We start from the raw sequence: 133,831 nt of genomic DNA, 5'->3' as shown, positions 1-133,831 counted from the left end.
TTGGCACAGAGAGGGCCTGAAGGTTTGGGAAAGTTTGTACCAGCTTCTCCCGTGTCCATCTACGACTCCTGAAGTCTGCAGAGCTATCCTTATTAGGTCTTTGCATTCATGGTGAACAGCATAACCAAAACCTTATCGCTAACCTTAACCTAACCACTAACCAGGACCTCATAAATTACATTTTGCCTCATTTGGACCAGGCTTTGGTCCCCATGAGGTCTGCTGGTCCTGATCAGTAACTATCACGGAAAACTGAAGAGCTAACAAAAACGAGTGCACATGCAAACACTGACAGTGTGAAATTATGAAGCTAAATGTACAGTAGATCTCCATATACGTTAAACGTAAAAGTAACCTATGGTGTAGTTTCACCAACATCAAGGCTACATGTATGTCTGCATCATGTCACATCAACATGACCAATCTAAAGCTCATTTTTCGAGACAGTGAAATATCCCCATAACGTGATGGTCGGATAAATCCTATTGTCACAGCTTTTTGTCCAGTTGTTTTTAAGGATTTCTCCCCCACTGTCTTCATTTCTGTTCATCTGTATCATACTGAAAATACTGTTTCTTATTACAAGCTTTTACTTTGCTCAGCAGCACAGGCTCAGTCAAAGAGAGGTCCTGTGGAGTAAATGGTGGATTGTCTGGGAGAAATTCACTTATAGTGGCACCGCTCCAGAGAACTTTATCTGGTTAAACCCAGACACACACATGTAGACCTTGTCTGTCTACTGCTCACTGTCTCTCATGGACACACACACACACACACATTTGGCAGCCATCCAGCCTGGCAGTGTTGTACTTAAGAAACATGCCCCACAGCACGTCTGGAGACATTACACATCTACAACAGAATTAGCCATCGTGTGTGGCTGCAGAGGGCGCTGTTCCTCACTAAAAGTTACATAGTGTTGCTTTAAAGCTGCTGTAAAAAGAAAAAGTTGAGCACCTATCCTGCTGGTAAGAAAGTATTCTGCTTGAAAAATTGAATCATCATTAGTAAGGGTATTTAAGAATAAAGTGAGCATCACTGGCACGCTCCTGCAAAATACATTGTTTTGTTCCTGCCCTGTAGTGATGTCGTTCATGCCAAATGTCCAGTAATGTTCTGAAAACTACTGTATGGTAAATAATTGAGAAGGTCTCCTCAGCTAATCTAGTGGTTTCTTTACAGTTTCATAAGATTTGACTGACAGACAGGTGGCTCTAATGTGCCATATAATGTATGTACCAATCAAGACATGGGAGGAGAAGGCAGATACGTGATACACAGTGCAATACAGGATTCAAAAATTTACTCAAGCAGAATGTGTTTTTGCCAGCAATACTGAACACAGGAAAACTTGGCAGAGCATCTAGAACATTCCCTCATAATAAGATGAGCAGTTGCCTCTGACCTCTACCTGAAAGACTGTTGAAAGTGATATACGTTGTTATTCTACAGATATTTCAATGATTAAAATCTTATGTTTTTATTCATGTATTTATTTAATTGTATTGACAATTTCACATCCACAGGAGAGCACAGTTATATGAGGTGCTATTTCATTGAAAAGGTTTTTGGGTAATGACAATTTTGACCAAATAAGTACATACATAATAACAGATCGTTATGATATATTTTTCTCGCTGATTTTTATCTTTTAAAAAATGCATTTTAATTGCATATGAATTTGCATTAAAACATTTGAAATTAAGGTAAGTGTGCTTCATACAATCTGAACACAGATACATACACAAGATTTCTGGACATCTTATTATTAGCCCATGTAGACACATAAACACAGGGAGAGACACCAACATACACAAACACACACCCTTGGTAATCTGGGGGATATCCAGGGCTAAGAATAGAAAGGCTTAGCCTTATCAGTGAGCCAGACACAAAGAGAGGGGGAGGGACAGAGACATAACTGAGTATTTACTGTTAATGTGAGAATGCTGTAATAATAATTGGCTCTAGCAACATTGACACACTGCATTCAACTGAAACCCTGAAAATGATTTCACCAGCTGATGTACATCTAATCAGTTGTATCTAAATCATGTTAAATCGAAACAGATTAAAGAACATGTTCATTTATGAATTCACTTTATCTTGTGCTGGAATGAAAGACAATTTGGAATAATATAATTTTATATACTGACAATCAATTTACATTTTCTTCTAACTATGGCTTTTAAATTGCAGCTTATCAAATACTAGCGCCTGCCCCGAAAAAGTAGCCCTATTAGTCCAGTTCTGTGATCTGCGACTGCTGAAGAATTTCTACCAAACCAATGTGAAATAAAACAATCTAGCTTGATTTTTGTTTCCTAAATAAAGACTGACTTACTCTTTTTTTCATGTAAGTACTGCCTAAGCCATAGACCGTATATAAAGATGGACGACACGACTGCTCCCCAAAAGTGAAGCAAAGGCATATCAATCGCCACCTGGTGGCTGGCTGCAGTGTAGGTCATGAATCCTGCCTCCTCCATGTTAGTGGGTTTATGTCATTTTAGATTGTTCTTATCACTCTGATCTTTGTTCAATGTTCATTCTTCTGGTTAGTTTGGTTTAATATCATGATTGACAGGTGAGACTGGGTCCTTGTTTCAATGGGATCTCGCTTCTTGTTACTGTGCAGACAGTGCTTTGTTTCTGGATAATGGGAGGAAGGGGAGACGCGTCATCCATCTCTATATACAGTCGACGGACTCAGCTAAGTCCTGCAAGTCATATGGGCAAACAAACATTCTGTCCCTCTGTATTAACCAAATTCAAAACTTAGCATCCCTTTTACAATCTAAAATACATCTTTGTCTTCGAAGACAGGCTCCCTCACACACACACACACACACACACACACACACACACACACACACACACACACCCTAGACTGTTCTCAATCACACACACACTAGGCCATGTTTCTGTCAATAGCCTCCCTGTTATGTTGTCTATCTGTCTGCAGCTGGGCGTTCACACGGCTGTATCAAGTCAAATGTGTGTGACTGTCACTTTGATTTTTCCACTTATCTATATTGGCTAGCAGCATCATGCTCAATACCAACTGTGGTGCCAAATTTCTGACTGTCCCCCACGTGTCCCTCATTCATTCTGTCTGCCTGTTGACGTGATGGTCGATCTGTGATGGTCGGCGCTCTCTTTGTGCGTCAGACACTCTGTCACATGCTGTCGTGACAGGCGGGGCTGCTGTGTACTGTATCTGTGATGGTTTGTCACCGATGTCGGCCTATTTGGAGAATCTGATGTTTGTGTGTGTGTGTGTGTGTGTATGTGTGTGTGTGTGTGTGTGTGTGTGAGTTCCTGTACACCAAAGTGAGGACATTTTGACCAGTCCTCACTTTTTCCACTGGGCTGTTTGAGGGTTAACACTTGGTTATAGGGTTAGGGTTAGAATTAGGCTTAGGTTAGGGTAGAGAGAGAGAGAGAGAGACAAAGAGGTATCAGCCTGGCAGGGTGGCCTCATTCAAGTTGATTGGATTCTGTGTGTGGCCGTGTGCGTGTGTGTATGTGTGTGTTCGTATGTATTGAGTTTTATGCTTATGCACTCTACGAGGGACGAATTCTGTCCTGAACAGGGTCAGAGGTCCCAGTGCCCACCAGTATCCATCTGATACGTCACATTTAAACTCACTCACACACACATTGCCTAAAAGTCCAACTTTCATCAGGGACAACCCGTCATGTTTATCAACTTGTTCTCTTCTTTACGTCTTACGAGAGATAAGCAGCAGTTGTTGATATGTCATGCATCGCGGCAGTCACAACACTGAGAATTCAGGGATTCAGACTTGTTCAGTCAATTTTGTGTAATCTTGCTCACAAGCAAACTTACAACGCTTAAGTGCCTTTATGCAAAAAACACAGAATCCCTTTGAATGTTCAAGGCTGCATTTCTTTGAGCTGAACAGAACCTTTGACCTCCCCGCTTGAGTGAAACAGTGAAAAGGGATATCACATAATTATGCATGCATGGGATATTATGGATGAACCCAGCTTTCTGCATCTTCACTGTATCTTTATTTGTCCAAACATAGTCAAGAAAATATTAATAAGGCCAAATCTTTTCAGATTGATGATGGTCTATTTGGGTTAGTTCAACCTGCTTGAACTACATGAAGGATATGTATTTTAACTATGTTTGCACAGTCAGACAATTGCAACTGTATACACATATTTTTGATTTATAATTCAAAGTTCCTTAAATGTAAATATAGTTTGACAAAAACTCTACTGTAAGGGAAATAGAGCAGATGTACTGCAGAACGTCTCTTTGTCTGAACCACATCACATTGTCGACCTGTCTGCTATATCAGGATCAGGATGTGAAACCCACACATGCACAGACACTAATGAGCTTTGCAGATTCATATCAGCTTGTTTCCAGTAGATGTGCTGCTTAATCTTATTGTGCCTGTGCTTATGTGCACACACCTGGCAAGTACACTGTAGCAGACATCCTGGTTATCTGTGCAAATATATAACTTTCTTGCTTTGCCTCTCACACTGAGACACACACGTTGTATACAACCATTTGTTTCAGGGGTGCTTGCCAAAATTAATCCTCGTGCCTATACGACCCTTGACAGTTCTCTGTTGGCTTTTGTGCATTGTGTGTGTCCATATTTCTCTTTTCATATTCTGAACAAACACATATATCTGCACACTTTGTATACATACAGTCGTTAGGGATAAAAATGCTTAAGAAGGAGGGGAGATCTCTACAGGAGAGATTTTTTTGGTATTCCAATGATGTCATGCTACTCTATCTCCCCATGACCTCATCGCTGATTACATCCAGTACATTCAGGGAAGAGGCCGGTTTGTAGAGAAGAAGAGGTGAAATGGAAAAAGAGACAAAGACAGATGGGAGAGCCTCAAGGTTAGAGGCCCAGATTAGTGATGTATGGTCAGGAGTATGAAAACACAAACCAACTTCCTCATTGAAGGGCTGGTGTTCGGTGTTCCAGTTAACATACAGCACTACTCCAAAACAGCAATGACACTTACTGGCACTGAAGGTATTTCAAGTAGCGTAGCATATTTCACGCTGAGAGTGCACAGCTTTTAGCAGAAGTAATTGTTTGTGTTCCTATATTTATTTATAACTTCTTCAGTTATGACTGTCAGACTAGACAATGCAAGATGTTCCACAGCATTCTTTCTTTGTGTATATTTTTTTGTCAAAGGGATTCACTTGAGTCAGGTCATACAACAATGATAATAATTGTGAATTGTGCAGGTATCTGAATCTGTATGTGGGTACAGTACAAGTAGTAGGAAGCTAAGCTATGTAAAGCCAAGTGTGGTGGTCAGTCTTGCTCTGTCAGCTTTCCCTGGATAAAAAGGAGCCCAACATCAAGGAATACACAGAGTCACAACAACGCACAATAATATGGGATTCAGCACACGCCTCAATGCCAACTAATTCAATTACTATTAGCAAAATGTCCAGATGAATGAAAGCTAGTCTGGAGGTCCATAATTATGGATTTATCTCTTCGCCCTGGGCTGCAGTTCTTTGGCTGGAGTGACCTTTTTCTACAAGGTGCAAGTGGATATATGCTTTACATATATTGATATTTTTTAAGAAAGCAGTAATTATTAAATTGATAAATTACCTCAATTGAAAATTATAAGATATTCAGGCATTAAGGGGACAAAATGGAGCATGTTTAACGTGAAAATGACAGATTAGAAAGATTATCCCCTTTTTCCAGACTAACTAGTGTAAGATATTGGTAAAATTGTAAATGCTAAAACCTCCCTCCTGGCTGTATACTTAGTAATGGTTATTGGAGAAAAGTACACAATTATAAACTTTTAAGTAATTGGCTTTAACTTGCATACTCTCCTGCTCGGTAGAATAACCCTTTTTTTCTTCTCTTTTTTGGAAGTGAGTGTTTCATATATACAACCTTATAAACTATGTCCACATTCACACTTTAGGGAGGGGAATGAGGAAGATGTGAGGTGCTGCTATTATTACTGTGGTTTGTGAATATGTAAGGTCGCTGCTCTGACCCAACTCTCATGAGACTTAACCAAAAAACAGTAAAATAATAGATAACAAATAAAATTCCTCCATAGCCCGAGATTAGTGTAACAGAAAATGCTTCATCCCTGTAGTGGAATTCAAGCTTTTGTGAAATGTTTTCATCCTGCCCTAAAAGTTAATGACTTTTTCTCGTTAGTATATCACACAAATTGAGAACTAAATGAAGAATATGAAAATGCAGTCACACACATACACTAAAAGTTTGCATGAGCACACACACTTTCACACACATAGAGGACTGTGTGTTCTGCTGACCTTCAGAGACTTCTGTTTGTTTATTAAATCGCTTGAGGTTGCTCCCTCTCTGAAAACCGAGGTGGGTCATCGCACAAACATACAAAGGAAACACTGATATTCAGCGGAAAATTATTAAGAAACTTGTGCAAGATGAAAAATGTAGCATTTAAAAACCAACGGGCAGATGAGATGTAGAATTATTAAGATGTAATCACTTGAGTTTTCATTGAGGCTGAGCATATTCATAACATTAATCATGCGACATACATTAAGTTTTTAAATAGAAGTCAAACCAGATCCTCTCTCAAGGCCTGAGAATAGGTGAGTAAGTCACTGCAGCAGGCTCAGGCTTAATTATTCCAACACCTACTGAATGTGAAGCTTGTCTGAACCTGTTGCAGGTGGGTGGCAGGAGGGTGGTGGAGGCTTCAGTTTGATAGACAGATATAGTGTGACACATTTAGTGTCCAGCTGAGGAACATCACTTAATAACCTTACTTGCTCCATAGTTGATCAGTTATGTGACCAAATGTGCTATGAAAATGTATATATATATATAAATATATATATATCTATAATATGTAATATGAACATTGTCCCATACACGGTTCTGACAAGATAATGGATTCATGTTGTGAACACTTGTGTGTGTGCCTCGAGTATGTGTACTCGTTTTTGTTGCCTATTTAGGACCTTTTCTGCTGTAAACACTGACCTTGTTATGACCAGTAGACCTCATGGGGACCAAAGCCTGGTCATAATGAGGAATAATGTATTTCTGAGGCACTGGTTAAGGTTAGTGGTACGATGTGCAATTGTGGTTAGGTTAAGTTGAGGCATGAGTTTGGTCTTGGTTGAGGGTGAGATGTGAACTGGGGTTAGGTTAAGGTTAGGTATGAATCGGTCATGGTTAAAATTAGGCATTGGTTTAAGTTGTCCACGATGAATGGAAGTCAATGCAAAGTCGTGATAAGTGTATCTGCACATAAAATGTGTGTGTCATATATTGAGCTCATCATACCCTGTTGTTCCTGTCCGTCTCCTTGACCTGCTCCTCCCTCACTCCATGTCGGATCATGATCCGGACGATGGCCGCGTTGTTGGTGGAGCACGCCTGGAAGAGGGACAGGGGCTCCGGGCTGTCCGGGGACGGGGTGCGCTCCGAGTCCGCAAACACATCATCCGGCGGGTAGAAGGAGTCGTCAGACGCGATGCTGCGACCATCATCCAAGTCCTCGAAGTCAACTTCGTCGAATTCGTCCTCATCTTCATCATAGTCCTCATCCTCGCTCGAACTCGGGTAGTCCTCATCGTCGGTGTTGGACGGCGGCTCTTCTGCTATGGTCGGGTGGATCAGCGCGACGTTTCCCCCGACTTTTTGCTGCTGATGCTGCTGGAGCTGGAGCTGCTTGACCCGGGCGCCTCCTCCATCCCTTTCCTCGGTAATCAGAACCATCTAACCCCCGGGTCTAGGGCACTGTCCTCGGGGTGGAGCGCAGCCTTGCGCGCTGGGGGCGCACGCATGGGACGAGCTGTCTCTCCAAGACCAGACTCTCGTAAAACAATTACATCGTCTGCGGGAGCTTTAATGACACAAACCCCTTAATCTGCTGAACCATAGACAGTCAGAGCGTCTTCCCGATCATCCTCACAGAGTCGTTGTCACCTGAGATCTGAAGCGTCCCAGAGAAGTGAGATCTTTGCGCAGAGTTGTGTTTTGTCCGGAGGAGACATGCAGGGAAATAACGCCTCTGAAAAGTGGAGCCACAGCAGAGAATAAAGCGCTGGATACACGACCGTCCCACGTTGGGTGGAGAGAGACAGCTCTGTGGTAACCTAGAGTCCTGTAAGCCGATTAGATGCGACTGGGACCTCTCTCTCTCTCTCTCTCCCCCTCCCTCTCTCTGATAAGGGATTAATGCTCTCTTTACCGGACGCACCAGTGAAACTTTCATATTTATGTATGTGCGTGACTTACTTAAATGTGTATTTATCAGCATGTCCCTAAAACAGTATCAGAAGTTAAAACAAATACCACATTTTCTTCATATCACATATGCTCTTACTCTCTTACGCTCTTACTCAATAGGCTGGGGTGGGAAACCTCTGGCCTCCAAATGGTCCATGAGATCATTTGCTCTGGCCCATGAGATAATTCATAAATACAGAAAAATCTGAGTGTTTTTTTTTTTGTTTAGCTTTTTTCCTCTTGTGACTAAAGAAAAAAGCATGAAACAGTTTAACATGTCCTCCAGGGAGGTCTTTCCTGGCTGTATGCCTGTTAGGTCACAGTAAGGGTCAACGAAACTTAATCAATTACAGAGGGAAGTTATGTCTTTCCTCCCGAACCCAACAGGGAGTTGGTTCCACAGACGAGGAGCCCGGTTAGGGTCTTTCTCATACTCTTGTAGAAACTCTAAGCCCACGTTCAGAGAGAAGAGATCTCATTTGGGATGATATGGGATCCAATTACACAACAGTAATATAATCTTTTTCCAATTTCTGTCACTTTGCAGATTATTGGAGGATATTGACAGATTGTTGGGACATCCTGAAAACAATAATTTACAGTCGTCCATTCTAGAGGTGACAAATGCGTGGATTGTTACTTACACAGAACATTTACAAGTGATGATCAATTTCCTTCTCTCTGTAATTAATAAATCCACTTGCTGACATCAGCTGTTGTGGAAAGAAAACAATTGCATAATAGTCCCAGTGTGTGAAGCCTTATTATAACTTCATCTACCCCCAGCTGAGAGCTCTACTCTTGTGAGACTTGTCCATCGCCATGGTATCATTCTGCTGCTGTGTGGCAGACAGCCAGTTTCCAATCCTACAGATATATTTATCTGTGGAAAGATTAAACTGTCTGGTCGAGCCACACACACAATAAGCAGAGTGAAGATAAATTGTCTTATGAAGAGTATGAAGTTGTTCTACTGTGTTTTACACTGTAATGCGGGGGGCTTAATGCTGCAGTGTTATGTTATAACAGAATATGTGCTCATGAAATACAAATGTAAGCAGAGACCAGGAAGATAAAGGGGCTCCACGTCTAGACTATTGACTGTATCTAAAGATGCCTGACACGTCACCACTATCCAGAAATTAAGCTAAAATATCCCAGATATGAACACTGCCATCTTGAAATTAGCAATGGAGCCACAACCTCAAATGACAGAAATCATCTTTGTTGAAAAACTGCTAACATGGAGGAGATGGGATTCATGGCCTATACTACAGCTAACCACCAGGTGGTAATTGAGATGTTTTGGCTTCACTTTCTGGGAGCAGTCATGCTGTTCACCTTTATATACACTTATACAGCCTAGAGTCACTGATATGAGGAAGACAAAACCACAAAGCAAGTGCAAGATGGCAGCACTGGTATCTGGGATATTTAAGACCTCCTAAAACAGCAGGGAGTGAAGATGTGTCGTCCATCTTTATAAGAACTCTAAAATTATAAAATAACAAGAACTTAACTGTCTTGAAACTAGCAATCACTGCAGGGCTTTTGAATTAGATTGCATGTCTTGTAGCTAAATGGGCCTAAATATTAGAGAAACATTTAATTTAACGTCAGCGTTTCCAAGGTTTTGAGAATTAACTGCATGAATATATGGTGTAATTATATCTGATGTGTTGGAATGAACCCTGTCTAACATGTCCTAAGCAGTATGCAATCCAGACAACGCCCTTCATCTGTAACACTGATATTTTCTGTTAACAAAGCTGAGCCGTGCTAGTTTCCAGCAGTGCTGCTCAGTGAAATGTTCAGTGGGATAACGCTGCCATGAAGCCAACAATTAGCTCTCTTAGTAAAAAGGAAATATGGCATTTTTGGGGGCTACGAGGGAGTAACTAGAGTCAGTTAAATTGCAGAAATCCATTAACATTCTAATATAAAACTGCAAGCAGCCTGGAAAGCACTTAAAAGTTTCCATAAAAGCCAAGCATGTTTGGCTTTAATATTAGTCAGCCATGTTTTTATTTTCTTCCTTGTTGAGCAGATGTGTGTTGACAGCTGTGTCATGAAATAAAATCAACCATTAGTGTTTGCAGTGGTTTATTTGACACCGTAAACTGGCATTAATGGCTCCTATTTAGCCCCAGCAAAATGGAAGGAAATAATTAATACAAAAAGGAGACAGGCAGTTGATTTTAAATGATGACTCCTAAGTTCTACAAGACCTCTCACATGTTCATGTTTGGTCTGAGGTCACAGCTGGTTTGTAGTTCATTTAAGGACTTCTAACATGCAAGATTTGATCCCCGTTCTCATATCTCCTTAGTAAAATATCCCCCTGTACATCATAGTGAACTGAAGCCAATTGAAAAAACCTGATTTGTCCATTCACATTGATGTAGGTCTGTGGATTCATATTCTGTGATGTGCGTGTGTATCCACGTGAGACTGAGAAGCAATGTAAATAGCATCTGCAACACCCTCACTTGCAGAACCAATTGCATCAGCTCAACCTGGGACTCAGAACAAGATCTAAGTCCCCCGGACAGATAATCACAGGGAGCTGACTGGAGCCCTTCTGTGGTTGTGCGTCATGCAAATGTGAGATTTATGCCATTTTATTATATATTCACAGCTCTTTCAAACAACTATACTTATACCAAGAGTATGCCACTCCAAACTGTAAGCACTATTTTTAACCCAAACCCTTTGTGGCGGATTCAATTGGCCAGTGAAAACAGGACTGTGCAATTTGTATGATTGTTGTTGTCTTGTCTGTCTCATTTGGGTTGGGACGAAGTATTGTTTAACAGTCATCACAGACGGTAACCTGAAATGAGGGTTTCTTACAAATCCAGCTCTCACCCAAGGCCTCACAGGTTTAAGCTGAAATAACAGTTCACTGTTTCATTAAAAATTGCTTGAAATGTCCATGCAGTCACGACAATAACCCAGAGATGGAAACAGACTGTATTTAAATAGTTCTTTTCCAGTTTAATCGATCACTCAAAACCCTTTTACAGTACAATTTCCTGCAAACTAATATACAGCGCTTCTATACTTTTTCTATCAAGGAGAATTTGGGGTTTAGTATCTTGCCTGAGGATTGTTTTTGTGGAGGAGCCAGGTATTAAACCAACTATCTTCTGGTGAGTGGACGACCCTCTCCACCTCCAGACCTACAGCGGCCGTTAGACATTATCCTGGTTGTTGTAAATATTTCTCTGACCATAAGCATTAGCCATAAGCATTAAATAGTAACATTTTTAAAATGAACCTTCTCAGTAGATCTCATTTATGCCACATGTACTGTACCTCATGAGTGGGTTTAGACAGGCTCCCTCATTCAGTCACTCATGTATTCCCCCTAAAACCACAAACATCCACAACACTCCAACACACCATGGTCTCTTCTGTGGCATACCTGGAGCAGGGTGCTGCACAAAGATCTGTCTATGAGTCCTCTATGACACAAGCACTGATCTGTTAGTGACTGAATAAGTGACCAAAATCCAGTGTTTATGTCTGAGTTCTGAGGGTTTCTGTTTATTTCTGAGAAGATTTGCTTGAAAATGTTGCTTTTCCCTCTTCTCCTCTAATATCCTGTCTATTAATTTGAACTGATTAGAAAGTCGCCACATCACTACTTAATCAATTAAGACATAAAATTGTCCAATGTGCGGGTTGACAGCGACACTTAAATCAAGGGAATGAAAATCTTTAGCTCTCAGTTGAATGTGAGAAATTCAATAATCCTTAAGTGTTAATTCATCCATTTTAATCAGCCTGCTACGACCCTTAATTAAGTGCTGTCTCAAAAGCGTGCTCATGTATGTAAGAATTTAGTTTATTGTTAGAATAGTTTGAAAATGCTCATAAGAAACGAAATGATAAAAGTCCAAGGCACCTTGGAGAAGAATTAAAGTCCACACACCCACACAACCTTGCTGGAATGTTAGTAAAGCCACTGTGTAGGTGTCTTAAAATCTAACGGCTGCAGCAAACTGCCTCCACTGACTTCTCTTGAAATACACATCCTGTATATTCCTTTTCAAAAGGAATTCAGGTCTCAATAATTAATTTCACAACTCCTCGTGTGTGGGGATATAAGATTCTTGAGAATTTAAAAGAAAAGAAAATGCTTTGAAGGTGTTTGCTAGATTGACAAGTCAGGAGGTTCAGTCCTGATGCATGAAGTCCAGAGGTTTTATCATCCCATGTTGAAGCTCCCTGAAACAATTACAACACAAGATATATCATAAATAAACAGATGAAGAATTAAAGTAAAATCATTCAACACAAACTCAATACAACACATGTAACACATGAATAGTTAGAAAGAAAAGAGGCAGGTTAAGAGGCAAGGACACTAACTGTGCATCATTTGTGTACACATCTGTGTTCTGCAACTGCACAATATGGCATGAATCATGTTTCCCCTTGTCCTTATCGTTGAATCTGTTACACAACAGCTACAGGGAGGAACGCTAAAGGGGAACCTCTGTGTCCACTCTCACTTCTCCCATCTCTTTCGCACTGCTCCGCTACATTCATCAGGTCTCTGGAGATGTGACGTTACGTGCCAAGTTCAGAGAAACTGTTAAAGTTGTGCAACGAGGTCCACCCTGGAGCTGAAACTCCTTAACCACTAACACCTTTGCAGTGACATCATGTTTCTACCAATATCCAACAACAATGGAGCTCTAAGAAAAACATGACCCTGTTTCCCACTGTTCGCTGGACAAACAGATTTTTGTTCCAACTTCATCTCCTGATTTACACATGGATAAGAACTAGAATTCACTTTATTAGAATTATCTACCAGGACAGACGTGACCCCTAGACTGTAAAAATAGATGGACGACAGCTCTCCAAAGTAATAATCATGATATTCATAAGAGAACAATCAGGGACTGCTGACAGTTTGAATAAGTACTGTACACAAACCGCTACAGTGTTCAATACTGCACTAAACTCAATCCCAATAGTGATTGGGCAACTGGAAAGTACCAGACGAGCAGGGACTTTTTTAGGGAGAAAAAACCTTGGGCTTAGTTTTCAAACAACCAAACTCCACCTCTATAATTCAGTTTAGAAAATTAATGTTTAATTAATCTTGTTTAAAACCTCTTGGAAAATTAGATGAGTAAAGTTTAATGTTCAAACTTTCTATCAAACTTTGCTAGAAACTGGGTCATGCACATTCTCATGCATGGTCTTTGAATGATAGCTTGTGGTTGTGTGGTGTTATTTAATAAACTAATAACATCGTTAATAAATTACAAAATTATTATGAACATATTATTCAACTAAGTTCTACTGTCACATACACAGGTAGATCTGTTTACACCCTGACAACATTCAGTCTTTGCTGTGTCATACGGGTGGAGAGGCTGCAGTCATCGGGTTATCCGAGATTCTGTCTGTCCTCTGATCCCCTTTGACTCGGCTACAGCTGCAATCCTTCAAGGGGTAAGCTTTTGTGTGTGTGTGTGTGTGTGTGTGTGTGTGTGTGTGTGTGTGTGTGTGTGTGTGTGTGTCAGTCAGGGAGAAACATGTTCGTGAGAAAATATAAACATCACATTGTGCCTTTGCCCCTCGTGCAATCGTGTGTGTCTTGTGACAAGTGTAATAAATCTGTCTGAGTGGGCATTTGCACTTTCCCATTTACAGTATTGCATCGAGGAGTGAACAACACGGGAGGTTTTAGACCTTTTACACGAGTTGAAAATCACATTCTTGTGTCCCTGGAGCTTATCTCTTTACCTCTCCTCTTTTTTGTCTGCTGAGTGAAATGAATACGCCGGTGGAGAGTCTGCTGGCTGAAAGGTGGTGCCTATGATAAATGAACTTTGGCTAATCCAGACATAAGGGAACAGGCGATAAAAAAGCATACACAGTCCACCTGACAGCCTGTGTAAGGCAGCTTTGTGCCTCTCTTGCTGCTCATTAAAGTATTTTAACTCAAAAATAGCAGTGTCTTTCAGCTGGACAGTGATGAATAATAACCCACTGTGCCGGATGCTAACAAATGATGGAACCAATTTCCAGGTAATGAACCAACAGCTGTGCTTGAACGAGCATTAGTGGGCCCATTTATTAATTGAACAGTATCATTTTACTTGTTCCTTCCTGTCTCTCACTGCTTTCTGTCTGTCTTTTCCTCACGTCCTGCTTTCCTCACGCCCTGTAGAAGTCGGAGACCTGAATCGTACCGTTCTTCTTGTCCCTGTCAGATGCAGATATCAGTGCATTAAACAATTTTCACAGGAGTGTGTATCTATCTTCCGACAGCCTCTGAGGCCATCGGACCAGCCTTAGCTCTCAAACTGTCCGTGCTTTTTACGTTACTGACATTGACTGGCAAAAAAGTTGTGCCAAATACATTGACAGCCATGTTCAGGGTAATTACTGCATGAAATATTTTGTCAGCATATTGCAGCTACAGTGTGGAGTAGTTACATCTTCGAAGGAGGTTACGTTTTCATCAGCGTTTGTTTGTTTGTGTGTCCGTTATTTAGAAGCATGAAAAAAACAAATTGTGCACAATTTGGTGGGGCTTGGTTGAATTTACGGAGACTGTTGGGCCTCAGAGGAGGTATTACTGAGTGCTATTCTTGTCTTGTTATTCATTAAATATATCCCTTGGCAATCAAACCAAAATGTTAACCCAATCAAACCCCTGGATAAATTTAAGAATAAAATATCCAGCAGTAAAGTAACAGGCAGTAATTCTTATTTGAGCTCCAAGAATGTCAAGTTGTTTTTGTTAATACTTGAAGACATCATACGATCATGATTACTGACAATCTTGACAGACAAAAAAGGAAGATAGGGAGTTTTTATAAGAATTGTAAGCAGCTTGATCCAACAGGAACTGATTCAAATCTGATAAATAATTAAGACTGATTAAAAAAAGAGAGTGAGACAAGTGGGAAGCATAAGAGATGTTAATGAGACAGCCTAATTTGCCACTGCCTACATCCACTCAGCTTATTGCAAGATGGACAGACATCTGAGGAGAACACACACACACACACAAATGACACCTACACTTGTGGCTGCAGGCTGTTGAGGAAGTCGTCAATTTGGTCCTGTTGCATGTCTCTGTCCAGGTGAGCCAGATAAGTGTAAATTTTCCCAAAGGTGTCAAACGGGATCCTCGCAGCACTGTCCTCCTCATCCTCTGTCAGGATCTCACAGGCAAACTTCAGAGAACTCATGAGGGTCTAAGAAAGAGAAGCAGACATTCAAAAAAGTGACACACAAATAAACAATCAGCAGTTAAGAATGAGCACAGACATACACTGCAAATACACTTACATGAAGCAAGCTCACACATAACCATATCATTACAGAACGTGACTGCCCTCATGTGGTTAAAGATTCACAGCAGCAAAATGGTCTAAACTCCTCACACTGAGCACATAAAGTTGTAAATGCTGATCTGCTTTTGCAGAATCTAAGTCTTTCTCCACAAAGTTCTTGAAGATATTCTCTTTGATCTGTCTCGGCTGCTCTATCTGCATCTTCTGAGCAATTCTGGGCTTAATAGGTCTGGGGACCAAGAGAGAGAGGTCTGGATCACAGACGCCTGGATCTAGTTTAAACACTAGAAGACAAGATGACTGCAAGCTGAAGGAAAAAAAAGTCACACTGCTCGTGGATCTCCAGCTGTGCTTTGCCTCACGTTGGGTTTTGAGGCTCAAAGGAATCAGTATAAAGTGGTATTAGAATTTCTTTCTGGCCTTATATAACATCTCACCCCTCCCAGAGCGCTGCAGCCCAGGGCGAAAAACTCCATCCAGTCAATTTCTGAGCTGAAGCTGCCCAGCGACAGCAGGGTCTCCAGCTGATCCGATGGTAAACACAGACCCTTCCATTTCTTCTGCAGTTCCTCCTTGCTGCAAGTTGTGTTCTGGGACAGCTGTGATTGGGTGCAGTTAGTAGTGGTTAGGGGAGTTGAGGAAAAAGAAATTAGGCGAAAAATGAATCATTCAGATTTTGGTTTAACTAAACATCAGTATTGGTTCTGGGCAGTAATGCAAGAATATGCAAATACAGAGAAAATCGTGTAAGCAAATGTGGATATTAAACATACACAACAGCAGTGTGAGGTAAATGATCACGTGATCAGTTCCATGAGGTTTGGTCCTGCTGGAGAGAAAGTACCTGTTTGTGAAGAGTCTTAAGAAGACCTGGAGTCAGCCCAGTGTCTGTCTTCTGGGTGGCAACGTTCATCTCCAAACAATCTTCAACAGGCAAACGCTCTCCTTTACACAGTGCATGGAAGTATCTGGAAAATGAAACACTCATAAACATGCAGTAACTGTATATTATCTTCACTTCACCCAATCTGACATTTAAATTCCTCCTTAACATGCCAATCAAATGTAGGCCTACGTTGCTTTTTTAACAATATTATGATGTGTTGCATTTCTTTCTGTTGTTTACCATCATTCTCTAAAATGCAAAAGGAGAAGACAGTGGTTGATCGCAGTTCACAGTTATTTTAACAGTGAACTAGTGAGAGGCAGCGTTGCAATTAGTGTTTCTGAGCAGCTAAAGAAGCTGTTGTTACTTTAAGAGCATCTACACATGATGTAACCCAGGAGACATTGTAATTGTTTCTGTTTCTCCATGTGACTGACTTAATTTTCTTTTGTGTTGAACACTACCAAGACACAACAGCCAATAAAATGGCAGATCGTAGAAAGGATATGAGAAAAATTCTTGATATTTCTAACAATCATCCTCTACTTTAAAAGTATTTTTCTGTTAGAAAGATGTTTAACCTCTTTAGTAACATAGAGGCTCACGGGATCCAATTACAGCAAGTCAGTGCCCTGATGAGAGATTCACAGGTAATGAGGGACTTTTATACAGTGATGCTGCCCAGAGACACTGTTTCTGGTGTTGTTAAAGAGCTCGAGATCATAACAAACACAAATCACACGTCTCCTCTGCCTGAATCACTGCTGACAGACACTGAGGCTTACGTTGCAGACCACAGCAGCACGTCCCTGGGCTGCATTCGGATGGCTTCCCTGGTGAAGTTTTGGAGGATGTCGGGCAGCTCGGTAGGGACTCTGATTTGCTGGGCACAGAACATCAAATCTGTCTTCTGGGAGTCAACGGTCATCTCAAAACGGTCTTTGACAGGCAAACGCTCTCCTTTACACAGTGCATGGAAGTATCTGGAAAAAGAAACACACACATACATGCAGTTACTGTATATTATATTCACTTAACCTCACCCAATCGGTCTGTCGTTTGAATTCCTTCCAAAAATGTGAATCAAATGTAGGCCAAAATGTAGAATGAAACACAAGTTTCTCTTTCAACAATATCCCATGAGTAGCACCAATTAAATAATCGTGTGTTGTATTTTTCTTTGTGTTGTTTGCCATCATTCTCAAAAATGCTAAAGGGGAAGAGAGTGGATGATCGTACTTCAAAGTTTGAATTACTTTAACAGCGAACTAGTGACAGGCAGCGTTGCATTTAGTGTTTTTGAGCAGCAAAAAAAGCTGGTGTTACTTTAAAGGGATAGTTCACCCTGAAATGAAAATTCACTCATTATCTACTCGTCACCACTATACAGATGGAGTGGGTGCAGTATCTGAGTTCACCAAACACTTTAGGAGTCTCAGTGGTAAACAGTGTTGCAGCAGAATCCAGTACAATTGAAGAAATTAGTGACCAAAGCTTCCGATGTAATAAAGCAACAGAAAAAACCCCAGAAGTGGCTAAGCTAGCAGAGGATAGCATTTCCGATGGTCCCAGAATGCACCTCTTCGTGAGATATCAGTGAACATTTGGGTTTATAAAATGGTGTAAATATCCTCGTTTTGAGTCGAATATGAATGACAGAATTGTGGACTCTTGGATGACACCACATGAGCAGTATTGAGGAACGTTATGTTTTTTCTGTTGTTTTATTACGTCGGAAGTTTTAGTCACTAATTTCTTCAATTGTATCGGATTCTGCTGCAACAAAGTTTACAACTGAGACTCCAAAATTGTTTTGTGGACTCAAACACTTCACCCACCCTCCATCGGCATAGTGCTGAGCAGATAATGAGTGAATTTTCATTTGTAGGTGAACTATCCCTGGAAGAGCATTTACACATGATGTAACCCAGGAGACATTTTAATTGTTTCTGTTTCTCCATGTGACTGACTTAATTGTATTTTGTGGTGAACACTACCAAGATACACCAGCCAATACAATGGTAGAGGATAGAAAATCCTAAGGGTGACATAAAAAAATCTTGATATATCTAAGGATCATCCTCTACTTTAAAAGTATTTTTCTTTGTTTGAAAGTAGTTTCACAGCTACAGTAACATAGAGGCTCACGGGATGCAATTACAGCAAGTCAGTGCCACGATGAGAGATTCACAGGTGGAAAGAGTCGACCTTTTTGTACAGTGATGCTGCCCAGAGACACTGTTTCTGGTGTTGTTAAAGAGCTCGAGATCATAATAAACACAAATCACACGTCTCCTCTGCCTGAATCACTGCTGACAGACACTGAGGCTTACGTTGCAGACCACAGAAGCACGTCCTTGGGCTGCGTTCGGATGGCTGCCTTGGTGAAGTTCTTGAGGATGTCGGGCAGCTCGGGAGGGATGTTGATTTGCTCGGCACAGTACATCGTGTCAGGCAGCGGCATGGCTGCAAGATGAAAGAAAACCGTGGAGCTCTTTGAGATGCAGCTAATGTCAGGTCTGAACGAAACTTTAGAGAAAGTGGCAACTGCCTAGCCAAGTAAATCTACCACCTCTGCCAATAGCAAACCATTAACATAAAAAACACATTGACTTAGCTATGGATTGATGCTGTTGCACTGGGGGAGTTCAGGAATATGGATGTAAACAACATGAAAGCATGAGATATAAGCTCAAACAGCCACACACACATACACACATTATGTATATTAGTACCAGTAGGTTTTTGCAAGAAAAAAATAAGATCCCTTTATATTATCATATTTCCTTGCATAACAAATTCAGCAGGAAGTTAAAACAATATAATGTCTATGAATATAGCATTGGCTGCTGCAGAGGTGGTGTGTTTACAGTGACAGCTGCTGAATCTGCTGGATAGATAGTGAATAAAGAAACTTATTGACACCATTGTAGCATTGAAGTAGTTAGCTTGGTTAGCTTAAGAACAGAGATGTAGTAATTTACTCTGTGCTGAGCTAACATTACTTGTTTAGATGTATTCATTGAACCATCATTACTATGGATAACACAATAGAACAAAGTCATCAAAATTTCTGCATTCATGCACTAAACTTTCTTTAACTCCCAACCTCAAACAAACCTTAGAGTTACGTAGGCATTTTTTTCTGATTGAAATACTACAAATACTTTGCAAAATAAACAGACCAATGTTACCTTTATGGTTTAGTGGTGAAATTACACCTCGTTGCGAAAATATGTGATGTAGGGTATTTATACTCTTATGGATGTAATATCACCAGTAAGGGTAAGGTTGAATTGTAGAAGAACTTCCGGTGGAAACTGCCACTGATATGTAAAGGCAGCTGCTTTTGATGTCACACTGTTATTAGGCAGCTGTCTTTGATGTCTAACTGTTTGGCATCTGCCTCTGTTGCCACAATGTTTGGGGGCAGTTGTCACGGTGTCTGAGAGCAACAACAGTTGTTTATGAATTTTTCAGTGAGATATATACTGGTTTATTAAAGTTATATAGTTTGTTAGCTCTTGGGGGGTTGAACTCAATGAATCAAGAAAAGCTTCACATTTATCAGATCCATGTCCATGATCTTGGTGTCTATGGAAAGGACTCAAAGACTGTATTCCCTGCATCAGCTACAGTGTAACTGATACTGTGCCTGAGTAAACTGTGATGAATCAAAGGAAAAATTTACATTTTCGACTTCAACTGTATCTAAGTAGATGGGAATACCTCAAAGCAACAAAGTTTTAGTAACAGTAGGACCAGACACAGTCTCCATTTGTATGTATGTTCTATAGACTGAATAAATGTATTCAGTATTTTGTGTTACAAGACAGCAAAGAGAGACACAGAACCTTTTACTTTCCAATTGCATATAATGTCAGGTTTTATGGGAGCAGGTGGACCCAAAAATGCAGAAGCAAAAAAGTGTCCTTTAATAACAGGCAAAGTAAAAGTAAAATCAATAAACGCATGAACAGGAAAAACTTGGTGATCAAAAGCACTCACAAACTCTAAAAGGTTAAACAGAAAATAACAAGGAAAACACTCGGAGAAAATAGAATTCACAACCTCACAACTTCACTCCACTGAAATATTAATATAAGGAGAGACCAGGGAGAAATTAAGCTAAAATATCCTGGATATGAAAGCTGCCATAGCACACAACAAATACTAGTGGGATAAGAACAACCTCAAATGGCAGAATTTCAACAAAAGTAGATTAATAATCATGATATTCATAAGAGTACAATCAGGGACTGCTGACAGTTTGAATAAGTACTGAACACAAACTGCGGAAGTGTTCAATTCTGCACTAAACTAGGTACTGGGCAACTGGAATACTGGATACTCGATGTCCTGATGTTCAAACGCCGCCTGAAGAAAACTATCTATAAAAATAAATGCAGAGTTATTTGCAACATACTATTCAACACAGGTCTACTGTCACATTCACAGGTAGATCTGTTTAAGCCCTGACAACATTCAGTCTTTGCTGTGTCATAAGGGTGAAGAGGCCACAGTCATCAGGTTATCAGAGATTCTGTCTGTCCTCTGATCCTCTTTGACTTGGCTACAGCTGCAATCCTTCAAGGAGTAGGCGTGCGTGTGTGTGTGTGTGTGTGTGTTTGTGTGTGTGTGTGTGTGTGTGTGTGTGTGTGTGTGTGTGTGTGTGTGTGTGTGTGTGTGTGTGTGTGTGTGTGTGTGTGAGCATGTTCATATTGTGCCATTGCCCTTCATGCGATCATGTTTGCCTTTTGACAAGTGTAATAAATCTGTCTGAGTGGACATTTGAACTTGCCCATTTACAGTATTGCATGGAGCACTACTGGGCCCATTTAATAATTTATTTAAACATTATCACTTGTACACCTTCCCTTCTGTCTTTCGTTGCTTTCCATCTCTTTTCCTCACACCCTGCTGATGTAGAAGTTGGAGACCTGAATCGTGCCGTTCTTCTTGTTGATTTTTAGGGCCACCTCTTCCTCTGGGCTGACAGATGGCTGTTACACCTTCTTTTATGGCAGCAAGTCCAATGGTGCAACAAATGAGCAGGCCTAATATCATCAGGAGGTATTGCCAGAGCTTGTAGACTACTTTACCATGGAGATGATACTGAGTGATGAATATAAAATCCTCGGTTAAAAATGCATTCTGGACAAATATGGGTTGTGCCAATGACAATACATTCCATATTTCGCTGTTCACTGTTAAACACGCAGCTTTAATTTTGAAATTCCTCCTTCTTTCACTTTTCTTGTTCAGGTCTCTGGTGAGGTCTGATGAGTCAGGAGGTTCAGTCCATGTGTTTCTGATGGATGAAGTCCAGAGGTTTTATCATCCCATGTTGGAGCTCCCTGAAACATTTACAACACAATGTATATCATAAAGAAACAGATAAAGAATTAAAGTAAAGTCATTCACATCAAACTCAATACAACACATGTAATACATGAATAGTTTAAAAAAGGAAGATAAGGAGTTTTTATGATATTTGTAAGCAGCTTAATTCAAGATGAACGGATTCAAATGTGAAAAATAATTAAGACTGATTTAAAAAAAAGAGAATGAGACAAGTGGGAAGTGTATCTATAAGAGATGTTAAGGAAACAGCCTAATTTGCCACCGCCTACATCCACTCTGCACACACACAAATGACACCTACACTTGTGGCTGCAGGCTGTTGAGGAATTCGTCAATTTGGTCCTGTTGCATGTCTCCGTCCAGGTGAGCCAGATAAGTGTAAATTTTCCCAAAGGTGTCAAACGGGATCCTCGCAGCACTGTCCTCCTCATCCTCTGTCAGGATCTCACAGGCAAACTTCAGAGAACTCATGAGGGTCTAAGAAAGAGAAGCAGACATTCAAAAAAGTGACACACAAATAAACAATCAGCAGTTAAGAATGAGCACAGACACACACTGCAAATACACTCCCATGAAACTAGCTCACACGCAACCATATCATTACAGAACGTGACTGCCCTCATGTGGTTAAAGATTCACAGCAGCAAAATGGTCTAAACTCCTCACACTGAGCACATAAAGTTGTAAATGCTGATCTGCTTTTGCAGAATCTAAGTCTTTCTCCACAAAGTTCTTGAAGATATTCTCTTTGATCTGTCTCAGCTGCTCTTTCTGCATCTTCTGAGCAATTCTGGGCTTAATAGGTCTGGGGACCAAGAGAGAGAGGTCTGGATCACAGACGCCTGGATCTAGTTTAAACAGGAAAAAAAGTCACACTGCTCGTGGATCTCCAGCTGTGCTTTGCCTCACGTTGGGTTTTGAGGCTCAAAGGAATCAGTATAAAGTGGTATTAGCATTTCTTTTTAGCCTTATATAACATCTCACCCCTCCCAGAGCGCTGCAGCCCAGGGCGAAAAACTCCATCCAGTCAATTTCTGAGCTGAAGCTGCCCAGCGACAGCAGGGTCTCCAGCTGATCCGATGGTAAACACAGACCCTTCCATTTCTTCTGCAGTTCCTCCTTGCTGCAAGTTGTGTTCTGGGACAGCTGTGATTGGGTGCAGTTAGTAGTGGTTAGGAGAGTTGAGGAAAAAGAAATTAGGTTTGGTTTAACTAAACATCAGTATTGGTTCTGAGGACTCTGGCAGCTAGTGACTTTAATATTGTATATGGGGAGCTGTGTAATTAAGACTTAATAAGAGGAATGGCAATAATGCAAGAATATGCAAATACAGAGAAAATCGTGTAAGCAAATGTGGATATTAACAACCAATAATGACACAAAGTAAATATGCAGTGCACTAAATCCATTGCTTCTCTTCCAGGAGCAGCAGTGTGAGGTAAATGATCACGTGATCAGTTCCATGAGGTTTGGTCCTGCTGGAGAGAGAGTACCTGTTTGTGAAGAGTCTTAAGAAGACCTGGAGTCAGCCCAGTGTCTGTCTTCTGGGTGGCAACGTTCATCTCCAAACGGTCTTTGACAGGCAAACGCTCTCCTTTACACAGTGCATGGAAGTATCTGGAAAAAGAAACACTCACATACGTAACTGTATATTATCAAACACTTCACTTCACCCGATCTGTCTGTCATTTAAAATCTCCCTAAACATTCCAATCAAATGTAGGCCAAATTATAGAATGGAACATAAGTTGCTTTTTTAACAATATCTCATGCGTTGTATTTTTCTTTTTGTTGTTTACCATGATCATTTTCAGTTTAATTATGTTTAAAGTGAACTAGTGAGAGGCAGCGTTGCATTTAGTGTCTTTGAGCAGCAACAGAAGCTGTTGTTACTTTAAGAGCATCTACACATGATGTAACCCAGGAGACAATTGTTTCTGTTTCTCCATGTGACTGACTTAATTTTGCAAGACACAACAGCCAATAAAATCATCGAAAATACATGAGAGAAATTCTTGATATATCTAAGGATCGTCCTCTACTTTAAAAGTATTTTTCTTTGTTAGAAAGATGTTTAACCGCTACAGTAACATAGAGGCTCACGGGATGCAATTACAGCAAGTCAGTGCCACGATGAGAGATTCACAGGTGAAAAGAGACAACCTTTTTGTACAGTGATGCTGCCCAGAGACACTGTTTCTGGTGTTGTTAAAGAGCTCGAGATCATAATAAACATCATAATAAATTTGGCTTACGTTGCAGACCATAGCAGCACGTCCTTGGGCTGCGTTCGGATGGCTGCCTTGGTGAAGTTCTTGAGGATGTCGGGCAGCTCGGGAGGGATGTTGATTTGCTCGGCACAGTACATCGTGTCAGGCAGCGGCATGGCTGCAAGATGAAAGAAAACCGTGGAGCACTTTGAGATGCAGCTAATGTCAGGTCTGAACGAAACTTTAGAGAAAGTGGCAACTGCCTAGCCAAGTAAATCTACCACCTCTGCCAATAGCAAACCATTAACATAAAAAACACATTGACTTAGCTATGGATTGATGCTGTTGCACTGGGGGAGTTCAGGAATATGGATGTAAACAACATGACAACATGAGATACAAGCTCAAACAGCCACACACACATATATCTATATGCATGCATATATCCTGGTAGCAGTCTGTTTCTGCAAGATAAAAAAGAAGATCCCTTTATATTATCATATTTCCTTGCATAACAAATTCAGCAGGAAGTTAAAACAATATAATGTCTTTGACTATAGCATTGGCTGCTGCAGAGGTGGTGTGTTTACAGTGACAGCTGCTGAATCTGCTGGATAGACGGTGAATAAAGAAACTTATTGACACCATTGTAGCATTGAAGTAGTTAGCTTGGTTTGCTTAAGAACAGAGATGTGGTAAATAACTCTGTGCTGAGCTAATTATTTCTGCATTCATGGATTAACTTAGAACCTCAAACTAACTTTAGAGTTATGAAAACATTTTTCTGACTGAAATACTACAAATACTTTGCAAAATAAACACACCAGTGTTACCTGTGTGGTTTCGTGGTGAAGGTCGCTGGTTAAAATAAAGGGAATTTATTCTCTGCACCGTTGATGTGATGTCAGACCTGTGCTTGTGTCGTGCAGCATCGTCGCCTAGCAACGGCGCTCTTCTTCCTGTCTTCTGAAATAAGTCTGGGAGGCTTGAAGCCCATCACCGCCCCCTATCGTTAGGAGCACGTCACCGCAGATATTTTGACTTGATACAGCAGGTGTCATCATTGTGCAGGTATCTGGAGCTGTGCCATTCACATCTGCTACTTGTAAGGAACAGTGATTATTATTATTTATAACAATTTGTGTTGCTATCACTGCTGATGAAATGATTATTGCACTTACTATCATTACCACCGCCAAGGAGCTTATGTGCCCGCCCTTGTCCACTTGTCAGCAGGATTATGCAAAAAAACAGATTTCCATGAACTTAGGGAAAGTATGGTGTGTGGGTTGAGCACATTCAATGTTGGTGCCGGTCTGGACAAAGGAGCAGCTCCAGGATGTTTCATTACATTGTTTTTTTTAAATTTTCACCAATTTTCCAGGGGGATAATGTACAGATCTTGATTCAATCTAAGTGTAGGTCATGTGGCACAGCATGATTGAATATAAGGGGACGATAGGGCCTTGGCAGAGGTGTGCACTCTTGTGCTATTCGAGTTATTCTAAAAACCAGTCTGGCAGTTTGAATAGAACAGTATATACAGCTGATCCTGGTCCCTCTCCCCACTCTGACTAATTTCTCTCCTCTAAACCCAACCATTTTAAACAGACGTCTGTGTACCCAGAGTCCAGGTCTGTCTAAACTTTCTTGCTCTATAATTTGCCTTGAGATCATGTGTCGTAATTTGTCTCTATATAAAAAAGGTTGAACTGCAATAGACACTCTGTAACCATGCAAAGTTGACATAGTTCATTATCTGTTATGAAAGTTAGAGCAACATAAATCAATCTTTATTGCCAAATTAACAATGACCTGTTTTGAACCCAGAAACATATGTAGACAAACATTGACATTCTGTGTCAACACATTTATTGAAGTGATGCCGTGAACAGGCAAGACGGCATATTGAAGATTTTATTATTAAACAGCTTCTTGAAAATACAGGTTTACACAGACTGTTATTAGAAAATAATAGTACAACTACCAGTATTTGGTATCTGAAAAGACTTGGACAGTTTAAAAAAGCAGATTACCCGCCACACAACCACAACAGAAGTTGAGCAACTATGATAGACACACATGCACATTCACACAATCACTGTCAGGTCACATACACCGGCAAGTGCAAACTTGTTCTAGCACGTCTATAAATTGAGTCGCTTGGGTGGAATCTGCTCGTGAAAATCCCTTTTAGATTGAGCTAACTTAACATCTTACGGGAGCCATGTAATACAAACAGCGCAGTTTCCTCTCCCGACTTCTTACAGTGGTACACAGGGAAAACAGAAAGTGTCTAAAAAGTAAATTAAACAATTATAAGGATGGAGTCTAGAGAAAACAAACAACACAGGTTATGTGGACTAGATCCCAAGGTGGCAGTCCCCCTTTTTTACCCCTCTCCAATGTCTCTTTCTCCACCTGGTACAAAAATAAAACTGTGCTTCCCCCAAAAAACCCACCCTGGACATTCTCCTGTGGCTAAAAAAACTATCCAGAATCAGATAATAACCCCCACTGACACCATCTCTGCTGTTCCCAACCAATACCCCATGACCTTCTTCTCCTTACTACATATCTTACCCTTTCTTGGACAAGATTTGGGCCACGTCATTATTTGAGGCGTCTGGGTGCAGGATTCCAGCTGATAGAAAATGTTTTGGAACATTTTAGCGCAAAAGCTTATCCATCTTTGTGAAATTTTCAGACTAAAGCAATTCCTCACATAGCTGATATGACGTGTATTTGACCCACCTCTGTCCATGGCTGGTAACCCAAAAAGCATAGCAGCACTCCAGATCGTGATGTTTTGAGGTGATGCAAATCTGATTCTCATATTTACATATATGCAGCCGCTATTTTTTCATCAATTTTTTGTATGAATACTCAGAAATTTGGAATAATACCCAATTTAATTGTAAGAGAGAAAGATAACACTAGCTGGTCAATGTGATTTTATGATCCTGTGCTGCTGTTCGATGTTGTTTTCAATCACGTCCCTGATGATTTCTTCAAATGCACATTTTCTTTGACTGGACTATTGTAGCGCTTGTATGCTTTTTGGGAGACCAGGCTTTACCCAGTGCAAACCCCAAGCTGGTCAGTCGCAGGGTTTCTCTCTGTCTTTCCCTGCTCCTATCTCTTGCCTCTTTTATTACCAGCAGGGGGCTTCTTGAGCTGGAGAAGGGGCCCTCCCGTGCCGAAGCCTGCGGCAGGTGGGTTCGACACGCCGAAGGTCAGACCAGCTGAGGGGTTGATGCCAGGGTTACTGAAGTTGAAGCCTGAGTTGCTGCTGCTGCCAAAGCCTAGAAAAGCAAAGACACACATCAGAGGACAGAAAAATGTAAGAGAAGTTAAAATAATAGTGGAAATAAATGATAATAAAGAATACCCAGGTATTACAGAGATTCTAGTATTTTTGATAAGTTGTGAACAGATTTTGTCCATCTGGTATAAACCCCCCCCTATTCTAAACTGTCAACTGTTGTGGCCAAACTGCCGGCACACCTGTGTCAAATACCTACAAGACATATAAATGATGGTGTTGCTGGCTTCTCACAGCAGAGAGGAAGCAGAAAAACTATAAATAGCACAGTGGTAGTACATTGTTGTTTTGCTCACGATTAATTTAGTTTATATATGAAGCTCGTACAATTTCTTCTAAGTGACATATGCTTCGAGAAACATCACAACTTAGGAGGTAAGCTAGTGAAGTCTGTTCCGACTCCGTCATTTCTAGGGGTCTGGGTATGAAGGGGGGTAGATACAGTATGTATGTACCTGCACTCAGACTGCCTCCTGTGGGCTTACTGGTGGAGGAGAAGGCAAAAGAAGACCCCCCAGTCCCCACCCCACCAAATCCTGGCCCACCACCAAAACCTGTGGGAAAAAGTAATACGGGTGTAAGTTTTGTGGGCCTGATACACTAGAAACCAACACAAGCAGCAGCGCCTCAGAAGTAAACACAGGCAGATATTAGCAAACACGTACGCAAAAACAAATGCCACAGCCTGATCAATACAGCACCATACACACAGCCTGACTTCTGATGGGGACACTGCAGTATGACCCACAGAACACTGCATGGCAAAGCAAAGGTCAGAGGGTGAGGGAAAACAACGAGGTTTTTCATACCAGCCACAAGAGAACACACCAACTTTTGTGTGCGTTCAGACCACTTGTTCCCACACTGTCAAGTGGATTTGCCAGATGTTTTAGTGACATATACACACAGATTTGTTTTAGAATAACTCGACGGGTGATGTTTTTTTCAGCCAAATCTTCCATTCAATGAGTCAGTCACGTGTAAATGTAAACAGTGACATGGGTTTGTTCAGTTTTCTTGTGGTGTGAACGCACTTGACTTATTGTATGAAGAACAGAGAAACAAAAAAATGCCAAGCATTGATTGCACCACTCACTCACTCAGACACACACACACTACCTACACTATACGTTACAAAAGAACACAAAGGCTCTAAAAAAACTAGCTGTCTGACATTGGATGGTAGAGTGTGTAAAGAAAGGGCAAAATAAAAGGGAACATTCATTGAAAATAAAAAGTCAGAGGTAATACCTCCAAGGGTAGAAGAGCCCAAGCTAGTGCCCACTGCCGAGGCAAAGGGGTTTCCAAACCCTGCCCCCAAGGGTGCCTGGGTCCCTAAGGCACGGAGAGAGAGCATATCCTTTTACTCTGAATGTGTTGTCTGTGAGGTCAATTATGTGCCTCCTCTCCTTTGACAGAAAAATCTGGCAGGAATGATAACCATGGCAAAAAACACATTTTGTGACTTGAACTACTGTCTCTTGAAACTGGCTTCTTTTTTCACTTTGTTCGATTGCTTGCATTTATATAAAAAAACTTCAGGAATCCCAACCAAGCAGGTTTTCAATAAGTTGTTTTGGAGTAAGTATCAAGAAGATACATGATGGTAAAAGATTTATCCAGCATATAATGGTGGTGTTTGCTAAGTATCTACTCTGTAATCGTATAAATGCATCATATCTGTATACAACAGTGTATCTGCAGAATCAGGCAATACACCATGCTTTCACAAATATATGCCCTTTAGAAATATTGTTTTGGAGAAAATCTTGTTTTAGACTACTACATCCCTGGTAATGCAGTGCAGTTACTATTGCTGACAGACTGTGGAAATAAAAAATGCTGCTAGTTCTTTCACTCTGAAACTTGTCTTTTTCTTCTAAGCAATTTGTTTTTCTTTTGTACAATCAAATGTCCAATTAGTCTGCATTCTTACATCAACTTCAGTCGAAAAAGAAACAAGGACAAACGTTTCTTTGTTTAAAAATGGATTTATTGTCAATTTAATATGCAAGTCCACTTACATTAAAACACAAACAAACAGTTTTGAACAGGATTGATTGTTAATTGCTAACTGCTACTGCATTGGACAAGTTTCAAAAATTTTAAGAATTTCTGAGAGTGAATGAACTAGCATACACCAAAAAGAAAAAGAATCACACAACTGTTGAATATAGTTTAAAAAGGCACACCATATTATATATTAACTATACTGCATCAACAGGCATTGGTTATATAGGTTTGAACACATTCATCTACAAGTAAAAGCACTCAAGAGTTAGATAAGAACTGTGGATTTGGCATTTGTACCTGCCTCTCTGTGAAATCACCTAAATAAATTAAACTTACTGATATGTTAGTTTGCCTGTGGAAGTTAGGACAGGAACACACCAACCTTTGTGGTTTGGTGTTTGCTTAAATACTTTCAGTGTATTCCTAGACATTCTTTGAGGTTAAAAATCACCAAGACAACACCTTGGATAAATGCACAAATGTTTACAGGCTGCAAATACTAAGTCCGATGTAGGCGAGGTGACTGTTTAACGAAGTAGTGTCGTTTTCAGGTAAACATTAATCAAGGTGTAGCTTGGCACACGAGAGATCACAAGAAACTACTTAAACTAATTCAACACCCCAACAATGAAAACCTGTTATGGGAGTCGTAGCTCCACATGTAGAAAAAAGCACTGCAAAAAAGGCATGATGTAAGCATATGATAGTCAAAAAGAAAAGAAGCGTTCAAAACAGTAACAGCCAACCATTCAAAAGACCAGACTTTCTGGATTTTATCGACTCATTGAGCCCATTTTGGTGAACTGCTCCGCTGAAGCTCAACATAACACACACACTAAAAAAAAGAAAAATACCAAATAAGCCATTCATGATTCTCTCGTCTCAGAATAACTCAAGTTTAGTGAAGCATTGTAGGCAAATTGTGGCGCTAGTAATCCAAAATGTAATAAAATCACATTTAAATTCCTTCACTTGTAAAAAAAAAAAAAAAAGAGGTAAATGGAATCACCCCTGCTGTTGTAATGGCATTCGAGAAAATACAGCAGTCTGCATTTGCATACATGTTACTGACAGACATTGAGAGGTTATCGATGACCACCTTAAAGGCCCAACCAGCTTTGACCAATAACTTTATCACATAATCACTATTATAATCATTGTTGTGTCCAGTATGACTGTAGAGATTTGGAAGACGGTATGTCAAACTCCAAGCTAAACCACGAAAAATGGTAAAGTTTCTGGGCAACTTGGCAATTCAGTCCAAAACCATGCAAAACGTCAGGGTTGTTTAACAGAGGACTGGAACGTCCAAAGCAGCTGTTTCATCAAGAGAGTATCATCACGTGACTGGAGCAATATACAGACGGGTGAACACGAGCTGTCACTTTATATTCAAATTTGAGCGTGGCGGGGGGGGGGGGGGGAATTCATAATTGAACTGTCAAGTGTTAGAATTCAAAATGTACATTCAAGAAGCGCATCAGGCCATCTGAAGGAGTTGGCATCCAGCAGAGGGCGCTCACTATCAGCATGACCTGTTGCATGGCCTCTAGAGCTCTTGATTAGTAGAGAAAGGCAGTAATGTTGCATTGTTTTTCTACGGAAATGGAGGACGCTAGCAAGCGAAGCTGTCCTGAGCGGACAGTCTCGACACCAAAGCAATTAAATTAACGTTCATTAATCATTATCGAGGAAATGTTTGAAATAATCGTGATATTGAAGCAACACTGTGGAAGCAGCAAGCATCCTTCTCTGAAAACTACCAAACTCCCTCAGCTCAACTAAGAACATTTCCTATCTCACCAGAGTCTTTACAAAGAACCTCCACCTTGGATAAAATACCTGAAATTACATCTTGTGAACAGCACTTTTAGCATCTTCATTTGACCTATTGGAAATATAAAATAAACCAGACCGGTTACACTTGACAGTAGCCCTTATGTGAAACAGCTTAAATCAAGTAACAGTGGTATGGCCTCGGACAACCAAACCAACACATTTTAGTACTCAACAGTGAGATACTACAGATTCTTCATATTGTACATGAAGCTTAAATGACCAACTTCTGATCTTTGTTCACAACACTTGATTGTATACAAACACACTGTATCTAGTGACAGAGAACTGGGCTAATTTTGAAAATGTCATCAGTCTCACTTCCACAAGCCTAAGTATGTGTGCAGGAATGGAAAAAGATTTGTTTGAATTTTCATTTCAGGCAATTAAATAGTTTCAGTCCTGAGTCTTTTGGCACCTTTCAGCTTATGTCCAATGAGGGACAAACTTGAAACAAGCTTTTGGCTGCACAAACAAGAAACTGCTTAAAGTAAAGCTGCGTTGTTTGTTATGTGCTTTGATACGTGCCACTCTGCCGTTCCAATTGCTTATGTAAGCTACAGAAATTTACAAAAATAAACTAGAAATAAATAGGTAATAAATATTGAAGAGACAAATACATCCACTAGTGATCAATACAGATGTGCTGATACCAGCATCGGAACTGCCTTTTCTTAGCACTAATCCGATACCATGTCTTTAAAGTAGATTCGTTTTGCCCAGATAATACTGCGATTTGCTTTCATTGGAAATCAGAAATTGGTACTTGGTATCATTAGGTGTCATTATCCAGGTATCAAAATCAGTATCAGAGAAAAAAAAAAAGGCATCGGAATATCTCTAGCGATCATTTGTTTATAAGTCAAATGTTAGAGAATAAAACATTCTTTGGCAATAGGGATGATAATGTACCCTACATATCGACAATGATACTGGATCTTATGTTTGTAATCTAAGGTTAAGCAATGAATTTAAAGAATGTTCCCCTTCCTACTCAGCACATGATTAAATCACCAATATGCTAATTCAGAATAGCTTCTGCATGCCCTGCTATGTGATCAAATGTATTGTACTGTGAGTCTGAGCACATTTGAAGACTAGTGTCAAAAATGAAGGACAAATTTGCAATTGAATCCTAGCTTTAGTTTTTTGCGAGACTTATTAACCATGCTGCCTTTGTAAATGGAACCAATTAAAATATTGCTTTCAGTTTAAGTCTTTACAACATCAGAAACATGCTAATATACAGAGTCACGTAATTTTGTTGATCAAAAGTGGGTGCCCTGATATGCCAGTGAAATGGCGTACAAATCAAAGCCTACAAAAAAGGCTGAAACTTTGTTCAACACATCAAAGATGTGGCAACAACCATAATGGACACTACTTTACTTAACCAAGTCATTTGTAAAATGTTTAAGTAAAAGTTTATTTGTGTACCACTGCGTGCTGTGGCGGAAACAATAAGGTTATAACATTAGTGTGTAGGGCTCATCTACATACACCAAACGCACCTGTAAAACACAGGAAGCAGTGTAATCATACTACTCAGTCGTCGTCTTTATGCTTATGCTGGATATTAATACTGCGTTGAATAAACTATTCATTCTATAGATTTTATTTGAGCCTGGACCCACATGGTAAGACCCTGAAAAAGAGAAGCTGTAGCTTCTATGAAGGGGGCATCATAATCTTTATATAAGCTCTGTATTAAAAAAATGTTTGGGAGTCAGTTAAGAAAACTGATGCCATTTGGCAATTTGAGACTCCTTACTTAAGAGCAACATTGTAATAAGTTGATCATCTAAACACTAACTGATCACCCAGACATATTCTGTCCATTTCCACTTCATAACTTCCTTCACCGTTTCAGCTCGTTTCAAGCAAAACACACACATCCCAACCCAATGAGATACAGAAGATCTAATCAAAACTTAGATTCAAGTTGATAAAACAGAGATAGTTGGACTTTCTCTTGTGTTGTTGAATTTCTTCAATAATGTCAGCCTCATATCTCACATCACATTAGAGAGTGCACAGAGACAAAGAGAGGAAATAGGTGAAGGGATTTTCTGTATTATAAGAGTATGTATGACATCCGTTGACTGTATGTTCAGGCTTCGTACCAACACTGCCAGACTCTGGTATTGAATTCACACTGTAGCCATCTATAAAATGTCAATGTGTTACTGTAAGGCGCACGACATAGACATGCCTAACTCTTCAACAGAGTCAGAGACAAGATGGTAAGGCAGCACAAACGTTCCCTGTCGGAGTTTAGCGACAGATTATCTCATCTCTCCCTTTCTCCCTCTTTTCTTTCACTGGAGAAAGTACAGACACTATCTCTGTACCAGCTAAGGCTTTTTGTTTTTAATTTCCTGTTATCATTTGTCTCTCCCCATCTGGCTTTTTTGTTCCCCAAATCATCTGTCCTCTCCAATAATAGTTGGAGTTGCCCCCCCCCCCTTCATACTTGTTTACAAGGTGAAGCTGAGAACTTTCTAGAACTTGAAGGCAGTCAGACCTGGAGCTGGCTGCTGTTGCTGGGTCAACGTGGCTGCCATTGCAACTGCTGCGGCGTTGGGCACACTGGAGAATGGGGCAGGCCCGGTTGTGACTCGCGGCGTGCTCTGCCACTTCCTGTTGGAGGCCCGTTTGGACTCAAAGATGTCTGTGGAGTCTTCCAGGAAGGCCCGGCGAAAGGAGAGGTACTGGTGCTTCAAGATCTGCAATGCCAGACAGAGGATAAAAGGAAAAAAGTACATTACACAAGATTATACTACCATGACAGTGGGTTTGAATCTGGACAATTTAACACAATTTCGTACAACAAAATAATCAGATTTTACTCAACTTAAAGCTGACGAACATGAATGCACTCTGCCTTAGTAGACTCATTTTAAAACTTTTCCAAAATCATAACAATTTTAATCGATTTCAGACAAAGCTGGAGGTAAAGAACTGACCTTGACATTTTCATTAACTGACTGGAGCTGGGCGGCCTGAGCAACAAATGTCTGGTACAACTTCTGCATGGCCAAGGTCAAGTCTGGAGATAAAACAACCAAAAATATCATTAACTGGGAGCACATAAAAAGAGCAAGAAATAATGATCTGCAAGAACTAGTCACAAAGTCAATGACAAAACCTATATTGCTTTTTGGCACTGTAATTTTCTGTTTGATTAAGAGTTTGATCAGTTTAACTTAAATTAAACAAAAATGAACATTAAATAAATGCATATGTCACGGTTTTCTCTTTTGTTATAAGACTTAATTGCAGCACCTAATGTTGGGTGACATTCAACAACAGCGGGTGTGTTGCTGACTCCAGGCTGGTCCGAACAGATTATCCTGTAGTGTGAGGGATTTACAGATATAATTGTATTGAATCTAAGTCACCTTGAGAAAACCCTGCTTACCCTGAGGGGTGATGTGGGAGCCACTGCTCTGCGTCGTCAGGTGGTTTTCTAGCTCCTCTATCTGCTGTCGGTACTGTTGCAACTGCACCTCAAACTGTTCAACCAGACTGCGGAAATAACTACACACAGAAAAATGTGAAATTAACACAGCACATCAAATTTGGACAAATTCAACACAAGTTTTCATACAAAAGTCAAACGCAAAAAAGTTTGATGAATCAGAATCAATCTGATTGCACGATTCCAAAACCTCTTTTGATTTGCTTGGTTATCTTACTCAGATGGTGCAGTATTTTCATGTTGAAGTCCAGGGGGCGTCTTTTGTGTCCGCAGTGCTATGTCGGCATTTTTAAGCTCCTTGAGAAGAAAGGAAACAGGCTTCGTCAAATTTCTGTAAAGACAGACTCTATATAACCTCAGAATTCTCTCTTAATGTAGATCCTTTCTACATTTCAGGTCATGGTGTGGAAACAGCACACAGTGTACAACCTAAACAATTATGGCCCTCTCAAGGAACTATATTTGTCTGTATTATATTGTAGTCTGTTTATACTTAGTGACTGAAAATATTTAACAGTATGTACAAACAGGTCAACACACAGACATACAATCAGAAACAGCGTGCTGATGTGATCACGGTTTTTGTAAAATGTTAGACTTTTTAAGAGTCCAATGAAATTTAAGACCTATGTCAAGTACAACCGATGAAGGAACATCATTCAATATCGCGTCCTAGATTTTTTTTACACTTCCTCATAACTGAATATAAGTTGAAGTAGCCTAGTTGAGCATAACCATTAAAATCTAGCAAACTACAGGCAGAGACAGCAGGTATCCTCTGTTTTTCATTTCACCTGCGCCGTCTCCAGCTTTAACTTGTCGATGGCCAGAGCTTGGCGCTGCAGACCGCTGGCGTTGACAGAGAGAAGCTGTTTGAGACTCTTGATGTCATCCTGGACTTTAGAGATGGCCTTAGATGACATCCTGCTGATGTCCTCCTGAACTTGTTTCTGCTCTTTCACAAATTTTCTATAGAAAGAGAAATAAAGACCATTAGAAAATACTTAGACAACAGAAAACCCATTTCCCAGTTATAAATCATCAGGAGACTAGCAGCAAGTTTTTATCATGTAATCAAATGTGAATAATGGGTTTTACAAATATATTTGCCTGCAATTGGAAAAAAACACATGGGCACAAGTAGGATTCATCAACCATGTCTGCATAGAAACAATAAATGCACATGCAGCAATACTTACTGGAAATTGTCCACATCCTGACAAATGACTGGGGGCAAGTTTTCATCTTTTAGAGCTTTACTGTCCCTGAGGGAGAGAGAGGAAATGTTTTTCACGATAGGAAGCCACTCAATGCCTCTCAGGAAAAAAACAGCTGTTCACATTTTTTCTTATATTAAAGCATGGATAGCTCCGTACAGTTGATTAAGCATTTCCAATTAATAAGGCTTACTGTGCGTTGGCTCCAGACGATGAGTCGCTCTTATTCTCTGATGAAGTGCTGAAGTCAACTCCTCCAAGGCCAAGACTGGGGGCAGGGGCCACTGATACAGCTGTGGAAGTTGCTAACAGAGAACCTAATGTCAAGCTGCCTCCTCCAAGTGCGGTCTGACCCAAACCTACAAAACCAAGCAAACAACTTATAGGAAAGCTACTTTAAAAAAAAGACAAATTTAAGTAAAGACAGTTGAGTTATTATCAAAACCACTGCAGCTGCATGTCCTCACAGTTCTATGTAAAAATCACAAATCGCTTCTTTCCTGCTTTCGCAAAGCTACAAAACATTTAATACGTTTCTGAATGGCAAAGAACATTTCTTATAAGCTTTCCAAAAAACTTTCATTTACATTATGTGTGTTTTGCCAGCTGTCTGCATCTCACCTGTAGACATTGTGTTGGAGAAGAGTCCCCCGCCCAGTGATGGGCCCGTTAAGGCTGCTGTGGTGGTTGTTGTGGCGGCACCAAGACCGAGGGTGAAGGCCGTGGCTGCAGGCTGCTGCGGAGCCATGGATGTCAGGACAGAGCCAAACGTTAAACCTGCCCCAGCAGGGGCTGACGAGGTGGGGGCGCTGAGGGAGAATGGTGTTGCTGAGGCTGTCGGCTTGTTGAGAGCTAGGCTAAAGCCTGTGGGGGCAACTGAAGTGGCTGGAGCACCTAGGGAAAGAGTATATGTACATATGAACTGTAACATAGTTAACTTACAAATGTCCAATGCTAAAACATCTCAGAAACACAAACATACCTAATGTAAGGCCTGTGGTGGGTGCAACAGTGCCTGAAAGAGAACAAGATCACATTATAAGACAATTTTGCAGGTGCCAGAGGACAAGGACTTTATTTTGCTGACGATGTCTTTGACCCCGTTCAGACTCAGTATTTTCGTTTTCCATCCGGATCGATCTGGGGTCAGCACTAAGTAAAGGTCTGAATGAACCCAAGTGGGTCCTCAATGTGTACATGTGACCACATTGGGATCAGCTGACATCCTCTTGGCTGTAGTATCACAATGAACCCAAAGAATTGTTTTCAACGGCTGTGGCTCAGGATATTGAGCGGGTCACACCCCAATGTCTTAGGGGTGTGATAGGGAAAGTGCTGCACGTGGGTGCACTGTGTGAATGGCAAAACTAGAGTCTAAAGGGCGATTTAACACTTATTTTTACTTTTATCACTGCTAATTAGAGCTGTAACGATTCTCAAACCAAGACCCAACTCACGGTCCAAACGTGCACGGTTTCAGGCAGAGACTCCTCACACCCTGCAACATCTGCAGCTGCAGCCTGTTGAGCTCGTGACATCACTAATATAAGAACACTTATATATAACTTTTCACAAATATGAAACTGTTATCAGAAAATCATAAATACATTAAAAGTTGCACGTTACACCTGTAGCGACCAGTGATCGCGATCACGTCACAGTCCACCTATCAGAGAATTCATTCACGTTTACCGAGTCACACCCACAATCATTCAATAATCCAATCACAACCCCAGACCACCACCCCGCGGAATCTGAACAAACACATGGAAGTGACTTTCAGCCGCAGAGCAACGAGTGTGGAGGTCGGAGTGGTTCGTCTGTTTGATCTTTACAAAAACGTAAAGTCCGCGTGTTGTCGCCGCCGCTCGGGAGCGGACACCTCTTCTCGAAAATCCGGAGATAATCCGCGGACTGTTTATTCCCTGCGGAGTTTCCCTGGAGCTGCGGCCTTGGCGACTGCTCGATTGACTGACCGATGTGATCATCGACGGTACCGTGAGTGGCCTGACCATGTTGTCTGTGTGAACGCTGTTACTGAAGCGACGCGGACGCTTCTCTCTGTTTACTTCCCTGAGTTGATGGTTTATGAAGACCTGCGGTAAAACCCGGAACGGATTAATTTTGGTTGACCCTAATAAACGAGATCGGAACCTGTGGATTTGGACAATCACTACACATTGATTTGTCTGAGGCCATAAACACAACATCTCCTTCGTAGTACACCTGTGTGCTGCACATTCATTCATTCAGCCCCTCCTGACTCTGCTCTCTTTCTCGCCATCATCAAACACATCTGAATTCTCAGTGACTTGGTTTGGTCCTTGGGAACACAAATGACTGATTATTTGCACACAGTGAGATCTGAACACAAGTGGTGACAGGAAATCTAGATTGTCATACCAGATGTGAACTGGGCCTGTGTGATGGTGTTACTTTGGGCAGGCGTGTTAAAAGACAACCCTCCAGCAGGTTTCTGAGCGAAGAGACTGCCGCCCAGGCCCAGAGATGGGGCTGTGCTGGTGGTGGAGGCCGGGGGAGCTGCTGCTGCTGCTGCTGCTGCACCAAGAGCGCTCCCGAAGGAGAAGCCACCGGTGCTGGCTGCAGGTGCACTGGAGAGGAAGACAGACAGACAGGGGATTCATATACAGGATCAGAATAACACAGAAAACATAGGGATTCCTCATTTTATTGACAAACTGACGAAGTGATGGAGCTTGTAAATCAACATCACGTTTGGGAATTCAAAACAGGCGATTTAAGAGCACATGCCCTCCAAATGTTGACTCTATGCATTGCTACTGAAATATAATACATTAAATGATAATCGGTGACGTCTTAAGCGACAGAAAGCCGCGCATATTAAAGAGGAAACAAGACTTCCAACACAAACACCGGTTCACTCCGGCTACGGCAGCGTTAGCTAAGTATGCTAATTGACAACATGTCATTACCTGGTTACCGCTCCGAAGGCGAACCCCCCGCCCGCGGTGGTGGGACCGAGGGTCCCCGCTGCAAAGTTGAAGCCGGACATTTTTATTTTAACATTAATCACCGAGCGGCTTATCTGGACTTCACCCTCTCGCCGAGATGATCCAGCATCACAGCTAACACGCTAGTTAGCCATGAGTGACACCGGCGTGAGAGACGAATCTGCGGTTGGATCTTTACTCAGAGCACAACAACACAAACATGGAGGGTTTGAAACTCAAGTCCGCTCTGTTTCCGCACTTCTTCTCTTCTTCTTTGGTTCTGTTTATCTGCCAAACGTCACAGTTCGAATCCTCGCATGCTGCTTCTTTTCCTATTGCCCGCCTGGTGGTATTCCCCCCTGTGCTGTTGCATTTCGGGTAATCTGTCCTCCAACTACATTTCCCGTCGTCCATATCACTTGTTTCTGTATCGCGTGATGGACACGCGAACTCTGGGACTTCCGGATGTTCCCACAGCAACATATTCACGATAGAAGGCCACACATGCTTCCGGTATTACTTTCAAAATAATGTACAATCTGAGCCTTAAAAAATATGGTAGATGCACGAATTTAAGTAATTTCAAGATTGGTATTGTTTTCACTCAGAATCTTTATATCTTTTAGTGCTTTTTTTGCCCAATGTTATTTTTTTTTAAATTTCCACTCCTTATGCAGCTGATTATCCAATTTGTGAGTGTTTTTCTACAAATTAATTGTATCTTAATAATAAACGTTCAAAGTGAACTAAACTTTTTCTTGACATACTTGCTTGCTATTTGTAATCTTATAATAATAAGAAAAACTATTATTTATATAACCCCTTTCACAGTTACAATGTATTTTACAAGTAAAAGAAATGAATACATTCAAGGCAAACGATAGGAAACAGTTACAAAGCAAACAATAAGAAACTATTTCATTTAATGGCTGTCATTATTGTTTTTTTTCTATCTTATCCTACACTATACAAGACTGGATTACCAAAGAAAATAGGGCATAGACTGTATATAAAGAGGGCCTGAGGCAACACATGCATTATTACTTATTCACTCGTGTCCCTTATTACTTATATACTGTGCATTAATATAATGCAATTTACTGCTATTTAACTTATCAATATTTTCTCATACATGCACAATTTACAAAGCGGTTTATATATTCGAAAGCTTTTTTTATGTCATTTAAATACACAAACTTTTATTTTTGAAGCCCCCACACCGCCCGCGCTGACGTGAGCACCGGAACCTTTACGCGGATGGAGGAGTGAGAATAATTCACAATAAACACACAACCGTGTGTCTGCGACAGAAGTGCAGGAGGTTTGTGCTGCACCTTCAGCCGCCACGTTCCCAAATGAACGAGTCTTCACCGGAGCTTGTCGCCTGAAGCCCTCGGTGTCTTTGCCGCTGTCGTTGTTTCTCACTTGGGGGAGAAGAAATGGAGCACATCCGGACGCCGAAGGTAGCTAACGTCTCCAGCTAATCACGAATGGCCGGGATTACAGTCTGCAGCTCGGCCTTATCTGCTTAATGTGGAGAGGGAGGATGTTTGAGATGCGTGTCATGTCGGTTACCTTCGCCTGATATCACCGTTCAGACGACATGTGTGTGAATGAGTGTGTTAGCCTGGTAGCTAGCAGGTGTCGCCAGCAGCTCAGACGTGACGTGCATGGATGAGTTGTTTGTTTTTCCTCTGCAGGCTTCCTGGTAATCAGTCAGTGCATCCAGAGTGAAGAAACTCTACCGAGCTGCGTTCAAGCTTAATGTCACACTCATGCACCCATCAGAGAAGCAGCACTGACTCTACAGACACCTGATGGTGTTTAAAGGTGCTCTGACCTCCCCTCTCGATTTACTGGTGGATCACAAACAATTTAAACTGCACACGGACAGACTGGGATTATTCATTCTTCCTGATTGTCTTTTAATGGCTCAGCCAAATCACATGACCTCCAAATCACTTCCTGGACTCCAAGCTGAGGCCAAATAAGCTCCCGAACAAACAGGAGGCCTCACCGAACATCACCATAAGAGTCCAAGAACTAAAGTTGAAGCCGTACATTATTATTTCAAGGCACACGTTTATCACCTAGCAGCTTGTTTGGACTCCACCCACCTAGCCTTGAGTGACACCGGTGTGAGAGAGGAATCTGTGATTTTATCAATGCTCTAAACCGAAACAGAAATATGAAGGGTTATCAACTGTAGTCTGCTTTGTTCCCGCACTTATTCTTTTCTTCGTTAGTTCTGTGTAGCTGTCAAACGTCACAGACTGAATCCTTGCATGCTGCTTCTTTTTACAGCCAGTGCTTCCAGAGTGATGAAACCCCACGAGCTCCATTCAGGCATAATGTCCCATTAGGCACCCATCAGAAAAGCAGCACTGATACAGACAGTGATAATGTTTAAAGGTGCTCATGCTGACCTACTTTTTCTATTTTACTCTGTTGTTATCCTAAACATAATCAAAAAAACCAGGGGCTGGGGTTATTCATTCTTCCTGATTGTTTTTAATGGCTCAGCCAAATAACATGACCTCTAAATCACTTCCCGGACTCCACCGTGAGGCCAAATAAGCTCCCGAACAAACAGGAGGCCTCACTGAGCATCACCTGAAAAGACACAAAGTGTGAAGCAGGTGGCGTCTGTGGATTGAATAAACCCTTTAAAACCAAAACATACAGAAAACAAACAAATAGAACTTCTTTTATTGTGTAGTTTTACAGTAATAACTGCAAAAGAACACAAATGGCTAAATCTAGGAATTCACAATAATGAACTAGACACTTTTCTAAAACCTTAAAACAGCAGCTTTGAAACAATTTCGATCGTTCACTGACTCGGAATAGGGAGAATGATGTCGTTGTCTTTCCCATTTCCCACCCGTCTGTTCTTGCTGTATATGCAACTTTGGTGTGCAGGTGCAATGTCCTTCGAGAAGTGTGTAACTGACAGGTAGTCAAAGCTTAAATTGCCAGATTCAGACCGAACTGTAGATCAATTAAAAAGAGTTGGAAGTCATTAAAAACCAGTGTTCAGTTCCAGTGTTCAGCAAGAAAACCTTTAAAATATCAAGAGTTAAGTGTATCTGTCACAGCAGCATCTCTTCTGGTTCAGGAAGCCGGGGATCACAGGTTATATGCAGCGTGCAGTTGTGTTTCAATTCTGTGCACTCAGAGCATCTGTCAACACATTGGTAGCCTTTTATAAGTGAACTAGCTTATCGCACAAAACACAGAGCCCAATATAATTAATCACCACATGTGGCTGCAGTGGGCACTACCGCTTAGTGTTGCTTAAAAAAAGAGATTAACATAATGAACTTTATCATCAGGCAGAATAAGCTGTATCTCTTTTCACTCAACTCGCTCCTCGACTTCCTACTGAGGAGAGCTCACCCGCGATGAAGCTGTTGCTGGGAGACAGAGATGGTGCTCAAGCATTTCGTCATATCTGAGAGCAACAGGAAAACGGAAACAAAGGAGAGGATGTCTGACTCAACAAATGAACTACCGCTGTGATGAATCATGGATTCGGACAGTTTGCAGCCACAGCAACAAACGGTTCAAGGGTCACAACAACAGGCATACTTTGTTTCAGCAAGGAGAAAACTTATTCTGATGACTTTTGGAGCAAAAAATAGGGTTTCAGAAGAATGCATAACTGAAGACTGCACATGTCCATCAACAGTATTTTCCAGAGTATATTTCATTTTGGGATCTTGTTAAGGTTTATGATATTTAGCTAGGAGTTTAGTTAAATACAGAGGTTTCCCAACTCTTCAGCCCACGACCCCAACAATTACAGTGCCACAGACTTGCCAGTTATCCCAGAAGGCTGGTGATAATTTTTATGCTTTCACTTCAAATGTAACTGGTGTAATTTAGCTTTTTTTAAAATGGCTAAAATATGATGTTGACAACTACCTGAACTGTACCTCAACCTTCATTAATGAATTTATAAGTGGGTGTTCTGAAAACCAGGAAATATAAAACCCCTTGTTTGTAACAGCTACTGCACCACAACCCTCTTCCTGTGTCAAACATTTCGTTAATGTTTATCAGAAATGATGGGTTGAGTTAATGGATGAGGGTACATTTTGAATAACCAGTAGTTGGTAAGGATCAGTTAAATTAAAGAGCGTCAGGTTTATTTATTATGGCTGTTGAATCACTCAGTGACTACCACCATTAGGCTTTTTGTTGGTTATCCTGAGATGATTTTCAACTGTTATAATAATCAGACCGGCAGCTAATGTAGTGGATTAGGTGATTTGCCAACTGCTCATTTTTTAACGGGTTTCGTTTCTGTTAGCAAGACCTTGTTTTGCTCTGCTCCGCAGACTGTAACTGATTTCGCGCTTGGCTTGCAGGTGGAGCAGGTGCGGCTGTTGGATCGCTTCAGCAACAAATCCACAAACGGCACATTGTACCTCACAGCTACACATCTCATCTTCGTGGAGAGCAGCTCCAACAACTCAACCTCTGCAGGACAGGAAATCTGGGTGAGTAGATCTGGTCTTGACTACATGCTGGCAAAATTAGAGGTATTACCATAGACTCTAAATAAAGATGGATGACATGACAGCCCCCCGAAAGTGAAAGTGGTGGTAGAATTTCAAGCACACTAAATGAGGATGTTAATTTGACGACATGGCCCTTCAACATAGTATGTATGCAAACCCACATTTGTGACCTCATAAAGCACACTGTGTATAACACTGAGCTACATGCAAGTCCGTGCCGGCGTGTGTGTGGGCAAAAAGGAGGAAATATGCAACACTGCGGTAAGAGAAATTTGGGTAGGGGTTCAAAACCTCATTATACGATAGCAAGATTCCTGGTTAAGCTTCTGTGTGCATGTGAAGTTTGTGTGTGTTTATTGCGTCAATCTGAAAGAGGATTACCATGAGAACTGGGTTATCCATGTCTGACTACAACTCTGACTGACCACCATTTGTATGTTACAATGCCAACACACACATAGAAAAACTTTAAATGTACAGTGCTTTAATAAAGCAGGCATTCTGCAGACCAAAGATTAATGGGAAATAATGTACGGGTTTACTTTTGGTCGCATGTAAAAAAAACAGTTGTATATTGTAGTGATAACTAGTATAGCCCTCATGTGAGCGGATATCTCCACCAGGGCCCAACAGTCCCCTTAAATTCAATCAGACTGCACTAGATTGCACACACTCAAATGCTCATATATGAGCTTGATTTAATAAAATATAGATCCATGGATTATTTCTTGGGAAATTAGTGATTCTTACAATGTTAAAGACAGTGAAAACAATTCCTGGATCTTCCCCCTGATCCAGATCTGCTCCAAAATATAACGACTTCTTCCCTGATAAATACCACATCCTTTCACCGAGCTTGTTGGTAATCTGTCCATGAGTTTTTACATGGTTGACAAGTAAATAAACGGGTGCAGATGAAAACTTAACTTCTTTGGTGAAGGTAAAAATAGTGTTTAGTCAGCCACAGTAGCTGTCTGCATTGTTGAAATGTTCACATGGTATAAAACACTCCCAGGCTATGACCTTCTCCCAACCATCCTTCCTGCTTTGTGCTGAGGAAAGGGATTTAATGTTTTTTACTCACTGTTTCAATGCTTATTCTGGTGTAGCTTGTTGTTAATATATTTTAGCCTGTTTCTGTCTGTGAATACATTGATGCATGTAAATGTGTTATACGCTGTACATATTTGCATTTGTGGAGGCAACTTACAGTCAGTTTATTGTAGACAGCTTGTATGATCAACATTTACAAGGTGTGTGTGTGTGTGGTGATTACTGTCACTTCTGTGACTATGATGATTCAATGTGAAGGAACACTTTATTTATTCCTTCTGAAAGACGGAGGTGAAATGCTGTCAGGCTGTATAATTGTGCTTTGCTCCGATGTCCTGACTAAAAACATTTGTTCTTTTTTATAGTTCCTTAAAAATTCACTTTGACCTTTTTTCCCGATGTGTTAAATACTGGTTCTTCATTATCTCTAGTCGCATACAGACGTTTACTGATAATAGCCCTTCATTTTTACTCATCTTCTGCTGTAATTGTCTCATAATTTATGCTTTTTTAGAGTAATCCAGTCAAATAATTGGAGGCCGATCAGCACTTGATTTACACCGGAAATCCATTGAAAATAATCAACTCTCTCTGTCTTCCCTGCAGATTTTGCATCACCATATCGCCTCTGTGGACAAGCTCTCCCTCACCACCACAGGCTGTCCTCTCGTCATCCAGTGTCGTAACTTCAGATTGGTGCATTTTGTGGTGCAGAGAGAGCGAGACTGCCACGACATCTACAGCTCGCTCCTGCGTCTTCTACGGCCTGGTGCGTGTCAGTGTGTCTGTCTGTGCTCAAATGTTTGTTGCTGTCCTTGCCCCATCCTGTCTTATAATATATTAACACACTCTACATTATCAAAGCACTTATCTTTATCTATCTGTTTTTTTTCTTTCTCACAGTATCTTATCAGGAGCTCTACGCTTTCTCCTACAACCCCAAACAGAATGACCAACAGAGAGAAGAAGGATGGCAGCTCATCGACCTGGGGGCAGAGTTTGAGAGGATGGGTGTCCCCTGTGACCAGTGGCAGCTCACCGACGTCAATAGAGAATACAAGGTGGGTAGTTGTAAGCTATCAAGTTAGTGGTAATAATCCACACTTTATTAGCTTAATAAATAAAGAATTAATGACTCTCTTCATCCCCACAAGGAAATTCAATCTGTTTTAGCAACAATGACAATGACTGAGACCCCGTTTAGACCTGGAATCCATCGTGAGTGATCTGACCAGTGGTCAGCACTAAGAGTTTCACAGCATGAAATGTTGCCTGTCATTTACAGGGGCTCTGACTACGCTCTTGGAAATCACTTCTTCTTTGCCACTTCAAAAACAGTACAGCCAGTGGCAGTGCAGCGCAACTGCTCTTTAGGAGAGGCAAAGAAGAAAACATAGATTTGCGTACTCACAAGTGCCCAACCCAAACGTTTTGGCAGTATCAGCAGCATTTCTGATGCTGGTAGTCTGTATTCTTTTGGGGCAGAATGGCAACACACCCAAATACACACTTTAGATATTTATTTGCATATAAAGCGACAAAGTGAGATCCGATCCCATGCATTCATTGAGATGCACGGTGAGCGTGTGAACAGACGATCTTGGCGCAGTCCACTTGTGATCAGATCCGACAATGACTCTCATCCTTCCTAATCTGAACAAAACAGATACACCATAGTATCTGTCAGTGAAAGGACATACATGCATAAGAACTGAGAAAGTAAAACTTGAAAGTGACTAAGCGGACAAACCGGGAGATATCGGTCAACTTCTTTTTGTGTGCGAGATTGTAATTTTGATGTTTGCATGTTATTGTGTCTGGTTATTCCAGGTGTGTGAGACATATCCACGAGACCTGTATGTTCCCATCACAGCCAGTAAGCCCATCATTGTTGGGAGTTCCAAGTTTAGAAGCAAAGGACGCTTTCCTGTACTTACATACTTCTACCAGGAGAAAAAGGTACTGAGTTATCTGGCATATTTATATGTTTTTTTTTTTGTTTGCTTGTTGCACTTTATAGAGAGAATGTGGAAGAGGAAAAACTGCTGCTAAAGGTCCAGCAAGTAGGATATAGTTTTGCCTGAAATGTAAAAGGGTCATGACTAAAATTAGTTTGAAATCACTGTTTGAAACTGAGGAAATTTCAGGGAAAGGTTGTTTAATAAACAAAGTGCCAGAGGGAACTGGCGAACATACATGATTGATATTAAGCCCTGCAAAAACAAAACAGTAGTTATCAATTACCTTTTACGGATCGGAAAGCTGAAACACAAGCAGAAAAAAAACAGCTGTTGAGTTGCTATTGACATTTGACTTCCTTTTCAATTTCATCAAAACAAGCTCAAGTTGTTAAATTATAGATGATACATCAAGGGAGTTAATGAATGTGGTCAAACAATGAGTGTTGGCTTATAATTTAACAGCAGTATTTTGTAAGATCCCAGTTTCTGATCGGTATCAACTTGTTCAAACTGACAGGCGGCAGTGTGTCGATGCAGCCAGCCTCTCTCTGGCTTCAGTGCGCGATGCTTGGAGGACGAGAGCATGCTGCAGGCCATCTGCAAAGCCAATCACAACAGCCGATTCGTCTACGTCATGGATACTAGGCCAAAGGTAAGGTGGGGATAGCCAAGCAAAGACCTCGGAATAAAGTGTCCGAGATTAAAAAAAACTGCATCAGAGTTTTATGTTGTTCTGTCTGTACGAGTTGATTTCTTCATGAACAAATATAAATCTGTTCCTGTTCTTTCTGTCCTGCAGTTGAATGCACTCGCTAACCGAGCAGCGGGTAAAGGCTACGAGAACGAAGACAACTACTCCAACATCCGCTTCCAGTTTGTTGGCATCGAAAACATCCATGTCATGAGAACCAGTCTGCAGAAACTGATCGAAGGTTGAACACATATAGTGCAAATATAAAACTGTCAGTTCATTTTTTGCAGATTAAGAAGAAAACTTTCTGTTTGTTCCTCTCAGTGATTGGGACTCGCTCTCTCTCCATGAGTGACTACTTGGTTGGCCTGGAAAGTTGTGGCTGGCTGCGGCACATCAAGGCCGTTGTAGACGCGGCCATTTTTCTTACCAAGGTACTTTTCTTTCGCTTTTCTTCTCCTTTAGTTTGTTACTCTGTGAATGCATTTAATGACAAATTAAACCTGGTTTAATTCAGGACATGTGTTCAGATATGATTCTCACATGTTTAAAGCATGCAGCAATAACTATCATCTCTAACCTTCTTTGTTTAACTTAAACCGGCTCATCACCTACCCATCTCCACTTGTCCATCATAGTAATTGACGGTCAAAGATTGCTTCCTTTTCCTTTAAAAAATAAAATAAACTGTCATCAGAATATTTAACTGTCTGTCTTCAATGTTGATCCCAGGCGGTGACGGTGGAAGGAGCCAGTATATTGGTTCATTGTTCCGACGGTTGGGACAGAACAGCCCAAGTCTGCTCCTTGGGAGAATTGCTCATGGACCCTTACTACCGTACCATCAAGGGCTTCATGGTACAACACACACACACACATACTTCATCTTTATAAGGGCATTCACTGATTTAATGCATCCCCTAGCCCTTTACCCTAACCTAAATATATTGTATACTGTATTTTTACATTTCTTTCATTACATTAGCACTTATTTTAATCATTTTTTAAAACTATGCACATAATCCAGACACTTCAAAATCAAAGCTGTCTGCCCCTCCTGAGTAAAAACTCTTTAAAGTTGTGCCCGACTAAAATGCCTTCACTTTTACCCAAAAAACAGAAGCGAACACACACACACACACACACACACACACACACACACACACACACACACACACACACACACACATTATGGTACTTCTTCAAAGAAGAACCAAGGAGCGGATAGAAATTTAAATGTCTGCTAGATGTTTTTTTGTGCCATACTTGATCTTCCCTTGCATTTGTTTGTCAGGTACTGATAGAGAAAGACTGGATCTCCTTTGGTCACAAGTTTGCAGACAGGTGAGCTTTGAACTGGTTCACCCTAGAGATTTAGTCAGTGTTCAGATCTAGAGTAAACTCAAGCAGGATCATAATCATAGTCACCCCTTTTTATTTTCATTATATTTATTATATACTTGCGTCCCCAACACTTACCTCTTCTCCGAGAAGGCTGCTCAAAACAGCTAATTCTCAAAATATTAATAGTTCTATGTTTTGTATTGTTGATGCGTAGGTGTGATCAGTTGGATGGCGATCCAAAGGAGGTTTCTCCAATCTTCACTCAGTTCCTGGAATGTGTCTGGCAGCTAACAGAACAGTTCCCACAGGTTTGTGTGATGCATGATGTTTATTGTATTTGCACAGCATGTGCTTCGTGTGCAGTGGAGTTATGTTTCTTTACATTTCTTTAATGACTACCCCCTCCTTAGGCGTTCGAGTTTAGCGAGTGGTTCCTGCTGCAGATCCACGAACACGTCCACTCTTGTCAATATGGAAACTTCCTTGGAAATAATCAGAGGCAGAGGGAGGAGCTGCAGTGAGTCAGACACCCAAACATTCGTGTCAAGGTTTTGTTTCATGCGTTGTTTATTTTTTTCGCAGATGACAACATATTCTACATTTCTAAAAGGGCAAAAATATTTTCAATCTTCTCTGTGCTTTAAAGTGGACAGACCTCTACAGATGGATCCATCTCTAATTCTGATTTATGCAGAAAATCCTTTTTAAAAGTTGTAAGCAAACATAGGCAGAGTTACCTAGTTAACCCGTGTGGTTGCACAACCATTTCCACAAAGGTCCCACCCACAAAACAAACCCTGTTCAAAGAATTCAAACAAAAACCAACGGCGAGGTAGTATAGCAAATATTCTCTGTTTATTTGAATGACGCGCATATGGTCCTTTGTTGGAATCATCCTCATGTTGCACCAGCCTTAAACAAACATGCGTCTTTGTTTTATTGATGGTTTGAAGGTGTGTCGAATGATCATTCCCCTTTTCAGTTTCTAACCACATCTAATCTGCTGCGTGTTTTCAAGGTACCATAGAAGATTTAATTGAACAAATAAATCAATCCACATGAGGGAGTTTTAATGAGTAAAGTCTTTGTATTCAATCACCTGTATATACTTTCTGTGTTTGATCTCATGTTCATCCTCACTTGTATGGATCTAATCAAATGTCTTGTGTGTTTCTTAAATCTTTTGTGCTCAAGGCTCAGAGAGCGGACGCACTCGCTGTGGGCATTTCTAATGAGCGAAAAACAGAACTACTTGAATCCGTTCTACAGCCCTGCATACTCTGAGCTGCACCCTGTGCTGGAGCCCTCGACCCTGCCTTACCATTTCAAGTCAGTGCGGCCTTCTTCACCTTCCCTGCTGTTGTTACTTATTTATAGTCCTGCACTTTGATTGTCCCCTGTCATCCTGTAAAAGGAATCTTATCTTTATGTTGGTGTGTGCTGCGTTTCCAAGGTTCTGGAGGAACATGTACCACCAGTTCGATCGCTCCATGCACCCACGTCAGTCTATCCTCAAAACCATACTGACTCTGAGGGAGAACAGTCGCAAGGCCGAGAGCACAATGCAAGCACTGGAGAGTGTGAGTTCACAAAGGAATATAGTCTCTGAAGCCCAAGCTACTGTATATACCTCCGCCAAGGGAGTCCCCTTATGAAACCACATTCAAATTCATGAGGTCTATATTTTCATTGATACAGATAGGGGCGAACACACGACCTTGGAGTTAAAAAGCACAGGTGTAGAATTATTTTTCATTATCTGTATCTCATTCGCTCAGATCATGAGTTATTTATCTTGTGTGGATACAGTTTTGTTCTTGTGATTTTTGGGAATCAAATCGTAGACAACAATAACAAGATAATTATTTTAGGATTGGTGTGAGAATAGTTACACCCACATGATCTTAGTTACCATACTTCATGTTTACTTTCCAGAAGCATTTTTAGTTTAGGTTCGTTCGAATAAAAACCCATCTGCATTACCATCACAAAATTCGTATTTAAATATTTTTTTCACCTGAAATATTCAGAGAATATTGTTTTACTCACACACATTCCTCTGTCTCTCCTCAGAGGCTCCAACAGCTCGGCGTGACCCCCGTCGCGACCTCTGAGCCCCCCATGGCTCCCCCCACCAGAGACCAGCACTCCAACACCCTCCCTCCGCGTCCGGACTCCCTCATCCTGGGGGCGCCCATCAACCACAAAGAGGTGCAGCGGCGGGCAGAGGAGGACGAGGAGGAAGAGGTGGGCGAGGAGGCCACGGAGAGCACCAACACAGAGCGGACAGTGGAGGGCAGCAGTGGCACTGATAGCAGGAAGCACAGCTATGGGGAGCTGGAAGGGACATTCAACAGCGAGCTGTCCAAGGAAGAGCCGGCCATTGTCAGTCTAGAGTTTGGTGTGGCACGCATGACCTGTTGAGAGCGAATGGGGGGGCTGCTGTGGGATACTGAGGGACAGGCGTGACTTGGCGAAAGTGTGTGCATGTCAAGGGGAAGCTGTTGCTCTGTATGTGATAATGTGCTGATTACGCAGGGTCCTGATGGGCCGAGTGGATGAAGTTGTACGTCTTTGTAGTCTAAATCTCTATGGAAAGCCTCATCATTATGTCATATATTGCACCTATTGGACAGAAGGCTTGTTTTTTTATTAATGTTTAAAAGCACTATGAGGAGGAAATGAATAGAGGAGAATAAATTCATCTGAAAAATGGTGGGTCTTCTAGTTTGATTTTATAATCCAAATGATATTCCTATCAATTTGTCACAATACGCAAGATGAAATTCCACACAGACACTTTTTTTTGGCACCAGAAATATTTCATTTCATCCCAAAGGCTTGAGTCCAAACTAATCTGGATGTTGCTCGTGACCTGAGCTCATCTGGCTCAGATTGGACAAAAAATTTAAGATAATCTGGTAAATTACACTGAGCCAAAATTGCGTCTACACTGCTGTATCTGCATCCGGCTCAACTGCAGTTTGATTTGTGTTTTAAATCATCAGCTACTGTTTCACTTACTCAACAGACCAGGGTCCAGCTGTCATCTGTCGGCCTCATTGGTCATTTAATCCTATTTTACTTCTCTTATTGAGAAGATAATCTCACATCCTAACGCACATTGATCCCAAAATCCTATCAGTCACTGTCTCTGCCATGTTGGTGATTTATGCTTTATGACGGTTGACCGTGATCGGGGGGTCACTGTCTCACACACACGCTGAAAACAGACGAGGCCTCAGGTCATGAGTCAGCTTGTCAAATAAAAGACATGATTTGCAGGCCTTTTTTAATTTTTTTTTTATAGAAGGGTTTTTGAAAATAATCCTAATTCTCCAATACGTTTTCAGGAGCTCAATAATAACCCCACACCGCAATTATATAAGTATATCTGCATAAAATGTAATCTATAGTTTATCTATTTGGGAACATTGGGATCCCAGGGGATGTACCATGTGAATTGGGGCCTTATATTGACATTTATTTTTTAGCCAAAATGTACTTTGGCTCTGCTCAAATTTGTTGAGAACATAATACAGTAATTCTGTGTTAGTGCCAGACTACGGTTGTAAGTTTTGATTCATGTCAAAGCTCAGAAAGGATTTGATTTATACTGTACGAGCAAACACGCCCCTCAATCAGTTTGCTGCAGAGAGACGTGATGTTAAAGCTGGAGGACACAAGGAAAATCAGTCAAATGGGTTTCTGTGAAATGCAAATTCATGGTCTATTTGCGTCTTGTGTGCATTGTGCATCGCAACACCAAACTTATTTCCCTTCGGCTATTTCTTTTTAATAAAGCCTTTAGGCTATTAAATTACATTAAGAAATTTGAGCTTACAGCTTTGGTAGTGAACTTCCTCCTTTAGAAAACAGTCGTCACCATCCTCACACACAGTGTTCATAAAGAGACTTTTGTATTTTGTTGTCACTCAGCCATCAGACAAACTGAAACCATATCCTCAGATGGGTCAGTCTCTGAGTAAATAATCAGATCCTTCTTCAGCTACACCAGCCTACAGTGCAGATACAGTGTTATGTCTGTACCCCTTGTGTCAGCTTTATTCCAAAGCTCTGTCAATTGAAAGAAAAAGGGACCCAGTGATTGGTGCAATAAGTACCCACACATAGAAGAAATATAAAAGAGAGTTTTCAGCAAAGATTTGTTTTTTGAATTGTTCTATTGTTTTCACCAATTTCCAGATCATTTCTATTCATTGTTAATTTGTTAATAATGTAATTTATTATGAAAATCATTCAGGGTAAGATTTGCTCTATTTTCCCCAGCATTCAAAAAGTAACTCTGGAGTCCCCAATATTAATCTTTTGTTCTGGGGATTATCCTGCTAACAATCAAACAAATGTGGTGAAAACATAACTTAATGGAGGTAACAAATACCGCCCAACTCATTTCAGTGTGTTGAATCTCCGCTGGGTTTGATACGTTAACTCTACCCAAGTGCCTTTGTCCTTGGAACTCGACCTCTCACTGGCCAGCTTGTGTTCTCTGGTGGGCTGGGGGCTGGAGGGGGTTCCCCACCCGTGCTTCAGGATAATCCAGTGTTTGTGACAAGGTCGGAATGTTTAGTCTAAGTCAACGCACCTCGAACACTGTGTGTGCCGGCTCTCTGCGTTCAGGCTGTCGTCCTCATGTAGCCTACTTGTGCATATTATCTCACATTAAACATTGAGGACAAGCTGCTGCTGGGCTCTCCCAGGGTTCTGAATCATTCAGATGTGCAGCACATGCCATGCTGGTAGAACACTGGAGACAAGGAGGAAACACTACTGTACTTACACTCAACATAAACACACTCATGCAAGACAGGCAAACACAGCCCACATAAACACACACTGTATACACACACACACACACACACACAGGTGGTGTCCATGCAGGTTGTTGGTGTGGGTCTGTGTCTCTCTCTCTTTCTCCATCTAACATTTGACTGAAATCCACCAACTGATGATATTTCACCAATTGTCATGCAATGGTTTGGACACTCAGGCAACTGCACTCCTCCTATTCATTCACTTTTATCATGAATTTTTCACATTTCATGTATTTTAGCCTTTTTTATATTTTCAAAGTATGGTGTTTTATCATTAGTGTCGAGTATGGCATAGCATGGCCGACAGAATCTTCTTGTAGTTTCAGACACAAAAGCAGACTGAAACAACAAGGCCATCAAACAAACTAAAAGTCCAAACTCTACAGGAAGCAAAAGGGACAAACCAACAAAGATGAGGCATGAGGAAACTAAAGCGGAAAGGTCATCTAGAAATGTTCACTGAATAGAAAAACCAGAAAATAGGGAGATGTTAGGTGCGTGCATGTGTATTAAATTACTCAACAATACACTGCCTTAGTGTCACCAAACACGTGGGGGTATTTCTCAGGAGGATATCTCTTCATCATTAACTGCTGGAGCTGATCAAAGGTCAAATGTCAGTAAAAATATGTTCCAAAACAAACATTTTCTAAGATTTATCCACAAGAGACAATCTTAAGCTATGATTAGAAAATGAATCCTGATCATAAAATGTGTGATGAGTCACGAAGGAGTCAGAAAATTACATCATGCATTGTTAAAAAATGTATTTTTCGAGGTTCTCTCCTCTGCAAAAGATAAAAATCAAAGAGGATAGGGTATTGTGTAAGTCTCCAGGATGACTACACCTAAAGTGACATCTAATGTGTGTCAAAGTGTTTAAGTTGTTGCAGTTAAATTCATGAAAGCAGCCTCACCTGCCCTCAAGATGTGAACATGCTCTTCTCAGAGAAAAGTCTCTCTCCTCTCTGGGTAACGTCGAGCTTGATGTCGCCCAACATCATCAAATATTCAGAAAGAAATTAGAATGTTATAAGAGTTATTTGGATAATTTATTTTATTTTTATGGGGGCGGTTGAGGGTGTGTGTGTGTGTGCAGTTTTGGGAGCGTAAAAGTGTTTGTGGAGTCTGTGCTAAAATGGATTAACAACAGTTAGTACCACTCCCTGTTGATTACTAACAGTAACAAAAGGGCAGAGAGGGTAATCCCAGGGATTTACTACTGTACACACACACACACACACACACACACAATATAGCTTAGTTTAATCTGTATCTGGAAGACGATGATGAAGAAATGATGAAGGACACACATACTCACAATATTATTAATCTGATTAAAATTATATCACTAATTGAACACTATCAATGAAACTTAAAAGCATCTCATGAAGAATAAACATGATGTTTGTGGTTGCACTTCGACTTTTTATCTTGAAAATTATTTTGAAATGTCTTTGCTGTTCTACATAACATAAGGTTTAACTGTAGGTCTGGCACCAAACTGTAACATCCACTGAACAAAGACAAGTTCCCATTATTGGGAAATCAATGTATGTGCCTATCTCATGACAGTCAAGTTGGATGATAACACATAGTTTAAAAGGTAAGACAATTACATTGTGTCCAGGAGACAGTGGAATAATCACAGGAGAATCAGAGGTGGAGTCTCTATTGTGCAGGGAAAAACAGACAAATGCAATTCTCAGCAATTATTTGCATCTCTGGAGGATTTTGCATCAAAGGATCTTTGCACTTTTACATGCAAATAGTGAAACATTCACAGAAACAGGCACGTTTTTGTTTGTCCCTGAAATCTGAAAGGACAACCCCGCGCAAATACTTGCAAATGTGCAGTGATGTGCAGGCTACTTGTAAGATAAGATAAGATAAGATAAGATAATCCTTTATTAGTCACACAAAGGGGAAATTTGCAATGAGGGAGTCAAGTACTTATATGTAAAGTAATAATAACAAAACGAATAATATCAATGGAATCAAATGTGTACATGAATACATGTCAGTGTAATAACTGTCCCTTTAACTTCATATCACTAATTTGTGTGGAACTTTGCTATTTGAATGTTATATATCCAGCATCTCGTCATCTTATTGAATAACATACTCAATACATCCATCTATCCATCCATCCTCTCCTCTGTCACACACTTACACACACACACACACACACACACACACCCAAGTGCTTTTAAATACATCAATATTCATATCCTGAGGCAAGCTTGGCCAGAGAGTTTGAGAGCACATTCAGCACATAGATGAAGGCACTGTGCAAAAGTTGCACATGCTGCATCGCACGCCCACACACGTGAGCAGTATTATTAGAAAAACACAGCACAGAGGAAGAGGGAAATGTCCTCTAACTGTCCCACTTAGTGCCGAGATTCCCTCAAGGGGCTGAAATGGGAACCCTAGTTAGACAAAAAAAAAAAAGGGGGGGGGGGGTGCTTCTTCTATTGCACATGTGCACTTTGTCTTCTCTTTTACAGTTGAAAAGACACAGCAGAGAAATTAATCATGACAGTTGTGAACAATGCACATGTTGCATTCTGCAAATGTAGATCCAATCAGAAATATCCATCGAAAAGCTTATAGACCCCCATTGTTAGAGTTTAGAAGTTCAGAGACAGCTATAGTTTCTTGTTGTGTCTCGGTATCATCCTCTAAACTGGAGATTTCCATCTACCAAATACGACCAATCCAAGCTGTCGGGTTTCTGATAATGCTTCTTTTCTGTTGTCTTGAGGTTTTAAACAAGCATGACGATGTGCATTTCCACCCCTAGAACTCGTCAAATATCCTTTGTCTCACCGTGTGATAACTGAGCCCTCTCCTCAATCCACCAGCCATCTGCTGCTCAGTGCCGGCTTCACGTCCACCCAACAGCCAGCTGACCTGCTGTAGCTGTAGCTGCTGGCCGTGGGGCATTCTGCCTGAGTATCTGATGTACCTGAAAAACTGCACACTGGGTGACTGACTGTCTGGTAAGCGGGCCGGCTGAGGTGACTGACTTGTGGGCCGAGTGGGCAGATTATCTGTCTCATTGGGGGGACGAGCATAAGGAAGATACGCTCCAGCGCTTCACTCTGGGGAAGCCCACAGAATGTGCTTGTGTGGGTGTGAGGACGTCTGTGGATCTGTGGGTGTGTGTGTGTGTGTGTGTGTGTGTGTGTTGCCTTAGGCGGATGAATGCAGACATTGTTTGATAGCAGTGGGCTGGAAGAGGAGAGCCTGTGTGCCCACAGCGACTAAGGAGTAGGAGGAGGAGGAGGAGGAGAGAGAGAGAGAGAGAAAAAAGGAGTAGGGGAGGAAAGGAAGGTGGGGAGCAGAGGCTTGTAAGTGGGTCGGGGTATCTGGGAGAATTCATGGGGGTTGGGAGGATAGAATAGGCAGTGAAAAGAGCACCCATAGTGGATCATGCTCAGCACGAAAACTGGAGAAGCCAAGGCAGGTGGATAAGAGATATACCTTCCTCGAGGAAAGCTGCAGTGCTCCCACTCAAACTATTGTCTTTTACATTAATCTCATTAATATCTAATGTCAAAAGAAAGGTTGTTCTCTTGGCTGCACGTCGTAAACACACCAATCTCAGAGCACATCAGCTAAAGTTTGACGACAAATTAGCCTCTAGGGGAAATAGCCAATATTTTGGGGCTTCCGGAGTAGACAGCTGGTATCCAATCAGCATACACTATTAACAATCAGTTAATCGAGTCCATGCACATCAAACATATTTCCACACAGAACACAAACAGTGATGCTTTTGTAGGTGTTAAAAGGTCCAGAGGACACTTTGGCTAATCTCTCCAGATAAGTTAAAAAGCAGATAGCAAAGTATTTGGCCTCTTTTGATCTCCACACGGACTGTTTACCTACAGGTTAACAGAGCCTGCTCAAACATGATTGGTTAAACTGGAAACAGAAAACCACGAGGCTTCTGTTTATTGTGGTCACAAACACACAGACACACAGACGAACCCACTCAGGATGACAGTTAGATGTGTTGTCATAGCTCCTTGCCCTGTGTGTCCATATGGAAGAGGGCTCAAGGCCATATGGCCTATATTGTGTGTCTGGCCCAAACTGTGTTGGAGGCATGTCTGAGCTGGATATGAGTGTGTCTGCATGTGTCTGCATAACAACACTGAAATATATATAATCCATATCCCGGCTTAAGCCCACTCATACTGTTGATCAGCAGGTCTTGCATTTCAATCCAGCTTGTGACATGCTTATTTTTTTATTATTATTTTTGCGAGATGATGTGAGTGATTCAATGAATTTGTAATGTCTTGCGACGGTTTGCATGAAACTTGACCTACCTCTTGGGATGGTGAAGTAAGACACGTCAACTAAAATATTTATATTCGTAAAACTTGCAGCTATTGAGTAATTTGCTTTCATTTGTTTCCCGTCTTCCCATATAGATAAACAGCATCAAATCCAAACAAACATAAGTACAGCCCTTGTGATTTACCATTCCACTCGCATGACTCAATGAGAGCGTGAGCATAAATATATTGAACTCATGTTTAATTTTTCATATTGCATCGGTGAGTGCGTACCTCTCCATTTGCCAAATGCACTGAGACGTGTGCAGATGAAACCTGTGCAGAACCAAAGGAATGGATGTAACGAGGTCCGGGCTCGTAGATTGATAAACAGTTAAATGAAATGAGCAAACAGTGCATTGGGTGGAGGATGAGAGGAGGACGAGGATGGGGGGAGGGTGGGGAGGAAAGACACTGGCACCCCGCCAACGTTGACGAAAGCTGCTTAGCCCACCCAGTTGCTATGGATACAGTAAGGAGCAGCACCCAGAGAGAGAGAGAGAGAGAGAGAGAGAGGGAGGCAGGGAGAGAAAACCAGCAGGCATGCGTTAGAGTAAGTCAGAGTGGGAGTGAGAGGACCAGACAGCAGGGTGGAGAGAGAGGGTGAGTGTATGTGTTGCCAGAGAGAGAGAGAGGATAGCAAGGCAGCTAGAGAGCTCGAGGGAGCAGTAGAGTGGGAGTGATAGCGAGAGCTAGATAATGGAGGTGCAGTCTGAGTGCGTAGAGCCTCCTGTGGCCCCTCAGTGTGACCCCCAGCCCACAGGGAAGATCAACAAAGCTGCCTTCAAACTCTTCGGAAAGCGACGCACCGGCTCCGGAATGGCCAGCTTCTTCTCCTTCAGGAACAAAGGGGCCACAAACAGCGGGAGCAATGGGAATTCTGACAATGGGAATTCTTTGAATGGGAACGGCTCGGCGGCGGAGCTTGTTAGGAGCAAAACCCACGATGGACTAATAGGCTCAAACAACGACACTGATGGACAGAGAGGGGATGGGCTCGCCAGCCTGGAGGCAGGACCGGTGAGGTCTCTCAGCAAATCGCTGAGTTTCTTCTCTCTACTCCGACGTGGGAGTTTTAGGTCGAGTGAAAATGGGGGGTCGGGACTTGTTAGAAGAGGGAGGGGCCTAAAGGGCTTCTTTAGCAGCATGCGATGGAGACGAAAGGAAAAAACTAACGAGGGAGATGGGGTAGAGGTGGAAGGTCCCAAGGAGAAGGATGGGGATAGTACCGACTCTGAGAAGGTAAAGGATATTACTCTCACCCTTGAACCACCTCCGCATCATCACCAAGAGGATTGTGTCAATGCAGAGGCAGAGCCCAACATCCAAGCAACAGAGACTCCCATTACTACTGTTACCATGACACCACAACACTGTGTTGCCATGACAGGGCCATCTGTTGAACCAGACTCCCCCTTTCCTTACACACCGACTGACTCGCCACTTCGCCCGACCATACAAAAAGCCAAAGCCTCAATTTCCAGCCTCAGCCCCTCCCTCGCTTCACCCCCCTTGGACCGTTGCAGCACGGGTGACCCGCCCTCGGAACCTTCGGTGGACAGACTATGCTCTCTCCTCTTCACTGACGTCACATCCCTTAAAAGCTTTGATTCACTGACAGGCTGTGGGGACATTACTGCCGATGCAGATGACGAGGGTCCGGCGGGTAATGGTGGTAGTGGCACAAGCAGCAGCAGTAGTGGCGGAGGAGGGGGGCCCGTGGGAGCAGGTGTTGGTAGAGCAGTTGGTATCGCTAGTGCCACATCCCGTGGATCCCCATCCAAACCGCCTCTACCTTCCCAGCTGACCCAGCCAATCTTCTCTGTTTCCTTAAGCTCAGTTCCTGCCTCCCTCCCAGCCCGGGCTCGGGCGCCACCTCCACCAAAGCAGCACCCAGCTGGTAGTGGCGTGGTGGCTTACATGGGTGGAGGGGAAGAAATGGCAAGTCCAGAAGGAGTGGACGATGCAGACATGCAAGGGCTCTGGCACATGCTGCCCTCCACGGGGGACAACTCTCCAGCTTTGCCCCGATTGCACCAGCCTCCCTCAACCACCCCTACTTCCACGTATCCCCCTCGCTCCAACCCCTCAAGCAGCCACCTTCCTCTAGCCTCCAGAATTTCAGAAAGGAAGGTACCCCAGGTGAAGGCATTGGGGCTCAGCAAAATTCCAGTAGTCGGTGGAGCTGCAGTTCGGGCAGCTAAAAGCTCCCTCCCTCACACACATGGCCGCCATCCAACATCACCTGGTGAGAAAGAGCCACTCAGTGATGAGGGCTACTGGGACACACCCTCAGCAACACCCACAGCGACGCCTGATGAGAGCAGGCTGCAGCGTAATCAGAGGATGGCCCTATCTCGCGACAGCTGCTCTGGAGACCAACTGTATGACCTTTACAATGACCCTGAAGAGCATGGAGATGATGACGAACAGGAAGGAGATGATGATCTAAACAGTACCCCTTCTCCATCTACTGAGTACAAACTGAGCCCCACATCCCAGACAACTCCTCCTTCCTCCTCCTCCTCTTCTTCATTTCGATCAATGAAAGGCAGCGCCAGCCTTCCACGGGACTCCAAAATCCCAGTAAGCAACAAACAGTCATCACCTCCCCACTCTGTGAGCCAGTCAGCCCTGTCGTCCGTCCTGGAGGCTGAATCCCAACCACCAAAGACCGAAGCGCCTCCCCCAGTTCGCACCAGAATCCCTGTATCCAAGGTGCCTGTCCGTCGATCTGGAAACAAACCTGGCAGCAGAGGAACTGCCCACAAGAAGTAGTTTCTGTCAAACTGCTAGTTCTCCCCCATTAATGTCTGGACTTGAGTTTGTATCTTTCTACAGTGCTGTTCATGCAAAGCCAAACGTTTTCCCAGGCAGAAAAATGTTGAGCTGTGGAGTTAACAGCCTATAAATTCCTCTGAAATCTTAAAAGCACTCACTCCTCAAGTGTTTTGGCTTACAACAACTAGAATGAGTGGGTTTGTTCACTTGAGAAAGTCACGAGGAGACTCCAAAAAACTGGGTTAACACTTCATGGCCCCTCGCAGGAACATTGGAGGTTGACTCTTGACAATCCATGGACTTGCAATAGACACATTTGCCTTGTAACTTCCTGGAAAAACTCCCGATGTACTGAAACTTTAATTCAGCTCAAGACTGCACACTGCGATAAAGACGGAAAAAAACAGCAGAGCACTTTTTTTTATATCTCATGTTTTTCTTATGGAGTTCCACATTGCATAACTCAATTTGCTCAGAAGGACCTAATCTAATCAGAGTTTTTCTTTTTGTTTTGAGCTTGTCATCTTGTCTAATCAGTAACAAAGTACCTCCTAATCCTCTGATTTTAGAGCCAAAGTTTGAAAAAACAGTCTTCATTTTACGTCCTCTAATAGACATAAACAACATCCACAGCCTTGGATGATCCACTTTTTTTTTGTTTTCACTGTTGTATGTGTATTTTACATTTTCAAAGATGCTCTTCATGTGACTGCACAGTTTATTCAAACTAAATGTGCATATTTCAAAATGAATTCTGAGATCTGAACTGGTTATACAACTTATACAGGAAAGCTTCTCTGCAGATTTCTCCACTTTGTTGACCGGTAAATTATTTTATTTTGGAAGTTTTGATTCAGCCTGTGACCTATGGATCTGCATCACTGCATCACTGGGAGTACATCCATCCATCTCTGGGATTTACAAGTTTTAAGCTACAGACTGAAACTTGGAAAACTATCGCAATATTCTACCTGGAGGGATCCCTTGCACTGATGTGTCATAACACACGGACACACACACAGGAAATTGTTCATGTACACAAACATTTTTTTCTCCATCTCTGCATGCAGTGCCACACACACACACCCGGCACAAAGGTCAGGAACATCATCTTACACTGAGGGATCTTAGACATACACTGTTCAGCCTTTGACATGGTCCTTGTAGCTACACTGGATGACTTTCTTCTCTAAAGACACAAGCGACTATTTTTTTCTAGTTAGCACTTTGTCCTTCACTGGATATCATACTGTTTTGTAAGCCCTGTTTTCCTGAGTCACATTGCACAGATCTCAAACTGTGATTGCACCAGCTTCTTGGACTGATGCTAACTCAGAGTAGAGTCCTTTGCCCCCATTTCCTGGCTTTTGTACTTGTTGTACAACCTCATTCTAGGAACCACCGTTAGCTGCGTGTGAATCTGAATGTAGCTTGACATCTTTGTAGGTCATTGGTCAGCATATATTTTCCCCTGTGTTGGTCTGTTATCCTCTTTGTCCCTCTATTTGTGGGGGCAAGACAAATGAGCGGAATCTACTATTTTCTAAGCCCCCGAGTGTTTTGAGAAACGGAGACACACTACTGCACAGTGTGTGCACTTGTATTAAGAATGAGTAGTGTGTGTTGAAGTCCTAAAGGGCCTTTGTCAGTGACTCAGTGAGGCAAGTTACTGGGGGCAGAGTGTTCTCCACCCTTCAGACGAAAGAGAGAGGTTTTCGTTGGAAAAGGCAAGTTTTCTCTAATCTGAGCCACAATGAGTTCCAATGACATTTGAGGGTTGTTCTAGTTCATGATAGCTTTCCATCTGGTTTGGGAACAGAAGATTGATCCACAAGGTTGCTCCAGGTTCAGGTATCTTTTCAGCCTCCTGATGGTGTAGCATAGAGCAGGCTCTGGAGTAACCTGATCCCAGGTCTGCTGTGCAAGTATTTCTCACCCGGAGGAAAGGGCAGAGTAAAGGTCATTTGGAGATCCGAGTATGATCATGTCCATTTATGTCTTTTTAAATTTACAGTAGCATGCAATCAATCAATCATTCATCCTTCCTCTGAGCTGAGGAATGGATTGAAAGAAATCAGGTGGAAAAATTGATGGAGTAATATATAAGGTGGGAAACAATATAAACCATCATGCCTGGTAAGAAATAAGGTTTTCTTCAAACGACAGTTGTGATATTGATGAAAACAGTTGGCTGAGTGGTACAAAAATATAATAAAAAACAATTATGACTCTGTGAATAGGGAAATTACACCTTTACCGATCAAATTGTTAAACTAAACAGGAATATATCATTTCGCTTTATATATCTGGTTAATTAATTTGTTGAGCTGCTGCACAGGGATGGCATCAAACATGGAGGCCAGAATACTGCCATGTGGCTCAGCTCCCTCTGTTTTTGTTTTCCTTCTCTCCTTCCTCTCCTACAAACTGATCACTGCATTGAAAACATAGTTTTGTTTTGATTTGTATTTATATTCAACCATCTGTTCACAGTGTGAAGTCCTTTCACTTTTCTTATTTAATTAATAAAACTGTGTTTGCGCTGACAGACAAGCTCATGACTCTTTGTAACCACACATACAGATTACTTACATTTTAATGGCGGCAGCTTCATGTGCTTAATCATGTACTTATATACAAAGAGAAACAAGATTGAGCCCTTCTCTCCTTCACCCCCCCCCTCCATTCTTCACACCAGCACATCCTGGGGGCTCCAATCCCCCAAGGGGCACATAGCTGTGGATGGGAGACATGGCGAGAAACAGAGATGCTTTTTGTTGATGTGTGGCGTGTTGCATTTTTGTTGTGGTGTCACACGCGGCAAAGAGCTCTGCTTGGCTTGGGTGTAATAGGTCATCAATACCTTTTATTGATTGCTTGGATGAAAGCCTGATGGATGTGTCATTGTCTGCTGTTTGACTCCAGAGGGGTAAAAGGAAAAATATATGCGGGAACGGGGACAGACGAGCAACATGACAACAAAGAACCTGCTGACACATGGCTGATACATGTGGAGACAGAACCTGTGAGTGTGTGTGTGTGTGTGCATTATAAACATGAAATCGAAGGTCTCATCATTTCAAGAAGACACATGTTGCTAGACAGATCACATGTTGTTGTGTTGTGGGTGCAGCACATGAAGCGTATTAGAAGGAGGATTTGGTGCAGTGCGAATCCCCTTTGTAATGGTGCAGCAACACCCCCCCTCCCCTCTTTCTATTCAGCTTCCTCTCTGTGTTCCTGCACGCTGAGGTCTGTGTAAAAGCCCTTACGTAAGACCATAACACTCACTTTTTACCAGCCCGCCACAGCAGAGCTATAGCCATGCTGACAGGGAGGATGATGCACGCGGGTGCGCGCATGTGTGTTTGGCTGATCTCATCATTTAATCCTCTGCTGCTTTGGTGCTGCGTGTGGACACTCGTTCTCAATGTGTGTGTTTTTGTGCATAAATTTGATGTGCGTGCATGACAGGGAGGATTTACTTTGTGCTTGAAATGTTGTGTAAAGCATTGAGGAAGAGATCAAGAGGTTTGTTTGTAACTTTTGATAAACAGCAGCCATGTGGCAACAACGACGAGATGGTATTCAGAGTGTAACATTAAAACATACACTCAAAAGCAGATGTGTTCATATCAACTTACAACACACTAATGTGTTTCTAGAAGGACCCCACATTTTGTGTAACTTCTAACGCAACAAGCTTTGTGTTGAATTTTCACAAAAACACACACTCAACTGTAGAACTTTATTGCACAACTTGTTTTAACAATCATACTTAAAATGTGTGTCTGTTTGGAGTTGGTAAATTTACAAGGAAAAACCGTTTTGGCAAAATAACACAAATTTGAAAAAAGAAAAGCAGAAGAGGAAATCAAATTTATTGGCTCTGATGTAGCCATCACTCTATGTGTCTGCAGTCGTCCTGAGTCATGCTCACTGTCCCGCTCCCAGCACCATCTGATTGGTTATGCAACAAATAGTGTAACAATGGAACAGAAGTGACTTTAAGTCAGCAAATACCTGTGTGCTGTGAAGCCATCATTGGTTAATTGCATCTGGGTGTAAGTGCTTATATGTACAGTTGTATGTGTATAATCAGTTTATAATCAAGTATCTAACAGTTATCAGTGTCTAAAAACCTATAAATAGTCCATATTATATATTTGAATTTACTGCTGAGTGAATATTTAGTAGTTTATTAGAATTATTATTTAAAAAACGTTCAACTAGAGCCTATAAAAAACCTTCACAGTGTTACAAATTGCAAGATATTTATATTTTACAATAGGCCACAATAAGTCATCTTATAAAAGATAATTTAGAATTCAAACCACAGATGATAATTAGTCAAATAAAAGAATATTGTGAAGCTCATACTATTATATCAAAATAATGGTCTTGGTGGTATGGGTCTCCTTGCTTTGTGTGTCCTGTTCCCGTTCGTGTGTGTGTGTGTGTGTGTTCTGTGTGTGTGATGGAGCCTTGAGCACCATTCAAAAAAGCTGTACCCCACATTCTACATGGCAGCCTCTCTCCAGTCGTTCCCATAGTTACTCCACTAGGTCAACCAATGAAAACAGGGGGCTGGGCAGGAGGGAGGATGGGAGAGTGCTGGGTCTCCGTACGTTGCCAGAGACGTGACTGGAGCTGAGCTAGTGCAGCTTATTTGTACAAATAAACACACACAAACACAATGTCGGCCATGTTGCACCGCGATGTTTCCCCAGTAGCATAATTATGTTACCTGAAGACAACTATATGTTAATTTACATACATGGAAGGGGAGGGTGAGGGGAGTCAGTTGGATGTAGTGTGCAACATCACCACTAGATGCCACTAAACCTTACACAGGTTCTTTAATAATCCATCAACAGAATCTTTTAGTAGATGAGTAATGGCATAAGTCAGACTCCATCCTTTAAACAGGGCTCTGACCTTTAGCCCACATCCTCCACTCACATCAATTCCCTGCTTCAACTCTGCATCACCTAGATCTCATGAGCAGCCGCCACCACCACCATTTCGTATTCTGTCCATTCTCTCTCTGGTGGTGTTGTTTTGTTTTCATCCTGTGTCCTGCCTCTCCTCTCTCACTCTCTCCACCATGATGCTGCATCGTCCCTTTCAGAGGCCGTGTTGTGTAATCCTCCCACTTGTCAATAATTCATTAGCGTACAAGCTTTTGGACTGTACACACTCTGTGATAGAACTGAGCGTGCAGCAGAATGTGATGCTGAGCTAGGGTTTCCTTCTTCCGAGTGGAATACAAATCCCCAAATACAAAGTCTCTATGGTGACATATTTTGAGTTTGAGAAAATAGCAGGAAACTAGATATTTTTATTAAGTTCCAAAACTGAAAGGGAGCATGTGAGCAACAAAACAGAATTCAAATTGAATTATTAGTCACAAGATGAATGATGAGGAAATTTGAGGAAAGATTTAAATGTCTCAACTGACTTTGTGTTGAAACATTTATGCAATGTAAAAATGGTCCTGTTTTTTTTTATTAATCCCCAACTGAACCTTTGAACTACATTTTCCTTGAGCAATAACAGAATTGAGATGGTGCACATGTGCGATTGTGGTTGTTGTGGTGTATATTTCAGAAAACAGAATCGTCTTTCTAACAGGTCCTCCCTATGAATGGACTGAGAGGTCATCCATATGTACCCAGGACAATGCAGAGATTTGAGAAAGGTAATTATGAAAACTCCAAACTGGTCACTCCGGTTCTTTGGGGCCTCCAGGAGGGGGATGAGGGGTTGAATACTTTTTGCACTACAGTGACGAGGGTGTGGGTTTCTTTTGTTCTGTCTGTATCACCCTCACTGAGGTGCACTCATTCTCAAAGCAGATTAGATTCTTGGATGCATGCAGATTCGAGTCTGTGGCATGTTTATGAAAATTAAACCTGGACTTCATTAGAAAATAAATTTATTCAATAAGTTGCTTTTTAACTTTTTGTCTGAATATATAGGAAAAAAATAAAACATCTATCTGTTTTCGCTTCTCCCACCTAAAGATTTGCCTTGAGAAATACATCAGTTGCTCTTGTTGATTAGAAAATAACTAATTATCATTTTTATAAAAGTGTATTCGTCTGTCATTATAAAACTGCGAGAATAGATTTAGTTCTTTTGCCATAAGGACGCATATTGCATTTAATTGATACATAAAAATTCTGGTCTGTTTCTCCTGAATTAATGAGATTATAATCCCAGAAGTCTGAGAAAAGTTTTCATGAGACTAAATCCTCATCTGAATTCATAAAAGTTTGTCTCTGAATCTTGACAAAAAGTTTTTAAAAGAAAAAACATCTGCTCTGTTTTTCTTAATAAACAAGCTACCTCAAAATTATTGTAGGCTACTGTTCATCTGAACAATGGGAAAGTCCTGACTTGCCTATGCAAACCTATCAAACTTATAATAATACAACCTATAAGCTATTAGTCAAAGACACACCTAACTCCCGATTTCTCAAAGAAAGCAAAGCTAGATCAAATTACACAGACAGGACATGTTTGCTTCAACACTCTCAAAGTAGCTCAATGACAGTTTCTCCTGGGATTTTGAAAAAGGCCATCTTGTAAAGTATAAAATTAATTTTTTTAAATTCTCAAATGAATACAACACACTTCCATACCTGGTTTCAGAAAAATTGCAAATATAAATTTTTGGTTGTAATCCAAGATAATCTTAATGGGAGCCTTCTGACAGTAAAGATCAAAACTGAGGTCTGATGAAAAGCCATCAACTAAATATGCAGATGTGGAGTTGGTAAATAGTTTTGCAGTTTGCATGAACAAATGCACAAGTTAAAATAGTTTGTCACTCATTTAGAGTTTAATTACTATATGTTTAAAATGTTAACTTTGGTGTTCACTGGTAATCCCAGTGCTGGACCATAGGGGTCATAAATTTCATTACAAATTCTTCTCAATAAACATCAGAAAAAAGGTACAATCATCACATCAGTTTGCAGCGTGCAGCACACGACTTGAAAAAGGCAAGAAATTAGTTGAAACATAAAAAACCCACCGTCACAGCTATTAAAATTATATTTTTTATTTTGTACCCAGAGCAGTCAGGAGATGTGTCTGCATGTTGAGTATCTGTTGTAGTGTCCATCAAACCCTTTTAACAGATGCAGCAGCTCTCATCACAAAGTGTATTTACAGGTTTTCTCAATGTCATTTTATGACTGTCCAGCACACAATGAGCAACTCCATTACATTAAAGCACATAAAATAAAACTTTAATTGCATAACGCAGTGTCAACATGGCCACATCATAAATAAAAGTATCATATAAATGAGAAATAAAACTTCAAAACCTTCCACCACCTTATTGACCATCCCATCAACGTCTTAGGAGCAGTCTCACATCAAATTTGTCTTGTGGTTTAAATTGAACAATGGACTTCTCAGAAAGACGACTGAATTCATGAGTTGCAGGTCAGTTGACTATTTAATGGGAGGTCTAGTTTGCAGTGGATTATGAGTTAAATTAAGACGTTTTTTCAAAACCAAAATAAGTGGCTGACCGTGACACCACACCATTAGGCTAAGCTCTGTTCATGCAGAATATTGTTTGCTTTCTATAAATAATTAAACAGCTAAATGACACTTTACAAGACAACATGCTGCAGTAACAGTCCCTAAGACATATGGAAACATGGCTAAGTAGCTGTGCATAAAAATAACTTAAATTAAGTAAGTCTTGCTTTTTGTTGAGCTATGTTTCATATTGTATGGATTAAAAGATAAATTGAAACTGGTTTCACACTACAGACGTATGGAACACATCTGACCAGTCTGCGTCACCTATGTTGTCCATTCCCCACTTGATGTTTGCTCATGAAATACTTTGAATCCTCTGCCATTGTGCAGCTGTCCCCAGAAATATCCCTGCCATGATGACGCGGTGTCCGCCCAAACCAAACACAGCATATTCTGACACGTGTCCACATTGTTCACCCTCCGCAAGCAAGAATGAGAAATGTGAGACAATAAGAAATTGATGGATGATGTCTTACAAAATATAAGTAAAAGAAAGAAACTCGGCACTTCATCTTGTTTTTGAGTCACTGTGTGTGTGTTCTCACGAACACACACACATTGTGCGTGAGGACGCTTGTGAGGGACTGTGGTTCAGTCCACAATCCACAGGTTCCACCTCCATTCCTCCTCCATTCAGCTTGGTGGAGCCTGAATATCCACAGTGATATTAGTGTAGAGTATATTCTTCACAATCTCCTTGACTGTGTATGTGAGGGTGTTAATCCCATCTTTATCCATGGTCAACTGGGTTTGGCCTAATTTGATGGGGTTCTCTGGATTTTGCTCATTGTGCAAGTCTCTGTCGTGTTTGATCATCTTGTACTTTCCCGTCGAAAGGTCGGGGCGAGAAATCGTCATCCCACGGAAGCTGATCCGACTGTAGATATCGTCATCTTCACCGCCCCAGCCCCAGTAAGTGTTTGGGAAGCCGTTTATCTTTAGGTACTGGTCCTTGGACAGCGAGGAAACCCCACCAAAGAAGGTGTTGTACGGTAGCTGGAAATTAAATTTGTCCATCGCCACAGCAAGGTGTCTGGGACTGTCGAAGCACCTGTAAAGGTTGCGGTCGTCGATGGGAACCAGGTCTATATCAGAGAAGACGAAGCAATCATAATCGTATTCCTTAAGGGCTTCCACGTAGCCCACATTCATCAGTTTAGCCCGGTTGAACACTCCCTCCCCATCCTGGTTGATGACATACACGCCATAGTCCAACTGCTGCCGAATCAAGATAGGATGGAGGTAGTAGAGCCAGTGATTCAGGTGCTCGTGTCGGTTTCGGAATGGAATGACAATCGCAACCTACACAAATGAAATAACTTTAGTTAGCAGTGTATGTGTTGGCCAAACAAAAATAATCTGAGGGATCCTTATCAGAGTTAATGTGTTTACTGATATCAGCCGAACAAGAACCCACTATCAGTCTGATTATAGTTTAGATATCAAACACCATCAATGTAGATACACAATCCAGCTTCACTGTTGTTTTCTATGAAATACTCACGATGGTGTGTAAACTATTAAAAGTCTTTATATAGAAATATGTCTTTTGGCAAATAATGGCAGAGTACAAATATAGTACATAAAACCCACACAAAATACCAATACTGTAATTATTTTCAATAAATTTGTTCTATCGTGTGTAAAAGTATTGTGGATACAGAAATATGTCTTTTAGCAGTACATCGCAGAATGTGGTTGAAGTTATTAAGTATCTAAGCACAAAGTGAGTTTTGGTTTTATTCAGATTTAAAAAATATATTATTTGGCAAAATAAGCATGAGACAGCAGATTAAAATAAAATAAATACAAATACATTTGTGAACATAAAAGTGACACACCCACGTGAACTTCAGTTTTTAATGAAAAACTACATCCAAATATAATCTGTCTGTCTGTGCAGAAGTTATCAAGCACAAAAGTTTTCTATGTGAGTTTTGGTCCATTTCTTTCAGGAAAGTCATTTCTGACTTTGCTCGTGATGTTTTGCTGATGAGTGATTCCACAAATAAATCTAAAATCAAAAGTGATCACCTGAGTCTCAACACCTGTGTGTAGAACTACTATATTGAAGAATATATGGAGTTCACCTACCTTGTGTTTGGAGCCACAGTCCGGGGGCTGGTAGCGGCCTCCCTCCCGCAGAGGGGAGCTCACCTTCCGCCTCACCTCATCCAGAGTCCGCTTGTGATGGAACTCCACGGCGATGGGACCGACGAGACCCGGGGGTTTGTCGGGGCACGGCTGTGTCCTGTTCGCCAGCGTGGTCCCCACCTCCTCCCGGGGGACACTCGGGGCCGGGGTCGTCATCGTCATCGTCAGCCGCACCTGTTGAACACCTCCCCGGGTCACCGGCGCCGGCAGCCGCGTGTACCCCCCGTGCTGAGGCTGGGTCAGGGTGGAGGTGCTGGATCCGTTGTACAACAGCATCACCCCAAAGTAAGATGCACTGAGGAGACCGAACAGTGTGAGGAGTTTAAACACTTTCTTCATCGTCATTGCTTCACCTCGAGGTGGACACTGACATCTGCATTTGTCTTTGGTCCAAGTCAAACTTGGACCAAAGACACCAGGTAGGTTTTATAGTCTCCACCAGCTTCCTGGTTCAAGTTGGTTGCTCAGGGTCCACACCTGTTCCTTATAATGATATATATATATATATATATATATATATATATATATATATATATATATCATCCAGTGACTGGTTTTGTAAGAAAAGTACTTTAGTGTTTCTGAGAGAATAGTTTGTATCATAATTTAATCCGTTTGTAAATAATATCCAAGTACTTTTAAAGTCTTTTTTTAATTTAGCAAAAACAAAACAGAAAGATAATGTAGCAGATAAACAGCCTGGTTCTGTTATGATTGACGCATTTTTTAATTTTCACAGTTAAGTCAACTAAAAGGAAAATATTGGTGAAATAGTCCCTGTAATAAAAAGCAGTGTGAGGCCTGCTGCTGTGAATTCAATGGTCCCTATATGTAGCCAAACTGCGTCCTCTACTGGTGGAGGATTGGCAGTGCTGCTTCTCATTGGGAAGCAAAAATTAAACAAACTGAAAGCTGAAATTGTAAAGATGATATAATAACACAACGAAACTCACAATGGGAAATGGAACAGATGGAAATACTTAAATTAAAGTAAATATATATTTTTTTATTGCATTTACAATCTACTGATTGACATTTGATATTTTAAACTTCATTTTTTCCATTTTTCACCAGGCATTTGACATTTGGCTTCTCAATCTGTGTGTAAATAAAGATAGGTGGTTCAAATAGGGGTAGAGTGGGAAAGTGTAATTTTTATTAAATGTTAAAAATATTCTCCATAGATTTCCCCTGAGACAATTTTCATGAAAACGTTTCTCTTACTTCTGAGTTAATAATCTCCTGAATTCAGTAAAACAGAGCAGATTCTTTTCTCATGTGAATGCAATACACCTCCGTTCTCGTGTATCCAGTCTCACTGTTAAGTGGCAAGTTCTAAAACTGGATTTCAAACTTTCCTACAACCTTTATTCATAAAAACACTAGTTTGATACTGTAAAATCCAGACCACTGTAATCATGTTTGCAATGGGCTCACTCATATCCTATGTGACTCAAAATGTTGGCCAACATTACCTGAACGCAGCATGTTGAGGGTATTTTCTACTGTAATCCACCACTTCACATGATAACCATATATTTGTCGTTGTAGCCTAAATTCTCCCTAAACCATCATAAAAATCTTAATAGTAATGATACATTGCTTTTATATTGCAATCTGTATTATTAATTCTACCAGGCTGGGCAACAAGCCAAAATATATACGGTAATAATGTTGAGATAATCACCAACCATCAAGATTTTGATCTTGTGAATACTTTGCATCATACCCAGTAACAACATTAAATATGGACTAAATCATTCTCTCCGAGCAAAAGTTACATATAATCTGTCAGGCTGCATTATAAACCTGCCACATTATGTTGACCATTATGCACCCCCCCTAAAGAGCCCCCTGATTGGACAGTTGGCGTAAAGATGTGTCGGTTAACCAATAACAAAGTCCGTTAGAGGCCCTCACACACACTCATGGTGCTGGAGTTATATCCAGTAACTACCATTTCTTATGAATTGACATCGTGTCCATTCCAGGGTTCAGTGAGGCTAAGTGAGGCCTGCAGTGTATTCCCATGCCCCGTATTCTATCTGCTGATTATATGTACCTAAGCCATAGCATTAAGTAATAAGTAGTGTTACTGACACTAGTAAAATAAGCAAGCGTTCCCACATTCCCTGACATTTTCCCAGGACTTTGATGGAATAATGCTTTCTGTCACCATGGGGATTCCGCTTTGTTTTCATTACTGCCTCAGTTATGTGATATGCAGTACACGGTTAATATGTTGACATTGGACTCAAATTAACTCGGGTTCTCGGGGGTGGAACAGCCTGAAGAGCCAAGCCAAGATGTTACGAGACGTTGTTTGCTCAAAACGCAGTCCTGTGTAACAGTTTTCTGATAGCAACGTTAAAGCTGAACTATTTTAACCCCTTAGAAACCAGAAAAACCGGGAACTCTTCCAGCCTTGTAAATTCTACCATCTGCTTGTGGTCAATGTGTGAGAGGTTTGTGAGTAGGAATTTAATTTGAAGAGTATTAATGTACTGTAAATGTGAAGTTTAAAAGCAGGTAATTACAAGAACTGTTTTAGTGATAAGAAAACTTTGCTGCAAACATTTTTTAGAATAAGAAAGACAAAAGTCACGGGACACCGAGGGGAACACGTGGGGTTATTTCTTGGGAGGCCCACACCAACACAACAGCAGCTAGTGAAACTGCTGCCAAACTTTGAATGGACAACATGTGCAAGTCCACATGAGTGCAGTTTTGCATATAACCACTAGAGGGTAGTCCTGTATCAGCAATAAACAATTGACATGTATGCCACAATGTAGTGAAAGGGAATTAGAGCATCCCAAACACACACACATATATTTATATACACATGTACACACAACATGCACACCCATATGTGTTTATCTGCATATATATATATATATATATATATATATATATTTATATACATCTCTTTTTTCAAGAATCCTTCTTTCCCTTTTTAACCACATACTTTTGGGATCTATGTGCCACTGTTTGTAGAGAAACCTGATCTCAAAGCCTCCATAGAAGGAATCCAGCTTTGGTTTGAACATTTTTAATCGAATGTGTTTCTTTCTCTTCCACCTCCACCCACTTTCTCTTTTGCTTATTTTTGCTGCTCCCACCGATTTGACTTTTAAGAAGGAAAAAAAAAAAACCTACAGAGAGAAGTTCACAAGAAGAGTAGGAAGCTCATTGGACGGACTTCCAACCAAAACTGAGCTCCGCAAGACCAGTGCACCTCTGCTGCTGATTCAGCCGCACACTATGGCATCCCCTCTGGAGCTGGACGGGCCTGCTTTTTTTGGGACATTTTTCTTGGCGTGCATGCTTGTGGTGTCAGGGTGACATCTGTGCCTGTATAATTTCTTGATTAAATAGATGAAAAAGAATTTGTGCTTTGACTCTTTCATGCAGCCAGTCTTGGATTTTTGTTTGAATTCAGGCTTAGTCAAAAAATAGTTTTTGTGATAATTATCTGTACACTAGTGACATGCAGATGCTGTTTATTTATGCAAATACCAGGACTTCCTGACACTCATGTGGACTTATTTTGAAATGGGTCACACTCTGTCTGTTGGATACTGAAACAGTTGTGAATAGCATTGCAGAGAAGGCAGTGGTGCTGAGAATAGAATAAAAACACCAGGGCTGTGGTGGAGAAGACACAATGCATTGTTTTAAAATATATATACTGTATATGTAACAGGATTGTAGGATTTTCTTATTTCAAATGTCAAAAATATTCAATGCAGGTTTGTTCTAGAGTCGACACACAGAAAATACTCAAAGCAAGAGCCAGGCCAACGCATCTATTTCCCCCCTCCATTCACAATGTGAATACATTGCATACGTTCAGTGTATTATTATTTGCAGTCATATCGACGGACGCGAACACACACACACACGCAGACACACAAGCATGAACATTTATACTCAACCACAGCTCTTAAAACAGCCCTTACAGCCGAGAGAACTCAGCAGTTTAGTGAAACATGATGCTCAGACCATAAAAGTGTGTGTGTGTATGTGTGTGTGTGTGTGTGTGCTTGGTTTTGAGTGGTCTCAGCTGTGTGGGACGCACCGCAATGACAGCCAATCAGAGCTAATTCAGAATCAGAGTGGTTTTGATGGCTCCATGGTCTATACGAGGGAACAAAGTAGAGTGTGTGTATGTGTGTGTATGTGTGTGTGTGTGTGTGTGAACGTGCATTTGTGTATGTGTGCACACTTCTCAACCTTACTCTGTACTCCACCTGCTTCTCATTGCCCAAATGGTCTGGCAAAATCGGCTTTTTGAAATATTAGCATCTGTATACCACGGCTTTTATTTCACCGGCACAAAACGATGGAAATAAAGTTGGATTTGAATTTGAATAGAAAATAATCAAATAAATTAAATATAAAAGCTCTTTTTGTCTCGTCTTTCGAGAGGACTGGATGTTTCTCAATTTTCTTTTTCAAGTTTAATATTCACCACACAGTTGTCAGCCGTCAGTCTAAATGTGAAATTTCCTCCTTGGTGACAAATTAAAGGTGTTGTGACGTATGTTGCCACCACATGCAGGCAGAACAGCTTCTCTGGATGGAGTCTGTCATCCTGTTTCTCCACTCATTTTTCACTTTGGCCCTTTTATTTATTTTCACCTATCTTTATATTGATCATGATCAGTTAAGTGTTATTTAAATCATCCCTGACTCACAGCCACACACACATTTACCCTTCCAGCAACTCTTCTCCTCTTCCTCTTGTCCTTCCTCTCCTTTTCTAAGATGTATGAACTTTGCGTAACACTACGCAGCTCAATTCAGCCACTGTGTATAAAGATGGACGACATGGCCGCTCCCCAAAAGTCTACTTCCTGTCTGGTTTCCCTCTGTTGATTTCCTGCCTGTATGAGATACAAGTGTTAACTTGTGTATGTAACCCTGTGTCTCTGTCTCCTCAGCACCAGTTCATCTAGTTTCGCTGTGTTGTGCATTTTAGCCTTTTCCATTTTTCTAGTTTCTGTGTGTATTGATTATTGATCTTTGATTTTGACCCTCCTCTTTTGCCTCTCGATTCTGTGCCTGTCAAACTACTGTGTTCTGAACTTTATGAGTCATTAAAACACATTTTGGATGAGTACAGCAACAGCGAAATACTGGATTAACTACACCCAAGGGTAGAAAGACAATCAACGATTTTATTGTTATATTTTTATATTACTGTTGGGTTATTTGTACAAACCAAGGTATATAATAATTAATAATCATTTGTATGTGCTCTAACTCCTTGTAAACATTGTGTGCATGTCACTATTTCTTACTAGTGTTGCTGATTGTTTTTAATATGTGAATCCTGTGCAGGTTTGATTGTCATATCCTCCTCGTTTTGCACCACAACGTTTTAAAATAAACTTGTGCATGAACTGTCCTGTCAATAAATGAACCAAGCATTATATGAACATTAAGTTATATCAGGTGGGAGTGAGTGTGACTGTTTCGAAGACATGTCATCCTGCATTGTTAGCGCTGCACGGACAATAATGACAAGGAAAATCAAAATAAAGTCTATTTTTGTTGACCAACGAGTCATGCCGCATTACTGTCCCCAAAGGCTGTATTTATCTTCAGTGGTCTGAGCCGCCAAGACCCTAACAATGAAATATTTGGACAGGAACAGTGGACCTCATCCTTCATGGTTACAGAAATGGCTTCTCGAAAGAGCAGGAGGAGAAGATGGAGACCACAGCTGAGGAAATGACAGCTGTTGTTTGAGGGGAATCAGGAAAATGTGTCAGTTTTAGGTTTTGAATTCATACAGGGCCACACGTTCATATAAATAAACCTAAAACTTGAAGTGGAGCATTTACCTCTGCCAAGACCCAACAGTAAAAACATTAACAAACATCCTGTCTCTTACACCACCAAAATTAAACAATTAAATATAAATAAAAGAATCAATAACTTATTTTTCCTTTCTCCACCTGATAACCTAAGGAAGCAATTAATTCATTCGTCTGTTTATTTATTTTGTTGGTTTATTTTTTCCTTCTTGTCCTGAGGTTGTTGGGCCTGTGGATCAGGTGGTGATAAGTTATGTGTCGTTCTGATTTGGTATTGTTTGGTTTGATTTTTGTGTTGGCTTTTGTGTTTATTGTTTTTGTGTGTTCTTTGGTGAACTATGCAGTCTCTTTTGTGAATGAATAAATAAACTGTATTTTGTATTATGATCCTTATTAATAAATATATAAAGTGTACTGTTATTATTATTATAAATGTGTAAACAAACAAACAAACGAATTAATTAATACATATTATAATTGAAATTGTTATTAATAAAACATATTATTATTGTTGTTGTTATGGTCATTGTCAATAAATAGATATATTTATTATAGTATTATTGGGATGTTTTGCGGTGAGGTCACAGGTCACGCAGGATCACTGCGTTGCCAGTGACGTCATGGAGGAAAGCAGGAGCAGGTGTAGTAACACCGCCAGAGGAGGACAGAGACAAACAGGAGGAAACTTTACTTTAACCACAGACTGTGTGACTGTAACACACGCGAACAAGAAGGAAAACTTACTGCACGTGTTGGGGCTCATTAAGGAGATCCTCACGTAAAACCCGCTGTGCGTTGTGAGAGTGTCGACACGTGGATGTTACTGATCTGAGATCAGGGCCTCGAACACCCACAACAAAGAAACTTCTCCAGGTAAGAAACGTTCTGCGCGTTTTGTTTCACCATTATGGTTTTATTAGTTAACAAGGAAGCGTTTTAGTCACTGTTTGGAAACAACGAGCTGCAGGTGTGTGTGTGTGTGTGTGTGTGTGTGTGTGTGTGTGTGTGTGTGTGTGTGTGTGTGTGTGTGTGTGTGTGTGTCATGCAGATTATGTTCCTGCAGTTCAAACAAATACTCTAAAACCAAATTTAAGAGCTATTTTATCAATATTAAAAAATCTTTGCTGGAGGACCATTTGATCACATTTGCAATCTTGTAGTTGTTTCTTATTTCAAGTTGTTTCTCTGGGTCTTGTTGGCCTTGTTCTCTCTCTCTCTCTCTCTAACTCTCTCTCTCATCTATAGTGTACGCTGAAGCTTTTGCTACAGATTTTTAATGATCTTCTTGATATGTGGTTTTATTCTATACAGTTTCTTGTCAGATATCTATACTGTTGTCATTAAATATTAATGTTTGCCTATAAGTGTGATATATATATTTTCCACACAATGCAGCTGTGGGTGTGTTAAGATAAGCAAGGATAATGAAGTATACACGTGGTATATAGGGTCGCCATGTGTTACAAAAATCAAGTTCAAACAAATTCATTTGACGCGATAATTATGAGAAAAGTATTTGAATATCCCCGGCTGATAGTGGGTGCCCTCTGCTGGATCACGAGGTAAACTACCTCAGAGACTCTGATGGCCTTCAAGGCTGTTTAATTCCGACAGGTCATTACAGTCAGAATGTATTTTCTCCACCAGTGTTTGAGTGAATGTTTGAATTTAGTCGGACTTTGTGCAACATGTTTAAGGACAGGAAAGATTGATGTCTTCATGAACAGTGTGAACAGGAAATAGATTTTTGTTTTGAGTTTGTGTTCAAAATGAAAATTTGCAGTATGTTTGGGTTGGGTTAGGTCATGTTGGCTGCAGGGAAAACACTGGGCTCTGGTCGGGTTCGGACCCAAAAAACAAAATTGCGTTCAGCTTCTGTTCAGACTCGGCTAGTTTTCTCTCTGGCTCCGTCAGGTTCTAGTAGAAATATGCCTCCTATGAAGTGGACATGCTCTGAATGCACTCATAACACCTGCTTTCAACAATGCGCTCACACTGATAAAATAGAGCCCGTGAAGTTCATGTCACTAGAGGTGGGGCCTGGCTCAGTCTTTGCTGCCTGTGATGTGTTGCAGCAACTCTTCAAGAACACTTGTAATGCATCTCCGAGGACCTGGGTATCTGTCTTCCTTTAGTGTATTACTGCGCTGAATTAATTTCTAATAAATAATGGGAAGTGTTCCGCACAGTTAGAATCTATGACAATCTTTGAATCGTGAAACAAGAAACGCTTCTATTACTGCTCCTCTTCTTCCCCCACTTGTTCTCCTTCCCCCGTTCTCCCTCCTTCCTCTTGACATGTGTCACATTTTGGGCTCCTGCTCTCGAGGGATAAATGCCAGATTACATGGTGTAGTATTTTTATCCGTAGTACATTAACCGGCGGAGCTTACAGCATCAAAGCTTGGAGGAGATCAGCACACAGGCGCGTGCATGGACACACACACACATGCAGATACACACATGCAGATACATACACACATGCAGATGCACACAGAGATACACACACATGCAGATACACACTCATATCAGAACTGAAACAGAGTGTAAAGTGCTTTCTTTGATCTCTCCCTCCCTCCTGTTCCTAATTACCCTAGTGACACACATACATGTCAACACACACACACACACACACACACACACACACACACACACACACACACACACACACACAAGAAATGAATACATCCTGTGAAACCACAAAATCTAAATCATTGAAAAAGTGATGAATTAGACGTCTAATATTCAAAACCTTGCAGGGTGCATGATTTCACATGACTCATTCTGAAATTATTGAGACCTTACATGTGCAAGGCAACGATTTCCTTGTTATTTTTGATTTCTTATACTATTTGCTGGAAGATGAGTTATACCTCTTTAGATTTTAGAATATTAACCAGTCGTACTGGATAAGTAGTTTTATGGATTTTGACGTTATTCTCTATTTTATGTCTTTATGTGTGACTCTAGTGGCTGTCCTTGTCTCACAGCTTGTCATGTTTAGTGATACATCTTAGTGGATTTACCTGCCTTTGACGTGTGTGGAATAAACGTTGTCTGTGTTTCCAACTTTACAATGGAAGCAAAGTGGATTTTTGTGGAACTACATCAGCGGGACACGTGTGAGCTGAGACAGCCAGCTCATGTCATATTATTTGCAGCAACATTACGATGAAGCTGAAAGATATCTATAGCCTGTTGAATGGACATCTCTATATTTTTCACACAAACTCAACGATGCCATACCTTTTTCATTTTGGCTGGAGTCGTTATTTGGTCAATGGCCAAAGGACCTAATTTGGCATTTCAAAATTACCCACTCTGTAATATTACCCACTATTAAAGCTCATACACAGTGCTATCCATCAGATATGTCCCTCAGTTTGTATCAAATTTACTTTAATTATAGTTTTGGGTAATTGCAACATAATAGAGCAAAATCAGCAGCTTCTTAAGTGCTATTTTATGCAGTCTGAAAATAAATCATGTCTTATTAAAGTTCCAAGCCAAATAACAAAATAGCAAAGCAATGACTATGGAATGCAACCCAGAGAAATTATAAAATTGTATATATATATATAAGATATGTTACATAAAATATTATTTATAGATCGTAAACTTAAACTCGGAGGTTTTGCTCTTACCATTCCGATGCCCATCAGCTATCGTCCAACGATTGAATTAGCATTAATTAACAACTAACAACTATCTGCATATGAATGTAGATCGATTAAAAAGCTGGTAGCTGATGCGTTTCAGTCAATGTATTACACCTCTTCTGCTCTCCACATGGACTGTTTACCTGCAGGCGACCTAATCCTGCTCAAACAAGATAGGTCAAAATAGAACTGGACACCAGAAGGCTTCCTCACCTAAAATATTGCCCCTTGCCGACAGACTCTGCAATTTCAGATGCAGTTTATTGCTCTTATGCTTCTATATGGTTATGTTAGGTGAATACTGAATAGATTAAATCGGATCAATAGCTGAATAAAACATAGACCAAACAATAGTAAAATGGATTGAATAAAAAGAAAGAAAATATGTTAACTACAATTCACCAAAGACAAAACTCCAAAACACACTTGTGCTCATGAGCTAGTCGTCCATGCCGTTCAAATTCTGAGAATTTCTCACGAGCCCGACAACTGGACTGGGCGTGGGCCACTCACCTCGTCGAGAGTGCTGACTTCTTGATTTTTGCTTTGTTTCCACCATCGAAGCTTCATGTGTGTAGAGCCTTGCCCGACTTCATGAGGTCACTCAGAGCTTGCAGCAGTGTGGAGAAGAGGGTTTTCTCTGTGTGTGTGTGGTGAAGATTGAAACTGTGTGTGTGTGTGTGTGTTTGGTTAGAGATAGCTGTTTGTGGGGGCGATGCGGTATCAGTGAGTGGTTGAGGGGCTGGATTGGCCCTCCAGTACATGGTGTTTGGTGAAATCATTAAGGATCTACTCAATGAGTGCCTCAGGCTTGTTTTCCATATGGAGCAGCAGGTGGAGAAAGGTGCTGTTGGTGTGTGTGTGTGTGTGTGTGTGTTTATCTCTGCTTAAAGGTGGGCAAGTGTGTATCTGATCACCTTATAACCCTGTAAAGAGAACTTTGACCCTCTAGTTTGACCTTTCACCCTCTGAGGTCAACTCCTGTATTACTCCAGGCCTCGTTGGCTCCAATAAATCACAAGGCCTTTTTTTAAAATGCTAAAGTGGTTCATCATTTTATTAATCGTTAAATGTTTATGCTGTTTGATAGAACCACATATTTTCTGTTGTGCTCCCAGTCAAATAAAATGTATTAAATGTTTCCTGACTGTCCGTTTGTTTGTTAAAGTATAATAAGATTCTGCAGAAACTAGTGGACAGATGATGGGATATGTGTCAGGGAAGAACCCTTTCAATTTTGATGCAGATTAATATCGGGGCACAGATCCAGGACATTTCTACCACTTTCTTAAAAAAATTGGAGATAGGGTATTTTTAAACTTCTGTATTGACTTCACCGGGTAAAATTAAAATAGCTTGATGAAAAAGAAAGTTCCCAGAGCTCACGCTGATGTCTCCAGGTTGCTTATTTTGTCAATCCAAAGCAAAAACATTTCATTTTTAACTACAAGGACACTGGGAGCACGCACTTACACCAAAGCCCACAAGTCCTCTCAATTTAAATCAAGTCATACACACTTTGAAATTGTCAAAACTTCCAGTCTTGCAAAATAAAGAGTTCCTTGAGCCGCCCCCTTTGTCCAGATCAATGCCACAATGTAATGGGATCTTTCTTGGCTGTTCCATGGAAATCCTTTTGTATATTTTTGTGTAACCCCGCTGACCAACCCAGCAACAAACAAACAGACATGACCCTTCTTGGTGGAGGTAACTATAGAGGGACATTTTGATAGGGCCACTTGCAGTTTCTTTGTGTTTCTTGCTCTTTGGGTAAATGAGATTCATCTGAGGTGGAGCGGAGTGTTAATGTCTGTCTCTCTTTCTCTGTGTGGGGTACATACTCCCACCAGGGGTAGCTGACAGGAGACGTCTGTGGCTTACCACACACTGAGAGTGCCGCTCTTCTTTAATCTCCCTCCCTCTCGTTCTCTCTGTGTTTCTCTCTCCTCATCTTAATTTCTCTCAACTCTGACACGTAAAAGCCTTCCCTCCCATCTTAAACACTGAGCTAATCCTTCAGCAGGTTTTTGGGGGTATCACGCTGTTTTGGGACTCTTCGACTGACTCAACGGTTTAGTATCATAATGGCTGGTAAACACCTGTCCAATTAGGCTGATTGTGATGCACCTCAAACTGCCAGACAGATCCTGTGGTACAGCACAGAGATTTAGCAAAACATATAAGTACCTCTGCTCGAGTGGGGTGTTTTTTTTTATTGCAATTTCGTGACAAATGTCTTTCTGTAAATCCAGGTTTAGTGAAGGATAATTGAGGGGACTTCAAGAGTCAGTTGTCAGAGAAGGACAAAAGCCTTTCCACTAGAATTAAGTCCCGACGTCAGTTTGCTCCGTGTCACAAAAGTGAAGACATTTTTAGTTGTCCAAGGTTTATGAGGAGTTTTTTCTTTCTTCTTTTTTTTTTTTTTTGGAATTCAAACACGTCTAAACTTAAAAGTAGTTCACTGGCTTCAAGATTTTTATGTTTTTCATTAAAAAGTAGCTGACGAAGAGGTGACAAGATAAGAAGAGACATTTTAGACGGAGTATATTTGGTAACAGAAGATCACTCGGTTGAAGAATTCATATGCAGGGTTTTTGACAACTCAGTCGCAACGTTTTGTGGCATATTGTAGCACTGCTCTTTGAACCACACAATACAATTATAAAAACCACGCTTTCTGTCACTATCACCTTATTCATATTTTCTTCCCTCGGCTCGTCTGCAGGAAAACGTACAGAAGGGTTTTGTATTTGATCAGTGCCAAGTTGTCATGGCTCACGTGTGCACAGGAATGGGACATTTGGGGAATGGAAAGGGCGGAGTGATGTGGACCAAAAATCATGTCTCTGTATGTTTTTAGGATGAGTGGTGACTCACAATGTATATCGTCCTACTTTCTACTAATTGGATGAAATGTTCAGTTGTAAGTCTGTAAAGCTGTAGGTCTGCGTGGTTGTTTGTCTCTGTATGTCGGCCCTGGGATACACTGGCGACCTGTCCAGAGTGTAAGCCCCCCTCACCCTACAACTCTTCCAGGATAAGATTCTTTCTCCCTGGTATCTTTGATGATTTTTCAACATTTCAGATTGATTTTCTTATGGTTGTTAGGCATAATGCTGTCAGTGGTTCAACCTGCAATCACTAATCCATTTCTTAAAGACCATATTATAGATGTTTGATTATAATATAGCAGTTGAAGGTGCTATACAAGTGATAACGAAAGAGTTCAATCCACTGATGTACACAACCAGTATTCAGAAACTGTAGCTCAAAACAAGCTGCCAGGACTTTCTGTAACTTGTCACAACAAAACCCGCAATTGTTGGCCTCAGCTATGCCCCCTGCAGGGCCCACCAGGTCCCCCCCGCCAGCCTTGCAGGGGAGCGTTTACCTGAAATAGACTATATTTTTATTCACTTGACTCTTATTAGGGTTTTTCTCTGCCTCTGCAATGATTCTTACAGTTATGAATGCGTTATCTCTGGATCCCCACAAGGAAATCCTTTCACATTTGGTACAAACATTCTTTCGACTCAAGGATGAACTGATTATTTATTGGTGGTCAAAGGGCAAGGTCACAGTGACCTCACTAAGTATGTGTATTATTTTCACATATTTTCTGATATCTTAAGATCAGCTTGAGGGAACGTCTTCAAATTTAGTAGAAACATTCACTTGGACTCTAAGATGAACTGATTGGATTTTGGTGGTCAAAGGTCAAGATTACTATGACAGTTTTGGCCTGGTTAATAATTTTTCTCCGACAGATCAATAGATTACATTTTTTATTCTGTTTTGAATTTCCTGTTTTATCAATTATGTTTCATGATTTAGACATTGAATGAAAACCAGCCATTATATGCCTGATTGCTTATTTGTAGCTGCTATCCAGAAAAAGCATATTTCTCCCATCATTTTCCCAAATAAGCTGCTGTTGCAGTCATGTGAAAGCCAATATTATGTTTTTGTTTCATTTATGTAATATTTTGGACTTTAACCATTTTTATATTTCACATTGTGAGAGTGTTAGAGTGAGTATGAGTTCCGGGACTATCATACAAAATAATTTGTTTGTAGTTATCAACCGCTTATAGTGATCATTTTGAGACTAGTGTGATCACTATAAGCAGTTTCCACTGTACAGTAAATGTCCAAATAACTGAACCACAGATCGAGATTTGTACATCAGCATGGAACAGCACCGTGTCTGAGAGATGAGAAATGTATTAAAGTATAAAAGGTTTTGTTTTTGTTTAATTTAATGAAACATATAAATATACTGTACATTAAAAAGTTGATTTCCAGGCTCATGATGCCATTACATTTTAGGATAAGATGTATAATCTTCTTTTTTCTGTGTGCATTCAGAAGCCCTGACTATTTTAATTGTGTGCCAGCGTGCATAATTCTGGATGTGAAATAAATGATTTAGCTGACGTGCGTATGCTGCACTAAGTGTGAAGGTGGTGGCGGAAGCCCTGCAGGCTCTGGTGCTGTTTTAGGAAGACATCACTCTCCAGGCCAGGCTCATAATGAAGCACAGTGTACAGACAGACAAGATAAGATGGCAGAGTTATGAACATCTCCCTCCCTCCTTCCCTCCCTATCTCTCCCACACACACACACACACACACACTTCCTCCCCTCCCCTCCCTCTCTCATTTGGTCACTCTCCCATCACATGCACACATACAGTAAATGCAATCTGTTTCTTCCTTCCAGCCAAACACACTCTTTCTGAGAATGATTAGACAAAAATACTGGAGAGAGAGCGAGAGACAGAGAGAGAGAGAGAGGGATGAATGGAGACATGAAGGGACATGTCACACCATGCACGGAGCACTAGGTCTGACAGGAACCCTCAGGACATGGCACTCGTTTCAAGTGGGGTCTGAATGGAGGTGGCACAAGGCTGTCATTGCTCTCTATTTAATTAGAAGACATTGCCGTTGTGGCTCAGAGAGGGCAGTTGGAAATCACAGTCAATTACATCCAGGCTACAACACGAGTTTGGCACCGCGAGTCAGCTTGTCACTGCTTGTCACAGCTTATCTGATGCTGACCGTAATGGCTTCATACTATATATTTACAGTCAATGATGGCAAATGGAGTGAGGGGATGTTGCTTTCTTGAAATAAAAATGAAAGGATGTTGTTTTAGTTGTTTAAAGCAAATTGATTTAAAAAAAAAAACTTACCAGTGAAATAAGAATGAAATAATCACACTCTTATATTTTGTTGAAGATTTTTAAAGAAACTAGATTGTAAAAAAACGTTTTGTGAGATAAGAACCGTCCTAAACTCCTCAACACTCACCTTCCAGTCCCACACCTTTTTATATGTACCCTCCTGTTCAATATACAGAGGAATATACCCAACCAACAAAACAAGAAATGCACAAAAGGAAATATGAGAAGCACATCAGTCGCCTTTGTATTACCTTTGTTTGTCCAGATGGGAAACTGTGCTTGAAGTCTCACTGCATTTGGCCTTTTCCAACAAGTTCAGGGAAAATGTTTCTACTCTGTATGCAGAATCTTTCAACAACACCCATCACCTGCGAACCACTCAGTGCCTGATCCCCATCTCTAAACACAAAGGAAAATGCCTGTCAAATCTTGAAAGAAATTGCGTACCTGCATTTGAAAATCCATTAGGCAAGGCGAGGAAGCTGGAGCAGTGGAAGGAGATGAAAGGGTGACTCATTCGACGGTGCTGCCGTGTGATTTGAAGATGGAACTCTAACTTGGCCGCATGGGTGAAAATAGAAAAGTTTATGGACACATGGTCACGCTCATGTGTAAAGATACACCGGCACGGGTGCATGCATACGCCCTCGGTTGTGGCTAGGGACACGCGCCTACACGGAGCAATGCGCAATGTCCTCTGCCACTTAGACCCCCTGGTGTTGAAACCCCCAAAAGCTACAGGAATGCACACAAATCACTGGTCATAGCCAGAAAGAGCGGTGGAGGAGGGCAGGAGGGGTAATCAAACAAGAGAGCACTTGAGGAGGAAACTGCGGCTGTTGTTCTAGTGCCGCCATCCCCATCCTCTTTAAAATGAAAGCCTGTTCTTCCCTTTCCATCATCTTTTGTTGTGTTCCTCAATCTCGCTGTCCTTTAGGCAAAATCAGCGACCAGAAAACCGCTCTAACACTACCACAGATTGAAAGTAAAATGCCTGTTGTTTTCATGTACAGCATTTGCAACCCAGCCCGACGTTTTTTTAAAAACAGAAAGGTTCGCCCCGGCTTTGTTCCCTCGAGAAGAGCCTCGCTTTGTTGAGATCACTACACTTATATCCGTAAGGACAGGGAATTCTGAGGCATTTGGGTTTGGCCTCATCTCTTGTTATTCTCCTCTTAAAACCACTAAAAGCCAAATGATGTCAGTCAGAGAAAGAGAAGTGAAGCTTGCAACAGACCTTGTATCCACTTGAGTTTAGCTGGAATGGAGACAGGAATGAACAGGATAAGTCATTTTTACTAACAAGCCACGATTCAGATTCCCCTTTTCATTTAAAGTTGTATATGTGTTTTCCACCTTTATACCAATGAGGGTGTCACGTTTACCATCACAGTTCTCAAAAGGCAAATTCTGGTATTTATCAACTTGGGCCTTGTTTATAAATGTGGGTGCGTAAATGAATGGCACTTAAAAAAACTGGAATCAGACCGCAGCTGCTACAGAGTGGCAGTGGCTACAATGTAATGTGATGGGGCAACTGCAACAGTCAAGATTCAGGTGTCGGATGCCTGTGTCCTTCGGAAGGCTGAAGGTGGCACCTGACATTTATGTGCATCCGTTTGATCTGAAAGAGTATTATATTTTAAATACACGGGAACACCTCCTGACTTTATTTTCCTGCTTGAGTGCCTGTGTGATCTAAAATGTCACTTGTGTTCAGGGATGCACTGATCAGAAGTGTTCGATACTGATCCGTCACCATTGTTTAACTAATAAGCTGCATGCTTCACTGCGTGGAAGAGACTTGGATCATTTTTCGATCAATAAGGCAACACCAGGCTTGACCTAAGATTTTTTTCCCCTTACTCCTGTAAAAAAAATGTAACACACACAATTATCTATAAATTCACTGAATTCTTATCTTATCATCCCACATTTATTGTCACAGAACTTTTTAAACAAGAAATAAATCCAAACTAGATTTAAGGTGAACTTATTTTTTTTCTGAGTTTTATGGAGAGAATTGTTAAATGATTTGTTGTTATACAATTTGTATGATTTTTTTGAATGGCTATAGTTTATTTATTTATTTTAAACACAGAATATTTTACTTTTTTGTGCAGGAGGAAAAAATAGTTAAATAATTATTTCCATAAATAAATACCTCTCCCAAGGAAGTAACGTGTTCTCCCCTGTCCATTGGTATGTTTGTATGTAGGATTACACAAATCTGTAACACTTTGAAACAGATCCTGACTTTTTTAAATCACTTTTGAGAATATGGCCTGTTTTGACATTTTCACACTTTTCCTAGGAAATGATTGTTTGATTTTGATGAATTTATTATTCTGTGCAATTTAGTCTGACTTGGAATTCTTGGCAGAGATATGGATTCTATGTTAAATGGTTATATTTTGTCATATGCATTAAGAAACCCATATCTGTCCACAACTCAGTTATATGGATTGAATCTGGTTTTGCCAGCTGGTAGGGATTTGTTGTTTTGTCCAAAGAGCACATTACAGTGGTGTAAATACATGAGGTCGGTCCTCCTGATGCTCAGGTCTTGCACACCTCTCTATTACTGCATACGTGAAGCATCAAGATTTGTTTATTCCCTTTGGCAGTCCATGAAAGATGCTCTGAAAACACCCTCATGTGTATCTTACTCTCATTTCATGGTATTATTCGGAACTTCCCTCTTGGTGAATGATCTGCAGGATGGTCTGCTGGCAAAGTAAACACACAGATGCAGATCATAATTGTACGACTGCCTTGTCCTTGTTTTAAACACTCAGCAGCATTTACATTCGGCCCCGACCGCATCCACCGCAGATCTGAAACATCAATTATTTCAGCCATGTTTTGAGTTACGTTCTGATTGCAGATGTCTTGTGACTTGTTGTACGTAATCTATACATGACTGTAATTGAGCAAGACCAAAGAGACGAAGAGGAGAAATGGTAATCATCAGATGTATACAGTATAAAAGATGCACGATAAGGCTTAAAATAACATAAAAAAATAATATTTATGGACATATTCAGGCCACATGAACTGCCTACGCAGCACTCTCCAATGTAAATGCACATTAGCATATATTATGACTTGGCGGGCTATGCAAATAAGCTGCTTTAATTAGGGATAAAAAGTAATCTTTGCCTCTAACGGAGGTTTTCTCCAGCCAAGTGGGGCACTTGGCTGTCAACAGGGAATTAACTAAACAAAAGCTCTGTGGAAAAGCACAACTTTCCCCTCATCTGACTAATTCCCAGTGTTTTCTTAGTTAATGGCGTCATGATTAGTGCCTCACTCAGTTGGTCTCAAAGCTCCTCAGCGGACTCGGGCTTTGAGTGGCTTCAAGACCGCGGCTGAAACACTAAATGTGATCGGACGTTTCTGGGTTGGCGAGATGGCACATTGGATTAGTCGCTGTATTAATTATGCTCTTAGACAATCAACAGCTAAGACTAAGGTTTCACTTTGATACCAAGTATGGTTTCGCAGAAGTGAAGTCCTGCTTGGATGATATGCGCTGAACCTGAAACATTAAGTGTTTTTAAATATAGCACGTCTTTTGCATACCAAAGGCCCTCATGAAACTTGTCAAATTAGCAAGAGTGGCTTATATGACTTACTTCAGTTTAGTTTTCTGGAAGCACACACACAACTACATCATCTCTCAGTGACGGTTTGTTTTTTAGGTCACAGCTAGTGGAGCAATCAAGAGGATTGCATTTATGATTCTATGTAATTTAACCTTTGAAATGTATTGCACGTCAAACTAACAGATTTATATAATTACCTACTGCATAAAAATACTTTTTTCCCTCATGTGTTTTGCAATTATTGCCACTCTCGGGTTGAATTTGTGGTTACTGAGTGATGCTGGTTGTGCTTTCAAATAGCTTAAACCCTTACTCCAAGTTGGTTCCTTGATTTCAACTCATGGTACTGAGCCAGTTTTTATATGTTCATACAGATTGTCCATCAATGCCTGCACATCATTCCACCCTTTCTGTCAGATACCTGAGAAATGATCATCTCTCATTCCTCATAGAGGATCGTGCTGGGAAATGGAAACCAATCAACGACAGATTGTTTTGTCTTGTTTTTTAAATATTTTTTGAACAAGTAAACACCACTGCTACTTAGTCAGCATTAAACCAAGAATATATTATAACAAAAGAAATAAGAGAACTAATTTCCCTACAGAGTTTCTGTCTCCTAGGCTTCCAGACAATGAGCCATTCACTCCACTTCTCATTTACACATTTTTAATTCAAATCTCCACAATACACACATTGAGAAACTAATATCTATTGAGGAAATTGAGTCAAACTGGCACTGATCATTCATTTGAATTCATCAGTGTGTTCTGTCTAATTCTAAACTGGGAGCCTGAACTCATTAAAGATGGTCGAAATGACGGCCGCTCAAAAGTGAAGCCAAAGCGTCACCACCCGGTGGCCAGCTGCAGTATAGGTCATAAATCTTGTTATTGATGGGACCAAACTAAAAACTCAACGTAAAGGTGCAAAAAGGGTTTCTGTCATTTTAGGGAGTTCTTTTCCCACTGATGTCTAAGCTTTGGTTTTAATTCGTTATTTGATGTTATAAAAACAGGATAAAACGTCATGATTGACAGCTGAGACTGACTGGCGATTTGATTTGTTTAAAACGTCTTCATCTTGTCTGTGACTGAAACAAAGACATAAGCTGCACATAGAGGATAGATATGGTAAAAGTTCCTCAAGCTGAATTTCCCCTTCCAGCAGCTGCAAACATGACAATGAGCAGGAACATTCAGATAATGAATGCTATCGTCAAAGTTTAATTCTTTAATTTAATCGTCCAATCAGATTTCTCCAATTAGTTTGAATTTTTTGAAAAATAATCACTGCAGTACAAAATCCTCTGGTCACATGTTTCTCTGAGATTTTTCTTCCTACTTGTCCTTTTGGTTCAACTGTCTCCTGCTTTGGTGACGTGGCAGTTATTGATTTTTTGCCCCCCTCCTTTTTTTTTATGCTACTGGCTACTGTGCATCACCTGGGAATAAGGAGTTGTGTGTTTGATTTCATGGAGTTATTATATAGACACAGGGGGGCTCGGGGTAGTTTGAGGGGCCTATAGCAAGCGCGCAAACACAAACACACACACACACACACACACACACACACACACACACATGCAGCACACTCGCACGTCTGCTTGGTAGGGGCCGATTGTTTCAGATGATGGATGTCACACTCTCACCCGTCAACACAGTGCCCCTGCTGCTTTTAATTGCCCAATCAGAAAGGTGGAACATTTGTTATTGTGGGGCAGTTAAGGCCAGATGGCAAGCTATGCACACGCATGCGCACACAGACACACACACACACAACACACACACAACTCACACACAAATACATCATCTACCTGTCTTTAATCACTTTGACTGGGGGAGGTGAACAGTGCTCAAAACAAAACAAGGTGTCTGTATCCGTATTGATGACAGTGTCTCGCTGTTGTCATGACACATTAAAACGCTGTGACACCTGTAAGTGCATCCTCTCTTTGTAACAGTCCACTTTAATCTCAGGAACAAACACCATTTTAGCAATGAAACCTAACAGCGGGGTTGTCGCGCTGACGTGGATTCACGACAAACTCTGCGTTTTCAGACAGATAAAAAGGTGGAGGAAAAAATGAAATCTAATCAATTTTGCTTCGGCTTCACACATTTCTTCCTCGGCGATGGCTCTCTTGTCTTTGTTGTTGAGCGCTCTTTCCACTGGAGAGTCAATAAACTCAACCAAATCTAGTTTACACTGTCAAACTATGACCTCGAATCAAAGTTATACATGTCATCTTGATGCAGTGTGCGTGTTCAGCTCGTGTGAATCCTGGTCTCTGAAGGATGCGGGACAGGAGGTCTCATAGTACACACACACACACACACAGGCTCAGCTGAGTGATGGCAAATGCTGTTCAGTGCACGAACAGAAGGAGGCAGTGCAATACCAGAGAAAAGTAGATTCAAACCATTCTCTCTGTCTGTCTCTCATTTTATCCTCGACCTCAGTCCTGTATTGATATCACTATTTTCCACCACATTCTGCTCCATCTTTTCCTTTTTTGCACGTCTGTCTTTCTCTGACTCACTCCTTTGTTCAGACACGCATATATATATATTTATATATATATATACACCATACAAACACACACACATATATATATACACACAGACACACACCCTGAAAGACGCAAGCAAAAGTGTGAAGTAATCTCAAGTCTGATACACCCCGCTCAATTATGAGCTACAATGCGTGTAATTAGAAAAGAATAAAATGCATTTCAGTTTTCATTAATGAATTTCATTGATTGGCTCTGTGTCTTTGTTCCTCATGTTTTGATGAAGTTAACTTTGAGGGGGAATAGACACAACACTTCCAGTTCAATCAGACCAGCCGTGGACGTGCATGTGCGCTCACGTGTGCGACATCGGTCCTGCGTGTGTTTTCTTTGGCCGGTTTTTGACGGTGCGTCTTTTTAATCTGGCCAACAGGAGAAAATAGAAATAGGCCCCACCACTAGAGAAGGAGAATTAAAATCAAAAGAAAGAAGTAATAAATCACAGGATGAGATGGGGAGGGAGGAAAAGGAAAAAAAAAAAGAGAGCGTTAAAAAAAGGAACGAGTGGTGGAGAGCAGGCCAGAATAGATGAGGTGAGGGGAAAAGACATAATTGGTAGTGTGTTTGGGGACATCTTGCTGAAACACAGTAAAATAAACCACAGCTGGAATAAGAGAGGAGGAGCTGAACTGAGAGCACTCATATATATATATATTTCGGACTACACAGAACACTGTGTGTGTGCATCAGTGACTTACAAGTGTGTTTGTTGGCAGGAGTGCATGCCAGCTCTTCTGCATTTTTTTTATGCCGGTGGCCGAGCCTGGCTGGATGGGTACACTTAATGCCCACACCTTTTGTTTCCATGCATTTTGTGCGTATGTTTGCGCCAAGCTCATGTGTGTGTTTGTGTGTCTGCCTCCCAAGCTCTCCCTAGTGTGTGGGTGTGTGTGTGCGCGGTGGAACAGAGGCTCTGTGTCAGCAGCGGTGTGCCCTCAGTGAGCCTGTCTCTAATTACAGTCTAGGGTTTCAGCGTTTCAGCCCGTCCATCTCCCTGTTTAAACCCGGCTAAGGCTGCCAGGCCCCACTGAGCCAAGGTAAACCATACAGCTAATTAGACAGACCGGCTTCCATCTCTTTACCAACCAGGGAGGTGGGTGGGAGGTGGTGGCGGCGGTGGAGCTCGGGGCATAAATGGAGAGAAGGATGTAGTCAGTAAGAGGGCTGAAAGGAATAAAGGAAGGATAGGTGGGTGCAAAGGCTGGAGAAGGAAGGGAGTGAGGTTTACAAGATTACAAATGTCTATTTTTCCTCTTTTGCATTTTGCAGTGTAAACTCAGTGTCAGGAGTCAAAGGTCTGAAGAGGGTCCTCTCTACGGAGGCCGCCACGTTTTTTACAGTCGCCCAGACTGGACAAACCAAACACCTTTTGAGTTTGTATGAAACCTGAAGGCTACAGGTTCTCTTTCATTTTTGGAAGAGGAGGGTGAGGTGAGGGGTATTCAGCTGCAACATGCAACTTCAACACTAGATGTCACTCAATTCTACACACTGAACCTTTAAGAGCGACACCCTGTCATTGTCGTCGCACTAAAACTCCCCAAACACTTCAACACTTGCATCAAACGACGTCTCCTACCAAGTCATTTGTTTCATTTGCATATGTTCACTCGCATGCATGAGCGTGGGGAGTGGTGCAGGCAGGGGGGGCACGACAGATTTTGTGGCATGACAGTGTTTAGTCTAAAGATGTTTTGACACCCACTAGTGCATTTTTGAACCTGGAGGAAATTTGCATTTTGTAAACAAATGTGAACGGGGGGAGAAGGTCATTGGTCAACCTGGGGCAAGCTAATCTGCATAATTGGCTCCGGTGGTTCAAATTATAGCCCGCTGCTGCTCTGCTGAGGGAAACAGACGGGGAGCAAAAGGGAGGGGTGCAATTACAGTCATATGCAGCCAATGAAAAAATAAAAGGGGTTTTTCTTTTTTTTTTTCCTCCGGCCTTTGCCTCTCCTCCCTGGCTCCTCCTGACCAATGAGAGCGCTCCGTGCTGCCCAACAGCAATCAGAAATTCATCTCGCTCCACGACAGCTAAACCCCACCCCCCTCACAGAAGAGAGAGAGGGCGAGGGAGACAGGAAACGAATGAATGAGAGAGCAAAAAGAGAAAAGAAGAAGGAAAGAGAGAGAGGGAGAGAGAGAGGGAGTGAAAGCGGGAGATGGCATCTAGACTCGCCAGTCAGGGCGGTTCAAAATGTGTGAGTGCGAGGCGCAGGGAGGGCGAGGATGGGAGAATGAGGGTGCGAGGCAGACATTGGCTCTGGGAAAGGAGCTAAAATGAGAAGAGGACAACGAGCAGAGAAATGGAGGGGAAAATAAGATGCTACTGCATTGTGAGATAGGGTGACAGATCTGTTCTGCTCACCCCAAACACCATTTTCTCCTGCCCGTCCTGTCCCGAGTTGAAAAAAGCCACATTTGCAGATTCTACACCTTATCACTGAAATACTAGAAATCATTTGTTTGTTCGTGTGTGTGTGTGTGTGTGTGCGTGTGTGTGTGTGTGCAGGGAGAGGTTGGATAAGGGCACAGTAAATAAATCATGTGGGGCTCATTGGAAGAAGGTCACCGGCTGGACCCTGCCTACACACACACACACACACACACACACACACACACACACACATCTACACGTGCTGACAGGCCCCTGCCCCTCATTTCGGGGTGCTCTGGGTGATTCTCCCAGCGTAATGGCTTCTACCCCATTTCCAGTCTCCTGTCTGAAAGAAATCAGACACAGACCCTCCAACAGTAGCTCTCACACACACACACACACACCGACACACACACACCTGGCCAGTTGGGCATTGGGGAAAGGGAAACGGATGGAGACAGTCGGGTAAATATGTTCTTTTGTAGATATTTGGTGTTTGTCTGGCGTCGGCATTCTGTTTGTACCATGTGGCCTTATCTCTTATTATTTTTTCACACTGCATTGTCCACAGCGCTGTGTGTTTCCAGTCTTAGCTGTGTGTGTGTGTGTTTTGTGTCAGCTTCTGATTGTAAACACCCTCTCATTCCTATGTATGTTTAAAGAGGCCAGTGCTCGAGTCTGGCCTTCCTCTTCAGCGCTGGTCTTGTCTCTTCACACCGCGCTGCTTTGTCAGGGAAAAGAGCGGCGGCGTAAGTGCACGTACAGGTGTACTGCCGAGCCGCAGTCAGATTTATTGCACTGAGCACCGAGGTGAGTTTCGCTGTCAATCGGGATGTTGCAGAACCAGTTAGATGGATTTTTTCAGCAGTTACTTGTCACACGTTCAGGCTCGAGGTGGAGGAAAGTTGACACCTTGAGGGATTTAAAATGGCTGCAGTGACTTATTGAAAACTCTCACGGTCCATTGAATTGATTTATTCATACCGCCCTTGTCCTGTAGTCGACAGAGTCGACGCTCAACTTCTCGGAGAGCTGGTTGTCAAAATATTTTTGCTCTTTCTGGCAGTGTGGGTCATAAATTAGGGCAGGAAATATATTATGATGATATTCTAATTCTTGCAAACATTGTGGTGGTGTTTGAGGCTGGCTGAGGCCTCCTGTGCATGAGATCTAAACATGGGGTAGATGTTGTAGCATTGACTGGTTATCCCGGCTCACAATGCTGAATTAAAGCGCCATTCACTGGTTTATAACTTGTTGACAATCGGCACGTTTTTATGTGTCGAACTGTGTGACGGACTGGATTTAGCGGGCGAGAGAGGGAGAGACATGCAGTGAGGGAGAGGGAGAGATGCATATGTCTGGATTTCTATCTGTCTGCGGAGGGTGGCGAGTGGGAGGGTCTATCAATCATTCCCAATCATTTATATTCAGCGGCTCATATCACTTTGCCACGATTGAGAGTGGGAGCGAGTCATTTGCATAAGGAAGAGTAACCGTTGAAGAGCTGTCAGAGTAAACAAAATGTATGGCTTTATTGATGTATACGTTTGGTGTCTTTTGTTCGGTGTGAAGAGCCGAGGATGAAATGTGCGTGAGTGTGTGCGGTGACGGATACAATCGCTGCTGTGCATGAAAAACGAGGCCTTTTTTGACAACTTCTGCGTCGCTTTTGTTACATTTCTTCATTTGCCTTCCCATGCCACAGTCAAGACAGTAATAAAAGTAATGACAGTAATGTATGAACGGTTTTGCAACAGACGTATTAGACCAAAAAAAATTCCAAATAAGAAATTGCTCTTTTTGGACCGGAAAAAAAGGGTGTAGTTTCAAGTCCGCAAAGTAATGATGGAAAATTGAACAAAAGAGGAAAAAGTGTTTTGTGGAATGGCTGCGGATGCTTGAACTTGAGAGTGTAATAATGAAATTGCTTGCTCACTTTGAACTTGAGCTTTTTGGTAGAAAATTAAGGAAAAAAACCCATTTCTTCTTGTTTGCTTGATTTAGACTTTGAAAGCTACAACAAGTATATATAACCTTGTTTAACAAGGATGTTTATATGAATAAAATCGAACCACTTGTGTACATACATACATGAAAATAGATATTATCTCATGTAATATTTTGTCTTACTAATATATTTTCATTTTATTAAAATAGTGGGAAATCACACTGAAGTGAAAATCATTGATATTATTGACTAAGCATCATATCATTGTAATATTCACGTATATCATTTAAGTTAAGGGCTGCAATGACAATAACAATTACAATATAGTCTTTATTATTTATTCTGCAGATGTTTAAATTATATTTTTTATATTTTTCTAAAAAATGTCAAAAAGGTCTTTAGCAGCTAGAAAAAAGATACAAATAAGCAGCCAATCCCCTCAGCAGGTCAAAGTTTAGTATTTGTTTTACAGTTTGTGCTCAAAAAAATGACTAAAATGATTAATTGATATTCACAGTTGCAGATTATATTTTTGTGTAGTTTAAAAATTCCAGACATGTTTCCTCTGCTCAAAGTCCTCCGTCTTCTTCTCCTCACGTGTTATTCCTAAAAGTAGGGTGTCTTCTAAAGAGGACAAGTTCTTCAGTGCGTGATCACTCTTCATCTCCGACACATTGAAGCAGACACACGCAGGTTATCCATTATCTAGTTTGTAAAGTGTGTTTTTTTAAACTGAGTCACAAGGATGTCTTTCTAGAAGGTGGAACAAAAAAAACATGGTCATGCTACTCCTCCCCCGTGTCTCCGCTTCTTCTCTCTCCTCCATTTCTGCCCATTTCTGACTCAGTGTGTGACCTTGTGTTCCTGCTCTGTTAGTGTGTGGAAATTGGGCACACCTAACTACAAGGGCTTAAGTGTAATCATGTCTTTAACTGCAAAAAAAAAAAAAGTAAATGTACGGATGCACTGTTCCTCCCTGGAAAAAGAGAACTCCCAACATTAATTGAGGGATATTACTGTTGAGATCAATTTCCATGTTTCTGACAGTGATATTCATTCCCCCAGACCTGAACAAATATTTATGTCTGGGTGCAAAAAGAGAGAAAATGACAGAAGAAGAAGAGAAAGAAATCAATATGAATACTTTTCCATCATTTCAGATGATTTAGAAAATCATTCAAATCAAATAAATATACACTTGTCTTGTATCCTTACAGTGAATTTACAAGGATCATATTATTGTCAAGCCATTTATCTGGTATATATTATTTATTCCTTTTATTAAAATTAAATGTATATAAAAGAAAGAACATTTAAATACAACCAGATTTACCAGAATATTGAAAATAAAATATTTAACATATATCCAGAAATGCAATTCTGCCATTTGCATGCATCCCTCTATATTTGTCCAAGTGGTAAGACTGCCAATAGGGGCCAGTGTGTAACCAAGTATAGGGCCTCAGTGAGGCCGGCATTCATTGGTGGAAGAGAGAGACAGGCTGGGGGTGAGATCGGGGGGAGCAGGTGGGGGAGGACGGAGTGAGGAGGGCCATTGTTGGAGGGGTTATTGTGAAATGGGAAACGGCAAACAAGGCGGTCTTTAACTCTGCTTATAGAATATGTTAAAGCCACGTCTGTGATGCGCCGCGTGAATCATTTGCTTTATCATAAAGTGCATTTGCGACGCGCACGTCATAAATATGCATCAGTACGAGTGTTTTCAAATTTGAACCTCTCCCCCCCCTCCTTCTCTTTTCGCTTTAGTGCTAACAACACAAAAACAACATTTTTAAAATGCAACCCACCAGTGGATGTTTTGGAAACATTTCCTATTCCCTCCCCTCTCCTCCCTTTTTTTCTCCCCCCCTCTCTCTTCGCTCTCTATGTCTCTCTCTCCCTGGGTAAATCTGCTTATTGTATTATAATGTGGGACGATTTTGAAAAAATATCTTTTGAAGTCACAAAGTAATTAGAAAATACCAGGAATTGCTACGATTGTACTTATAATGTTGGTACTACAAGTACACACATTAACTGCTCTCTTCCTCCCCTCACCCTTCCTCACCCTCTGTTCCTCCCTCCCTCCATCTCTCTCTCTCTCACTGCTGTTTCATCTTCATCATCAAAATCCTGTTTCTAATTTCTATGGATTTCCTGCCAGGAGCAGCCACGGCGCTGACCCCCTTAACTCTGACATATAATGTTCTTAATATCCAGATTAAAATTTCTTCTTTAAGCTCTTTTTCGACAACATGTGAAATTATTTCTGCAATCAACCACAAAGCCAAACCCCACCCACACCCACTGTCCCTCCCTCTGACTGTGGCCTGGCCGGCACAAACATAACTTCTTATGCAGATGCTCTGAATGCACCCACCACCCACCTGGCCTCTCTCCACACACACACACACACACTCACACACACACACACACACACACACACACACACACACACACACACACACACACACACACACACACACACACACACACTCACCTCCCCCTGCTCTTGTCTCAGTGCAATTAGAAAGTGAAAGACTGCAATAAAGGTGGCGCTGTACGAGGAGGGCAGTTAATGAAAGAAAGGATTATGGGTAAAGGCAGCATCAAGGGGAGATTAGGAGAGGACAAACAGGCTTGCTGAGACAAAAGATCCCACTGACGAGAGCTGCTTATATACCATACATACAAAAATAAGCACACACACTCATATACAAGGCATCTGCACACTTGTGTGAGTGTGTCCATGTGCGTCCATGCGTTTTGATATTATTAGATATGCACAAAACCCTTTTTTAACACCAGCCCAGATGTGCGGTTGCGTCTCTGAATTTTCAGGATCGTGGTTCTTATGGAAAAGTACAATTCCGTCGACATGTAGCAAAATACAGATCCTACAGTAAAGGATTTAGCCAAGATGTTGTCACGTAATCCTTGCGAGCTCAGAATTAGAGGACCACCCCCTCTGAGTTCAGAGGAGTCTTGAGATACTAAGCATTAAAGTTTTCCAAATCCAGAAAGCAATAGTTGTAGGTGGGGCATTTATATTGATAGGAGACATTTAATCCGCAAATCCAAAATCTCCTGACAAGACAAGCGGGATGGAAGCAGGGGACGGAATGGGTTTTATTTCAGTTTAAAAAGGAAACATGTTGGGATCACAGATAATCATTAATCATGCTAATATAAATGATGATTTCCCAGCTTTCTAGTCCACTGAGTGAAACCCTCGCCTGCCCACTAGCACAGCCCACCATGATACAGGCGAACGGCCTCTTTAAGTAGAGTGATAAGCACTTCGGCCTCGATGCTGAACAGGGAGCAAATTGAAAGTGAAGATTGCCTTCCCATAGACTTTATCTTTTCCCACTAAAACAGGGAGCGGGCGACTACGACTACACCTATTGATTTTGCAATTTCAGCAAATTAAGAAGGAGACAGCCGGGCCTATTAGAGAGCTGTCTGTGGCTCGGACTAGCATGGCCACTGTGCCCTGTGATGGTATGGATACTGAGAGAGAGAGAGAGAGAGGGAAAGAGAGGATGTTCATCTATTTTGGGCTTTTGTCTAATTACATTTTTAACCCTACTTAGCAGGATGTGTATAAATAAGTATAGAGCCATGAAATCTCTTAATTTCATGGCATACAATATTTCACCAGCAGCTGCAACAGCAGGTTGGCCGAGGCGTACATTGCTGACGGATAAATATAACACGAGGCAATCAGGGTGAATGAATTACCTACACATGTGGCCAACCTCAGGTTTTCAGTAATAAAAAGAAGCTAAAGGCCAATCTGTAATATCCACAGCAATATCCACGGCAATATGAAGAGTAATGAGAGGAATAAAAATTTCTATAAGGGCGAAAAAAATGGCAAAATTCAATTACATACATCAAATAATGCGAGGTTGTATAAAAAAGCTGTTGGTTTGCATGGACTGTGTTTACATGTAAGAGCTTTGTGCTTTGAGGGTTTTCGATGTCGAGCAACAAGAGTAAGAAAGAGGTCAACAGAATCCATTTTTTTTATTCCAAGGAAGTAACCATCCAATCGGACTAATCCTTGATATACATTTATTGGCAGGAGGTGAATTTTTCTCAATTTTCAATCTGATTGCGTTATCAGCCTGTATGGCTTCCATATTGGAGTTTTAATATGGGAAATTCAATAGGAGAGGTGATGGATGATTTCTCTGCTAAAGGGTGCACATTTTTCATACTGATGGCTTTTTGGGGTCTGCTAAAAATGATGAAATATGAGTTTTTATTTTATTGATCATTAGTCTCAGGACTGCACCTGCTTCACCAATTTGTTTCCAATCAAAATTGGCATTAAGATTCATATTTGGTATCACAGCGGCGAAATTTTCTCATTATTCATTCGATAACGACGGGGAATTACGAAGACGAAGAGCAATACAAGACTCCCAATTTGTTCAATTTCCTCTATTGTGATTATTTTTTTAACATTTCTCTCCTTCAGCCTGTTTTGCATTGAATTTTAAAGCGCTGCCCTAAGGCGTTGGGGGCGTCTATCAAGTGGGAGAAATTAAATTCTTGACCACTTTGCTTACTGGAGGTGCAAAACGGTTTTACAATCCACCTTGGGATATAAAAATACGCTAATTGGCCGAATGGTGAAGTAATTCCTATTTTCTGTGACATCTAAGTTATGTAATGCTCTATGTGTTGGCCCTGTGGGTGTGTATGTGTGTGGGGGGGGTGTCAGAGAATAAGTGTGAGAAGTGAAGGGAGCATGAATGGGAGGGCTCAGCTATAGCAACTCATTATGGGAATCACAAGCTAATTCATTGATTGCCCCTCGGAAAGAGACGGCTGCTAATTGTTAGGTAATTAACATGGCAAGCTGTAATTATGTTCGCTTAAGGACCCGATTAGTGTTTCTGAATGTCTTATGGGCTCCGAGGGGCTGTATCTGCGTGTGCGTGTGTCTAAGCCTATCTGTTGGCTCGAGGACAGATGGCACATTGTCAAAAGCTGACATGTTTTGTTTTCCCTGATGTGTCTGTGCAGAGAGAGAGAGAGAGAGAGAGAGGGGGCAACGTACAGAGAATCAGAGAGAGAGGAGACGAGCTGCGCCCAGGGACTTGTCCTTTTGTTTCAGCATCGTTAATTAAGTGCTAATTGAGTGTAATTATTTACATCATCACACAGCGAATGGAGATGTCAAGTGGCAGAGGCGCGAGGCAGTTGATGGCAGAGGCGGAGGCAGCTGAGAGCCTCAAGTCTGTTTGACGGCTGCGTTGTGGTTCCAACCCACCAGCAGCTGGAAAGGAACAATTAGCAACAAGCTGAAATCTCTTCGCAAGACTGTGCCCGAAATTAGGGCTGCGTCTGAATGGTCCATTTTGCTGAAATGACCCTGACGTATTTCAGCGGCTGTCATAATAAGAGCTTTAATGCTTCCTAACTCCTTTAGCAGAGGAAACATGGGACCATCCTTTAGGAAAGGCAAGGAGAAAAGGCCGTCCCACAATTCATTGTGATGCATAGTTGCACCTGGACAAACCTGCGTAAATAATAAAACAGCAGTTTTATTCTCGTGACATGATCCACAACTGAGGTAAATCCTCACATTTGTCTGAGCTCCTGCTTTCTTGTGTCACATCTGTCCATCCAACAAGTATATTGATCTTTTGTTCAAGCAGTCATCATCAGAACGCAATATAAAAGTCATTTCAGCCCCCGATTGTTTTTTCCACATATATTCCTCATCAGTCCATCATTTTATTTGAACATTGCAATTATGTTTTATTTTTATTTTCAATTAAATCTGTTATATTTTGAGGATTTGTCATTTTGTTTTGGACACAAACTTTACTATAACTTTACAGCCCACAGTCTGTAATCTATATTAAATAAAATAGTTTTTTTAATGTAACTGGAGTCGGTATTTCTCCGCATAGTGATTCTCCTTTCCTACCTCCTTACAGCCTCTCCTTCACATCTTTCCTTGACCACATGGCGTCTTCCATCAGGGTCAAGGAACAGTGGTTCAGACTGGAGATTGTTTTGACTCTCCGACCGCAGCTCCTCTCTCACACATGTACAGTTTGGATGCTCATGTGTGCCACTCCCCTTTTGCATCATTTGATTCACTTCTAGCACATTTCTTTTTACTTAAAAAAAAAAATAAAAGCATGAAATGTTTACTGGAGACACAAGGAGAGAGACATAACGTGAGACATAAAGTGACATTTATCAGTCAGGTAGAGAACGAGTCCAGGCAGAATATCTAGCACGTTAACACCTTCTGCTAATCAACATGACAGAGTTTAGACCTGCCCCAGAAATAACACACACACACTGTGGAGGCGCACACACACGTCCATGTTCTCACGCAGTCACACATGTGTTCACAACATGACTGTCACACTTGTTTTTGAGTCTTGCACTCACAATATGTGCTCTATAATAATTCTGTCTGCAGCTTCCTGTGGGTAAGGACTGTACTGTATGCATATGAAGTTTGTTAAATTGTTAAAAAACCAACAGCTCCACTCGCGTCCTCTACATCTTCATCAGAAAATCACTGAACCTGGACACAAATCTGGCAGCGGCTGAGCTTCTCTCCCTCTGGTTTTGTGAAGACAAATGAGCGGCAATGAATCTTGATCATTTGCTACCTCTGTCTGCACATAAGCACCTTAAAAAGGCCGCAGCAGGCGTGGAGGGAGCCGCCGTTGGCTCGATGATTGCTTGAAGCATGAAGAGCAGCGATTTGAATAGCCGCAACCCCAAACAAAGACAAAGTGCGGCCCCGTGACAGGAGAACGAATGTCACTTAAATATAAGTTGCCAAAAGGTCACTTAACAGCGAACCAGAATAAAACAAAACCCGGGGGTCTTAACGGGCACGCATCACGCAGCGTTTTTTTTCCCAGCACGGTGTTTATTTTGAAGAATCGCAGTCAAGTAGCTGTGACATATTGCTGTTTTTAGACTTTAAATGTATTAAGAGGGAGCCAGCCTATATTGATGTTGTAAATCAATACTGCTGGAGAGGGGAGCTAATGCTGCGGTGTCAAGTGTTCCATTCAAAACTTAGACATTTTAACAGGCTACGTGCTGAGCGGCAGCTTAACCTCCTCACAGATCAGTATGTTTCTGGCTTTTCTTAATGTCGTCCGTGGAATATGTTGCGTTCAAATATGTATGTTTTGGCCGGTTCAGGTGAGTTTGAATATATAGTTAAATGAATGAGGTGATGTCAAACTACTTTTCTTTTTTTATTTCGGTTTCGTCTTCATCATTTAATTCTCATCTTAAAATGTCCCGTCTCCTCACTTTGCACAATTAGCAACTTCTTTGTTACACATTTTCAAAGTTCACAGCTGAGATTAAAGAGCCAGATAAGAAAAAAAAGAAAACGCTTTGCTTAAACGCACAGCTTAGTTGGGCCAAACGCTGCGGCGCGGCGCACACTGACAGCCTTGTGATCAAGACTGAACAGCGAGCAGTGAGAGCAAATAAGGACTACTCCATATTCAGTGTGTGTGCTGATGTGCATGCATGTATGAGCCTGCGCGTGTGTCAGTGTTGAAGTGTGTGTGTGTGTGTGTGTGTGTGTGTGTGTGTGTAAGAGCTTAAGTGTGAGTTTTGTGGGGGTGTGAGTGTGTAGAGGAGGGGCGGCGGGTTAAGCAGTGGGGTATTCTCGCCTCTGGTCAGAGGTGGAATTAATTTTAGCTGGCAGTCCCATGCTGCGGTCATTTGGTTTAAAGGGAGGTGTTATTATCCTGATTTGGCCGTAACGGCTGGGGATTGGATACCCAACTGGCAGTTAGACACTCTCCTTTAAAGACAAAGGAGCTGGAGAGTGTGTGTTCTTTTTACAAGAAATAAATAAGAGTGGAGAGTGTCAGTGGATTCCAGATGGATGCAAAGAAACGGCATAAATCTAAAGCAACACAGTTTAACGTACATAATAATTTTTAATCACTTGGAAGAATATTTTTCTTTAGCTGCTGCTTTTAGAAACTTACATGTGTTTTACAATACATTTCCGATTATACAACAAAGTTATTTAGCATCAACTAATGCTGTCACAATAATTACAATCAGATAAAGAGCAATTCCCAATAAACAAACAGAGAAAGACAATACACTAAATATAATTAAAGATACTGGCTAAAGAGTAATTCCATTGTATATTCTTTAGACTGAATCTAAGCCCCTATTTCATTAAATCAAAGATCTACCTCATGACAGAAATACCCAAATGACCACATACCCCATTTAAAACAGCAGCCATCTGCCAAGGAGGGCCTTTTCAGCGGCCCAATCATTTGCATAACCAAAGGATGATTATTTTTCCCCCTACGAAAGTTGAAATGACTGAATAATTATAATGTAGTGGATTAGAATGAGGAAAAACATGCCTTGATGTCAGAGAAGATTGCTGAGTAGTCACTATAATCGCCGCTTAGGTTTTTAATCAGAGTGAAATATGGGCCATAAATTATTGCCTTTCATGCAGACTTGTGTTTATGCACCGGCGCATCACAAATCTAATTTTTCAGCATTTTTAAGAGGCTTAAAAGATAGTTATTTTTGTTTAGGAACTCTGAATTAAAAATCGTTCGGGTATACTTTCACTCATGGGAATTATCCTTCCATACTGTACATTCTTTTCCCAGAATGACATTATAAACTCGAAATAACCTGCCCCGGCGAGGCGCATCACAACAGCCTCTGCTTTCATACACGGCAGCCAACTGAAATACAAATATAAAATACATGACATGGACCTTTAACTTCCAGCTCGCATTGTGTAATACCTGGAAACCATCTCCTTAGTATCCTAAAGGAGCTCCTATCTTAAAGGAGCGTGCTTTGCCGCTCTGAACATGTTGCATCACCCACGACAAAACTCCAAAAAACTATGTGCTGTTAAATCTTACAGCCGATGTACGCTACTGTACAGCAGTGTAGCGCGGAGGCGAAGAACACATACATTTATTTAAAATACCTTTCAGCCAGAAAGTGAAAGATGGCTTTAATATTACAAAACACCTCGGGATACAAGCGCGAAGATAAGATGCTCTGGGTCTGGGGAGAGGGAGAAAAACGGCGCCCATACGCACGTCGGGTTTATCTATGAGCCCCGTTCTTGCCGCTCACACGCTAAACACAGCAAAGTCTATGATGCCTGCTCGCCCCTTATCCTTAACTAAGCAGCAAAGCCAATCCATTGTGCCAGATCCGCCTGTAACAAATTCATACATCCATATCGACACACCAGGAAACAAGACTCCCAGGGAGAGAGGGATAGAGGGATGAACAGAGAGATGGAGATGGATATACTTCTCCTTCTCTTTTTGGGGGGGTGTATTAGCAATCAGAGACCCCCCCCACTTCGTCTTTACAGCTGTAAATTGCTTTGCCGTCTCTTCCCCCAGCAGTGTGTCCTGCCAAATCTGCCCATGATGTATCATTATCACAACTTTGGGTGGAAATCCATAGAATCAATAGGTTTGTCAGGGAAACTCACGCCTGGGATTGCTTACACGCTGTGAGGCTTGTTCATCCGCTAGTCGGGCCTATTCTGCCACAGGCAACGGCAAAACAATGCACACTCGAGTACGCCTGGGATGCACGTGAACGCTAACGCGCGCATTCGAGCACGGGGGACACACACAGGCCTGCATGCACTTATGCAAACAAACAAATAAAATACACCGGGGCAGTGACACGAGGACGGAGAAACTATCAATCCACATCTCTATCTCTGTGTCTAATTATGTGTGTGTTTATATATGTGTCTGTCCTGTCCTCCTGTCTGCCCCTCTTCTCTGCCCCTCCGTCTGCGCTTTGGTTCATTAGTCGAGCTGGTCAGCAGGAGCTGGACGGACGTCTCTTCCCATATAATTACTGTCCAGTAAACAGGTCAGAAGGGTAGAGTCCAGCCACAGCTGCTGCAGCTTTCAGCAACTCACACACATATTCACACATGTGCATGTACACATGCAAGCACACTCACACGCGCACACACACACACACACACACACACACACACACACACACACACACACACTGGCTGCGGGTCCTGAGCTTTCAGAGTGGTATTGATTGGTTGGGCTGTGACATCTCCTAAGCCATGTCACCCCTGTGAAAGAAGCCTCCAAATTGACCAATAATAAAGTGGTGGAAGTTGTAGTGGCACTCTCCTGGGAGCTGTCCGTGTGGACTGTGTCACTGTGTGTGTGTGTGTGTGTGTGTGTGTGTGTGTGTGTGTGTGTGTGTGTGTGTGTGTGTGTGAGAGTGAGAGAGTGTGGGTGGGTGAGGGCCGTGTCTGTGTATGTATATTATTGTGTGTGTGTGTGTGTGTGTGCAGTGGATATACAGGATGTGTGTGCCCTGTTTCTTCACTGTCCCTATTGAAAACACTGTGATAATGGCCGTTACAACACATTTATGCGTCTGTTGCAGCTGCTGTTACAAAGAGCAACCTGCAGTAATGACAGTGGGTTTGCATGAAAACATAGTTTTGCTATATCATCAGCTGTATATATAAAAAAAATCCAATAAAAAAACCAAACACAAACTAACACATGCTCTTTTAATATTTCTCACTGTGAAGCATGTCTGTGATCCCATAATTAATATCTGTATGGTAAATATGCTTTAACCAATACTTACAAATAGAATATAAGCAATTAATTAAAATTTTAAACCAAGTAAACATGTTTGCTATTTCTTTTTTAAAATTTGTATTTCATCTGAGTTTTACAAGTTCCTGGATAATACATTTTACTCAAAACACAGCTACAAAGTGCTTTTAGTTCTTTAAGTCAAAGATGAAGGCAAACAAGCATCACGCAGCGTTAGAGCATAGATACAGAAATTAAACATGTTAGAGGAGGAGTAAAAACAGATAAAATGATTGAAAAGGATGGTGAGATCAGAAAGGAAGAAATCAAACCTATAATAATGTGTCTTTAAAAGAGATTTAAAATAATAAGCTGATAAAATAATGAGTTTGTCAGACTCTTCACCTCTGGGAGATGATACAACAGTGAGGGAGCCCTGACTGAAAAGGCCTGGTCACCTCTGATCCTCCGGTTACGACTGGGCACATGCGGTGTCAAAAGAAGTCCACAACGGGCCTGAAAAGTTGGCAATAAAATCCTAAAATCACTTCTAACATTTAGTGGACGACAATGAATGTGACGACAGCAAGTCCTGGAACAAATATAATATTTTTTTACATTAATTTTACATACATTGCATCCACCAAATGTGTTTCTGTTGAGCAGAGCAGGAAAATCTGCAGTGACGCCCTTACGGGCACAAACTCTGCTCTTACCAGAGTTTCATTTACAATGGCAAGAATCGCACTTTGCCTTTTGATCTCTAATTCAACCATTCGCTGCAACCATGTCTGGTTAAGTGGCCAAATAGCTACAGCAGTGTGCAGTACACATTATGCAAATACGCTTGGCTATACTTGGCCCAGCTGAATGTATGCTTATTAAAAGCTCACTTGCACGTGGAAAAGAAAATGCACATTTGTGAAGACGAGTGCGTAGAAGCTTCACGGAGCTTTTATAATTGTATGGTGTATATATTTCAGCTCAAATGGGAATTCATTTGAAGCACAAATAGCCGACACTGTCTATTATGTGTGTTTGCAGAGTTTCCCGCTCGCCACTCAACCCTTAACGCTGCTGCTGTTGCATCTCCATTTAACATGTGTACATGAACGCTCTTAAAATGTTCCATATTGAGATCTGCCAGTGGGGATCTGTTGGGATTGTGTGTGTTGTCACTGACAAACAAATCTCACCTCTGAATGTGAAAATAAAAGTTCAAAATATAACATGTAGCCCCTCTCTCCCCCTCCAGCCTGTGTCTCTGCATAACATATATACTAATATATAATATATTTGTCATTATTGGCCAGAATCCCCCATGAATGTAGCTTCACACTGTGTACAATTGTTTTATTCTGCGCATCGAGTGAACACACTTTCATAAAGATGCTTCATTTACTGAGTCATTAATCTTCACTTTGAGAGCGAGATCAAACTTTATACCAAAAACAAGTGTTTGTGTGTGTGTGTTTGTGTGTGTGTGTATGTGTGCGAGTGTGTGTGTGTGTGTGTGCATGTGCATGCACGCATTCCAACACCAACCTCATTATAACGCCGCTTTATGCACAAAGACCGTGGGGTCACATTGATTTGACTCCCTGGAGTATTAGCATGGGATTACAGCGCCTTCATTGATGTGTGTGCATGTGTGTGTGCGAGCGAGTGAGTAAGAGAGATGAGAGAGATGAACCAAGGGTAATTAGTCCATAGAATGGTCTGACATGCTGCGTCTCTGCCATGGAGAGTGTGTTTGAGCGTGTGTGTGTGTGTGTGTGTGACAACGTGAGTGAGAGGGCGAGTGTATTTGTGCGCCCTCATTAATTCTTTGTACTAATACAACCACCACCCTGCTTGAAGTGTTAGACTCTTTGAGAGCTTCTCATCTCTGTGATTTAACACTTTGATCTGAGAGTTTGATTGTGTGTGGGCGGAGGGATGTTGCTTAATGTTCGTGTGTGTGTGTGTGTGTCCCATTTATATTAACGTGTGAGTCTGTTACTGTACTCGTATTCAAAAACTTTGGATTCATTTGGTGAAATATCTGCAGATTTTCACCTGTGTGCTGATGTGAATGTACTAGAACGCAACAAATACATGGGTGTTTGGGGCCGATGCAAATTTTATACATATCAATATATCTGCCAATATTTTAAATATATAAAGACATACAGTATATTTACTCTAGGTTGTCGGTTGTTTGTCCATTTTATGTGGAGATAGTTTTTGCTTTGTGTTTTCTTGTGTCTTCACTGTCCCTGGGCAACGGACATTAGCAAAATGTTCTAAAAGAAAAAGCATCTTTTGTTTTTATTTGAGATTAAACTATTTATGTAATTTTATCCCAAAACTAAATTTTTCTATGTTGTGTTGTTTCATATCGGCACGACAACAGAAACATCTGCCATACGCCGATATCGGCCCAACGATCTATCGGTCATGCTCTTGAGTGTACCCATCAGAGAGAAACATATCCAGTACTTCACAACCAACTGTGTGTGTGTAATGACAGCCATTTCAAACACTTGGTGGATTATTCATCATCACAATTTGCATAACTTTGAAGTATTTATAGCATTAGCGCGGCAATTACAGTAATTAACATGGGAATCCATGTCAATGGGCCACAGGCACGAGGCAAGTGCAATTACAGCTATGCTAATTAGGGTTTGATTAAGCTTTTAAAGAACAATTGGCTTATTTAACTGAACATATTCAAGAGGCTGTGGAGACATTGAACAGCCCCCCCCTATGTTACCCACCACACACACACACACACACCCTCTCCTGTTGGAGTACTCCTTCACATCTGCCTTGGAGTTTGAAACATTCACACAGAAAACACACATGTGCATGTACAAGCACCAGGTGTGCGAGTGGTGGAGTCGCACACAACCCCCTGTCGACACATAGATACACACATACACAAATCTATGCCCTACATGCACATACACACATGGCTGCACACTCACTGTGCCCCCACCCCTTCCCTCCCTCCCTCCCTCCCGCCTCCTTTTGTTTTGTCCAGCAGTCTTTCCGTCCAGACAAGAAGACAGGATGTTTTTTTTTTTTCATTGAACAAGAACAATTTGCTGTCTGACGTTGGAAGCCTCATTGCAGTGACGGGGCCTAAATTAAAGTGTTGGCTTATTAAAGCCTGTGTGTGTGTGTGTGTGTGTTTGTGTGTGTGTGTGCGTGCTTGTTCCTGACACTGATCCGCCCAATAAACTCACTGTCCATGACTAAGAGTGCGCTCGCAGCAAGACAGACACAATTGCCTGTTAAGTCAGTGTTGCTTTTATTGGGCCTCCCTGACTTCTGCCTTGATGTGTGTCACAGCTCAAACCGACATCAAGACACGCTGAGATTATTTTAATGAATTTAAGTCTCCTCTCTTTGCTGGGAGGGCATTTCCTGATTGGTGAATTCTGCACATGTTTTTACACCTTACAAATTACTTCGATATTGCCGGATCTCCTGTGTATCTCTATTTTCCTTTGGAATTTTGTTTCTTTTTTACCAGTGAGTGAAATGCTGTTTTCAAATATTTTGAAAGGCAGATTTGAACCGGACTGGTTTAGTGATTGGGATTCTCTCTCCCTGCGTCAGTGCTGCAAGCTTTGGTCTTTTTAGTCAAACTCTGCAAGTTGGATAAAACAACAATTTAAAACTTAAAATGCATTTGATCCAAGTCTGAGTAGAGGCAAGGCATGGTTTTTCATACACCTCTAGACACAAGGCATGTCAAATGTAATTCAGAGTTGGAAATACTTTAAAAATAAGACATAAAGAAGATATAAAAATTGCATTAGAAAGACAGTAAGCTCATGATTATTAATTTTACTTTACAAAGGGATAGAATAATTTAAAACAGTTATAAGAAGGCATTAAGGAGACATTAAAAAGCTTTTAAAACACAAAAAAGGGGGAAAAAACAAGGCAACAAATAGTCAAAGCAAACAATAGTATTTTGATAATGTTTAAATTGAGGATATTTCTACCAGAATTACAAGACAATCATGTGTAGTATTGTTCTGTCTTGGTGGAGGAATGTGCTCTCCTGACTGCCATTCGAGGTAATTCTGTATCTTGTTTAAGCAGAAATCATTTCACTCATGCTATGCCTTTCAAATGGTACCAGACTGAAGTTGTTATTCTATTCAAGCATCTGTTGAAATTTAAGTTGTAACTACATCATGATTTATCAATGATCTCACTGAGTTTAAATCCCTTCATGATTTCTTCAGTGCATTTCTTCAGTGAATGTAAGGGACTGTAGTTTATTATGATTGTTAGAGTTGTGTGTCATGGACAGAGATTGGTTGGAGATCTCTTGATATTTCACAATCTGAGCACAGGGGAAGATTTCTATGTTGAATAAAAAAGGTCCAAGAGTTGAACCTTGAGGAAGTCCACATTTTCTTTTCTTTTTTCTTGTTGCTCAAATTAAGCAAATATTTACAAGAAAGCGAGTGGTCTCTATTTGTTTAGGCCAAGATGAGTTACAGATTGTATGTCAGTCGTCCACCGGCTAACGTGTCTTGGTTGATAACGCTCAGGAGGGACGGATGCTTGAAGGTTTGTTATTCTGTCATCACGGATGAATAACGTGCACTCTTCATTTTAATTTTAATTAATATTCTCAGGGAAAAGGCCTTGCCTGATTTAGCTATTAGAGTTTAGAGTTTAATTTTTCTCCACTTGTTTTCAGCTCGTCTACTCTCTAAACTTTTGTTTCAAAAACACTTGTGAGTAATTCAATATTTTTGTCATGATGCAGGCGCCCATTGAAATATATTGCTTCATTTGTCCAATGGGGATCTGCCAGAAACAGAACCATGGCCAAATAGTTTTTGCTCCAAACTCATATTTTAGGCCAACTGTTTCAAATGCACTCATAAAAAGCAGGACTTCATTTTGTTTGCGAGACTCTATCATCATAATTGCAAAGGACGAAAATCAAAGCATGAAAAAAAAGAGAGACTGATGGAGTCAAATTGTCTGTCTCATGGTCTGAGTCACTCTGGGTCAGCTTGTCAATGAATGTCACTCACTGCCATGTCAGGGTCACTATGCAGCAAATAAAGGGCTGCCTTGAAAAGTCTATAATAGCCATTGACAAGAGGAGTGCTGTTTATTTGTTATGACACAGAAACGGATGAGCACACATACAGTACGTAGTGTACCTGTACATTCACAGAGCGTACACACTTACTCTAACACACACACACACACACACAACACACGCACACACACTCTAAGTACCTTCATTCCGCTTTAATCAATCTCTGCTCCCAAGTTGCCGTTTGTGATCAGTAAAACTGCATATGTGTGTATTTGTGCGAGTCTGTCTGACATACGTGTGTGTGTGTGTGCATACTGTATTTCCATATGTGTGTGTAACTATCCATGCATGTGTGCGTGTGGCTGCGCGGTGTTGTGCAGCTATCATCATTACCCTAGTCAATACCCACATGTCCACGTATTGATCACCGTATCGATGAGCGTTGAGAGATCTCAGGCTGAGGCAGAGCCTTGTGGATCTGTTTAGACTTTTACTGAGACCACACAGTGAGATCAGCTCAAGTTCAGCTAAAGATCACTCCAGGGCAAGATTATTGCCTCTTAGACGGCTTCACAGGCGCCATCGAATACACATCTGATTATAGTATATCAAATAAAAAATGCACACTGCTGCTTGTGCATGTTTGTATTTATTTTCTTCAAAAGAAAATGTTTTTTTAAGGGCCCGAGATATTACACACATTACTTATCAATAGATGTAATGTTTTGTCCCTATACAGCCATACTGACCAGTAGTGTATTGCAGTTGAAGTGTAAATGTAATGTAATGTAATGTAAATCCCACACATAGATTTAGTTCAACAAGATTCTGACTCTTTATCAAATTTAATGTTATTTCATATTTATTAAGTTACTAGTTTGAAACTCAGACATGTCAATGAAAGGTTTCAGAATCTATGTGTTAAAAAATTCTTAACCAGGAGTAAACATTTCTTACTGTGTTCTTCTTTGCAACTCTACGTTCAAGGTCTGGGATTAAAAACACCTAACATTAATGCTTTTTTTAATTCTTGAGTTTATTTATGTGTGTTGTGTTTTACCTTCCTTTAGAAAATAGCTATATAACAATTGTGAAACAGAATGTAGAGTGAATGAGCACTTCTAATGCTGTTCGTCTATAAAATTGGAGTGAACCTTTGCAATAACAAAAACTGGTTATTAATTATCAGCATCATCAAAATGATGAATGATTCATATGATTTTGAAATCTTGTGGCACAAGGTACATGTTTTGAAACTGAAATGGTCTTTAATCCAAACAAACACCCATTTTCATGAAGCCTTTCTGCTCCAACTAACTGACACTCAGTGGATTTTATGCACTTGGCTGTGGCAGATTGAGAGACACCACTGCCAGCGCACCAGAGTTTGTGCGTTTTCCTCAACAGTTTACACAGAATTATGTGATGTGCGAATGTTAACAACACATCATGGAGTACATTTCCACGGCTGCATTGTAGAATAATGTGTGTCAACATAGTCAGTTTGTCTGAGCGTAAAAAAAAGAAGAAGAAAAAAGCCTGCAGGCCTTGTATATTTTCTCCCTCTCCAGCTTTTCCATTTCTGACCCTCCCATCCTCTTCACCATCACTTTCCCTTCTCCCTCCTCCACCCGCCACCCAGACTCCCCTCCTGCTCCTCCTCCTCCTCTGTCGTCCCCCCGGGGTGTCCTGAGACCCTTCATTACTGTCACCATGGTAACACCTCAACCATTTGACAGTGGTCCCGGACACTCCTCTCCTCTCCTCTCCACCCACCCATCTTCTTTTTTCCTGACTCCTTCTTTCCGTATGTCCTTGTCTTCCTCCCCTCTTTTTTTTTCTTAAGCCCCTTCACCCCCCTTTTCCCTCCCCCTTTTTCCTCCCCCCCCAAACTCCCTCCTACATACTCTCCAAACATGGCTTCCGGACAAAAAAAAAAATCACCAAATCACAGCAGCAAGTGGGGCATATGATGATGGGATGACCCCCTGAGGTTTTTGCTCTCTCCCCAACCACTCCTTAAATGGCTGGAGCAATCATAACGTCCTAACACTTTGAAGTCAAGTCCCAATTCCTCTCTTTTTACTTTATCCGTCTGTCCTTCCGTCTGTCTGCAACTCTTTTTCTTACACGCTCTCCTCAAGAGTCAAATTGGCAGACGTGCGTGGGCCTGCGTTGCCGTGACGAAGGGATGTTGTGCCGGCTGTTCCTGAACCAAATCAGTCGGCATCCAATTAAACATGGGAATATTGATCTCATGCCTCATTTCTGAGGATTAGTCTTCCCTTTGAAACATGCTCTGTTTGATATACGGCCATGATGAAAACACACACAGACACTCGTGTGTGCACGCCGACACAATATACAGTAGACGCTGGGAGACACGAGCGCTGCTGGCGGTAGTTCGCCCTCCAGGTGTGACACACTGATCGCCTGTCATTAAGGCTCACCTTCATGTTGGCGACCGTTGATGATGTCACCGTGAGATTGAAGGCCGTCCCTGTTGCTAATGTGATGCAGAGTTAAAGCTCCCATACTGTAGGTACACACACACACACACACACAGGTTTGGATCAGTACTCCCTGGCCACCTCTGTGCGCAGTAGCAATGTTTTAATCATGATCTGTTTTTTTTTCGTAATTATAAACACTCTGAGACTCCCATATCAAAGGACTTCATAGAATTCAGGCCTATGGGTATCCTTGGTTGCTTTTACACACACACACACACACACACACACGCACACACCTCACTTCAAAAGCAGACCCTTCTTTTTGAGCTGCCTGTGCGACGTTTGCATACACCTTGAAGGCCTTTTGCCCGGAGCCCCAAGGTCAACACAAGTTGTTTGTGCGTGTCGTGTCGAGCCGTCCCCTGGGCTCAGCTGCTTCAGAGGCCAAGCCCCACTTTTTTACACCGCAAACGCGCCATCCTTCAAAGTCAGCCGCCAACGTCTGAGGGAAACGAGTGTGAGAGCTCAAAGAACAATCAGCAGAAACTGGCAGACTCAGCAAAAATAACATGCTGTTGTGTTCATGGAAAGTTTGCAACTCAAACGTTGGTTCTGGGTGTTCACAGGGAAATCCTGAAGATAACGAGATCATCTTTAATCCGGTTGATTACAGTGCTGTCTCCCCAAGACATGAATGGGCATTGTACTTTGGTGATGGTGGTATTTATCTGTATGACCAAACTCATCAGCTAAATGCTGAGCCAAATATAACATGGTAAGATGCAGATATTTAATCTTCAATCCAAATAATAAGTGAAAATAATCATCCCCTCTTGCCTTAATCTCAGTTATTTCATATGCTTACGCTTTGGAATATTAAATCGTGATTGATCATGAAGACGTCCATGATCTACTTTTCGAGACTGTGACATTTTATGGCATTTACTCTCTGATTTCCCATATGGCTCTGCTATCTACTATCAACTATATTATATCATTGTTTTGAAAGATACCTAAAAACACACCAAAATCACAATTTCTAATTCTATAGAATACGTTCAAAATTACTTTAACCCTTCCAAAGCAATGTGTATTTCTTTCGAGTATTTCAGCTCAAACTTTGTTATATTAATTATCAGAAAGGTTTTTTTGACCTTGAAATTGTGGCTGTTTTGTGCACTTGTAGCCTTGGGTAAATTTGAAAAAATACAAAAACTCACACACCAAAAATGAATGTATAATAAGGTTAAGGACATTGATTCATAATTTATTTGAAAGAATCCAAGAAAACAAACGCATGAAGTTGAATTTCGTTTATTGAACTTTTTAAAGTGTTGATGTCATGAAATGGATAAATAAGAATCTTAGATGAAAGGGGGCAGCTCAGACATTTTCTAATATTTTCAGTGGTGATTTCATAATGGACATAAAATAGATCATGTGTGTTTTGTGTGTGGATTATTGGACACGGGACAGCAGTGTGTGGTGTAGTATGTGGCTGTTCAACGAAACAATTCACCTTTGCATATCCTACACAAAAGCATTGTGTGTTTTCTTGTGCTGATGGAAGTTTTTGACTTATTAGAAGTTCAATTATTGTACTTGTGTAAATAGAAAACTGGATCCTGCCAAAAGTGGAATATATGAACTGCTCGACCAATGAATTTAAATAAAACATTTGGAAAAGCAGCCTGTGGTTCAAGTTTAAGACCTGTGCCTAACTTCAGCATGAATTATAAAACCCATGTCTTTGAGAACGACCTTGTACTTTTCACTTTACTCCCCCCACCACACTCTGTAAAGACCATGAAATGAAAGAAATATGTGTTGTTGTCGGGGCAAAGGAGTGCATGGTGTCTCCAGAGTCATTTTCATTCACAGATAAACACACGGCAGCATCGGTAAACAAGATTCACGGGGAAAGAGTGAGACACATTTGATAGTCATAAAGGATTTTTTCCCCTCAACGAGCAGAGATCAAATAAACTCTGTGTGTCTGAGGTGCCGCGTAGCCTCAAGCAGTGAAGCATAAATTTAGAACAAATCTTGTTTCTCTTACAAGGGTATTACTTTAATTTTGGTGCTTGAGCCTCGATATAAAAAAACAGAAAGGGGGTGCGAATTATAAAAAAAACTACTCTAACCATTTTCTCATAGATCAAACCATCTAAACTCCCTATCAGAAAAACAAATGCTGTATCCTAGTTCAAGTTGTCACCTCATATACCACCTGACCCTGCAGCTCCCTTCTAAAATCAGTTTTGTTTCAAAATGAAAAAGCAATTTTCCTTGGGTTTATAATCCTCAGTAATAGTCAACCATCATTTTTAATCTTTAGATGCATTTTAAATCCAAGCTGTAATGTCTTAACTCTCCGCCAAGGTCAAATATCTTAGCAAATAAGGCTTAAGCTTTGTTTTATATGAAAGAATTACATGATTAATACCAAAGAATTAATCACGTACTCTTCAGATCTCCCAGATTGGGTTTGTGCTAAAGGATTACGCTGTCCTACTTTTTTCACATGGCATAAATTGACATGGAGGTTTGTTTAGCAAAGTACTGCTAAACACATTCTTCTGAACTCTTGCTCAGGGAGCCTTGATTGCAGGCTGCGGCGTTCAATGATATTGCATTCCTCTGCAACTTTCAGGATAATCTTATTATCGTGTTATTAACAGTCGGTGCCGCACCGTTCAAACCATGACAACTGTGTCAGGGGGGAAGTTTGGGCTTCAGTGAAGGGGTTTCAACAAATTTCAAGAAATAGAAGAGAGGTTGTGAAGTTGGATTTAATTGAATTCCAAAGTCTTTTTGCTTTGTAATGCAAACAGGTCAGTGTTTAAGATGGAAATATGAACAAATTCTGTTCCATTGATCGTAAACTTCAACCATCAATGTGACTTTTACAAGGGAAACGACCTTGCTCCTCTTACTCTCCAGTTTATAGGTCTCAGAAATAGATGTGGAGAAACTACAAACTTTCTTTACTCAAGTAGAAGTACAGATACTTACAGTAAATGTATAAAACTACAAGTTCCGAAATGTGCTCAAAGTATAAAGGTCTATCTGTGCAAAGCAAACTGAGACTCATGTTACATTCATGTAGTTTGAAGACTACTTAAAAAAAACTTAAATTCTAAAAACAGGTGTACTGTGTATTAAGAATTCTTAATTTGAACAAGGCCATGGATGGGGATTTTTTGTTGCTCTGCTCTATCTTCAATGTTGGTTGATAATTCACTTTCTTTCATGTTGGTTGTCCTCATCATGGACATGCTGGGTTCACTGTGCCTCTTCTCCGTGGTCGAATCTCTCTCCCCCTCTTTTATCTGTTTTGTCTTGATGCTTCTTTTACGCCATGTTACGCCTTAAACTGCGCACTGATAGAAATACATATGCAGAGTTTGATGAATTAAAAAAAAAAGGATAATTCCTCTCAATTGCATGATGACGAAAGTAACAAAACTATTTTGAAAAGCAGCAGAAACAACTGATATCTGACCTATTAACTATACTGATGTTGACACCTCTGCAGAAATCTAACAAGTGTAACCTATAAATGGATGCCAAGAGTATTCAAATAGAGTTTTCAGAGATATACTCATTTTGGGCATGCCATTTTGTAGCAGGGGCATGGGAAAAGGCCAGATTGTACTCGGTTAAAGGGAGTAAAAGTAAATAGCTGTCAGAAAACAAGTAAAGTACAGATACCTGAAAAAGTAACATTGTTAATTTACCTTTATCCTCCAGTCTTCCTGGAGTACAGATTTGCGAATGAGCTGTTCCTCATCACAAATACTAATTTGGCATCAGAGACTGTAATCTGATAAATTCTCCTTTTATGCGGCGCCAGGAGAAGAGAAAGTTTAGCCTCAGCCATCATGTGAAAACCCCAAACCCAAATCATCAGCTGCCACCTCATGTTTCTGTATTTATGACCACCCAGGGGGGCATCTCTTATTAATGTACACTTTTATAAACTGGACAGCAGTTTCTCTCCTCAACCCCCCCCCTCGTACGTCCAAACAAACCGTGATTTATAATTCACATGATTTACGATCTCTCAGGGTCCTGAAGCACCACCGTCTACTCGACCAATTTTTTTTTTCCTCTTCATCCACTAGAGATAAAGTAAAACTAGATGTAGATTCATTGGATTATTTCATTCAAAACATGCTCATGTGTTTTTTATGCACAATAAATCTAAAACCACTCGGAGTGTCACAGCAATCTGTTGCCTCTGCTGCACTTTTATTGCCCGGCAAAATGATAAGTTGCTTTGTAAATTGCAGGGGTAGCGACGCATGCATATTAATGGAGGGGATCTGGAATGTCCCTGTATTTTGACCAATGCAAAATAAATAATTGCTGAATGTTTTGTGGCAAAACGTATGTTATGGTCACTTACGCTTAGATACAGGAACAGACATATATTTGAGTCAATGTGTACCAACATGGTTAGCATCGAGCATTTGTGATATGCAGTTTGTCGTCATATTTTGTTTAAGTGCTCACTGAGAACAGTCCCATCTTTTTAAAGCTCCGAAACACTTTTTTTTTTTAAAACCACTCCTCACTTTTCAGAACACTCTGATCCAGTATGCTTTGTTATTTTCGTTTTTACATTTTTATGAAAAATCTGAAATGAGTTTTTGTGCAGTTGGTGTGAACGTATGCGATTATCATATGAAAGCTCATATTTGACCCTGCGGAGTCAGTTGCGTTTAGCATCCATTTTTGAGTCGGCTCCCCTTTTGTTCTGGATTACCTTGGATATCACCTGGCTGTGACTGTGAGTTTAATGAAGGCTGATGTCTCTATACGTGACAGGTATTGCACAATGAAAATGTTTCAGTAAAGCTCACTATGTGGGGTAATTGGCGCTGTTTAAAAATGCATCAGGTTCAGCATGGTAGCGTTAGACACATGCACAGACATACAAGCATGCACTCTCTCACACACACACACACACACACACACACAGTTGCATGCTAGGCGCTTTCTGATCTGACCCGTCAAAACTCATTAAGCCTTAAAACATATTTCCAAATGACATCTGAAGTCTCCATTAGAAAACCACCAATTACCGCTGAAAGATATCCCCCCACCTGCCTGCCACATTTGCATATGATTGGAGCGATCAGTTAAAATGAGAGCATTTTGGCTCCGCTCAAAAATTCACAGTACGCTGCCAGATCAAGGGTAGGGGGGGGGGTGGAGGCATAGTAATGTGAAGTCAGCAGCTTTAACTGCAGGTTTAAAAGTTGCCTGGACTGCGGGGGTGAGAGTGGGGTTACATCCTCAAAAAATCGTGGCTATAGATATAAGTTGGACAGCGGCGCCCCGTCTTTGTGCAGCTCTCAGCATTAGAACTGTTTTGCCGGCGCAGAGTGGATCTAAACATCTCTCATTTAAATACATTTGAATACAAGGATGAGAAATAATAGGCGCTAAACATGGAGCTCTATTGTCGTGGGAGTGAAGAGTGCAAGCAGTGCAGTTTTTGCGCAATTATGAATGTTTTAATGGCAAAGTTGTGCCCATATGTTTAGATTTTTTTTAAGAACATGAGTGTTTGAGTGTGTGTGTGTGTGTGTGTGTGAAAAAGAGAGTGAGTGAGTGAGAGAGAGAGAGGGACATTTAGTGTCTTTGCATCAAGAAAAACAGCAGTTATACCCATTACAATCAAGATCATTCATGCTCAGCTCATCCTCCCTGCGTCTCTCTCTCCCCTCTCTACTCTTTTGTCTCTGTCTGTCAGTCTGATTGTCTGACCATTACCGCCTTGATAAAGTTGTCTGAAGATGAGAAGTCAAGTCTTCAATCAGTGCAGAAGTAGGCCAATAGATGTGAATCCAAGCATATGTCAATCAGCGGCATAATCACCAAGCCTGTGGCTGAGGTGGGAACTGTAACAGTGGACCCCCGTGAATGCACAAACACAAACACACACTCATGCGCGCACCAACATGCACACATCCACTTATGCGTGTGTCTGCATTCTGGTGCACAAAAGCATTTGCGTGCACATGTTTGGGCTCAGGGTCAGAGAGCTTGTTGTATGATTCAGATTGTTTCCATTGGTCTACGTTCGGTTCCATAGGCTAATAATTAGATATTTGATTGACAGTTGTTGCAATTAGATTTCGTCTCATTGGACTGGTACAACATTGTAATGGAATGTAATATTCAGACCTGTGAGTACACAGCACACAGCAATGAATGGAAGGTACAGTCCACAAAACACAGTGGCCATTATCCCCAAGGAGTCCTACTGCTTTCATGGACAAAGTTTCAAGAGCAGATCCAAATATGAATAGAGACAATTTCTCAACCTAACATAGAAAAGCAGCAAGAACCATGTATGGCATCCAATCGTCCCTGAGGACCTACCTGTTCTCTCACTGTGATTCACCAACACTGGTCGCTAAAGGCCTAATACGCAACATACAAATACATTAGCTGTGCGTCATGACAGAATGCGTCACAGCAGCGCAACAAGACTGTCCCATCTGGAAGGCTCATTCAAATGCGACCGACAAATGAGTTCTTCCATCCCCATAAAGCGAATGCTCCAACGGGCAGATCCTTCACAGCCAAACCTATCCCAGGATCCAATGCACTAACCTTTTTCTAAGAGATAACGGCAACTAACAAGGGACATTTAAACGTTGTGTTCAGCTACAGCCATAAGGTGGTGAGACTGTCTCATTTCGGGTCTAACTTCGTGGCCTGTGCAGGTCTTTGTGGGCTAGGTAGACCATATCCTCCGCAGGATGCAGCCCCTTAATAGACATAACTATTGATTATGTTCTGTCCTATTGACTTGAACTTACTTAAGAAAAGAAAACACTCATGATGATATCAAGGCAAAGCCAGGATATAACCTCTCCTAAATATCTCTATGAGCCTATATACAGTACATCAACAAAAGAAAATCAATGTCTTTGTCAGTTAAATCACATATGATGAGGTTTTCAGACTTTGCTAAATGTGATCAAATTAAAAAGTAAATATAATAGCTTGAGATAATATGAATTGGGTTATTACCCTTCCTGTTGAAAGAAAAAAATGGTGATGACATTGATTGTAAGGTGTAAGACATTTTCCTCATATGCAACAGACAGTAATGACTGGGCTGATGGCAGGGCGATCATTATCACCGTAATCATCATTGGTATAATCAGGACTGTTTTTAGTGGGAGATTGCTTTAAGGTTGTTCGGAGTGTGATAGGGACACACACACACACACACACACACACAATTATATATATATATATATATATATATATATATATATACTCAGACACCCAGATAAACCCAGTGGCTCTAAACAAGGCTCTTCATTGTTTCCCATGTGATTAAAACCAAGTGCCGTTGAGTCTCTTATATTGTCATCAGCCTGCTTTTGTGATGTGTGTGTGTGTGCTGTGTAAATGTGTGTGTGTGTGTGCATGTGTGTTTTGTCTCCCTGCAGTGGTCCTGCTCTAAATGAATGTCAGCTTGCCTTAGTCCAAGCATGGGCCCCAATGCGGCCGATCGATACTTCATTAGGCTTGGATTGTCTTGTGTCCATGCAACCTTGAAGCTGTTCCTTAATTACCCCGGCATTAAGGCCCTGGACGGAGCTGCGGACCACGCTGCACTAAGGACGGCCAGACCCAACAAAGCAATGTCCCCCCCCCACCACCCCCTCCCCCACCCCTTTACCCCTCCCACAACTCCTGCCTCCCTTCATCAGATACAAAAATGCACACAGTTACGCATGCACATAAAGACACCGCACATACAGTATATACACACGCACTCGCAAATGTGTGTGTATATTCACACACAGATGCATGCATGGCACCTTGAGGCTAAAGAGAGAAGAGGAAGGGGAGCCAAGGGGGGAAGGACCGGCGGGGGAACACTACAGGAGAGAGAGAGGGTGAATTGAGGGCAATGATGGGGGAGATGGAGGCAATCAGCTGGAGAAACAAATAAGTATGAATGAGTTTTCAAAGTGTCTTCCCAGTAATCACTGCATTCAACGTTGCATCGGAGAACAAATTATTTATAAAATATGAAGAATAGTAGATTAATATTTTGGAATCAGGGTTTATTGCCAAGTAGGTTTACACATACAAAGAATTTTCTGTCTATAAAACATATGGAAATCAGTATATGGAATTTACTAAACGCTAGAGAGACATGTGCGATGCGAATATCAGATATATACAATTTGAACGTTTGAACAATATGACCATTATTGGCCACCCTGAAAGTTCAGATTTCACAGTCACAGCTGAGGACGTTTATATTTTGTTTTCTGATCGGTTCATTGTCACCGTGTCACATTTCACTAGCTCCTTTATAAATATAGAAATAGAAATGGGAATGAGAAATATTTCATTTGTGACGTTTATGGCACAGCTTGCATTACGAACCTCTTCTTCAAGACCAGAAGTCGACAGCACACAAGATAACATGCTTAAATGTCACCGGGCTTGACATTTTGACCGTGTGTGTGTGTGTGTGTGTGTGTGTGTGTGTGTCTGTGTATTCGTGCTTGTGTGTGTGAATCCCAGGCTAATCCTTCCCATTCACAGAGAAGAGAGATTTCTTGGAGGAGGAGGAGGAGGAGGAGGAAGGAGAAGAAGAAGTGGGAGGAGTGTAGAAGAAGATGATGTGGAGGACAAAACAAAACATATACGTTCCTTTCTTCTTGTGTGCTGAGTCAGAAAAGGATGAGCTTTGTTAGAATTATATACTGAAACCAGGAATACACCGCTGCCTTTGATATCAGTGGGAGTGAAAACTGAGGTGGCGTCGACGAAGGAGGTGGACAGAGTTGAGGACGCAAGATTTTTGTTGGGATGATGATGAAGAAAGATGAGGGAAGGTAGAACGTGCGTAAATAGACCATTAGAATAAAAAGAGTAAAGGATGGAGAAGACGAGCAGGAGGTAGACAGGGCGGGAGGGGGGTGAGGAGAAAGGGTGAGATTTGGAAGAGGAGGCGAGACAGCAAGGAGGGCAGGAGGAGGAGGATGGAGGGAGGAGGTGTGTGTGTGGGGGGGGGTGCAGTCAAATGGCACTCATGACAAATGACATCCCCTGTCTCCCAGTCCCCTCTCCTCAGCGCCATGATTTGTCATCTCCACTTCTGACATTTTTCATCGCACTATCAAATCACCCTGACAGAATGATATTTTCTAATTCTCCCGGCCTCGGAGCACGCCAAAAAATAATGGCCTCCACATGCTATGCACACTCTCTTCCTCCGTCTCCCCACTATACCTCTCTCACTCTCTCCCTTGCTTTATTTTTCATCCTCTCGCCACGTGCAAACATCCCCGTGATTCTTTAATAATGAAAACGCGACGCTGCAGATGCGTCGCGGCGCGAGACTTTGACTGGAAGCAATCTGCTCCTCAGAGTCATTTAAGCTGTCTCATTTAAGAGGTGGCAGATGTAACACGTGTCGTTTTCTCTTTTCCAATGCATACAGCGTTTTAGGATTTGTTGTTTTACACATGGGCTGAAATAATAGAAGATTCTGTTTTCTTCTCAAAACTTCCTTAAAAAGAGTTAGAATTTCCTCTTTAGACGTAAGCAGTGGATATATTTAATTTACCATCAACTGATTTTTGTCTATATTTTCCTAAATACATCAAATGGGTTTTTTTGCTTTGTGTTTTTCAGTTTTGTTTTTGAGGCGGACATGATGATAATCACCTCAGTAATCCTTTATCTGCTTCAGAACTTTGAAAAGCCGCCACCTGCTGAGCCTTTGATTTTTCCAACATATCATCCCCCATTGTTTTATTGAATATTAATAAGGACAATGCCATATCTGCCATGACCTACCTCTCCCATAATCTGGGTCATGGCACCGCAAATGAGTTTATGGCTAATTCTATCTCAGCAGGAGATCACTATCACTGTAGACTGAGGCCATACAAAGAAAAGGGGGTCTCTCTAACTCCGAGCGTGATTGCCAGCTTTGGATCTTTTCGATAACCCAACAATGTTTAACATCCACCAATACCCAATAGAATCAATCTCTTTAAAGCAGTTCCTCTAAAGCAGTTATAAGTTTCTTAGCCGAGAAAGTGGATATACAGAATGCCAATGAACAGTAAATAATCAGCAGCAGCTTATGAATACAAGCAGTTAATTGCACGGTTACGTGATGGAGGGTTCAATCAATTTAATTTAAGTTGTTGAAGATGATATTTGAGAAGATGAAGCTGAATATGGAATAATGGATTTGTATGCACTGACACGCCACCAAATGTCAGTTAAATTATATATATATATGCAAGAATGCTGCTGTTACAAGTCTGAATAGTCAACAGGAATCTGTCCCAAAGTGCAGAAGCCCATAAAATAGGTTTTAAGAAATGTTAACTTGAATGCAAACATGTATAAGAAAAGTCTGCTCTGAGATGTCTATAGTAACAATGTGTGTGTGACTACTGTAATTGTTCAGATAAAAATACGTGTTGTTCATGAATTCATAAATACCCATAGGTCATGTGTGAGATCAAAGCATATTTGTCTGTGTGTGTGTGTGTGTGTGTGTATGTTAGAGACACAATGTGCCCTATGCATCGTTTACAAATGATTTAAATATAGTATCTTTAATTGTCATTGTCAGTCATGGTCGTGTATGTGTCTATGCATTTGTCTCTGTGCTTGCTAAGGTGACTCTTCCCGTTTGTGTGTGTGCATGTGTGTGTGTGTGTGTCTGTGTGCATCTGTAGCAGCTTCAGCACGTCTGGAGTAATTATGCATTATCCAACGGGATCAGTGTCTTGCTCTAAGCAGCACGCGGGTGTTGTTGTTTAATGTAATAAATGTCATGTATGCATGGCTTCACATGCGCTTCGTTAGCAGTTTAATGCTAACTGTTAAGTATCACCAGTGCCTCGCAGCTATGAGCCAGCGTCTGCTGATGACACCAGCGTCTGCTGATGACACCAGCGTTTAATTCAAATAATCACTTAGAAAAGGATAAACACTGCATGAGGAGGCCCGAGCACAGTGTGAATTCCACAGTCTGAAACTTTGTTCATTATCTGTGGATATTAATGGAAAACTGGAAACAGAATCACAGGCTATTACAGCAAAACATTTAATCTCAAAGCAGAGTAGACATGCAGTGGTTACCTTGATGCAAAGAAACAGTGACTGTCGACATTGTCACCCTATGTGTTATCAAATAATACGTTTCTTTCAGAATAAACTATTCCAAGTCTCAAAACAGCCACTTCTATTTGTTATAGTTTTTGATTTCTACATAATATATTTTGATTTCATTGACATTTCATGATATTGGAATATATTTAACTCCATACTGTGGTCACCCAGCTGTAATAGTGGCACTGTACATACTTCATAAACCTTGTACAGTATAGAATAAAATCCAATGGTTTAAATGTTGGCCAGATTGGCTGATATGATCGAGGTCTGCTTATGGGCAAAGATATTCGATGTGCGATAATATTATTCAGTATCATCATGACAATGTGACTTGTGATGAATAATTAATTTTATTAGATTGTGTATTTTAGCTGTACAGTTCGTTCTTCTTTCTCCTTTAATGAATGTACACCTATGTAGTGTATGGTGTAATTATCCCAAACATTGCACAGCACATGCCTACTGAACAACTAAATGAAATGATTTCAAACATGCTTTTATTCCAAGAAATCGCACATGAATAACCAACCAATTGAGCAGAATATTATTCTGAATACGACACTTTAAACGTCCAGTGTGTAAGATTTAGATGAAAGGGATCTATTGGCAGAAATTTAATATAAAATAATCATATGATGTTTTCACTTTTCATCTAAATTGTACAAATCTTTTTCTTTACCCTAGAATGGTCCTTTTATATTTAAATACTTTATATTCACATCAGAAGTGGGTCCTCCATGTTTTTTACAGTAGCAAAGACTGGACAAACTAAACATCTTTTAGGAGTTTTTATGACAACTGAAGGCGACCACAGGTTCTATTTCCTGTTTGGAATGGGGAGGTGAGGGGTTTTCAGCTGCAACATGCGCCACTTGATGTCACTAGATTGTACACTGAACCTTTGTGTAAAAAAGGTTGATTTCTCCTGATTCTTTTAAAAAATCTTCAAAATGTAACATTTTATAAACTTCTGTCAAGGTGCAGACATTTATAGTATGAGGGAGAATATCCTCCGCTCAGGGAAAGTTACTACCGTCGTATTCACTTGACCAAGAAAACCAAGCATGTTAACTTTGATCACATGATTCAAGTTCAACATATTTGGTTGCATTGGTTTTCTTATTAATTTATAGGTATCTTTAATCAAGTTTATGGTTAAACTGTAAAGTATCAATTCTTAATTATATTTATTTATCATAAGGGTTTAATATTTTGGAATAATTGTAATTTGTTGTTAAATGTATTTACTAGCTGATATATTGGTATCAATGATAGCGTATCAATCAGGTGCTATTATAAAATCCTGGCACTAAACCGAACCCAGGCAACAGACTGAATAAAAATGGCTTCCAACACATTTACCGCTACTTTTTTTCTTCAACTTGATCCAATGAGTATGGACGTTGTTGGGTCAAACTCCATTTTTTATACAGGAAGGATTTACAAAAAATCATAATTAGTCGAAACAGCTTGAGGGAATATAGCTGAAATTAGAGGTTAATCAAATGTGCACACTGTCACTTGGGAATAACATTCACAGTCGGCTATCGAGCCGCCCTGACACTGGCCTGTACTGGACTTCAGTGTTTCGCCCATGGGCACTGTGTTTGCATGGAGGGTCACAGGGTCGACTTTATAAAGTTAAAAAACTTCCACTTAACTCGATATATTACTCATTAGTCAAACCCCCACAACCGTGCTGTTGTAACACAAAGTGTGATACTAACCAACCAGCTCACACTGAGGGAATATTAAAGCAATTTTCAGCTTTGCCTGAGTTTGGGCCACAGTCAAAAGTAATACCGCAGCAGAAGAGATCAGTTTTCTATCATCTGAGAATTCTCTTAAGATGAAATAGGCCTCATAAATGAGACTCAATGATAACTGATGTATAGTAAATGATAGAGAGGAGATAATATAGGAAATTGGGCGAATGGTGTCTAGAGACTGAATCAATTCATTTTCAAGTGTGGGTCTACCCAGGGTCCTATTTTTTTTTTTTTTTTTTTTTAAAGGTACAGTCTGCTTTGCTGTAGATTTCATATTAACTCTGAGGTCATCACTCACACACATGTAGGTTGTGTGGTCAAGCACGTACACACATACTCATACATGCACATTCATTTCTCACTATAAGAAAATGGAAGGACGACAGCAGAGGAAATGGTAACAGTAAAAGAAGGCTGTAGTGTTTATCAGCCAACGCCTCATACTGTTACTTGAAAATGGGCTCACATCAGCTCGGACTCGTGCACTGCTGATGTGCTCTTGAGCAACACACTGGTCGCTTACACCTTCTCTATCTTCGTAGGCCGCTCTCGATAAGACCATTTGACTGAACCTGAGTGTAAAATGCTGGGGAGCGGCACAAGAGGGGAGCGGTAGATAAGTAGGAGAGAGAAGGGAAGGAGAGCAGAGTGGATGGATAGGAAGGATAGGAGGCAGAGGAGGAGAGGAGAGATTGATTTGACCAGCCTGGAGATGACTGCTGATGAAGGCCTCTCGTAGACAGATGGATACAGCGTCGGGTCCCCGCTCCTATAAGCTCTCAGCCTAATCCGCCTCAAATTTCCCTCTGATTGCTTCTAAATTGCCTTCTCCCATAGTTTCCTGCTGATTTCTCACCGTGAACTCCCTTCCCTCCCCGGCTGCCTCTCAGAAACGGGGAGTGATGTCGAGCCCGGTGAGCTGCTTCCTTGGGTTTGACCGAAGAATGTGCGAAGAGGGGGACGGGGAGGGCTTGAGGGGGCGATGGCTCTTGTCATCTGTGTGTGTGTATGTGTGTGAGTGTAAGTGTGTGTGTATGTGTGTGTGTATGTGTGTGTGCGCGTGCGTGTGAGTGCGTGTCCATCCCCTCATATAACTGGTCTCAGGTCTTGTCATTAAAATGCATTATCATCCCACTGTGTCAAGAGAGGAGACAAATACCCTTCCTCTCTGCCCGCCATCTCTCTTTTCTCATTCTTATTCGGTTTTTCATATACTCACTGACTCCATCTCTTCAAGGGTGTGGAGGGCTGCTGGTCGTGACCTTTCTTTTTCTCGCGTCCCTCATTCTCTGATGTCTTGTGTCTTTTAGAAAAATGTTTTAATTTTCATTTCTCTAACTGTAACTTGCTGTGCAAGGTTGGCAGGAATGCAACGCAGAATTATCAGAATGGGGACACTGTTGTCTCTCAGCAGCATTGGGGGATGTCCCCCCCCACACCCAGCAGTGCGATAACGGTGCCATATAGTGGAACACACTTTGATTTGTTTCCAACTCATTTATCATGAGACCTTTCCCTGCTAGCATTAATGCAGAAAGATGTGGACAGAGAGAGAGAGAAAGAGGACAGACATGAGGAGACAAAAACCAAAAACCTAAGAAGCATACATTCAGAGATGCAGAAAGAAAGGTCAAGTAAAGAGACAAACAAGGTAGGAGGGAGCTTTAGAGAGCGAATAGACGGAGAGTGAAGAGAGAGTGAGAGAGAGAGAGAGAGAGAGAGAATAAAATTGAGAGAGAGAGATAGCGGGGAAGGAGCAGAGAAGATTGCATTTTAGAATTACTGGCCAACACCTAACAATTTATGCCCTCATGCAGTGCTTGGCAGCAGCTGGAGCCTGCAAAGCCTGCAGTGAGCATAAAGGTAAGCTATAATACTCTATAGCAGTGTAGCGGTGACGTGACATTATCAAGGGGCATTAACGGAAAGGTGTGTGTGGTACGGCTGCCTCCATACACTGATATGTTTTTATTCAGTGAAACAAGGTTCGCGTGATGATGGCTGCAATGGTGTCCCCTCAGAAAGTACCAAAAAAGACCAGTGGTCGATTTATTCAGACATGTCTGCGTTTACGTTGACCGATATGACAACTTTTATTTTAATTGAGTTATGATTACAATGACATTAATATTTAACACTAACATTATTTTGTTAATTCAAGATCTAGATATTTGGTGGTGTTTGTGATTCCTTATCTATTTATAGCTGTTAATAAAGTTTATTACACTGACCAGTCCAGGGTTTAACGCACCTCTTGCCCAATGTCAGCTGGGATGATATTAAGGAGAAGCAGGATGGATGGATGGATAATAATGTTTGTGGGTAAAGTGTAAAATATCATGCCTTAATTACATTTCATTGTCATGAGCATTTGATAACAACATCTTAGTAAGCATTGTTTTTTATGCATATATATACATGTAACTATCAGCTGATATATCGGCATTGCCCATTCAAAAATCCACATCTGATTGAATAGCTCCTACTTATTAAAATAAAAGTTATTTTAAGTTTGTTTGACGTATATTAAACAGTTTCTGCTCACACAATTAGTAAAATGTGGTTGAAAAACAAAAACAAAGGTATTTGTGTTGTTAAAAATCTTAGTATTTTATTTTCTAAGATGAGCAAATGCTCACACTAGGCTCCTATTTCCTGAAAGGAGTTTTACAAGCTCATAAAAATCTATAATGTAAATCCTGATGAATTTACTCTAAACTGAGATGATCTCCCTTTAAAGGCTCACATAAAAAAATAAAAATGACTGCGAACCCTCATTGTTGTGAGGATTTTTAGTTTTTTTTTTTTTGAAAAGTGGAGGTCGACACCAGACGCTGCATGTGATCAACTCCACAAGGACCTGGCAGCTGAAGAGCCAGAACTGTACAGGCCTGCGAGTATACATGCTAACACAAACCATTTGTAGTCCTGTGTTTTTTATGAAGAGTTAATCCACGACAACATGAGATTGTATTTAAGAAAACTTTGATCTAGTGGGAGGTGGGAGGGAAAAAAGGGGGATAGCAGTTATTTTATAAGTTTGTTGATGGTTGAACGGATTAAAATAAAGTGCAGTTCCTGCTCTTAGATGACCTGCACATAAAAAGGGTTTAGGGAAATGAGGAAATAACATCAGTCATGACAATATCTTGTTATACATGTGTATTGCACACACACGTACACACTGTTACACACACACACACAGGCTTCATCATCCCGTCTGACGTCAGGCTGGTGTGAGTTTGTAGAGGAAAGAACACAGTGTGCAGTGGAGGTGGCGGCGAGGGCCAAAAAAATTAAACCATCTACAGGGAGCTCCAGTCCAAGAATATGAGCAGAAAAATGAAGGTGACATTTGAGAGAGAAAGAGAGAGAGAAAGGAGGGTGGGGGTGTACTGGTGAGGCAGGGATGGGAGGGGGGGGGGTTTAATAGGTCCCTGAGACACGAAGGGTGTGAGATGAGATGATGAAACCAGAGGATAGAGGGGAGGGAGGGCGGTGGAGAGAGAGGGAGATTGTGTGTCAAAATGTGGATGTTTGGAGATTGGGCTTCCAACCCTGCCAAATGATTAAAATGTTCCCTCTGACATTCATATTCCCCCTATCTGGATCCCTGCCTACGTACGATGCAGGGCTGCGTTGAATATGAATTTGGAGATGGCCGCGTGGAATTTGATCTGAGGGGTGTTTATGGCTGGAGATGCAATTTAGGCATGTTGCGTTTTGGTGACCGTGTCTCGAGATGAGAGGAAGGAAAAGATATGGTTTTATTTTATTATACTTTTTTTTTACAATTAGAAACTACTGGCTCAGAGGCAGCAGTTCTGATTGAATATACATGAATAATTTACACAATATAATGTAAATTGTTCTGAAATGATCAAATGTTTAATCAATATAATAATAAACAAACTATTTTTGTTTCAATTTTGCAAGGATTCAGATAGAAATTCAATGTTTGCCTTTACTGCCTAATAAAATCAAAGAGGGTTTTATTTAAATTATGCTCTTAACACGTCTGAAAGTGTGTCAGAGTTTTGATTACAAAATTAAATTGAATAAACTAAATATAATGAATTGTTTGCATCATACGTGCAGGTACGCACGCGCACAGGCCACAAATGCGCAACAAAAGAAATCAGGGGGACCTCAGACATCAGAATCTCCCTGAGTGTAAGTCGCCATCTTTCCCAATGGTCTGGAGATGAGGGTTGTCATGGTTACGGGGGGCAGAAAAAAAAATCACCCCATGGCCCACTCCACCCCCCATGACACACACACACAAACACATATATACTGTACACACACACACACACACACACACACCATTATTTTCCTTCAGTTGTCCGGGCATTGCTGATGTCACTGGTGAAACTATGAATTTAACATACAGGTCAGGAGATGCATATCTGCGCTGCAGTATAAGACGTCAGGAGACGTAGAGAGGAATGAAAAAAAAAATGAATAAGAGCCTTGTTGACTGACGGATAGACGCACTGTCCGAATGCCCTTGAAGTGTAAATTAGAAAGGAATAAGACACAAAAAAAATATTTTTCTATCGAGTGTTTTGCTCCCCTCTCTCCTCCTCAGGTACAATTCGACCCTTTTTCCTTTAAAGCAAAAAAAAGGAGAGACCCTGATTGAAGAGAGATGGATGGAAACAAAGCAGAGAGAGGAGGAATAGAGGGAGCTTCTTTGAGAGTTGCTTTTGTTTTGTTTTTTTGTTTTCGTCTGGCATTATAAAATAACTTCACTAAGCACTTAGGGGATTACAGTGCACTTGTGTCTGATAAATATCTTAATTTTGATGTGATTTTTAGGCCATCAACATAATTATTGTTTTTCATTCATCTTCCTCCTCCCAACTTGTTTTTAATGAAGACCCCTTTTCAATAAACAAATGGATGTGCATTAAGGGGGATGATGGGACTTTGAAGAATAAACCTCTCATGTTCTATAAAGTGCTTCCATTACACCATATTTCTTCAGCAAACCCTCCATTTATTATTATCATTATTATTCTTGCATATATGTGATGACTCTAGTTTATACACATATATGTATATATATATATATATATATATATGTGTATATATATAATTAACATACATACAATTAATGTTTATTTAGATTCTTGATTAAAAATAAAATGACAAATGTTTTATTTTTATTTTGTTAGTATCAATATTCAATTAATTATTAAAATGTTAGACAAGAAAATCACTCTTGTCTTGTTAAGTTATATTTAAAAAAAATCTCCATGATTAATTCAATTCTGAATAAATTAATCCATCAAAAGGACAATTCCTCTAACAAAATCATTTGAATCAAGACATGAAATACCCAGACTGTGATAACCATTAGTCGCATTCTGCTGAGAAATAACAAATCCAGGACTATAAATCAGTCAGAATACGTGTGGACACTGTCCTCACATAATTGGTGTTTGATAACTCTGATTGACTATTGATCGGTGCCGAGTTGTGACCCTGGCAATAAATCCAGACCCCCTGGTGGCCGGGACACTGCATTGTTGCATCTGAAATATTTTATGTGTGGCTTAAAAGGAATAGCCACTTATTCTCACCTTACACACGTTTTTCTTATTTTTATGACAGTGGCGCTCTCATCTTTCCTCTTAAGTTTTACCCTTTTGTGACCTTTTGAAGGGACCCAACGTGTCCGCGTTATATATGGGCTGTCCCGTGATGACGGGGCGGGCAGCGAGGTTATGGAGGGGGGGGGGGCATTAGCCGGTGTCCCCTCTCTCCACCCCTACCCCAGCCCCGCCATGACAGAGTCCCCAACCCTTACTCCGCTTCACTTCATTCATTTTGTTCGTCCCCTGCGGTCGGCCCGGCAAGGCCTCTAAATCCTCCCTTTATTGTACACGACTCGCACAAAGGCTCGGCCCGCTCTCTCATTTCCTTGATGTGCCTTTGGACAGCGGCGGTGGCTTTGGTAGGCACCGGTGCAAACATTAGCATAAAGCAGCTCCCGGGGACCGGCGAACAATCAACTTAACTGTTTCTGGTCAATCCGGCAGGCTTGACGCACACAGGACGTGTGGCCACATGAATGAAACGCCCGTGTTGTGTTTTCTGAGATCTCAGTCGTCACGTTACAGGGCCGGCAACGCGAGATGTAGCTTAGGGGAGAGAGCGAGAGATGACCCTCTTGATCTACGGTGACATGACACTTGCCTTTGGCCTCAGCTCCTTCTCTCTCTCTTTCTCTCTCTCTCTCTCTCTCTCTCACTCTCACCTTCCTCTTCATGACCAACAAAAGTGGGATTACAGAGAGAGAGGGAGGGAGAGAGAGAGACAGAGAAAAAAAATTCTGTGTTTATAGCCAAGGTATAGCTTTTTGAGCCAGGGGGTTTCCTTCCTAAAATAGACTCACTCCAGGCTGCAAGGCTGGTAATTATTGACCAGGAGGGGATAGTGGCAAACAACACTCTCATTACACATGGAGATTGCTCGCTCGCCACAGAAACGCCAGAATGGCGAATGCAAATTGGCGGCTGCCCCCTTTTTGTGTGGTCAGAAATCTAGAGGGTCATTAGTATTTTGTTGGGTCCGTTTAATGTTCCTGAGTTGCATGTGGGAGTTAAGCTCTGCCTTTGAGGATGTCGCAGCAGTTAAAGGGAGGGAGTCGGTGGCCCTGGCGTCTGCTTCAAAGGCTCCGCTCGGATCTTTCATGTCTTTCTCATGTGAAGTGATGAGAACGTGCGGAAGAATAAACGCAACGCAGGTTTTACATGTGGTCCCTTCACCTCTGCCATGAATCTGTAGAAACAACCATACATATTTTTATATTAATATCATTGTGTGTTCTTTGTATCTTAAAACAAGATACTTGCAGTGGTGGAAACTACATTACACATTTACAAGATAATATTATTATATTAGTAATTGTAATGTAGGAAAAACTGTTGGAATAATGCACTTAATTTGTCATAAGCATGATTTTGTGAAAAGCAAGAATAATATGCAATCCTATGTTATTTCCTTTAACTAATTGATAATTCTATTCAAGGGGAAAAAAATGTATAAAGCAAATATAGAATTAGGCATAAATAATCAAATTGCTGTCAGAATAAAAGTATTTATTTTACAAACCAAGAATGTATATACTATAATCTATAAACAATTTTATACATATTCATACACATACACATTCCTCCTATAATATTGACAATTGCCTGCAATATTGACAATATTGCTCTTTGTGGTACTTTAATATGGATTTTCACTCATTGTCCTACAGCCCCTCCTGACTTTAAACCAAAACAAACTGCACACCTGTCTTTCACCTCATTTCTCGACGCTTTGCGTTCGTTGCATCTCTGAAACGAGTTCGACGTCGCCGCTGCAT

At 41.1% G+C, this 133,831-nt stretch overlaps 7 protein-coding genes and 1 long non-coding RNA gene across 15 annotated transcripts in view; 3 read left to right on the top strand and 5 right to left on the bottom strand.

The window, feature by feature from the left end:
• Nucleotides 1–8,187, bottom strand: part of ankrd33ba (ankyrin repeat domain 33ba) — a 13,418-nt gene extending 5,231 nt beyond the window's left edge. Inside the window, exon 1 of the mRNA XM_020087396.2 lies at nucleotides 7,335–8,187. Within this exon, the coding sequence (XP_019942955.2) occupies nucleotides 7,335–7,769 (435 nt within the window). The 5' untranslated portion in view covers nucleotides 7,770–8,187. The remainder of the gene's footprint in view (nucleotides 1–7,334) is intronic.
• Nucleotides 8,188–12,496: 4,309 nt separating this feature from the next.
• LOC109629533 (ropporin-1-like protein) lies at nucleotides 12,497–19,836 on the bottom strand. 2 transcript variants are annotated; one of them, XR_011238997.1, is made up of 8 exons: nucleotides 19,694–19,836; nucleotides 18,833–18,965; nucleotides 17,285–17,482; nucleotides 16,458–16,581; nucleotides 16,051–16,212; nucleotides 15,339–15,514; nucleotides 14,408–14,514; nucleotides 12,497–12,515 (listed from the first exon to the last, which is right to left on the bottom strand). XR_011238997.1 is itself a non-coding variant. In XM_069512846.1 (7 exons), the coding sequence occupies exons 2-7, from the start codon at nucleotides 18,961–18,963 to the stop codon at nucleotides 14,466–14,468; spliced, it is 840 nt and encodes a 279-aa protein (XP_069368947.1). In that variant the 5' UTR covers nucleotides 18,964–18,965; nucleotides 19,694–19,836; the 3' UTR covers nucleotides 14,353–14,465. The 2 variants fall into 2 exon arrangements, 1 of the variants encoding a protein (XP_069368947.1); XM_069512846.1 differs by lacking the exon at nucleotides 12,497–12,515 and having other exon boundaries at nucleotides 14,353–14,514.
• Nucleotides 19,837–19,921: 85 nt separating this feature from the next.
• On the top strand, nucleotides 19,922–21,904 carry LOC138405284 (uncharacterized). Of its 2 annotated transcripts, none has more exons than XR_011238999.1 (3): nucleotides 19,922–19,978; nucleotides 21,473–21,572; nucleotides 21,765–21,904. It is a non-coding gene; the product is annotated as an uncharacterized lncRNA (long non-coding RNA). The 2 variants fall into 2 exon arrangements; XR_011238998.1 differs by lacking the exon at nucleotides 19,922–19,978 and adding an exon at nucleotides 20,143–20,283.
• Nucleotides 21,657–25,028, bottom strand: LOC109623879 (ropporin-1-like protein). 2 transcript variants are annotated; one of them, XM_069512848.1, is made up of 6 exons: nucleotides 24,907–25,028; nucleotides 24,119–24,251; nucleotides 23,357–23,480; nucleotides 22,848–23,009; nucleotides 22,165–22,340; nucleotides 21,657–21,856 (listed from the first exon to the last, which is right to left on the bottom strand). In XM_069512848.1, the coding sequence occupies exons 2-6, from the start codon at nucleotides 24,247–24,249 to the stop codon at nucleotides 21,796–21,798; spliced, it is 654 nt and encodes a 217-aa protein (XP_069368949.1). In that variant the 5' UTR covers nucleotides 24,250–24,251; nucleotides 24,907–25,028; the 3' UTR covers nucleotides 21,657–21,795. The 2 variants fall into 2 exon arrangements, with proteins under 2 accessions (XP_069368949.1, XP_069368950.1); XM_069512849.1 differs by having other exon boundaries at nucleotides 24,898–24,994.
• A 900-nt stretch (nucleotides 25,029–25,928) lies between these two features.
• nup58 (nucleoporin 58) lies at nucleotides 25,929–39,360 on the bottom strand. 4 transcript variants are annotated; one of them, XM_020087527.2, is made up of 14 exons: nucleotides 38,900–39,360; nucleotides 38,349–38,557; nucleotides 36,928–36,960; nucleotides 36,567–36,839; nucleotides 36,139–36,304; nucleotides 35,928–35,993; nucleotides 35,523–35,697; nucleotides 34,946–35,025; nucleotides 34,669–34,787; nucleotides 34,214–34,296; nucleotides 33,772–33,973; nucleotides 28,650–28,733; nucleotides 27,854–27,952; nucleotides 25,929–27,378 (listed from the first exon to the last, which is right to left on the bottom strand). In XM_020087527.2, the coding sequence occupies exons 1-14, from the start codon at nucleotides 38,977–38,979 to the stop codon at nucleotides 27,209–27,211; spliced, it is 1,839 nt and encodes a 612-aa protein (XP_019943086.2). In that variant the 5' UTR covers nucleotides 38,980–39,360; the 3' UTR covers nucleotides 25,929–27,208. The 4 variants fall into 4 exon arrangements, with proteins under 4 accessions (XP_019943086.2, XP_019943088.2, XP_019943089.2 ...); XM_020087529.2 differs by lacking the exon at nucleotides 28,650–28,733; XM_020087530.2 differs by lacking the exons at nucleotides 27,854–27,952; nucleotides 28,650–28,733.
• A 773-nt stretch (nucleotides 39,361–40,133) lies between these two features.
• Nucleotides 40,134–51,207, top strand: mtmr6 (myotubularin related protein 6). Of its 2 annotated transcripts, none has more exons than XM_020087836.2 (15): nucleotides 40,134–40,380; nucleotides 43,291–43,422; nucleotides 45,103–45,265; nucleotides 45,400–45,557; nucleotides 46,327–46,455; nucleotides 46,975–47,109; nucleotides 47,257–47,389; nucleotides 47,473–47,582; nucleotides 47,881–48,006; nucleotides 48,443–48,492; nucleotides 48,707–48,800; nucleotides 48,903–49,009; nucleotides 49,687–49,821; nucleotides 49,946–50,072; nucleotides 50,566–51,207. In XM_020087836.2, exons 1-15 carry the CDS (start codon nucleotides 40,357–40,359, stop codon nucleotides 50,914–50,916), a joined length of 1,974 nt encoding a protein of 657 aa, XP_019943395.1. In that variant the 5' UTR covers nucleotides 40,134–40,356; the 3' UTR covers nucleotides 50,917–51,207. The 2 variants fall into 2 exon arrangements, with proteins under 2 accessions (XP_019943395.1, XP_069368940.1); XM_069512839.1 differs by lacking the exon at nucleotides 40,134–40,380 and adding an exon at nucleotides 40,623–40,747.
• Nucleotides 51,208–58,189: 6,982 nt separating this feature from the next.
• Nucleotides 58,190–63,013, top strand: amer2 (APC membrane recruitment protein 2). Its single transcript, XM_020087231.2, has one exon. It carries the CDS (start codon nucleotides 58,379–58,381, stop codon nucleotides 60,455–60,457), a length of 2,079 nt encoding a protein of 692 aa, XP_019942790.2. The 5' UTR covers nucleotides 58,190–58,378; the 3' UTR covers nucleotides 60,458–63,013.
• A 5,358-nt stretch (nucleotides 63,014–68,371) lies between these two features.
• Nucleotides 68,372–70,645, bottom strand: LOC109629466 (beta-1,4-galactosyltransferase 2-like). Its single transcript, XM_020087190.2, has 2 exons — nucleotides 70,118–70,645; nucleotides 68,372–69,325 (listed from the first exon to the last, which is right to left on the bottom strand). The coding sequence occupies exons 1-2, from the start codon at nucleotides 70,520–70,522 to the stop codon at nucleotides 68,657–68,659; spliced, it is 1,074 nt and encodes a 357-aa protein (XP_019942749.2). The 5' UTR covers nucleotides 70,523–70,645; the 3' UTR covers nucleotides 68,372–68,656.
• Between the last annotated feature and the right edge of the window lie 63,186 nt (nucleotides 70,646–133,831).

Source organism: Paralichthys olivaceus, chromosome 17 (assembly GCF_024713975.1).
Source record: "Paralichthys olivaceus isolate ysfri-2021 chromosome 17, ASM2471397v2, whole genome shotgun sequence".
Lineage (NCBI taxonomy): Eukaryota > Metazoa > Chordata > Actinopteri > Pleuronectiformes > Paralichthyidae > Paralichthys > Paralichthys olivaceus.
This window is presented reverse-complemented; position numbering and strand designations above follow the sequence as displayed.

Bases quoted from the DNA above. Each gene is read 5' to 3' on its own strand.
- LOC109623879 (XM_069512848.1), bottom strand. From the start codon at position 24,249: ATGCCGCTGCCTGACACGATGTACTGTGCCGAGCAAATCAACATCCCT. The intron at 23,010-23,356 runs GTACTCTCTCTC...ACCCAATCACAG, and splicing joins TTAAGACTCTTCACAAACAG to CTGTCCCAGAACACAACTTG. The intron at 22,341-22,847 runs GTGAGATGTTAT...TCTCTTTCTTAG, and splicing joins GCTGCAGCGCTCTGGGAGGG to ACCCTCATGAGTTCTCTGAA.
- mtmr6 (XM_020087836.2), top strand. From the start codon at position 40,357: ATGGAGCACATCCGGACGCCGAAG. The intron at 45,266-45,399 runs GTGCGTGTCAGT...TCTTTCTCACAG, and splicing joins CCTGCGTCTTCTACGGCCTG to TATCTTATCAGGAGCTCTAC. The intron at 47,583-47,880 runs GTACTTTTCTTT...TGTTGATCCCAG, and splicing joins CGGCCATTTTTCTTACCAAG to GCGGTGACGGTGGAAGGAGC.
- LOC109629466 (XM_020087190.2), bottom strand. From the start codon at position 70,522: ATGACGATGAAGAAAGTGTTTAAACTCCTCACACTGTTCGGTCTCCTC. The intron at 69,326-70,117 runs GTAGGTGAACTC...TCATTTGTGTAG, and splicing joins ACTGTGGCTCCAAACACAAG to GTTGCGATTGTCATTCCATT.
- amer2 (XM_020087231.2), top strand. From the start codon at position 58,379: ATGGAGGTGCAGTCTGAGTGCGTAGAGCCTCCTGTGGCCCCTCAGTGT.
- nup58 (XM_020087527.2), bottom strand. From the start codon at position 38,979: ATGTCCGGCTTCAACTTTGCAGCGGGGACCCTCGGTCCCACCACCGCG. The intron at 36,840-36,927 runs GTATGTTTGTGT...CTCTTTCCCTAG, and splicing joins CACCACAGGCCTTACATTAG to GTGCTCCAGCCACTTCAGTT. The intron at 35,698-35,927 runs GTAAGTATTGCT...CTCTTTCTATAG, and splicing joins CAGGATGTGGACAATTTCCA to AAAATTTGTGAAAGAGCAGA.
- LOC109629533 (XM_069512846.1), bottom strand. From the start codon at position 18,963: ATGCCGCTGCCTGACACGATGTACTGTGCCGAGCAAATCAACATCCCT. The intron at 16,582-17,284 runs GTAAGCCTCAGT...TTCATTTTCCAG, and splicing joins GTGCTGCTGTGGTCTGCAAC to ATACTTCCATGCACTGTGTA. The intron at 15,515-16,050 runs GTGAGATGTTAT...TCTCTTTCTTAG, and splicing joins GCTGCAGCGCTCTGGGAGGG to ACCCTCATGAGTTCTCTGAA.